The following is a 144,179-nucleotide window of genomic DNA, read 5'->3' as shown; positions in this document are numbered from 1 at the left end:
TTCATAACGACTTTTTTGAAGACTTCTGCGTAGTTGTGATCACGTTAACCATTAAATAAGGAAAATGATAATTATTACATTTCGCTCCTACGTTCATTGGCACTGTGCCGTTCAGTTTCAAGTTTCACGATTGTATTTCGGCTTTGCGGTCAATGAATTGCATTCATATGTAATTGTCTCTGTTTTTGAACGGGCCTGCTGAATTCACGCAGTTGACAGGCTTGCTGAATTTCAGATCGCTCCGAGTGTTTCCTGACGTCCATTGCGTTGGATTGTTTTTGAGTGCAGATTGTGACTGAACGTACATACATCCAGGACCAAGTTGTGTGCATCATGGCGTCAGTGTTGAAGTAGGCGGAAAAGACGATTGGCAAAGTTAATCCATGCCTGGAATTGAAGAATTTCTGGATGTTTTCTTCATGGTACTTCAGAGGCCCTTAGCGGCATCTTGTTGTGACCGGCAGCTTCACGTGATGACGAAGACAACATTCCCAGTAAAAAAATTTTCGATCCTAGGAAGGAAGAAAACTTTCTCAGTGGGGAATCACTGGTTACATAAAGTGCACATGAAATATTTGGTAAAAAATATATTCTTTAAATAGGACTAACGGTATATAAACATTTAAATAACTTTACAAAATTTTGGTAAAAAGGTAAGCATGTGTAGGGTTTTGGACCGTAAATTGCTGGGCTAGTTGGTTCATAATGTTGTCAGGGTGGAACCAGCGGAACACAGACGCAGGACAAGAACAGAGGAGGAAGACACACTACACCGCTGGACTTGCAACTGATTTATTGCCAAGAACATTTAAATGTGGCGGTTTTCCTGGCAATAAATCAGGTGCACGTCCAGCGGTGTGGTGTGTGTTCCTCCTCTTTTCTTGTTCTGCGTCTGTGTTCCGCTGGTTCCACTTTGACAACGTGTAGGGTTTTGCTTGCAATAAGGATGCCAGGAAAGCATTCGCAAAATAACTGGCTTATTAACGTCGAACGTAAAAAAGTTTAACATCACTGCGGTAAGCCGCATTGGAGTAATGCGAAAGCACTGACGCCTCCTCGTCCCTCTTAGCCCATCTTCGCACACCTATGGCGTGAGAGCAGCTGGAGTAGGAAGCGCGCTGGCGGCGGCAAACCTTTTCGTTTCTTTTTGTTTTTTTTCTCCTGATGCCACCACATCACACCACTGCTGCCGTCTCGTTTCCATGGCAACCCCCTTGACGCGGCGGCGCCCGGAGACGACACGGCGGGCGCGCTCCTTCGCCGCCCCGTGACGGCACCTAGACGTTACGCTATGAAGTCACGACATTACGTAATCCGCTGATATTAAATGCGTTTGTCCATCACCACGACGTTCCAAATTAGAACATTACGATTATGGCGATTAGTACACTCATTGAAGGTTTAGTCGTTTTCGATTGATTAATTTCCGATTGATTTTATGATCGATAATTAGGTTTAGGTTTATTGGGGTTTAACATCCCGAAGCGACTGAGGCTATGAGAGACGCCGTAGTGAAGGACTCCGGAAATTTCGACCACCTGGGGTTCTTTAACCTGCACTGACATCGCACAGCACACCGGCCTCTAGAATTTCGCCTTCCAGAATTCAGCCGCCGCGGCCCGGATCGAACCCGCCTCTTATGATCGATAATTGATTTAATGGTGGAGAATTGATTGGTTGATGATTAGCTGGCGTACACTAAATTGATTAATCGATATAATTAATTTTTCCAATTAATAATTGATCACTAATTAGATGTTTAATCGTATCAACAACTTCTGTCTTTTGAATAATCAATTGATTGCTTGTACTTCGGTTAACTCGGATTATTCCCTCGTTTCATCTGATAACCCATATTGAGTTTTCACATTTTGGCGCCGCGCGTTCGCTCCGCCGACACTTCCTGTTTTTCAAAATTGGCCTCAAGCTTTCCCTTACCTCCGGCCACTTTTTGGACATTTTTGGCTCTAATTAATTAACTACTCACCCTATCGACATAATTCCTTTTGGGACATCATCCGCACATTGCCCTCTTTCGATCGCAACCACTCGTTGGGCGCTACCTCTTCTTACAACCTCACAACTGCTGCGGACATTTTTTCGTGACACGAACCCCGCCGACATAGCCTAGAAATGCTTATGCATTACCTAAAAACAGCTAATAAACTACAGTCAAAATTCAAATATTTTTGCAGCACTCCGTCATCGTGTTAAAAAAAAATTAAACGACATGCGCTTGCACTGAAGCCGAATCCGTAGCCTTTTGCTTTCTTTAATCCGACTGCCCACAGAGCCGGTAGGCATTACAGCGTGGGGAGAAGAGAGCCCTTGCTCTGTTTAGCCGACAATGCCCGCTGCCGGAAACTAAACGAAATGTGTTCTGCAATAGGCATTTATTTACGAGTGTACGTGCCGCCGCGGTGAATCAGTGGTTATGGTGCGCGGCTGCTCGGTGCTCGAATGCTGTTCCACCCCTCGGCCGAATTTCGATGGAGGCGAAATTCCATATGCCCGCGCACTGTGCGATGTGAGTGCACGTTAAAGAACCCCATGCGGTGGAAATTTCCGGAGCCCTCCACTACGTAATTCCTGATAGCCCTGGCCGCGTTGGACGTTAAACGAACATAAACCAAACTAATTTACGAGTGAACCACCGCGGTGGCTCAGTGGTTACGGCGCTCGGCTGCTGACCTGAAAGACGCGGGGTCGATCCCGGCCGCGGCGGCTAGAATTTCGATGGAGGCGAAATTCTAGAGACCCGTGTGCTGTGTGATGTCAGTGAAGATTAAAGAACCCCAGGTGGTCTAAATTCTCCGGAGCCCTTCAATACGGCGTTCCTCATAGCCTGAGTCGCTTTGGGACCTTAAACCCCAATAAACCAAACCAATAAACCAAGCAGTGGTGGCCTAGGTGTTTGAGCATCCGCCTTGCATATGGGAGGTGCGGGGTTCGATACCCAGTGCTGCCGGGCGCCCACCGGTGATACATTGAGTACAAGCTTTACTCTGCCCGGTGCTCGGCTTCTTGAGGATGAAATGCTTGGGAAATGGGTCTTTGATCCCACCTTGTTTTACAATGTGCCATGGCGCTCTTTGGCCCCAAAGCTGGCCTTGCGCCATAAATATTCTTCAGCATGAATTTACGAGTGTAAAAGAGGGCGCCACGAAAAAACAGCATGCGTCAAGACTGCGGAAAAAAAAAACAGCAGAACCACAACATAGCCCAGCGAAAAAAAATGGTCGACGATTACGTTACTAATGCTAAATTTCAGCGCAGCTCATCAGCTGTTTCAGCTTTTCCATTGATTGAGGCAAAAAGTTCGACGGCGGTGACGGTAAGCTTCTCCTTCTGCGGCACGCACCTATAGATTCCGGCGGCGAGAACGCTGGGCCTCTGTTCTGGCAGCTCGTTTTGCAGCAGCGACAGACGAAGTACTTCCACCGGTTGCCTCGCTCATGGCTCATTAAGAACTGGCAGAGAATAAACTTTTTTATAGGCAGGCGGTTCACAGTGGCGAACGGCGGCGGCTGTGCGTTCCGGCTCGGGATCCGGCCCTCTGATTACCGCCGCACAGGGGTGGCATTGGAGAAGAAACGGAGGGAGCAATTAAGTTATCGGAAGGTCGCGGGAGATGGCGCCAGGAGCGCGCGCAACTTGAGCAGTGCGCTGCCCCGGCTGCGGAGCTGGTTACAACGGACAACGGCGACGGAGAATTCGCGAAATGCAGGAACGGGCGCCAAAGAGCTGCGCTCTGAAACAGCCTACGTAAAACCAGCAGGCCAGAAAGAACTGCACAGCGAAAAAAGAGCACGACGAAACAAGAGCGCAGGGAAAAAACAGCCCGACGACCGAACAGCACCTAGGAGTACGGTGCAGCCCTGCTGGAGGGAAAAAATATCATAGCCACAACCATGTCATAGCCATAGTCATATCATAGCCATAGCCATAGAACTATCATAGCCATATCATAGTCATAGTCCCAACACACACGGCAGCGACCTTTGTAGTTAGCGAGTGCCCGATTCGCCGGTTCATTAAGAAACAGGGTAGTGTAGCATTCGCAATCTCCAATATTCACTTTTTTTCTGGTTAGTAATAGCATGAACAACTCTGAAGAAATCGGTTTCGAAGCATCGGTTCTGACGGTTGACCATCATGATGCTGAATTCCGGCAAATACGCCCGACGTAGGGCTCAGGGTGTAGCACAATTTCTTATTCTTCATAACTCTCAGTGTCGGCAATTGCATCTTTAGCATTTTTTTTTCTGGAGCGAGCTACAGGGCGTTCATGCACTGAAAATATCCAGTATGTGATGCTTACTTCTAACGGCGGCAGGACAGTTGGAACCGACATTTTCAGTTTGTTTGTTGTTTAACCAGGACGCTCCACAGTGGTTGTTTGAGGCTGACCGGCTGTTACTTTGCTTTCAGAAATGAGATACACAGCTAACCTCAAAACCCATGCATCAGCGTGCATTTGCTTAGTGTCATTTTATGTTAAATATGTTTTTCTTCACTTCGAAGACAAGATTCTGTAAACATCAATTTCCGCAAGATTTGACCAAACCTACTCTTTTTGCTTGGGAGCCAATTTTATTAAAGCATAAATTTTTGACAAATTAGACCCTTTAGCTCAAGAACGACAAGAAAAACTTGACACACAGCTAACATTGCAAACACAGGAGGGAGTCTACTAAAGCAGTGTTGTAGAATAAATGCAGGGAATTTCCTTGCGCACGATGTTTATTGGCTCTTAATTTTGGTTTCATTGAGAATGTATATTTGAGAAGTATTTTCAATTCTTGCGCAAACACGTAGCAATATACAGCCAGCGTCATGAAACCCCGCGGCAACGGCAGCTGCGCACCGTAATCCCGGTAAAATACGTACTGCATTCATCTGTGCAATATAGCTGGGCTGCCATAGGGGCCACGTGGTTGCAAAACAAATAAAGAAGCTCCCATGATAACGGGAGCGAGAAAAACAACGCGCAAGCTAGGTAAATTCCAACTCTATTCTAACCAACTCGAAACTAACTTGTTAGTTTTATTGGGTCAGCAATACTACTGTAGGATTCGCCTCGTCGCGTTGCCCCGGTCCGTAAGGACGGATGACCTTGAACAGCCCCTGCGCCGAGCACGTGGCGCGCCATTGCTTCAGCCGCGCTCCGCCAGAAGGCAGCGCCGACGGTGCGCCACGCGGCAGCGGCGAGAGCAGTGTGCTGTGTCTACGACAGATGGCGCCACTAGGAAGACCGCCACTTCTGGCCTTCGAAGCCGGCGTTAGCAGCATCGGCGCGCAGAGCGGGACGCTGCTGTGCAGCTTGCGTACGAACGCCAAGTGACTCTTAAACAACCCAGCTGTGATACGGATGTCATGCGTATTGCTGAATTAATTTAGCTGATTTGCATGATAATTAATGGCTAACTGAGTAATAATACTTCAGCAATTAGCCTAGTTTCTAGTCATACAACAAAATAAATAACGCCGAGTTGGAAATTTGTCGAGTTGGGGAATCGAACCAGGGTCTCTGGAGTTCAAGACGAGCGCGCTAACCACTCCGCCAGGGGGAGAAGGAAAAACTTTTATTAAGCGACCCTTAAAAGGAAGCCAGTGAGGTTGGGGATGGGATAAGGGGGTTGCAGGAACAGGTGGGCTCTCGCGGTCGCGCTAGGTGGACAGGACCCCATGGGCCCTGGCGACCTCTGTGACCCAGGTCAACATCCGGAGGTGAACCTCCGGCTGTGAGCTACGCAGAACGGCCTCCCATCTGTCCTGGTCGTCGAGTCCCAGAGAAGGGGGAGTTGGAGTATTAGGGCAAACCCTAAGTATGTGATGAACATCCGCCTTAGGGTGTTGGCATAATTTGCAGGATGAATGATAGTCCCCTGGGTGCATGCCACTCCGCCATGCCAGCTCGATGGTTTGGAATGAAAAAAAAAATTGGCAGAGGCTCAGCTTGGTTAAGCCCGGAAATTGCGAAGGCAACTTCATCCGCTTCTTCAGCCTGCCGTCGTTTCCTAACTTGAGCGAATCGTTGCAGCCTTGCCTTCTGCATGTCGGACGACTTGGCCTGGCTGACACGCAAGGCGTGGTTACGCCGGGCATGCCCAGCTTTCCGGGTCATGTACAACTTGCGCCATCGGTCGGCAGTGGCGGCGATACGGCGCGTAACTGAATAGGGAGGAGTACAAAAAAATCGTAAAACGTGACCAAAAGCACCTACAAAAAATGACCCGGGGATTTGTATAGCGTAGACTTAGATAAGGATTGTGCCGAAGTTTCAAGTTCTGTGCTGTTCATACACAAGCTTCCCAGCGCGTTTGAATATTATACGATGCTGCCTATCGCAGAGGGCCATATTTTGCCCATTTTTAAAACATTAAAACTGTATAGCGCCGGAACACAGATAGATATCGAAAATGACCCTGGGTTTTAGGTACCCTAACATATGCTGTTTAAAATGGTGTGCGTCGATCTGTCATAGCTTTGACCCAGAAGCTCCCGAGGCCTTTATATCTGAAACCTGGTAATGCCGAACATATGAAAGATGGCGCCTGGTTGCTAGTTACGCTGCAGAAAAAGTTCGAAGCGATTAATTTCCGTCCATTTTGATGATTATCTTTTTGTAAGGAGACGTATGCCTTATAGAAAAGAACACGTGCGAGAGTATGAACCTAGTGTATGAACCGGAGTTTTAAAGAAAGAAAGTTACTAGGATGAAAATTAACGTAGCTACAGAAAATATTTGTGGGTGTTCATAATGCTTCGCGAATTGTCAGCCCTGTGCTATTATTCAAAAAGTTTATTTGCGTCTGTAAATATGGTAGAATAGGGTATGAGAGCTAGCTCGTTTGAATTTGGATATTCATGTTACTTTGGAAGAGCGTAGCGGCAACCAAACGGCCGGCATCAAAAAGTAATGTCGGATGGAAGTGTTTGAGTTTATTCTCATAATGCTGATGTAAGAAGTTTGATGGAGCTTTACTCAGAGACGTTCTGTACCTGTTGAGCTTATTACATGCCGTCGGAAATAATAGAGAATTATAAGTCTAGAACCAGATGGCGTCCGGTTAGAAGGTCAACTTTCGCTTTCAAATTAGTGATTTGTAGCGTTGTCGGAATAAGGTGACTGGGGCTTGGACTTTAGGTTCTAACCTGTGTTCAGAACCTTTTTTTTTGTCAACCGATTTTAATAAGGCGTTCTCGTTTCAAGACCTCGAAAATATATTAGTATCAATGAACAATTTCAAGCATTATAACCATTCGTACATTTTTTTTAAAGAGCTATAGGCGAGTTCTTTTTGGTGCTCTTTCATTCAAACTTCTGTCATATGCATGCATGACGTATAGCCAAGATCCTATCTGTAGGGTATCACTGCAGAAATAAGGCTGCGCTTTTGAGTCACCAAAGTTCTCTTATACCACGAGATACCACCAACTTTTTTTAATTGTTGCGAACAAATTGGTGGATTTAATTTTGTCGACTTCTGTCCTTCGAAAAAGCGCTCTTATAAGGGCCTCTACAAGAAAGCAGTTTACAAATGGCAGATATAAATGGTATCTATAGCTGCTGTAGCATTTCGCTATGCCTGTCGGGAGATTGCATACATTCGGATAGAGCTCAAGAATTCAGCTGCAAATACCCGACAAAGCAGACCCTCTAGCGAATGGCAGCAGCCGATTGTCATGGTGCCGCGGTTAATCCCACCGCACCTCCAACAGTTACACTGCAGGGGGCTGGAAGGTGCAAAAGGCTTAACTGCGGATTAACAGGATTAGCGGCGAAGTCATGTCAATCGGCTGACGCCATTGGCTTGAGGGCCTCCTTTGAGGAACGTTTGCACCTGTACTCTTGAAGCTCTGCTTTAATCATTTTTTTTAAATAGATTATTCTATATTACGAGTGTAAGAGATTACTTGCGTTATCGCTCACAGCTTTCTTTTAGAGTTCATTTTCTTGCTCAAAATGCCATGAAAACGAATAAAAAATTGGTCGCGAACAGCCAGGTCAAAGGATGTCGAAGGGAAAGAAAAGGAACAACTATACAGTCCTGCCCAAGCCAATACAAATACTTTGTTAAGAATCTTAAAAGAAAGAGTACTGCAAACATATGTTAGGATGGGCAATAAAAAAAGGAAACTCTCCTGGACAAAGAGCATGACGTCAAAGGGACAAGTCCCTGTGCGAAAAATCGCCGATTTTTGCTTCTAAACTGGTTTTGTATGTGTCGGTCATTTTCCCGCCGCCTTTCTTCTCCTGATTAGAGACGCCTTGGTATGAAGAGGGTATGAGTAGCACCTGCTGCTCCTCGCGGTGAGAAGCCCCATGATTTGCCCGCCACACCAGAGACGCGTGTGCCGATGTCGTATGCCGAGAGAGGTCTATTCAAAGTGGACGTTTTCTTTTTTTGGTTCCTACCTCAGCAGTTATGGAAATCCGCAGCACACAGAGGCGGCTCTGGTTGCGCGTGAGAAAGGAAGGAAGGAGAGTTGGGCATTCTACAGCACAATTGTTACGTGGTGCGGGGGCGACTAGTTGCGGGAGAGAGGGAGGGAGGAGAAGAGGCTCTTGAAGGAGCGTGGCGACGCCTTGGGTTGTTGTGAGTCAGACCATGCATTCACTTGTTCCTTGTTTCGTTTCCTCGAGTCGCTCCGTGGAGCATGAGGTAGGTCTCGGAATTTCGTCCAGTGTTTGTGTTCTGGGTAAGCTAAGAAGTGGATTGCAACAGTGTAAAGCCCCAACTCCAAAGACACATCCTGGGCGTACGCGGTCAGCGTCGGCGCTCTTGGCGTGTGCCGAAACTGGCGTCGAAAAGGGGCATGCATCTCCATGCCTCTGGTGCTGGCTCGTTACCCCTCTCGAGTCAAGGGAAAGAATTTCAAGCCGTGAAGGAAAGGGGTTGGGGGGCGCTGAAAGGACTAATTAAACCGCGAAGATAAGTTCGGGGAACCTGAGAGAGGCTCAAGCAATGAAGAAAAGAGTCACCGAGACTTCCACGGTCCTCCGATTGTTGAAAACCGGACCCGGCTTCCGACGCGTGCGCAAGCGCCCGTGCGCTGATATCTAGCACGGACAGATACCGGCGCCTCGCCGAGGTTCCCTGGCGTCTCCTACAGTGCGCATGCGAAGATCGGTTCTGGCTACGCCAAGAGCGCAGACGCTGGGTGCGTACGCCCAGGAAGGGTCCTTGGAGTTGGTAGTTAAAGCTTGGACTGAAATTTTGGTCGTGTTCTCAGGGTACCTTCGTGGTCGGTTCAATCTAGATGACCGGTAGCTCCGTGCGCTCCCTCAAGAAGTTCCGAACGTAGTTCTTGCGCTAATTCTATTTTTCAGCTTTTCGTTTCACCAGTCCACGTTGTCAGGCAGTTCCCACCAGGGATTTCGTTTATTCGGCCTTCATCTCTTCCTCTTTGGTGGAACGAGCAATATTTATCTTATAAAAAAGGTGCACACAAATAAAGCTAGCACAATGCATAGCCGAGTGCGCCATTGGAGAGACATTTAATGAATAACAATCCTCGCGTCTTGAAGAGGAAACCGTGTCCCCGTAGACCCTTCTCCGCAAAGGAGGGGTATAACGAAAAAAAACGACATACAAACACACACAAAAATTATAGGGGCACCTAAGTAATTCATATGATGTCTAACTGCGAGAGAACTGCTTTTCGCTGAGTTGTTGCTGGGAACTTGGGGGCTGAACGTTCTTTCGCTGCAGCAGCTCGTTTCGCTGCGTTGAGTTGGTCGCGTATTTCATCGGCAGTGAACTGCCGCCTCCGGCCACGCTTTGCTGTCTCGCCTGTCGATGTAGACGCGAGCGATACAACTTGGACGATGAGGCTCCATAGCACTGGATCTTTATTCACCGAAAGCTGAAGGTCGACGGCGGCGGGAACTTCCCTTTTGTGTAATATGTAGCCGCGTTTACATGAATACGACAGTGGCGCATCGTATTTCATAGCGTATCTCGCGGAAGCGACACGCAAATTTTTACATGTACCACATCAAGTCGGGCGGTACAGTGGCATCTCGCCCAGTGCATGCAGCAGAGGGGCCATCCGCTCCCACCTTGCGCCTGGTCTGCTTTGTTATACGAGTGAGGGTTATTGTATAACGACCCCAGGAATGCGGTGCAGCGCCCCTAAACCTGTTTGCATTCATCACGGAAGTCGTCTTCCCTTCTCGGAAGGGGAGAGTCGCACTGATGATGATGACGTCACACGCGTGCAGCGTCTCTGCCACGTGTGCCTTCCAGTCTAGGTAGTTCTGGCCTGCCACGGCTTTCTGGCTACGTCGAGGTATTCACATAACGAGCCAAGTGCCTTGTCACACAGGCAAGTTTAGTGACGCTTTCACGAAGTGCACTTCTCTTGAACGAATGGCACTTTCGGAGCGCGTTGTTCCACAGCAAAAAGGAGTGTAATTTGGAAATGATGGCAGTGGCGAGGGATGTTGCAGCACCTTTGAGAAATTCTCTTTTATTTCTCGTAAATACCTGCAAAATACATTTTTTTCGCAAATTTAGTTACTCCGAGTCAATTTTCAGGTTAATTTCCACATCTAAACAAATGTTAACGACAAAAAGCATCACGATCCGTGACAAGTAATACCCCTGCTACACGGAGGTTTCAAAAGCCATCCAAGTGATGTCATTCCACTCGACTGCCGCATTGTGCTGCTAGACAAAATTTATAATAACATTCGGCTGAGATACATTCCAGTTAACAAAGTTCCGCGAATTCATTCGAGATTTTGGGATGTCTCCGAAGCTCGAACACAGCCCGCACTGAACAACAGCCGTCGCTATCGCTCCCCCCCCCCCCCCCCCTTCCAGCAACGCCGGACTGCTTTGGTTCTGTGGACATTGATTTTAATAACCATAGTGCTTTTATTCGTGTCTCACAGTGTACAGAACAGTGGAGGCCGGCAGTAAAAGTTGTCATAAATAAGAGCCTGACAGTCGCACGCCCCCGACCACTAGACAGCGGTACAGTGGCATTGCTTTAAAAAAAATACAGTACACAATATGGCCTGATCAATGAAATTCCACTCTTCGAGAGTAGATAGAGCACATACAATTAGCTTGTTATAAGACAGAAAAAGAAACAAAAAATTCACTGAACCAATAAAAGTTACAAAAATGCATACACAACTGCAGTTGAGTGAGGCCAGAGAGAACAATCGTAATTGCCATTCACTCGCCCTATGGAAACAACTTCAGTGCTTATAAAATTAAAACGGCTAAAGCAAGCGTGGTCACAAGGAGAAAGGACTTAACGGAAAGTGAAGTAGGTTAGAACAAAAAAAGCAGTAACAGGCCGAAAAAAAAACAAGTATTGTTTAATTGCGGTTTGTCAGTAACGAAGCCAAAGACAGTCATTTGGAGATGTAATATTTTGATGTGTGTTGTTCACTTTTTTTTGCTTCTTTTTTAGCAAATAATTTGTGTACACGCTAAATGAGTGCTTGAAGACCATAGTACATGACGGAATATTTACCGTATAAGTGCCATGTTTGCCCAGGAATGCGGACGACTACACTCCAATACTCTCGTTTACATCGCCATATTGCCACGTATCATTGTAGTGTTTGTTCGTTCACGCTCAAGGCTGCAGGAAAGGGTTGTTATCACTTTTGTTCGTGGCGCGAGAAGCGACCAGACTAATCTCGATTGATCGCAGTCATGAAGGGCTGCATCTAGTTTTTTCTAGATTACTGTAGATGATCTTGTCCTGTTATCTGGAAGTTTCCTTGCCGCCTTTAAATTGAGCGATGCCGCGAGCGGCGGACATTCGTAGTTCGACGACCGCCGAGCACGCCTGTTGCTTACGCCGCCGCCGAGTGATTCAGTTCTTTTGAGGGCGCAAGTCAGCCCAAATAAAGAGCTTCGTTTGCAAGTATTTCTGGTGTCTTCCTGACCGCTGGACTGCCGTCACTACAACGTGACATCTGGTGGAGGTGCTGGGTAGCCTCCCATGTTCCGGACACCCCCTACAAGTCGAGACGCCAGCCCTTTGAGTCATCTACCGCAGGACCTGAGTCCAGTCCACCGCGCAAGCCGACGCCTGCAAGGGGACGCACCTGAGTTCGGGACCCTGCCGGACCCTACCCGGAAGCGGAAGCAAGTACCAACGTCCATCATGACCTTGCCCCAGACGACCACTCCAATCATTCTGCAGCAGCCCCGGGTGCCACCAACCTTCGACGCTTCGCCTGGCGCCGACCCCGAGGAATGGCTGGAGCAGTTCGACCGTGTGGCTGTCTTCAACAACTGGGACGACGCCATGAAATTTAGGTACGTCTTCTTCGCCCTGGAGGGACCAGCAAGAGTCTGGTTCGAGAATGAGGAAGCCAGCCTTGCCAACTGGGAAACCTTCAAGGAACAGCTTCTGAAGACCTTCACAAACGTCGTGCGAAAGGAGAGAGCCCAGCAGCTACTACAGTCTCGCATACAACACCCAAACGAGACCATTGCAGTGTATACTGAGGAGATGAAGCGTCTCTTCCGGCGTGCCGACATGAACTTGAAGGAAGAAGAGAAGGTGAAGTTGCTTATGCGAGGAGTTAAAGAGCAACTATTTGCCGGCCTCGTTCGCAACCCACCGAAAACCGTCGCTGAATTCGTAGAAGAGGCATCCACAATGGAGAAAACTCTCGACGCCCGAGCCCGCCAGTATGACCGCCAGCAGCGCTTTTTGTCAGCAAGCTGCATGGACACCGCTAACAATGATAACCTGCGGGAGGTTATACGTGAAGTTGTGCGAGAAGAGCTCCGACGATTGCTGCCAAATGGAACGCAGCCACAGGTTACATCACTTACTGACGTAATCCGGGACGAAGTTCAACAGGCCTTGGGTGTGACGCCGACACCCACGCAGCCTCTGCAGCCCCAAGCCATGACTTACGCCGCAGCTGTGCGCCGTCCTGCACCTCGACGACGGGACCCAAGCCCCTATCGCCCTCAGCCAGCTGCGTTGGACCGCCGCCCACTCGCCCCAACCCGCCCGTCCTACGAGCGACGCGCGCAGCCGAGGAAATGCGACGAGTGGAGAACTCCCGACCAGCGCCGCCCACTATGCTTCCACTGTGGCGAAGCTGGTCACGTCCTCCGGCACTGCCCATACAGAAGACTGGGCATCCGAGGGTTCTCTTACGACGCTCCACGACCCCGACCCGGCCAGCGACCAGCCGAAATCGAGGAGTTTTTACGTCGGGAAGAATACTCATCGCCGAGCCGCCTATCACGTTCCCCGTCGCCATCGTCCCCGCGCTTTGTATCTCCCAGCCGAGGTTACACCGTGCGTGGACGCTCCCCCAGCCCCCGAAGGTTAAACTAAATAAAGCAGCCTCTGGAGGTGAGGTTGCTTCTAAGCGCAATGACAAAGATCCTCCATCGACGAGTACTCAAGACCATGCCTCAACTACAACGACAACACCGACGACGACGACACCGACGACGACGACACCGACGACGACGACGCGGCCAGACTTGAAGCTTTTACCACTGCCCAGTGAAGTAACGTCGCAGTACGCCCACCGCAGCCTCACTACTCGACGAAGCCGAGATCGGACACCGAAGACAACGTACAATACGAGAACGCGAACAAGTGACCTTGAAGTTACGGTCGACGGTCAGGCGGTTACTGCCTTGGTGGACACGGGAGCTGACTACTCTGTCATGAGTGGCCCACTCGCTGTCCGACTCAGGAAGGTGACAACAACCTGGGATGGCCCGCTGATCCGCACCGCAGGTGGCAACCTGATTACGCCGTCAGGACGCTGCACCGCGAGAGTTACTGTAAATGGGAGAACCTATGCGACAACCTTCCTGATCCTACAGCAATGCTCGAGAGACGTGATTTTGGGAATGGACTTCCTGAACGAACATCGGGCGATCATCGACCTTCGATCTAAGTCGATGAAGCTTTCCACGGAAAAAGCCATACCTGTTGCGACGAGCGCGACTCATCACGTTGCCTTAAACGTCCTCGATGAAGCATTGAGCGTGCCGCCCCGATCAAGTGTTCTCGTCGGCATAGGTACTGGAGACATCGAAAATGCCGAAGGTGTTATCGAGGGGAACACCCAGTTACTCCTGGATCGTGGATTGGGCGTCGCGAGGGGAGTCGCCGAAATCCGAAATGGCCGAGCCCAGGTGTTGCTAACCAACTTCACCGAAGAATACCGGCATCTAAACAAAGGTACGACGATCGCTTTCCTCGACGAGCTGGCAGACATCAGAGACGTATTTGCCCTACCCGACCAACCTGCAGAACTATCTGAACAAGGCCATCAACCCACGTTCGACATCAACCCAGCATTACCCCGGAGCAGACAAGACCAAATACGCAGTCTTCTTCAAAGGTACACCGATTGCTTCTCATCAGCATCGAATGTGCGACGAACCCGGCTTGCCAAGCACCGCATTGTCACAGACGAACACGCACGACCACTGCGACAGAGCCCCTACCGCGTATCGCCGTTAGAACGCCAAGCTATTCGCAAGCAAGTTGAGGAAATGCTTCGTGACGACGTCATCCAGCCATCGAGGAGCCCCTGGGCAGCACCGGTCGTCCTAGTGAAAAAGAAAGACGGCACCCTTCGCTTTTGCGTCGATTACCGCCGCCTGAACAACATTACGAAGAAGGATGTCTACCCCCTCCCCCGCATCGACGATACACTGGACCGGCTGTGCAACGCTAAGTACTTCTCATCGATGGACCTGAAGAGCGGCTACTGGCAAATTGAAGTCGACGAAAGAGATCGCGAGAAGAATGCGTTCATCACGCCAGACGGACTCTTCGAGTTCAAGGTGATGCCATTCGGCCTCTGCTCTGCCCCAGCGACGTTCCAGCGAGTAATGGATACGGTGCTCGCAGGCTTGAAATGGCAGATTTGCCTAGTCTACTTAGATGACGTTGTTGTCTTCTCCTCAAGCTTTGAAGACCACCTCAGAAGGCTTCGGATAGTGCTGGAAACGATCAAGTCTTCAGGCCTGACACTGAAACGAGAGAAGTGCCACTTCGCTTACGAGGAACTGCTGTTCCTTGGTCACGTCGTAAGCAAGGATGGAGTTCGCCCAGACCCCAAGAAGACGGCTGCGATCGCAGAGTTTCCACAGCCTAACGACAAGAAGGCTATACGCAGATTCCTTGGATTATGCGCTTATTACCGGCGATTTGTCAAGAACTTTTCGCGCATCGCTGAACCTTTGACCCAACTTACCAAGGCTGACGTGCCTTTTAAATGGGAAAGGCCGCAAGAGGAAGCTTTCAACGAACTGAAGCGCCGCTTACAGTCCCCTCCTGTGCTCGGGCACTTTGATGAAAACGCCGAAACCGAAGTTCATACCGATGCAAGCAGTGTGGGCTTAGGAGCGGTCCTCGTTCAGAAAAATGGCAGACAGGAGAAGGTTATCGCGTACGCTAGCCGTTCACTGTCGAAAGCCGAGGCCACTCAACCACCGAGAAAGAATGTCTCGCCATTATTTGGGCCACGTCGAAATTTCGCCCCTACCTGTACGGACGACCATTCAAGGTTGTGAGCGATCACCATGCTCTGTGCTGGCTAGCCAATTTGAAAGATCCCTCCGGCCGCCTTGCTCGTTGGAGCCTGCGCCTTCAAGAATTCGACATAACTGTAGTCTACAAATCTGGCCGCAAGCATTCCGACGCAGACTGCTTGTCGCGAGCCCCCGTCGATGCAGCACCGGAAGAGGAAGACGACGACGCTTTCTTAGGACCGGTAAGCGCGAGCAGTTTCGCGCAGCAGCAGCGCTCGGATCCTGAGTTGCAAAGCCTGGTTGATTATCTGCAAGGCAAGACCGCATCACCTCCCCGAGGGTTCAAGCGCCAACTGTCGTCCTTCGTCCTTCACAATAATGTCCTTCTGAAGAAGAACTTCGCGCCCAACAGGACAGTGCATCTTCTTGTCGTGCCCAAAAATCTCAGGCAAGAAATTATGCAGGCATGCCATGATGAGCCGACTGCAGGGCATCTGGGGATTGCTCGCACGTTGCACCGCATCCAGGAGAAGTACTATTGGCCGCGGCTAGCTACCGACGTTTCGCATTACGTGAAAACGTGCCGTGAGTGTCAACGACGCAAAACGCCTCCGACTAGACCAGCCGGACTCCTGAACCCCATACCACCGCCAACTAAGCCCTTTCAGCAAATCGGGATGGACCTCCTCGGCCCCTTTCCTACTTCATCATCAGGTAACAAGTGGATCATCGTGGCCACCGACTACATGACCCGCTACGCCGAAGCAAAAGCGTTGCCTAGTGGTACCGCAACAGAAGTTGCAAAATTTTTTGTCGAACAAATTCTCCTCCGACACGGCGCACCCGAAGTACTCATCACAGACAGAGGAACAGCATTTACAGCGGAACTGACGCAAGCCATTTTAAAGTACAGCCAGACAAGTCATCGGAGGACAACTGCCTATCATCCGCAAACCAACGGACTCACAGAGCGTCTGAACAAGACCATCGCAGACATGCTCTCCATGTTCATCGACGCCGAACACAAGACGTGGGACTCTATTCTGCCCTACGTGATCTTCGCCTATAATACTGCCACCCAGGAGACAACGAGGGTTACTCCATTCCAGCTGGTATACGGCAGGAAGCCCACAACAACACTCGATGCAATGCTCCCGCACGTTTCCGACGAAGACAACCTCGACGTCGCCGCCTACCTTCATCGCGCCGAGGAAGCCCGAAGACTTGCACGGCTTCGCATTCAAGACCAGCAGCACACCGACGCCCGACGCTACAATCTGCGCCGACGAGACACGCATTACAAGCCAGGTGATCGGGTTTGGATATGGACGCCAGTTCGCCGCCGCGGATTGAGCGAAAAGTTGCTACGACGCTACTTTGGCCCGTACAGGGTTCTCCGTCGCATCGGTGACCTCGACTATGAAGTCATCCCCGACGGCACGACAGCATCTCAGCGACGCCGCCCACGCCCGGAAGTCGTACATGTCGTACGCCTGAAGCCATATTATGAACGCTGAAGGACTCGAAGTTTCATTCTCCGTGTTTATTTTCATTTTAAAGCATCGAGACGATGCTTCTTTGGAAAGGGGGTAATGCCACGTATCATTGTAGTGTTTGTTCGTTCACGCTCAAGGCTGCAGGAAAGGGTTGTTATCACTTTTGTTCGTGGCGCGAGAAGCGACCAGACTAATCTCGATTGATCGCAGTCATGAAGGGCTGCATCTAGTTTTTTCTAGATTACTGTAGATGATCTTGTCCTGTTATCTGGAAGTTTCCTTGCCGCCTTTAAATTGAGCGATGCCGCGAGCGGCGGACATTCGTAGTTCGACGACCGCCGAGCACGCCTGTTGCTTACGCCGCCGCCGAGTGATTCAGTTCTTTTGAGGGCGCAAGTCAGCCCAAATAAAGAGCTTCGTTTGCAAGTATTTCTGGTGTCTTCCTGACCGCTGGACTGCCGTCACTACAACGTGACAATATGCAAACTGCTAGTGCTCGTTTGCATGGCATAATACGCGACCTGCGCATTAGTTATCTTAATTAATCTCATTATTGTAACGGTTGTACCCTTGCTTATGTACAAAGTGCGACAACTCTGTAGGAAATGCCGATGCGACTGCGCCCCTGGGAAACACTTGGTAGCCTGGTTGCTGACATCGCGTAGGACCGGAGCTTCGCGGTAATCGCCCTTGCTTTCTTCAATGAGACGAATACCTCATTTTGAATCAGTTTACGCAGAAACATATTCGGTGACCGTTCGCATTTGCTGAAACGGCCTTATTTTCATCCACAAGCGACGGCAGCGACTGCTGCTGGCTGTTTAAAACATTGAGCGGCAGTCCGAATCCCAACGGCGCTTCCCGTTCAGTGCATGCGCGCACTGTAATATAAGCGACAGTCCATTTCAGGTCACCTTTGTCAAAACTACACTCGCTGTACATTTGGGTTCGCTGAAACTTGACAAGTCGCTCTCCCCAATCACCGAAATTGCGTACACACACCCAGTGGACTCATCAGGCCTACCGCGGGAGGGGGTCGCCGTCATCAGCAAAGCGAGAGTAGCTGTTCAAGTGTGCGCATTATCTTTATTTGCGCATGAATTAAAACAAGCTTTCATTAAAAAGCGCAATCATGAAAATAAGATGGAGATTTTTAATTCTCAGAGCAAATTTTTGAATGCCGGAGAACTGCTGTTGAGGCTACACCCTCGCCTTGCCGAACCAAGTTGAGGGAGCCCACCAAACTCACTACGAGGAAAGTGCGTTCTGCAGCGAGTGTCACTAAAGCTCGTCGTGTGACAGTGCGCAAATGACACTTTAAGCGAATGTTTACTTGTTGAAAGTGGCACTAAACGCTCCAGTATGGCAGGAGCATAATGCTCTCGCATTAGAAACTGTTCCATTCCGTGCTACACCTGGACTACCACATTACATTAATGCATGGGTAGTGTGCCGTGTTTTGTAGCAATGTACAGATATGGAGCGTTGTCACTACAAAAACCTTTATGAATTTGTTTCGCTGCGCTTGCATTTCGTGCTGTCGCCCCGGACGCCTTCCGCGTGAGGGGAACTTCAAGAGGAACACCATTTAGTGTTCTGGCTTTTATGGCCAAGGGCGTGTGCTGATGGCTTGGCTATACTACATGCTGCAAACGCTACTGCATCACCTCATCGCATGGCCGGAGTGTAGGAAACCTATTCCTCGTTTTCCTTTACTCTCTCATTTCTGTTACTATAATTTTACTTGGTCGATTAGGCAAACAGCGTGCTCACTTATTCCTCAGTCGCTGTCACCATAAAGAAGGTTAACAATATTTCTCTTACATTCTTGTTTATTGATTTTGCGATTATAGTAGTTTTCTCCAAATTCAGCGCATATTGCCATTGCGATATTTGCACAATCGGCCACATGACACGGCGCAGATATGCATGCACACGCTACGTGTGCTTTCGGTGCTCCAGCTTGCGTTCGTGCGGGTGTGCGTGCGTATGTGTAGCATAGCGCGTGTGTAGCGAAAAATACGGCGCCGGAGAGACACGGCACACTGTGTATCACTGCGTCATGTTTCTACCGGGATGTAGCTTTTTCTTTTCTCTACATCCTGGAGGCACTTTCGGAAACCTTACAACTCGTCAGAAAGAATCGCGGAAAGCATCCTCGCCCCCACAAGCGATTCAACAAGCCCGTCAACCATCTTGCATTCTCTCTCCCCTCTTTCTCTTCCCACTAGGCGCCCTTCTCAGTATCCGACTACTGAGCATGCGTTTGTCAGGCGCAGAGAAGGCTTCACGCAGCATTGATACTTTTCTTTCGCCCGCAGAGCCCTTCCTGCTCCCCCCTCCTCCCACAATGTTGAAGGCATGGTGGTAGAATAGGTTAGGTTACCTAACCTATTATAACACCATGTTGAAGGCATTCCGAACAAAAGGTCACCCGACCGCCCACGCTCCCCCGGTGTTCCCTCCCATCTGCCCGCGAGCGGCTACGCGAGGCAGGAAAGGGGAAGAGAAAAGAGAGAGGAGGTCTGGGTGAAGCGGCCCGTGGTGGCAGTCTGCCGAACTAAACGGCCATGACCCGGAAAGCTGGGCTCAAGGAGAGGCCGTCACGTGACATTTTGTGAAGCCGGAAACAAGCTCGGCGCCATCTTACTCCGGCGGGCTTCTGTTTACATTTCGCCGCCGCGCCGATTGCGCGCGCGTTTCAAAGCCAACGAAGGAGCGTGCTACCGCATGGGCGCAGGCCCCCGCGCGAGTGGCGCTTGGCTGCTTGCCGGTTTAGGGTGCCCTATATTGCTGTTCGTCAGCGGAAAAGTTAATAAAGCGGAAATACCCGTGTCAGACAGGCGGCTACTTCCAGTTACTGCTTCGTACTGCGTCGTACAGTGCTGCCATGCATGACCACACCCCACCTTAGAGTTCAACCTGCCTTTTATTGCAGCTCTTGTCGCTGAATGTTGCAATCTGCCTCCATTGTGTATGTTTTGGAAGCTGGCAGTGTCAACAGTGCCTTCTGTTGCACTATCCATGGTAAAACAGCGCGGAAAATACACGAGGACGGAAAAACACGACAACACGAGCGCTGACTTTCAACTCTAGTAATAACCAACTTGCCCACCTTTCTGTCCTTCTGTTGCAGCAGTGAGGATTAGAAAAATTCTGCAGTATTTTTTGTTGGTGTTGAATACCATACTTATCTTCTTTGCATGTTTTCGTGCCGCTGGCCATGCAAGGAATGCTTTCTCATACAGCAGTGAGGATGGGCAAATATACTAATAAGTTTGAGTTCTTGACCCTGAACACAAAATGTAGTATCATAACGTGTTGTGACCATGCCAACAATGACTTTTGATTCACAACTCCAAAAGCCATTCATAGAGGCGACAGAAACGGAGAGGGCCAAAGTGCATATAGTAGACGGCAGGCGAGGATTTAAGGATGGGGGGGGGGGGGCGTCGCTTCCCTCCAAAAGACTGAAATTTTACATAGGACAACCATTGTGAACACCTTTTTCTCAATTAAAAAATTTCAGAAAATATACGTTTAAAATGTGACTGCCCCCTCCGTAAATCCACCCTTTGTAGCATGGCAACATCGCATATGTTTCACATCCACAGATCTAGCATTGTGCATAATATATATGACCGTAGCTTTCCAGACTTCTAGAAGTTTAGGAGTCCCCAGTGAGCGCAGTATAAGTTTCATTGTGTTGTGCCTCATTTCAATGCTGTGTTTCATATTTAATGTGCAGAGCTGCAGCTGTACGCTCCACTTTTCTCTACTTGGTGAAATACTAGCTTGTAATGTCACTGCATAGTAGCACACTTTACTTGTGATCGACAATACAAGCAATGAAATTCGATCTGTTGTACGTAATGAATGCATCAAATTATTTTTCTTCAACATAACCACAGGCCCTTTTGCTGGGCTAGTTGGTGTGACATTATGTTCAGGAAAGTAGAAACAGCATAAATTTTACACAAACCACACAGAAAGATGTACAGGACGGGCGCTGCCCGTCTTTCTGTGTGGTTTGTGTAAAATTTAGCGCTGTTTTTACTTTCCTGATCCCAATAACCACCACAAGCATCAATGAAATTCAGCGCACATGCGGATCCTCATTTCACCACGTACTTTTTACGACAAATAACACTATCACAGGACATGGGCACAATAAACGCATGTGAGAAAAGGCCTCCAAATTCAGTTAGAGCTTCGCCTTTTTCGCACTTCTTGACCATGACATCAGCTAGAAAAGCAATTGCAAACCTGCTACAGGAAACCGGTATAAACATAGCGCGTGACCAGAAGCACAGAATTGGCCACGATATTGATACATGCATTCGAAGAGACAGAAGTAGTGCATGCACTAGAAGAGAAAGAAGTTGGCTCTCGCTCGAGCGCTCGGACCACTGAGGGACCGCCGTAGTTTTTCGTACTCCGGTCTTCGACTTCGCGTTGCACGCAAAATATGAACGAATACACTTGAGCCCGGCACGTCCCAGAGGCAAATAGCTCGCTAGACGCTTCAAACGGGCATGTAACAAAGTTTCTGTATACTAAGAGCAAAGTGAGCGCAGCTGCTTCCTTTACAATATCGCTCTCCGCCCATGTCATGGCCCCCGCCGCTCAAACAAGCGCAATCGTCGAAAAACGAAAATGACAGTTATACCGACGTCAGTGACAATCGCTGGAGCGTTGCAAGAACACGCATAGGTAGCAACGAGGTTTCACTGCCGATGTAAACGGGAGCGCGAATGGCACACACACAGTGCACGTACAGGACGCGAAACGTCCGAACAATGCGCCGACGACCGCTCTAGCGCACGCCGTATTGAATCACTGGTGAACGAATAGCGCGAATGCAGCGGCGGTCTCCCGACAGCTCCGAGCAGTGACGCAGTAGACGAAATGCCCGTGCGATCGTGGTCGCCGAGCACGTAGAAATCAATGCACGCAACAACGAGAGTTTTGCGGCGAATTCCACCTGAGATATGAGTGAACGGCGCCAACGTCAGCCTGTGAGCACGATCAGAAACAAACTCGAGCAGTTGAGGAAAGCACGCCTACGCCGCACCTCAAATGCTACGCCGCGGCCGTCTGCTATCGCCCGGTTTGTAAACAGCAACTACGACGCCGTTGCTAAGCTGCCGGAGTAAGATGGCCTCCCAATCAAGAAAAAACCACGTGATTTCCTCCACACTTTTCTCCCAGGATGCTGTGTGGAAAGGGCCCCTGCTCTTTTTTTCCTTCCTCCATGCCGATAAATCTCCATCTGGCGTGACGTCATCATAGCGAGCGCCTCCTCGCGGCAGCGGCGCGCAGCTGCTGCTCGGCGCACCGCGGCTACGCTGGGACGACCGCGACGAGACGAGTTGGGGCTCTGCCTCTCTCCGTCTGGCGTGACGTCTCAGTGGAGGTCATGCTAAAGGTCACACGTGGTTACACCGCCGGGACGACGCTGAAGGGCTCAAACTGCGAGCAGTATTGCTTTCCGGATAAAAGGCGAGTCTAGAGAATACGGTGACTTCGTTCATTCCCCGGTGTTCACCGAGATGTGTATTTCCTTTCCTCAAAAACCAATTTACTGACGGCCAAGGCGTACAGCCAAACGGGCGATGGCGTTCTGTGGACTCCCTGACAGCGTGGCGGTATGGTCACGTCACCAAATATGGCGGCGCCGAAGCTCCCGCGCTGTTAAGCGTCTATAAATGCGCGCTTGCCTTTGCGTGAATGCTTTGCTATGCAGTCCTCTAAGGAGAAATGGCAGCGACAGGAAGAAGCGAGAAAGCGCCAACGTGCACAAGAGACGCCAGAAGAGCGTGAAGAACGTCTTGCAAAGCGTCGTTCTAAGGATGCAGCTCGGCGACAACGTTATACCTCGCAGAGTGGTTCCACATCATCGGTCACCGGTGAATCTCAACACCTGACTGCTCAGGAACGCCGCAATGCTACCAGGCGAAAGCAATACGCCGAAGAATCGCCAGACTAACGCGCGCAATGACTCTAAAAACAGCGGATTACCGAGGTTGCCATTCCTAACGCAATTTACGCGGTTTAACTAGAGCTAAACCACTGCCATTTTTTTCTGTTTTCTGTTCATTTCGCAAGTTAGGCTGCCGTAAGCTTCAGTAATCAAACATACCATAGGCTATCTGCAACCACGCTGTGTGTCGTGACCAAAATAGCGACTAGATTTTTTTTTTGTGTAGTGGCGATTGTGTCACTAAAAGGAAGTTCGGTTTGATATTTCAATTCTATGGCATGAAACTCAAATTAGATGTCTATTGACCTTTAGATGCTTTCATTCATCTTTTATTGTCTTTGTTGCAGCTGTTAGCTGCCATTTTGATGCTTTCGAATTTCTGAACACTTGCGACAGAACTGTACGAAGCTGCAAACAAATATTACATTAATCTGATTTAGAGGCAGAGACTCGTTACGCTAGCCTTTTCGATGCCTTGGAGCACTCGGCCACCCCGGCAGCCTCTCGCTCTCCTTGTTCTAACTGGTAGCCTCTCTCGCTATGTTTTATTTATTTATTTATTTATTTATTTATTTATTTATTTATTTATTTATTTATTTATTCATTCATTCATTCATTCAATCATTTACTCATTTATGACATACTGCAGGTCGTGAGGCCCAAGCCAGAGTGGATACAGAAACAGATCACAATTGAGCAATAATACCAAAGTTTAAACAGAACACGAGCAGCGGGAAATGGCATGGGAAAAAGAACTAACAAAAGAAGCTAAAAAACAAGATAATAATGGTCATTGATCAAGTCAAGAGACTACACACGAAGCTGTCAAGCTGTTCCAGTCATTGATGGTTTGTGGAAAGACAGAGTGCTGAAATAAGTTAGTATTTGCAAAGTACGGGATCAGATAAAAGGGGGGGGGGGGGTATTGGGTTTGTCTGGTTGTCTGTACATTAAGATACAGCGAGGAATTTATTCTAAGTACATGGTTTAATAAAAAAAATAAGAATTTCAACTGAAGAAACTTGCGCCGGGACTGAAGGGTTGGTATTGAATTCGACTTCATTAATGCGGAGACGGAAGCAGTTCTACTCTATTGCGGTAACATGAAGCGCACAGCTTTCTTTTGATCCGCTCAAATGCTTTTATGTTTGTGACAGTATACGGGTCCCATACAATGCATGCATATTTCAAGTTAGTCCTTATAAAGGTTTCGGTTGGTTGGTTTATGGGGTTTAACGTCCCAAAGCGACTCAGGCTATGAGACACGCCGTAGTGAAGGGCTCCGGAAATGTCGACCACCTGGGGTTCTTTAACGTGCACTGACATCGCACAGTACACGGGCCTCTAGAATTTCTCCTCCAAAGAAATTCCAGCCACTGCGGGTTCGAATCCGCGTCTTTCGGGTCAGCAGCCGAGCACCATAACCAGAGAGCCATCGCGGCGACTATAAAGGTTTCGTATGCTAGTCCCTTAACCTGAAGTGGTGTATCTTTTAGTTTATGGCGCAACAAGCAATGCTTTCGTAATGCAGACGAGCAAGTGTTAGAAATGTGAATGTTTCAGCTTAAGTTGTTTGTTAATGTAACACCGATATATTTATATTCATTTACTTCGGTAATTTCTTCTGAACAAAGAAAAAAAGAACGTTTAAATGGATTACGTTTTCTTATAACACTTAGTAGGACAGTCTATTCCAAGTTAAGTTTCATGCCCCATCGATTACATCAGGCGTGGATACTATTACGGGACGTGTTTACCATTGGCTGATCGTCAGCCCATCGGATCTCATTGAAAATAATACAGTCATCAGCGTACATGCCAAGCTGTACAGGTTCATCAACCACATCTACAATATCCTTGTATATCAAAAACAACAGCGGTCCAAGCACACTGCCCTGAGGGACACCAGATGTGACCGGAAGAGCACAAGAATCACCTCCGTTAATAGTTACGTACTATTTGCATTGTATTAAATACATCGATACCCAAGAAATAATAAAATCTGTCAGACTTATAAGTTGAAGTTTCTCAATTAATTTAATATGGGGCACTAGGTCGAACGCCTTGCTGAAATCCAAAAAACAAATTAAGTGTACCTGGCCGGCCAAATCCACAACGGAAGCAAGAAGGTGATGTATGGTGACTAACTGAGTAATCGTAGAAAACTCTTTCTTAAAGGCTTGCTGGTGTTGCGACAGAATGTTATTTTCTTGAAGAAATTTTGAAATGAGGTTAGCCACGATGTGCCCCATGAACTTACAAGGAGAGCATAATATAGATATAGGGCGGTAGTTGGGTAAAGAAAGTGGGTCACCCTTCTTCAGGACGGTCAACACACGTGCGTTCTTCCAAGTATGAACGCAGTACTAATGGAAGCTTCAAATATAACTGCGGGGAACTTGCTCAGTGTTTCAGCGAAACGGCGAAGAAACGCGCCAGGTATACCATTAGGTCCCAGCGCAGCGAAGACTGCGCCGACGTGAGGAGTCGTCCTCATCAAGCACGTCTACAGTCCTCAAGACGCGAGGTCCCCCGACGCATACCATCTTGTTTGTGCCTGAAACGCCAACCGGAAACCTCAACCACCTGAACAGGCAAGCCACGTCTATGTTCCTTGAGGGCCTCGTGCCTGGGGGGATTAAAGACGTGCGAGTACAAGAACATTATTGCCATTGATGTCACGGAGCGCAGCGCACTGCAAAGTCTGTCCGCCGTTACCAAACTCGGCGACATCAGCGTACGCTCCCATGTCCTCCAAGACAGCGGGACTACAGCAGGCGTCATTTACAACGTCGACATTTCCATCGCTGACGCTGATTTGCCTATTTTAATCAAGCCAGCGTCCAACAGCATCTGTATAATGGCAGTTCAGCGCCTTGGAAGATCCCAGTGCATCAAGCTCACATTCCAGAGCGACTGCATACCGTCGTATGTGAAAGTTGGGCATTTTCGCCACCCAGTTCGACCTTTCGTGCCCAAGCCACTGCAATGTAGAAAGTGCATGAAGATCGGACACGTGAGTGGCGTCTGCAAGAACAACATCGTGTGCTCTAGATGCTCTGATTCACATTGCGGCGACGTTTGCCGCGCGACTACCCTGAAGTGTGCCAACTGCCGTGGCCCTCACGATTCCTCTTCGAAAGACTGCCCACGCCTCAAGAATGAACGAGCAGTGTTGAAACAAATGGTTCGAGACCATTCCACGCACAGAGAGGCCGCTGCTAAGGTGCGACGACGTCGTTCGCGTCGTCGAAGGTCCTCTAAGAAAGCCGTCACTTTTGACAGAGAGGTCTCTAGCACTGCTGCATCTTGTCCTCCTCCTCCGCCTGCAGTACTACACCAAGGGAGCCCGACAGTTGATGAGGCCGGACTTGCTGCATCGGCCGTTACCTGGCCGTCACTCCCAAACCTCCCACATCCACTGGGTCAGGAAAGTCAATGCCATCTCGAAGTTCGGCGCCTACTGTTGATCCGAAGAAAGGCCAAGATCTCAGCCATGGCCAAGAACTACAGGTTATGGCAATGCTGAAGTCCATCCTGAGTGCCATCCGCGCTGTGCTGGCAGGCCTGCGTACGCCAGCGGCACAGAATGCGCTGCAAGTACTAGACGCGCTAACACCAGTCCTAGCGGCGTTACAGTAGCAGGAACAATGGCTCCCCCAGCATTAACATTTCAAAATCAGCTGAGGCAAGCCTCTATTTTTCAATGGAATGCCCGCGGACTTCAGCCCCGAATTTCAGATATTCGGCAGTATGTTTACGTAAACAATTTCCCCATCCTTATCATTTGTGAGCCTAATGTGCCGAAGATATTACGACTGTCAGGTTACGAGGCGTTTGCATCTCCCACGCACCGAGGGAACAGTAAAGTCATCATCTACATTCGGCGTGAACTTACATATGTGCTTCATCCAGTTCCCCCTAATAACGACAACCAGTACGTTTGTCTAACAGTGAAGAGGCGTAATCTCACGTTTACGCTTGTCGGTGCGTATATGTCTCCATCAAGTCGATTTGACGCCGCACGACTGAGTGACCTGATCGCGGTTACACCCGGCCCTTGGATCTTCATGGGTGACTTCAACGCTCACCACACCATGTGGGGAGGCGTTAGAATGAACATTAGGGGACGGAAACTTGTGTCCTTCGCTTCTGACCATGATCTTCAGTGTTTAAACGACGGCTCCCCAACTTATATTCGAGGGACAACTTACAGCAGCTGCCTTGACTTGGCGTTCGTTTCTCGATGCCTTATCAGCAATGTACGGTGGTTTTCGGATATTGAAACCCGCGGCAGTGACCATATTCCTACATATCTGACCATTACTGGCCTTTCCACATGCACCTCTGCCACACGCATGCGACGCATCGATTGGTCAGTGTTTCAAGCACTTATGGAAGATGCATCCAGAGAAGGTTAATTCGCAAGTTTTGAAGAGAAAGTTAAGGAGGCCATGGAGAACGCGACACGGTTATTCACCCCAATTAAAAAGTACACGGAATTCGATATGGAATTGCAGCGCCTGCGATCACTGCGGCGTAGGGCCGAGCGTAGGTACCGACGCACAAAGTCGAGCCTTTACCTCAGAGATGCGAGGCGTATGCAAAAGAAAATTCAGCGCAGAATTCAAGCAGTACAGGCACAACGTTGGAGGTCATTCTGTGAAACGCTTGATCCACGGAAACCGTTGTCACGCATCTGGAATGTAGTTCGTGGCCTTCGAACATCCCCACACCAGTTGCACCCTTTCAAGTCTCTTGCACTCTTCCAACGACGTGGCGAGGTCGAGGTAGCTGAGGATTTCTCCGCTAGGGTAGCAGGACCATCTGGCCCATCTGCGACGCTGCATTGCAGCGATGTTCCTGCTTCTCGGGATTCTCGGATGGACCTTCCCTTCTCCGTGGAAGAACTTGACGCCGCGCTGGCTTGTTGCAGACGATCATCATCGCCGGGACCCGACGGTGTGCCATACACTGCACTTGCAAACCTTGGACAAGAAGCTAGGCGTGTCCTTCTGGAGCACTACAACAAATCTTGGAATGAGGGCACAGTCCCAGACGATTGGAAGTCCAGTCGTCTAGTTCCGCTCCTGAAACCAGGGAAATCGCCTCTTGACCTGACAGCATACCGTCCAATTGCGCTGGCTAGTTGTGTTGGCAAAGTACTGGAAAGGATGGTACTTACACGCATTGAGTGGTACCTGGAGCGCTACCGCATATATCCGGATATAATGTCCGGGTTTCTACGTGGACGCTCTTCAATCGACAACGTGGTCGACCTAGTGTCATCCGTCCAGCGCCAAAAACATTTGAAGCGCTTGACCGCGGCATTGTTCCTGGATGTAAAGGGCGCATACGACAATGTAACCCACCAGGCTATTTTGGACGCTCTGGAAGCTGCCGAGCTTGGTGGCCGCGTATTCTGCTGGATACGTAGTTATTTATCCAACAGATCTCTCTTTGTGCAGACAGAGGAAGGCCCAACATCTTCTCATTTCACTTCCCGTGGAGTCCCGCAGGGTGGAGTGCTCAGCCCAACGCTGTTCAACCTTACACTTGTCGGGCTTGTCGATATACTACCACAGTCGGTGCAACTCTCAATATATGCGGATGACATCTGCATCTTGGCATCCGGAGTTACGCGCCCACAAGTTCGAGCGAGACTTCAAAAGGCGTCAGGTATTCTTGCGGCCTACCTTCGTCAGCAAGGCCTACAGATTTCAACCGAAAAGTGCTCGCTGGTTGCCTTTACACGAAAGAACATGTCTCCTTATACCGTATGCATAAACGGCACAGCAATACCCTACGTAAAGAGCCATCGGTTTCTGGGAGTAATCATCGACCGAAATCTATCATGGACCCCTCATATCTCATACCTGAAAAAGAGACTGACAGCGATTTCTCACGTTCTCGCCTTTCTTGGGGGAAAGTCGTGGGGAGCGTCTGTGCGGTCGATGATGCAGCTCTACAACGCCTTATTCATGGGATTTCTTCGCTACAGGCTCCCTGTACTTGGAAATATTCGAAAAACAAACATACGAAGTCTGCAAAGCGCTCAAGCTCAAGCTCTCCGGACTTGCCTAGGGTTGCCGAAATGTGCCTCTACGGCGGCATCTGTACTTATCGCCCAGGAGCATCCAATCCCTACCTACTTAACAGTTGACGCACTGCGGGCACATTTCCGGCACATTTCCCGGGTTCCCTCTCACCATCTTGCCAGTCTTCCTATTACCAGCCCGCGCACATCGTTTACAGATATCATTGACGCACATCCCGCCATTCTGCCGTCCCAGTTTACACCTGCCTCTAGACCGTCCTCGCCACTTTGGAGCCTGCACAATCCCCGTGTGCTTCTTTCGATACCTGGCATCAGGAAGAAGATAGACTTATCACCGACAGAACTACAACAAGTCACCCTTGAATATTTGCATGAGCACCATGCAAACCGGGTGCACGTTTACACCGACGGCTCAGTGAACCCTATCTCTTCTTCTGGCTCCGTCGTAATACCCGCAAGCACTACAGAAATTAGAGTTAGGACAGGTCACCGCACTTCTTAGACGGGTGCAGAACTCACCGCTCTTCGTGTCGCCATTGAATACATCAGTCAGCAGCGCCCTCAGCGGTGGTCTATTTTCACCGATTCGAAAGCTGCCCTGCAAGGCTTACAAGCTGCTCTTCGCCGTGGAGCCCATGAACAACTGGTCGCAGAAATTCGACAGCTACATCACTCTGCCATCAACAAAGGACATGACATTATCTACCAATGGCTACCGGGGCACAGCGGCATAGCAGGTAATCACCGCGCGGATGAGGTCGCGCGAACTGCTCACGACGACGGCGATTTTGTGTCGATCCCCATTTCAAGATCGGATGCAGCGAGCAGGCTTCGCGCACTTGCGCGAAGCCTGCTTGCCGCGCTTGCCGCGTGGAATTCGGGCCAATTTTGCAATTCCCGTTTACAATCCTTGGACCCTGATCTGAAGCTCCGGCTACCATCAGGCCTACCACGACGAGAAGAAACGTTGCTGTGTCGCCTCTGGCTTGGCGTAGCGTTCACCAACCACTACTCATTCTTAATCGGTATGGCTGATAGTCCGGCATGTTCCATCTGCGGGCATGACGAGACCATAACCCACATTCTTTGTGACTGCCCTGCCTACACCACCGAAAGGCAGTCTCTCAGCCGCGCGCTGGAGCGCCTAGATACACGCCCTTTAACTGAAATGAAGATTCTCGGCCACTGGCCGCGGCGGTCGTCGGCGGAGAAGGCCTGCAAGGCACTGCTCCGCTTCTTGAGAACTTCTGGCCTGCACGATAGGCTGTGACTTTAACGAACAGTGACGTTTTACAGTGACTTCAATTTTCCGTTACTCTCCTTTCTCTTTCTTTTTTTATCCCCTCACCCCCTTCCCCCCGTGTAGGGTAGCAAACCGATTATTATTTCGGTTAACCTCCCTGCCTTTCCTCTTCTATATCCTCCTCCTCCTCCCAGTAAAGATTTAACTTTCAGTCGGAAAAGCATGTTCAGTACTACTTCAGGCGAAATCAAATCAGTGACCTTCGGGAAATGTAACGGGAATGTTGAAAATGAAGGTTCAGCGGGCATGGCGAAAAAACCGTGAAAATATTGGTTAAAATGTTGTGCAATAATCTTGGGATTAGTGATTACTGGAAGTCGTCATCACCGCGAATTTTAGCTATGACCACTGAAGAGCGCCGAGGGCTATGACACGTCAAAGAGCGTAATCAAGCGGGACACGCCATGCATGCTGCCTAGCAGTTGGAAAAGGGAGCGGCCGCGTGCGGCGGCACATAATGCCTCAAAAGCAGCCAAGGAAACCGACACATAGCAAACAGATCATACAAGAAGAAACTACCCGGAACATTTGACTGGAGAGCGCATGCCTGGGCCGTTTTATCTCTCAGTTGCCCAGATTCTTCTTACATAATACAGAAATAAAATAAATCACTGAAGCCAAGCAACCAAGGACTACATAAGCCCTATAGTTCTGTCATATGCGCCGTTCAAGCAACGCTCTTCCTCAATGAATGAGCCTACCCTGTTTCTTGATGAACCAGCGAAACTCGCTAACTCCAAAGTTCACTGCCGCACGTGTTGTCATTTACCGCTTGCGGTCATGGCTATGATAGTTATCCCATCCAACAAAGCTGCATCATACTCCGCTGTGCTGTTTTGTCACCATGCTGTTTTTCCTTGCGCCGTTTTGTCGCCGTGCCGTTTTGTCGGTCCGCTGCTTTTTGTGCGCTGGTTTGACGCACGCCGTTTTGACGTGCGCTGTTCTTTCATGTCTCCGTGAAAGAGAGTAATGCATCACAGGTTGCTGTACGAAAGGTCTCTCATGAAGTTCATAACATCCACCGATGCTTTTTTTAAACAAGTGAATAGAAGTAGGCCACTTTTCGCAATTTTACACTTTCAGAATATTTAAACATACCCCTAAAAGAAACTCACATGCTTAGAACGACTGACTTCCCCTCGCCAGTCGAAGGCGCTTATGAGTATTCATGAAAATATTTCAGCTTTTGATATTGGTCCTTTTTGTTCCACTATCGTCTTGAAAAGTGGTTTTCTTTAAAGCAATGCTTTTTGTGAAGCATTAGCGACTGTTTTTCTGCAAAACTTCGCGATGAAAAATGTTGCTTGCGCTGGTTGGAACAAAAATATGGGCTTATATTTACTGAAAAATGTGCAGCTCACCACAAAATATTCTCTTTAGTTCTGTGCGGATCGATATTTTCCGCTTTGTTACGGGAAAAGCGCCGTTTTTCACATTGCCATACGCCAAGAAAATACATAATTTCTTGAAAAACTACACTATATTCAATTAGTGGCCACCCAATCCTTCATCACGTATATAAACATTTCACCGAATCCAAAAATTATTAATTACACCTCGATCATCGGCCTTATCTGCCACACCCATAGTATGTTCTTGCAGGGAAGCCGGGCACTAATGTTTGAAAATATCCCTTTTGTAGTAGTAAGATGGCTTCTGCGGCAGAGAAATTCTAGTGCTGGTGTACATAACAGGTCATCATATAAGCTGCACAATGTTTTCTGATAAATAACATTTTAATTGTCACACTTTGGTGCCAGCTTTCAATTATATTGTTGAAGCCGGCTCTTATAGTAATGGTTATATTTGTTTCTAGAGTTTTGAAACCGCTCTTTCCTTCGACTCTAATTTCTTTCTCTGGCGCCGCAGGTCATCCTCAAAGCAGCACCCCGCTTCCCACATTCCTCAATGGCACACATATGATGTCACAATATCTATCTTGCTTACTGCTGCTGCGATGCCGCGGTGCAGAACCGCAGCAGCGGCGTTTACTGCTGTTGGCTGATACTTGCTGCCAGAGATAAGGTAACGTGACACGTTGCGCGTGTCATAAAATTACATCGGACGAGGGCTTTACTTTGCGTTCGAGAACAACACGTTCCTCTCGTCGCCAACGGGCCGAAATTCTTTGAGCCTCAGCGCCGTGGTTAACCGCGGTTTCAATGTTTTGAAAACTCAGAAGGCTGTTACTGTCGGCCGGCTACAAATCTATAACCGCAAGCATCCGCATAAAAGTAACCGTAAAAAAAATAAGCAACTACGAACAAGTTGAAAATTGCACTATAGAACTTGAGCTGTTTTATGACGTGCGCTAACAAAGGTAATACTATGCTGTGGAAGCCATCTTTATACTTAAAAAGGCTGTGTTTAAATACTGTTGCGTGCTTTCCTGAAGCACCTAGTGTATTGATTGGGCTCAGAACTGCTCATTGTTTAAGTGCACAACTAGGCGACGGCAATAGCAACGAGCCTGGCCGGCGGTCGTCCTGAAATGGAATCACCGCCTCCCTCGAGGGCGCTAAACTTACAGCTGACCAGGAATCTTCGAGATAAGGCGTCAACAGCAACTACTGCAATCTCTAACAATGTTGAAGCTGTCCCGTGTGGCAGCGTTTGTAAATTAATGCTTTGTCATTTAGAAAACCTATGGACGATTGGATGTGCAAAATATTTTCAGCGTTTATTTTTTTTTTCAAACACCGACTGTGTGAATTCATTATTAGTGTAGCCACGCTTAATACGCTGTTGAATTGTTTTTTGTCCCTATTAAACGCGAACCTTTTTCTGTATCGTAATGCTATAACCACTGAATGCTTCTTTTTGTGTGTGCGTGTGCGTGCGTGTGTGTGTGTCTGTGCGCGCGTGCGCGGCTGCGTGTGTGCGCGCGCGTGTGAGAGGGGGGGCATTGGAGACCAATGACACTTATATGGGGTCCAATGACACTTCAGTCTATCGTAGATTGCCATTTTCCTTGTCGACTTCTATACACTTTGGTGTATTTAATAAAAGAGCGAAATAAATTACTACCACATGCTGAAGGCGGCAACTTGTGGCCAGATACGTATGAGATACGAGGAAGCAGCCATGTGCGAATGCAGCATTTATAATGTCTTCTGTAATTTCTTGGATGGCGACATTCCATCCATTATGAATATGCATAATTCTCATTGCATACTTAACTATCGGCTGTTATCATGCTGATATATTGAAGATGACCTACACAGACGCTGCAGTCTTTACTCACGTTTGTGGTATTGACATTTTTTTTTTAACGCCCGGGCGCCACAATATTTGCTATCGCTCCCCAGCGTTCCTATGGATCAGCTTGCGTTCATTGCCGTGCACGTTTCCATTTCCGAGCGCATTCACCGAACGGAGATTAAAGTGAGATAAACTAGATGTGACGCAGGCAGCCACGGAAATGGCAGCAAAAAAATTACGTACAACGTGCTGGAGAATTTCCGGTACGGTTTCAATGCAGAGACAGCAGATATTGAAATCTCAAGGAACGACTCAGCAAATAATGATTTCATTAACGACTGGAAAAATAAACAAGCAGAGAGCTTAATTTTGCTACAAATTGACTTTTATTTCACACGAAGTAATCACGGCATAAACCAATATACACAGCATCAATGCATTTAGTTTTTTTTTTCCCGCAGAAACCTTCAAGCACTCTCATATCTTGTTGCATTTTATGTCATTTAAACTTCGGGCCACACGTGGAAGCAGAGAATACTAAACACAAATCAGAACACCTGCAAAAGGTGGCTGCTATAGCTCTACGCAACTGCTTTCCTTCGCTCTTGAGAAAGACTGACATTATTATCGCAGCTGCAGCATGCCTGCTTCTTTGGACATGGCGATGAAACAATTCTGTTCATTAATATCCCAAAATTCAGCCAGTAGCCATGATTGAGCACAGAGCTTTCACGCTACGCCACCAGAATCGTTCACAGAATTCTGGTTTCCTATTTGGAACGCGCATTTCACGTTGACGACTCCTGCTCTTTTCCGGTTACCTTTGGTGACAATAGGCTTTGAAGCCTGTCCAGTTGTTTCGTCAACGAATCCACAGAGCCTTTAAGCGTGCACTGGCCGTCCGAAGTCGCAGCGTTCAATCCATCTTCTAGCTCCTTGCAGGCGTTTCCCAAATTCTCAAGCAAAGACTTGGAGTCGGCAGTGTCGAGCACGAGCATTTCCACGCCTTTGCAGGAGGGAAAATGGCCCTTCATGTCCTTTTGAGAAACGGTTTCTTCGCATTTGTTACATGTCGTGAGGTAGAAGACACAAGTAGCGTCCAAGTGCTTGTTCAGGTCGCCGAGTGTTCCAACGAAATCACAGCCTTGATCCGCATACAGGCAACGTACTTTCTGGGACTGATACACAGACGACAGATTGCGAGATAAATATGAGTACAAGTTATTATCTAGGCTACGCTTATTGTCGATAATGCAGTCAATAGACCCATGAGAAGAAGAATTCTGCGCCTCTTCGCAGCACTCTTCACAAACTAAGTGCAAACACGAGAGTGTATTTGCCGTTTTCGACACGACACCACACCAGCTGCACACTTGCTGTTCGTCGAACTTCTCTAAAAATTCCACCGTATTCGACTCAATGTGCGGACCGAAGCCGCGCACTAAGTATATGTATCCACGCGGCGTGTCGCCCATCTTGCGCAGTCCGCTCTTCACAACACGGCTTCACACAAGTCCCAGTGGCCAGGAGATACAAAATTGTAGACGCTCGTGACCGTCGCCGATGTCGCGACAGCAGCGAATTTGCACTCAAGACGCGGTCGTCGTCTTCGCTCCCTCTTGTGGTTAGTCGGCGAAAGGTCAGCCTCAGCGCGCTGGTGCACACGGGTACGCCGGGCTGGTAGCTGGGGCGTCGAAGCTTACGTCCAAAGGTGGTGTTGCAAGAAGCCTTCACAGATCGGCTTCCAGGAGTACGGAAGCTAATTTGCAGGAGGTGCTCCTGTGAAGTGCAGCCAAAAAGTGAACAGGTGCTCTCACCATAAGTAGATGAAGATATTCGCAGTATTCACAGATTACGACGGCACGCGATGAGTGCAGGGAGCGAACAAGAGTAGTGTCGTCGTCTGCCACGCACTCATATAACCACAGTGAGATAAGCAGCCAGTTTGGTCAGTTTCGTTTGTTTCCGCCAGGTGGCCACACCGGAGCACTACAGCGTTCTGTTGCTATATCCTTAAATTTTTTCGCTTTTAAATGCTCAGACTACTTCTGCGAATTCAGTAAAGTAAAAAGTTTTTGCTTATACTGCCTTGTAAAATTAAAAGAAAGAACATATGTATGTGAGCCGCTGTGACGTTGACTTAATATGGGTGTCCGTAACATCGCGAGCTGGCTGCATGATGCACACTCTTTCTCACAGCTTTCACAGTTCTTCCTTGCACATAACTGCAGCGAAGAAAGCGATATTGACTTGTGTCACGCATTACATTACATTAGTGTCACGCATGTTTTTAACCCGCCTGAAAGCGCGCACTAGTTCTCCCGAAGTGTTTCAAAATATGCTCTTGTGTGTCGGCATGTTCGTTTTGTGGCGGCAGCGTGGAGTGGCATCCTTAAATGGGCGTCCGCAAAGAACAATGTTCCCAATGTTGCAGCGCCTGCGCACGCGCCTCTTTGAACAAGCATGCATGGACGCTCTGTCAATGAGCGAGGCTGAGTTCTTGCGCAAATGGTCGACATACTTTATCGTCCTGCGCGGCGGTCGAGTATCGGCATTTTTACTGCATTACTGACATGCTCAGTGCTGCGTCACTGCGCATGTGCTTGAATGATCAGAGAATTAAGTTCATCTGTTTTGTTGTATTTTCTATGCTATGACAGATAAAATAAACTTCTCTTTCTACACCACACAGGCCACGCATGTGAGCCTTCGACTAACAGTGCAGCAACTACCGCAGTACGTCGGTTTTCCTTTCAGTTGCTTGTGGCAGTCAGAAAAATTGTGTACGTCGCTATAGTATTGTAGTGCGTGTACAGGCAGCAGTGGCTGTTCGTGTTTACACCGTTGTTTTCAACTCGTCAGGTACAACGGTTAGCGACACGAAGATTATGGCTGACCCTGGACAGCGTTGGAGTCACCGTGTGCGAGGCTTCGGGAGCCACGTAGAAATGAGGACCGTCGAGTTCATGCAGAGACTTGGTTATTCGCACATTTGCTACTTGTGCGGTGCAGCGTCATCGCTCACGAGAGGGTTGGACTGCCGACATGTAGTGTGCGATCCCTGCTACAGCGCAAATTTGATTTACGATTTCAGAAATAGTGGTTATATGTTCCACTGCACGTTTGATAAACATTGCACAAGAGGGGAACGTAGCCCACTTAAAGGCCTGGATAATGACACCCTGACAAGCAAGCAAGTGCGATGTCTCAATGCACAGAACGGCTGCGACTTTACGGGAGGCCTTGGCGACTTGGACCAGCACCTGCGCAAGAGCTGCGTCCTCTACGTCACGCCTTGTTCCAAGTGCGGGAGCAAGGTAGTGTACAAGGACCTGCAGAATCACTATATTGCCTGCAATGGTGCGCCGGGGGTCGCACTGCGAGCCGCAGAGGCGGCGGCCCTCCTCGACAGCACCAGCGACGCATGCATGAAGCTCGAGCAGGCGCTGGCCTCGGCCTCTGTAGAAAGCCGGAACGCCATGCAAACCGCTGTCATTCTGGTGAAGGAACAGTTAGCTAGGATTCAGAGCCAGCACACCGCATCGGACGCCCACCGGTATGTGAAAGCTGCTCACCTGGGCGACTGAAACCTTCAAACCGAAGACTGTGCCTGAACTTCTTGGAAGTGTTGTGCGTTTCGTGCACTGCCTACTCTTCTCCTTTTTGTCCCGTTTATAGCTGTTCTGTAGGAGCGCTGATTCCGGAAGCCAGCATTCACTACTTGAACAGCGATTCTGCCTAGGAAGGAGGTATTGTAATGCGTTTTCATACCACTCGTCGTCTGATTGTGCAACAGGCTGCGGGCTGTGCAGTCTGTGTCATTATTGTTCGACCTGATGCAGTGTTATATCCGCGAATGCGTTAACAGGAATATGGAGTATTCTCAATTAGGGAACTCAGGCGTATATTTTATGCGGTGAAGTGTCATGACGCACACATGTTATGGTACTCATGAAAGGACTGCGCATTCCTAGTATAGAGGGTGTTGTTTGCAAACTTCGCAAAAGGGACTGACTTTATTTTAGTAGAATATAAGGCCACGAAGACTGAAGACCTTTGTGGTGACGCAGATTTTGTAATAGAGCAAAATTTGGTGGTCGTGAAATATTTGGCGTTTTTCTGCCGTCTTAAAGGCAGGAATTTGTACAAACTGTTTTGCTGCCTTCATGTGGCCTTCATGTTGCACGCCCCCGATCTGTTAGCCACTGTGAAGCAGGCTCATTCCCCTCGAAGATAACATCACAGATGGCTTACTAACACATCCTTTCATCTTCAGCTATCACCCTTTCATCCTTTCAGCTATCACCCTGGTCAGCCGGTGATAACTCAGGTGCATTTTGAGGTGGTGTTACTGTGTTTGATTATGCGTATGTGCTGAAGTTTTCTGTTTGTATAAATTGCCTTGCTTCCTTCCAATAAAATTTAGTTTTAAGTTCAGCGCTTTGTATGTGTTCCCTCCCAGTCTCTGTCCTGGTTCTGTAGCGCGGTTAGAGAAATAATGAAGGAATACCTACTCGCACATAGGTCATTCTTCTACAGTACTACGAAGTTTTCTTCACGACAGTATTAAGAGTTATAGATCCTCAAGAAAAGTTTCAGCGTTGCTTGTTCAATCTTGCCTAAATGTCGTCTTAAAAATTTCCTCGTTAGTACACTATACTTATTGAGCAATTTTTAGATATTTCCACTGGAAATTTTAGGAGCAGCAAACATTTATTGATCTCTTTGCGACGGAAATATTTGCACGTAATTCCTGTTTGAAGCTTCATAATCTGGAAACTTGTGCGCTTTGTTCAGCAGGGATTCAAGTTTGAATATTCCGGGAAATCGCGAACTAATTTTTCCGAATCTTGAGGTAAAAAACGCTCTTGCTCCATGAATAGTAAAGCCCTTACTGCAAAACTACAGCTGAATCGTTAGTCTTGACATCTTTTCCCTTGACATCCAAATTTCAGAGAAAACAAATAATGGTTAAGGAACCTCAATTACCATCCTCACCCTAAACACCGATATCTATGTGTCGGCTGATTGGGCAAGTTTTGTGAAAGTGTGTCATGGTATTTTGGTTTCATTCTAAAATACAAGCCGGTAAATACTTAGTGCCACAACGCAACTATTTCTGTAGCTAGTGAGGCAAAATGCTTAGGCTTATTATTTGTCTCCGACTTGTCACGGAACCGCCATGTAAACAAGTAAACACTGAAGCTGGCCGCTCTTTGAATTCTACACAAAGAAACTTCAAACAGGTTCCACAAAACGTCAGAGAGCTGTTGTATGTAACCAATGTTCACTCTATTACAGAATACGCTTGTGCCATATTGCACTCATACATGCAAGTTACGGAGAAAAAATCTGAATTTGTTGAAAATCGAGCTGCGCGTTTTGTCTCCCATAACTAGCCGTTTCAATGCTGTATTACTGGTACAAAACTAGCTTGGGTTGGCTTCGCCTTTCCTCACGATCAGAATTTTTCGGATTTTTTATGAGATACGTTTTACAATCGCACTGTAGTGATTAACGGTGCCTCTCTTCTGCCGCCTACGAACATATCCCAGCGACGAAGTAACGGGAATAAGATTAAAAAGATATCAGCCCGTAGCTCAGTTTTTTCATTTTAATTTTTTCCACGCGCACTGCGCTCATGGGATGACCTGTCCCGGGACATATCTGTGGTTGTATCAGATTCAGAATTTACAGGCTGCCCTTCTTTAAGTCTGTTATCGCTTACCTGCATCTCAACTATACTGCGAATCATCGCTCCCCCATACCATCTTTCAGATTTCACATTTGCAGTCTGTTCGGTAACTTTCACTGTTATTTTTTTTAGTTTTCATTTACGTTGTCTTTTTGCACGCATGCTGCTTTTATGTCCTTGCCGCAGTGTTTGAATTATTACTGATTTCTCTCCTTTGTATATTGCTTTCTTCGGCGCTAAAGCAACGTAAACTTTGTATCACACCCCTCTACTGCAGTGCCTGTGTGACCAAATTAGGGGGACATGTCATCATCATCATCATCATCGGCCTGATTACGTCCACTGCAGAGGAAGGGCCTCTCCCATGTCGGTCCAATTAACCCTTTCCTTCGCCAGTTGCGGCCACCGTATTCCCGCAGATTTCTTAATCTCATCCGCCCATCTAACTTTTTCTGCCGCACCCTGCTACGCTTGCCTTTTCTTGGAATCCACTCCGTTACCCACAAGAACCAGCGGTTATCTCGCCTTCGCATTACATGCCCTTCCCAAGCCCATGACCCGAAAGACCCGGGTTCAATCCCGGCCGCAGTGCTTTAATTTCTTTGGAGGAGAAATTCTAAAGGTCCGTGTACTGTGCGATGTAAGTGCACGTTAAAGAACCCCAGGTGGTCGAAATTTCCGGAGCCCTCCACTACGGCGTCTCTCATAGCCTTAGTCGCTTTGGGACGTAAAACCCCATAAACCAACCAGCCAACCATTTCTTCCTCTTGATTTCAACTAGGATGCATCAACCCGCGTTTATTCTCTCACCCACTCCGCCTGCTCCCGATCTGTTAACGTTACACCTATAATTTTTTTTTCCATAGCTCACTGCGTTGCTCTTAACTTAAGCTGAACCCTTTTTGTTTGCCTCCGCGTTTCTTCCCCATAGGTAGAAATAAATAAATAAATCAACGAATAAAGAAATAAATAAAGAGAGAAACAATGGTGCGGCTATGTAAACTGCAAATGGTGCGCCACTATAAGAGAAAAATACAGAGAGCATTCAAAGTTGTGTGGTGAGACCTAGAAGATAAATCGAACGCAAAGGGGTAACACAAATTCTACAGATCAACACAAATTGAACTACCTGAATTAAGCATGGAAATTGGCAATGTGCGTATTTCCGGGCAATATCAAGGTGATTGAAAGCCCCACATGTAAGTACTTTACTGTGCTTGATCGGTTAAAGCGTGCCAAGTGCGTCGTGTTTGCGCTAAAAAGATGAATAATTTGCTTTGCTATTGTCTTCCCCGTTCAATCAATTAAAAAAAAATTCAGGGGCACTTTTACTGTATAAAGTCCGTAGAGGTGAAAGCGTTTTCCGCATCACATTGCCTATGTGACACTGGTGACGTCACACAGAATTGATGCGAAGTAATTGGAAATTACTAATTAGTGGTTAATTACTGATTAATGAATACATACTAATTAAATGCTAGTTAATGACGCTTAAGCTTAGCCTTTAGGAGCGGAACGCGACTAGTGCACTGTACGCGCTCGGGCAAGCCCGAAAGCCCGGGCCCGGCCCGCGGCCTGGGCCTGGCCTGGGCCTGAAGTTGCGGGCCCGGGCCGGGCTCAGGCTTAAAGCTGCGTACCCGAGTCGGGCTTGGGTCCGTACAGAAACGGCTTGTGTCCGACTATTCATTCGCTATTGCAGAGTGAAGTACACAACTGCGGCATTGGAGCAGCGAAACGGATGAGCTATCGGTTATAGTAAGCGCTGAGGAAAAAAAGCTAAGCTTTATTCATTGACTTATTTATTCGCTTTAAGCGTGTGCGAATATCAAATTTTTCGAATACGAATCGAATACGAATACTTTGTTCCGAATATCGTATCGAATATCAAATAATCAAGGACAAACGCATTAAACCACTACAATACACCTATTTGAGCATTCAAGAACATCACAGTTCAACTACGAATGAGTAAATGACCACAAAAGGTGTGTGTGGCTGCACAAAAAGTATCAAAGTCTAGAACATTATTCTTAGAAGAGTGGAAATATCACAGAAAATGGATAGTACACAGCACTGATTAAATCTAGCTTGCCATGAGCGCAAAAGCACATTGCTGGTATGAACGTTAAAGGTTGTCGCGAAGGAAAACCAGCTGCTCCATATGGTCAGGCCGAAGTCGTTCCCTTCCAGCTGAAACGACTTCTCCAGCCACAGAAAATTTCCTCTCACTTGGCACTGAGGTGGCAGGTAATGCAAAGCACCTCGTGCACAGCTTTGACTATACCAGCTTTGCAGGTATAGCCGTGACATAACACACGCGGAGGAGGTCGCCATTGCGTTGGCTGCATCTGATTCGAATTCAAAAACAATTATTTCCGACTCGCGAGGGGCATGTCGGAACGTCGAGCAGGGCTGGGTACCATATCTAGCCTACCGCATTCTCCAAAACAGCGTCTACACCGGGGACCCCGCGCACCGGCGTATCATTTGGGCTCCTGCTCACATGGGCCTTGAGGGAAATGAGGCAGCTGACGCCGCCGCCCGCGCGCTCTCTCACCGGACATTCCCTTCCAACCCCGACGATCAGGAACTCGAATTCACTCCCGCTTACTCCTTTAAAGACATTGTTTTACATTATCAATCTGGCCATGGTCTTTATCCCCGCCCGTGTAAAGGTCTCTCAAGGGCGGAGGAGCGGCTTTTGCTTCACCTGTATACCAATACTTTGCTGTGCCCGGCAGCTCTCAAACACTTCGACCCTTCTTTCTCGGGCAGCTGTCCGCACTGTGCGGAGAAGTCTTCGGACATTTACCACATGGTGTGGGCTTGCCCCTCCAACCCTGCTATCCCCCCTCACCCCAACCCAACCCGAGGGGACTGGGAGGCGACCCTGCTCGGCTGCTCTGACCTGCATGCCCAAAGGGCCTTGGTCGCGCGAGCCCGGGCGGCGGCCGACGCCACTGGGGTCCCGAACTAGGGACCTCCACCTAGTACTTGTAAGGGCTGGCCCCCTCTGTGTCAGCTCATGCAATACCTCCAGTAGTGCATGTGTAAATAAATGTTTTCCACCACCACCAACGTTACGCATGGCTCTGCGCGCCGCCGTATTGTTATGTCGATAGGACTTTGGCTCCGAAATGTACGCCGGTGCTCGCAATAGAATATTCGGCTAAATACAATTATTCGCGTAGGATCGAATAATCGAAACAACACGAATACTTAGATTTCGAATCGAATACGAGTACTAAAATTCTAATATTCGAATTATATTCGAAAATTTCGAATATTCGCACACCCCTAATTTCCTTATTTCCACGCCGCGGTGGCTTAGTGGTCACGGCGCTTGATTACTGAGCCAGTGAACCGGGGTTTGCTCATAGCCTCGGCGGCCGCATTTCTGTTTAGGCGGCAAGCATGACAGAAATGTACTTTGTAGTATCACTGCTCGTTGATGAAACCCAAGTGGTCGAAATGATCCGGAGCCCTCTGCTTCGGTGTCTCTCACAGCCTGACTCCCCCTGGGCCCTTAAGCCCCAAGAACATAGCTTTTATTTTATAGCTATATTTTTCTCACGTGAGAAAATTTACGAACTAAAGCGTGTTTGGCTTTCTTTTTGATCAGCTGTCAGGAATGTCTCGTAAACGAAACAGCCACAAGGGCTCGCGAGAGTTTGTGAATCTCCTCTCATAACCACATCTATCTATCCTGGCTTCTTCAGACTGGTTGTCATGACAAGTGTTTTGCCCTGTAAGTTATCACGTGGTTCGAGCGTTACCTTCTGCCCCACCAGTAGAAGTAAAAATCAACCGGTCTTAATTGGCCATGGATTGTTCGTCATCCCAAAACATACCTATACACTACTAGAAATGCATTCGGGAAAAACATATTTATTTATTTATTTATTTATTTATTTATTGTACCCTCAGGGCCCGAAGGCATTACAGAGGGGAGTGGGAATACATAAAAATTTCAGTCTAAACAGCAACAACAAGAGAAAACAAAAATAAACCAGGAAGACATGACAAATTGAAAACACAGGAAGACAATAAGATTAGAATGCAGTAGGGATATATTAAAACAGTGTGTAGACAGTGAAAGGAAATTTTTATACAGTAATAAACGACACATACTCAGAAAGAAACATTAAGGACTTGACGAAATGCATTGTTATCAGAAATACCTGCGATGTCGTGGGGAAGGTGATTCCAGCTGGCACAAGTTCGAGGTATGAATGAGTCATGAAAACATTTGGTGTGACAAGATGGGATTCCAACTTTATGACGGTGATCAACGCGTGCTGATATGTAACATGGTCTTGACAGTAACTTATTATTGAGAAAGCTGTTGTGGTAAATTTTATGAAAAAGACACAATGAGGCTATTGATCTGCGGTGGGAAAGAAGTGGTAGAGACAAACTTGATTTCATGTTGGTTACACTGCTTGTTCGGTGATAATTAGAAAGAATGAAACGGCATGCGCGGTTCTGCACAGCTTCCAAATCTGAAACAAGTGAATCGATGCCAGGGCTCCAGACAGATGCAGCATATTCTAACTTGGACCGTACCAATGTTTTATAAAGTAATAATTTTATTGAACTAGATGAACGTGAGAAATTTCTGCGAAGGTACCCAAGCATGCGATCAGCGTTATTTATTATGTATTCAACGTGAGTTTTCCAAGACAGGTTACAAGAAACGTAAACACCCAGATATTTATAACATGACACGGTTTCGAGAGACACGTTGTTAATGTGATAAGAGGAAGGGGCATTAGAGAGACGAGAAATGCGTACATGTTTACACTTATTAATGTTTAGTTGCATGTTCCAAATAAAACACCAGTCAAGAATCTTGTTAATATCGGATTGAAGACAAGAGACATCATTATCATCTTTAATTTCGCGGTAAATAACACAATCATCGGCAAAAAGATTAATTGAAGAAGAAATGTTAGCCGGTAAGTCATTTATATAGATGAGAAAGATGAGGGGCCCAAGAACTGACCCCTGAGGCACTCCGGAACGGACAGGCAAAGAATGCGAGTTTATATTGTTCGCTGTTACGAATTGTGAACGGTTAGAAAGAAAGCATTGTAGCCAGCATTGTAGTTTAGGACGCTTAGGGTCTTTAAAACACACACCGTGAAATACTCAATCCTTTTAGCTTTTCGTTTCTCCTGAAAGGCGACCAGTTCGGCTATGAGTTCAACCTGTGCGATACCGTTCACTAAAAAAAATACCATCCCACTGCTTGCTAGGCAGCTTCAATGCTTATACCTCCTGGCGACAAAATAGAACTGATTAAAATCATGGGGGAATGCAAAGTAGCCTATTACGCGCTTATGCAGCCCTTTTATTTTGGCTCTCGGAACTTCCAAGATTATCTTTGCGCACCTACGCGAGATCACTGTCAAAAACATGAGCCTGGCGAGCACTAATCTTAATCACTTCCTTCTGGGTTAAAAAGAACCAACTTTCTGCAAGCCAAAGTGTGGTTTCAGAACCTTTGTCGGCCAGTTTCTTATCGGTCTAGCAGCAGACTACTTGCTCAGAGTGAGCAGTATACCTCAAGCGTTACTGTAAAACGGGCTCAGCCGGGCCCGGGCTGGGCTTCACTCCGGGGTTCACGGGCCGGGCCGGGCCCGGGCTTGGGCCTCGGATTGAGGCCCGTGCAGTGCTCTAAACGCGACAGCGTGTTGTAGCGCTGCCAGGTAGTGCACGGAGCGCCACCACCCGTTCGGCGCGATGCCTTGCCCTTTGAACGCGACGCTTTTTGAGGAAAGGAAATTACGCAGTAATTCTCTGTCATCTCGGTGGACACCCGAAACGTCGAAGGGACGAACGCCACCACGCGTTCGGCGCGACGCCTTGCCCTTTGAACGCAACGCTTTTTGAGGAAAGGAAATGGCGCAGTAATTTTCTGTCATCTGGTGGACACCCCAACCGCACTGTACAGGAAGGGAGGGAGTGGGAGTGAAATAAGAAAGAGAAGGAGGGGCCGTAACGAAAAAACTGAAAATGGTATTTGAGGAAAGGAAATTACGCAGTAACTGTCTCGCATGTCTCGGTGGACGCCCCTCAAAACGCGGACACGGCTGCCGTCACGGCGGCCGACACGGAGGCCGACACGGCGGCCGACACGGCTGCTAACGACAGTATGAGGCATTATAGTCTTTCGCCTGAAAAAAATCAGGGGGACGCTTTGTTGACCTAAAGTGGTGGTGGTGGAAACGTTTATTGCCAATGACGTAAATCGTGGGGGCGAAGCCCCCTATATGGCAATTGGATCTCCCTCAATGTGAGGATGGTGGTGGTGAAAAACTTTAATATGCAAAGAGAGTTTGAGGGTCAAAAAACCCTGCTACATGGTCGGTATCCTTAGTCCGGGACACCGCGCCACGAGGCCCCGTCTCGCGTCCGCTTTACTAGAGCCCTTTGAGACTCCAGTGTGGAGCAATTGAGGAGGGCAGTCTCCCATGCCTCTCGGGTGGGGGTGGGGGAAGGTGAGGATTCTGAGTACATGCCCACACCATGTGAAAGATATCGCAGATCTCTCCACAGTGCGGGCAGCGCCCATCTGTGTTCGGATCGAAGTGTTTTGCTATGGCAGGACAGAGAAGACTTCCTGTCTGCAGGCGCCGCAGAGTTCGCTCCTCCGCCTTACTGAGCCCCTTGGCAGGTACTGGGTAGAGACGGTGGCTATCGCAATAATGAGTTAGGATTTCGCGGAACCGCAGAGAGCCAGGAGAGCTAGGATGAGGAGCCCGGTGAGTGAGCACTCGGGCGGCCGCATCAGCAGCCTCATTGCCTCGTAGACCCTGGTGGCCAGGAGCCCAGATCACTTTCGTGCGAGTTGGATCGGCGGGAGGAGGCACCCTTACAACGCGAAGGATAGCCCCTGGAGCGCAATCCTTCGGTGAGCGCTGGAGATGATCCGGCGCTGGTCTTGAGCGGACGAGCTGGTCAGAAGAGACTCCCAGTAAGACTCCGCCGCGGTTGGCGATGGGGGATGATTGAAGGTGGGGCATGTGAGGAGGGTGTGTAAGAAGTCTCCTGGTTTGCCGCAAAGTTTGCATGATGTCGGGAATTGGTCTGGGTATCGGGCGTGCAGCAGTATTGGGTATGGAGCAGTCCGGATTTGTAGTTTTCGCCAATGTGCAGCCTGCGCTATGGTGAGGGACGGAGCTGCGGGTGCGTATTAAGGCGAAAGCCTTTAATGCCTCATCGTTGTAAGCAGCAGTTGTCGACAGAAAATTTCACGCTTTTCAATTGGTCGAAACGGCCGTGATGTCACAGTGCGTGAATTTCAAACGGGGCCAATTGTACTTTGCCAAGTAACCATGCAACCAATTGAAGGGATCGTATAGTGATGCTCCAAGTAAGTGGGACTGAGCTTAGTTAAATGCTTACTTAACAAATTAGCCTAATTAACCTTTCTAGTCAGACCAGATAAACAAATAAAAACGAGTAGGAAATTGGCCGAGTTCGGGAATCGAACCCCGGTCTTCGGCGCGCGAGACGAGCATGCTATCCACTCTGCCATGCCAGCTCGATGGTTTGGAATGAACTAAGGCGCGTCTAGTGAATACGGTGTCTTCGCACACTCTCATCCTCCTCCCTTCCCTTCCGGCGAGGTTTAGGTGTCCACCAAGATATGAGAGAGATACATTTCCTTTCCTCAAAGACAAATTTACCGACGAGCGAGGCGTAGAACTGAACGCGCGATGGCGTTCTATGGACTCCCTGGCAGCGTTGCAAGACGCTGTCGTGTTCCACTCTTAGAGGCGAAGCTTAACATCTTAACCACACATCAGTTACCACACTTAAGGTAAAAAAGTGCCCCCTTGAATTTTGACGGGTGTCCACCAAGATATGTGAGACAGTTCTTACCTCAAATACAATTTTCATTTCCTTCATTAAGGGCCCTCTTTGTCTTCTTTCACTCCCACTTCCTCCCTTCCTCTGCGGTGCTGTTCAGGTGTCCACCGAGATGACACAGTTTCTGCGCCATTTCCTTTCCTCAAAAAGCGTTGCGTTCAAAGGGCAAGGCATCGCGCCGAACAGGTGGTGGCGTTCCGTGGACTCCCTGCCAGCGCTACAACACGCTGTCGCGTTCCACACCTAAAGGCGGAGCTTAAGCGTCATTAATTAGCACTTAATTAGTATTCAGGCATTGATCAGTAATTAATCATTAATTAGTGCTTTGTAATCACAGTAATTAGTACTCAATTATATGTGACGCCACCAGCTCCACTGAAGCAGTCAAAGTGGTGCGGAAAACGCTTTCGCCTCTATGCACTTTAGACAGCCAAAGTGCCCCCTGAATTTTTCCCTTTGTTTGTCTCGGTAATACGAAAGAATACCGCGGAAGGAGAGCAAGCGCTCCGAGGCTTGTAGAGGGGGCTCGACTCCTCCCGGAATGTGAGACCTCGGGCTAGGGAATGAGCCTCCTCGTTGCCAGGTAGGCCAGCATGAGCTGGCGTCAAGATAGGGTGATGAGGCGCCGGGGCTGCCAGAAACGTAGTAAACGAGCAGCGGTGCTGGATATGTAGCCCTTGGCGTAATTTAAAATTGCAGATTTGGAATCGGAGATAATTTTTGTGGCCGATGTAGGTATGAGAGCAAACGCAATGGCTGCCTCTTCTGCTTAAAGTGCGTTGAGGCGAAAACCCTAAGCGCAGTGTTGCTGCTTGTGTCACTGATGTGTGGTTAAGGTGTGAAGCTTCGCCTCTAAGAGTGGAACGCGACAGCGTGCAACGCTGTTTGGAAGTCCAAAGAACGCCATCACCCGTTCGGCTCTACGCCTTGCTCGTTGGTAAATTGGTTTTTGAGGACAGAAAATGTATCTGTCTCGCATATCGCGGTGGACACCTGAACCTCGCCGTAAGGGAAAGGAGGAAGATGGGAGTGAACGAAGACACCCTATTCACTAGACGAGCCTTTGCTCATTCGAAACCATGGGGCATGGCGGAGTGGTTAGAGCGATCGTCTCGCACTCCGGAGACCCTGCTTCGATTCCCCAACTCGACCAGGTTGCTACTCGGTTTTATTTATTTGTTTGATCATTTTACTGCGAGCATCAGTGTACTATCCCTTTAATTGGTTGCAGGTTTACTAGCCAAAGTACAATTGTCCCCGTTTGAAATTCGCGCACTGTGACGCATCATGCATTTCGACCAATTGAAAAGCTTGACATTTTTGTCGACCGCTCCTGCTTGCAACGATTAGGTAATTATGGCTTCCGCCTTAAAGTTTAAACTTTTATGTGATGCTCGTTATTTGCCAGATTATATTCCTTACAAAGAAAAGCGACCCGACCAGATGATTTTATTAAGACGAAAGCCTTTAATGCCTCATGCTGTCGTGACCAAGGACTGCTAACAAATGCCTCCGCGTTTCGGCGTCACTAAAAAAAAAACTGTGGTGTGGCTGGGAATCGAACCAGAGCCTTTGGCATTAGGGGCGGAGACGCTACCACTCCGCAACGAAGGCTCAGGGTTTCGGCATGAATGAAGGCGCATGTAGTGAATGCATGGGTTTCATAAATAACATAAAATAAATAAAAAATAAACATACGGAAAGAAAAATTAAAAAAATGAGATTAAACAAAATTAACAAAATAAAATGAAAATAATTTAATACGAAGAATAAAAAAAACAGTGCGCCAGGAAACGCTTTCGCATTGCAGCACTTTAGAGAGCTAAAGTGAATTTTTTTCCTATCTTGCGCACTAGTAAACTGACTCAGTTGTGTATGGTTGCCTAAAGTCATCTATACTGCTATCCACATGGTGGGTGGTTCTGTTGTTTTAATGCCGCCTTGTTTTATTTTTTTTCATGGCCACATTCTGTCCAGGTGGGGTTTCATGGGTAGTACAGAAATCTTTTTATTCAAAGAGAGGAGTTCGAGGCACGCAGGTTCCTGGGCCCCAGCACTGCCCCACTGTGCTCAAGCGTTCACGTTCCTGCAGTCCATGACGTGCCAGGCCGGTCCGTGGAGTTCCTCTGCCGGACCTGGTCTTGAGAGCACCGCACGATTTCCATGTCCTTCCAGGCGGTGAAGTGCTCCAGACCCCGCGGAGGACGATCCGCCTCGCATTGGAATAGGATATCGGTGTGGGTGGCGGTAGGGCGGCTGTAGGAGACTCGGCACAGGCTGGATAGTTTTTGGAGGCAGCGGGACTCAGTATGAGGAAGGGAAGGTTCGCATCTGATGGCAGGGTCGTAGAGTTTGGTTTAACTGTCAATTGAGTGAGGTTGGGGGTAGCGCTCTCGCGCGGCTCGGTAGACCTAAGTCAGCTCACTGAACGCATGCATGAGCTCTCAGGAGAGCTCCGACACGGGGGTCAGCGCCTGCCCGGTGTATCAGATCTCGGGCTAAGCTGTTGACGGCCTTGTTTCCGTGGCGGCCGGGTTGGCAACGGGTGAGGTTAGTAAGCAGAAAGCAGGGGCACGAACTAGCCCAAATATGAAACTTAGCGCACTGTGCTTCAACTGAGGGGGCGAGTTTAGGGTACCTTCTCGTTGACTTGAACTGAGCGATGCAGCCATCGTGATTTGTTGCACTAAAGACGCGCAGACATCGCCCTGACGCATATTCTGACGGCAGCATCGCCCTCATTTGGAATAAGTTAGCGTTAGTTACGTCTTTCAACCGTGATAAGGCGGTTATACTGTTATACCGCAATATCTAGTGTTTCTGCCGACAGAAATTCGATGCTCGGAAATACTTCTACGCGGACGTGAATGTGCCAGTGGTCGGTGGCATTGTCGTTTTCGCTTTGATACGTTCTGTCAGTCCCATGTATTGTTGCTAGTTGCTGCTATTGATAGCATTTGAGTGACCATTGAACAGTACTCAGAGTCGGCAAGGTGCAAACTGTAGAGCGGCCTCATTGTCCTGTTTTTCAGACCAGGTTTGAAGCGCGCGATGCGGCTGAGAGGTCCCGCCACGTGTATAATCTAGGCGAAACGTTGGGAGGGGCACGAGAATTCTTGCTCTCGCCTAAATGCTTTTAGAGTTATCGCTTAACAGGATAGTTGGAGTGGATGGCTGCCGCTATAATGAGATCTTTACCTCGTCTTGAGACAGATGCCTCCCTTTCCGAGGCACATCTTTAACGCAATTCTCACCTCTAAGCACGCAGATAATACAGTCCGCCATAAGTCAAGCTTTACCGACAAGTTTGGGTGATATCATCATTCTTCCTCCAGGAGCAGCTCCGAGCAGATATAAGCTTTTGCTCCTAATCTATATTATTAATTTCCACTGTTCCCCCGTTGACGACAAATACTGTGAGCGAATAGGCCGCATGTCAGTTCACGAAAAAATTGCTATAGAATAAGTTGTGTGGTATACAGTTTATGTTTTTGGGTTTACGGGGGTTTAACGTTCCGAAGCGACTAAGGCTATGAGGACGCCGTAGTGAAGTGCTCCGGAAATTTTGGCCTGAGGATTTTTAGCGTCCATTGACATCGCACAGCACAATGGCTTCTAGACTTTCGCCTCCATCGAAATTCGACCGCCGCGGCCGGGATCGAACCAGCGTAATTTGGGTCAGCAACCGAGCACTACAACCACAAGTCGTGTCCGTGCCAATGGTTCTACGTGAGTCGATCCGCTAATTGAATGATGTACCACCCACTGGACGCTTTACAAAGAGAAGACTTTGTTTACGGCACTGAGACTTACCAAACGCCAAATACAGCCCCAGCTCTCCGCGGTTGAATTGGCCGACAGCCTAAGAAGGTGGGAAAGGTAGCCGCGCCCAACTACAGTGCTGCCGTTCCTTGCGCCAGGTTTATGGAAAGAATGCTACTCTGTCTGTTCTGCCTGTTCGAGCGCGTGACAGCTAACAGCAGCAAGGGTTAGAGAGGACCTCCGATAAACAGCCGAGCCGCAAATAGCGCCTCAGACTGACTGACGAATTACAGAAGCCACGCTTATGTTGCTCGCATATAAAAAGAAAGGAACAGAGCTGCAGACGGCCACAAAAAAAAAGTACGAGACAGGAACAACGCTTAACATCAACTATGTTTTTTAAACTACAGGCTCTTTTTCTGTGGATTATGCGCACATATCAGGAAGTGAAAAAACGCGATCGCATCTTGCACTCATGGCAGCAGGCAGCCGCCAAGATAATCAAGCTCTTTCAATGCAAAATAGTGAAAGTTTTACTGATGCATTTTAGGAAGGCCTAGCGAATTTCTTAAAGCAGCTGCGTAATTTCCGTGCGAATTGCACGTGTTGCATCGTAAGCTGCCTTGCATCAGGAATGACTCAAATGTTTTGACAAAACTACACCCCCAGTGCTCTCAGGGATTTGTGATTCAGACAGCTTCTATAACTGCCCCAAATAGCTTTTCCTCCATTGAAGTTGAAAGTGGTAGAAAATGCCTCTTTTTCCAGGACACGTAAAGTATTGGTGAGAAGTCATAATGCCGCAGCGTTCAGCTGCAGCGAATTCAATCATAATGAAGGGCTCCATGTAGTCGATCATTCAAAACACAAGTCAGGCAGGAAGCTTCTCTACCGCAAGATGAAACCTTCTGCTAGCATTTCAAGGCCATTCGGCCTTTAATAGGGCCATAATGGCTCTGTTATCTAGTGAACCGAAAAGCCTTTGGCCTTGAGACATTTCACCAATACTGTACATACCTACATTTATTGTTTATAGTGCACGCTGGCTTTTTCTCTTCACTGGCAGCGGTCCGCGCACGCACCAGCTTTTCATGTGAAGCGGCCGCCGCGGTGGCTCAGTGGTTATGGCGCTCGGCTGCTGACCCGAAAGACGTGGGTTCGATCCCGGCCGCGGCGGTTGAATTTCTTTGGAGGAGAAATTCTAGAGGCCCGTGTACTGTGCGGTGTCAGTGCACGCTAAAGAACCCAAGGTGGTCGAAATTTCCGGAGCCCTCCACTACGGCGTCTCTCATAGCCTTAGTCGCTTTGGGACGTTAAACCCCAATAAACCATAAACCATTTTCATGTGCAGCGAAAACGAGTTATTCACCACACTAGCTCCCAGCTTTCCTGAGTTGGTATGAAAGCTTATGCACAGAAGAAATAACTTCTGGCCTCCTCCTCACACAGCTTCTAGAACGTCACCGTTTTCGCAAACGCGTCCTGCAGCCAGGGGAATCTATCAAAGAGTATGTTGTTGCATTGCATGAGCACGCAGCTGCTTGTTCGTTCGCCGTGCTTGAGGGTGCGCTCCGTGATCAGTTCGTGACAGGCAATTCTTCGCAACATGTCCGTGAGCGTCTGTTGCTCGATGGCTCGAGTCTTTCTTTTTCGCGTGCTGTGCTTGTGGCCACTCAGCTAGAACAGACAACTGAAGACGTCCGAGCTTTTGCGTCAACAAGCGTACAGCATGTTGCTACCAAGAGCAACGCCCCCTTCCACTGCTTTCGTTGTGGTTCTGATCAGAACTCTGCTGCGTCTTTCCACTGCCTGGCTAAAGGGAAACGCTGCCATTGCTGCGGTCGGCTCGGTCATTTCAAGTCAGTATGTAATAAGGATCGACGCGTTGCTTCTGTTCGGGAACTGAGCAGTGAAGAACGCAGTGACGTTGCAAACATTCTGGTAGTGGCCGCATCCACCCACCCTGGTATTCATATTGATGTCTTAGTAGGAAACACCAGCTTAGCATTCTTAATTGATTCAGGATCAGCAGTTTCCATTATGTCCTGTAGCTTCTTGAACCGGCCTTTCTCCAGTAAAGCACTCTGTACTGCTCCGCTAGTTAAGTTATTGGACTATTCAAGACAGCCCATGCCGGTGAATGGATGTTTTGCCTCGGAGGTTACGTGCATGGCTCGTACAGCATCCATTTTGTTTCATGTCATGTATCAGGGCACTTCGCTTCTTGGTATCGATGCGATTAGAGCTCTTAATCTACGAAGTGATGGGTCATCCCTTTGTTGCCTTGAGACAACTGTCACTGCAGCTGGTAGCCAAGAAAAATGTTCTGTAAAAGAAACGAATCCGTGTTATGCTGGGCTCCCCAGCTGCTTAAGAGAAGAGTTCCATTGTCTCTTTGGAGAGAGCATTGGTCTGGCTAAGACTTTTGTTCACCAGGTCAAAACGCGTCCACCCGTCAAACCCACTGCGTCTAAGCTTCGCCGCCTACCACTGTCATTACGGCCTTTGGTCCCAGAAGAACTTTGTCGGCTGGAAGAGACGGATGTGATTGAGCGCGTCAACACAACAGAATGGGTCTCCCCTATCATCGTGGTAAAAAAAAAAAGAGATGGACGGATTCGCCTGTGTGTCGACCTTCGAGAAGCCAACAAGGCCGTCGTGCCCGACAATTTCCCGCTTTCCCACACTGAAGAACTTCTACACAGCCTTGTGAGTGCAACACACTTTTCCAAGTTAGATCTGGCATCTGCTTATCATCAAGTTTTGCTACATCCAGAGAGCCGTGATTTAACAGCCTTTGTAAAACACGACGGACTTTATCGCTTCAAGCGTGTATGCTTTAGCTTAGCTTCCACCCCCTCGGCCTTCCAACGCATGATGTCGCAAATTCTTCAAGGATGTTCTGGTGTCTTGTTCTACATCGACGACATCATTGTTTTTGGAAAGAGTGAAAAAGACCACTGGGCAAACCTTGCGACCGCTCTCAGGAGTATAAAAGAAGCAGCTAGGGTTCAAGCTAAATGACAAGTGTGTACTTTGCACAAATGAACTTTCATTCTTGGGCCACAAAGTCACGCCCGCTGGCATCATTTCACAACCGGTCAAAAACATATCTGCTCCCGGGGATGCTACTGGTCTTCGATCCTTCCTTGGCTTAGTGGAATATTACGCAAAGTTCGTTTCAAATTTAGCCAATGTTGTCGAGCCTATGAGGGCCCTTCTTCGCAAGAATGTGCGTTTTACTTGGTAAGAGAATGTTGATGCCAGCTTTCAAAAAGTTAATTCCATGCTCGATTCCGGGACAGTACTCCGGATGTTCGACGCATCACGTCCAGTCGTAGTCGCCACAGATGCATCTGACTGCGCCCTCTTCGCAGTTCTTCAACAAATGCATGGGCACGAGTTATTCGCAGTGGCATTTGCGTCAAGAACTCTGTCGCTTGCTGGAAGAAGGTACGCCGTGAGAGAACGCGAAACGCTCGCGTGCGTCCGGGCTATCGAGCATTGGTGCCCGTATCTTTGGTGGCGCCACTTTACACTGTACACAGATCACCAGGCTTTGGTATCTCTCTTGTCAAGTCAAGGTACTGGTAGACGGCCGCTGCGCATAGCACGCTGGGAAGAGCGACTTCTTCGGTATAACTATACGGTGCAGTACCGGAAGGGATTGGAAAACCAAGTTGCAGACGCTCTGTCCCGTCTTCCAGTTGCCTTACAGCAGGACGAAACGTCTACACACGAAGTGGTAGCATTCATTCAAGCGCCATCGTGCATCGCCAAAGAGCAATTCTAGCAGAGTCTAGCTGAAGACAACACGTTACAAGTCATTTCCTACGTCCAGTCGTCGTGGCCTTCGCACAAATTGCTTCCGGTTGAACTTGAACCATATTGTAAGATTCAGCAAGATTTGTCTGTTGTTGATAACTTGTTGCTCCGCGGAGAGCGTCTTATTGTTCCAGAAGCATTGACTCCGAAATTGATCGCCCGCAGCACATGAGGCCCATGCCGGAATTGTCAGGACGAAGGCACGTCTACGAGAGCGGTTTTGGTGTCCGGGCATGGATCGGCAAGTCCAGCTCTCGATTCAGACCTGCAGCATCTGCCAGGGAGCAGAAAAGAGCGCCAAGGTATCTGGTACACCACTGCAGCCAGTGCCATTCCCACACGGTCCATGGCAAAAGATAGCACTCGACATCGCGGCGCCCCTGGAGCGAGCTCCGCATGACTCTCGGTTTGCGATTACGCTGGTGGACTATTTTTCGAAGTGGCCCGAAGCACACTTCTGCTCCGACGTTTCCACCACTACAGTCACAATGTTTTCGCTTTCTGTATTGTCCCGTGAAGGTTACCCGGATGAAATAGTTTGTGATAATGGGCCACAGTTCACGTCAAGAGAGTTCGAGGAATTTCTAAAAGATCGTGACATCCGCCTTCTGCACTCATCCTTGTATCATCCTCAAGCGAACGGGGAAGTTGAACGCTTCAACAGAGTTTTCAAGTCGTACATTCATGTGGCAGCGTTGGAGCAGCGTCCGCTTCGTCAAGCAGTCATCGAGTACCTGGGAATTTACCGCTGCACTCCGCAAGCTACTACGGGGCTTACCGCGGCATTACTGCTCCATGGACGCGTACCAAGAACAAGACATCGTATTGATGGATACCCGTCGCCTGCCTTCTTCAGCTCCCCAGACTCTGAGCTGGAGCGCCTGCGCGAACGGGGGAAAAAGCAAAAGCAGTACAGTAAGAAGCATACGTATAGCCGTAGGTCTGCGAAAGAGACTACTGTGAAATTTGGGGACTATTTACGGGTGAAAAGGCCAGCTACTTCGTTCAAGAGAGACTTCGCTTTCACGGATCCCCGCAAGGTAACGAAGAAACATGGGCGATCGTCTTTCCGTCTCGACGACGGCAAGATATCGAATGCGGCCAAGCTGTCGACGATTCCAGCGGCGCTTCAATCGTGGAACCCCAGTGAGAGTAGTTAGTGTGTCCACATTCAGCATGGGTCGTATTCTGGAGCCCCACGATTGCTCAGACCAGTTCCTCACACTCCGGACCCACCTCAAGACACTACAGAGGCGTTGCTTCAAACGCCGGACCCTGCGCGCCGTGTGCTGCCACCTCGCAAGAGACGACCACCTGACCGATATGGATACATGTAGGCTAGTAGTGAACACTAGGTGAAGAGTGCATAAATGGACTGATTTCTTTTATGCGCACAGATAGACGACACAATAAGACAAGGTAGACAGGACGGAGCGCAAACTTTCAACTGTTTTATTCGGAAAAAGTACATGACATTTGTACCAAAAAAGAATGGATAATCATCAGTGCCACGTGCAAGCCAAAACCCGGGAAAAGCACATAGGAAGGGCAGAAGTGACTCACCTCTTATGTAATTTATCTAAAAAGGCAAAATCTTTGTCATATATTATCACAGAGTGGACACTGACACATGAACTACCGCTTTTCCTTATATGGTAGGCTTCAGCCAATTCTCGCGCAAGCGTGTCAGTGCTCCTGCACATGATGCTGGTGCCTTGGAGCGTTGCATTACACAGTTTTCCTACTTTCTGTTTTTCGTCGTTATCTTTTCGACACTCACTGATGTGCGCCGGCAGGTGCAAACCGGTACCGTTCTTTAAAGACAAATTGTGTTCCCTTAACCGCTCATTAACACATCAGCCCGACTGCCCAATGTACACCTTCCCACACTTCAACGCAATTTTGTACACTACCCCTTTTTCACACTTCACAAACTAATTAACATATTTGATTTTGCAATCTGAGTTGCGGCTACCATCTGGCGAAACTAGGCGACACAGTGACGAGAGTTTCCTTGGGGCCGAGAAAACCACGCGTACCTTAAACTTTTTTAGACTTGAAAATAACCCTTAAGGACGAAGGCTTTTGCTGGAAGTATCAACCGCGTGCACAGATGAAATTGTTGCCTTTTGATTCCAAGCAATCGAAAACTGTTAAACGTGCTATCGCTTTGATGTGCCTTGAGTCATCTCTAAGAAAGTCCTGTTGTCACATGGCGCAGGAAAGCTTTCACGATCAGGTCGCAAAGCTAAAACAGCCAGGCTTTCCCCAGATAGCACTGAGTTCAGTTGCTGAAGCGCTTCTCAAGAAGATCAAACAAGAAAGGAATAGGAACCAGACAATAGTTGAAGTTGCAAAAAAGAACGTGAAACCTGTGGTCATCCCATATCAGCATAAAGTGGCTCATAACCTCAAGCGCGTGGCTAACAAGTTTAAGTTTAATAATAAGTGTAATAATGTAATAAGTGTAATAATAATAATAATAATAATAAGTGTAATAAGTGTACCCTCGAGCTATCCTGTCCGCCTCTTGGTTCTCTGGTACTCCCGCGTGTCTAGGAATGCTTTCAAGAAATATTCTCAGAGGTTGCTTCAGATTTGGAGGTTGGGCAGTTCTGTCTTGAAACTTTCATTTTTAATATATCACCAGGGATAGAAATCCAATGATCATAAATACGGCAACATAGGCGACCAAGCTTTGGTGCCAATACGCCGAACATGTTTTGTAGGAAAGAAATTGTCCATGGGTTCACGAGCCACTGAAGGAAAATATGGCAGGGCTCCGTCATGCTGGAACCACACTTTTTTCAACGCAAACAGTGGCAAGCATGTGAGAAATTCAGATAAGGCACCCATTAGAACGTAGTCTGTGTACTTGTTTCTTGTAAGGTTTCCGCCGATGAAGAAAGTACCCGCAATACGGCCGTCATAAATACTACAGGAAACATTGGTCAGTGTTTTACCTGGTGCCTATGTTTGCGTACCCAGTGTGGGTTCTGATCGCAGCAGTAGTGGGTGTCGTGCAAATTTAAATTTTAACTCCGGGTGAAATGGGGCCTGAACCCTCCAAGGGTATGTGGAGAAATTCCTGGTCTTCGACACATTGAGTCAGATGCCGGGTTGCAAAAGTCGAGCCATTGTTTAAATTTATTTGCTCTGAGCTGCTGATGCAGAAAAACATTATACGGGTGGTAGCTCTGCCTTGAACTTTACCTCCAAACTGAAGCCGGGCTCACTTTGTATGCGCTGGGCATTCTGTGACGCTTTCTTCCCAAGCGTACACCAAGGCATTGATGTCAGAATCACCATTTGCAATCGCTAATCGCTTACTTTCCGTAACATGATCTCATTGAGCTGTCCAAATTTCGGCTCCCTGCACTTGTTAGGTACGAAGTCCTAGATATCGTAGAAAGTTGTCTCTAAAGCGGCATTCGCACTAATTCTCTCTCACATACAAATCAACAGCATCTTTTTTGCCTGACGCCATTAAAGCTGCCGACCAAGACGTAGGTACCGCGGAGAGTTTTTTCTGAAGCGGATCGGCCTAATTTTCGCCAACATTGAAGTCAACAGCATTTTTTCCCCTGACGCCATAAATACCGCAGAACAGGTTGTAGAAGCAAAGTCTTCGGCTTATTCATTCATTTCGAGTGCCTACAGCGTTCAGCCTTGAGCCTATAGCCTTAATTCATTGCGGCCTGAACTACAGCGAAAAATGCGGCGCGTCAGCCGGGGGATGACTGTCAAATGGCATGTTTATGACGCGGTGCTGAATGTCGAATGGTAATTGAAGGCGCCTTCATTTCACCCTAAGCTACTGCTAAAACAAAATAATACGACAAGCCTGTGCTTATCACACACCTTATCAAGCGGTCACCTTTTGTCGCTCACTTACGCTGATACAAAGGAAAACTTGAACTACAACTGCATAAGGCCACTATCGTGCGTGCACTTGTACTATTTATCAGCGGTTGCTCACGAACACGACGACACGGTCGCTTAGGCAGGAGGCTTATCTCGGCATTATGAGAACATCGCTGACATCGCGTGCTGTGGAGAGTCGGATCTGCTCACATCCGACTCTCGCTGGATTCGCCGCTTTTAGCTGTGAGAAGACGCTCTCATAGCGACCATCGCGCCGCGCGCGCTTTAACCCTGAATGCCTGGCCGGCTGCACATAAGACACTGAAGTATCTGAAACGGTAGGCGGGATACTTTGCGCCTCTTGCTTACTGAAAATGTCGCTCTGCAGCCCAGCGTCAGCGCTCAGTGGCGAAAGAACCGCCTTTTCAAACTCAAACACAGTAACGGGGTCGTGGAGAGATGGAACGGAACATTTAAGGCTATGCTTCGACATGTCGTACAGGATCATCACTGAGAATTGGACCGTCACATTCAATGCATTCTTTGGGCATACAGGGATGTACCTCATGACGTGACGGGCAGGTCACCATTTGAACTTATGTTTGGACGCACCCCACATGGACCGCTCAGTATCCTCCACAAAACGTGGACTGGTGAGTGGACACCTCCATCGGGACTGAACAAACGGGCTGCCCAATACCCGTCTGAGTTAAGGGAACAGATGAATGAGGTCGTGAAAAGGGTTGACGAAAGGGCAGAAGCAATACAGAGGTCGTATGGAGCCAAATACAACATTAGGGCCAGACCAAAAGAGTTCAGAGAGGGGGATAAAGTCCTCATACTTGAAAGCGGTCAAGTCGGTAAATTGCAGCCGAAGTGGCGGGGACCAGCTGTTTTAAAGGAGAGGAAGCGAGATAAGAGCTATGTTATTGACACTGACGAAGGAAGCAGATGGGTGCATGCGAACAGGCTGCGGCATAACATGAACTCAGAATGTGGGGGCTGTTTTTGACTCGGACGGCGAGTTTGGTGAGGTGCATGAGACCCCACACTGCAAAACGAAAAATTGACCTGTAGAGTTTGAGACCTCGGACGGATCGTTGACGCAGCAACACATACATGAGTTGTTTGATGCCATAACTGGTGCATCCGAAGCGCCCAGGTCGATGTAGAGTTAGCTGCCACAAAATAACGCTACTTCCCAACACCAAACAAGAAAAATCGCCAATTTATAAGGTACCTTTTGCATTCAGAAAAGAAACATAGCGTCAGGTAGTGCAACTACTGCAATCCAGTTGAAAGCGCGTAGGCGCACCCAGTCGTGTGCGTGCCAAAACGGACGGGTCGGTGTAGGTGTGCATTGATTTCCGGAAATTGAATGCCGTTACAGAACAAGACAGCTTCCCTATGGCCAATATAAGGTGGCAAGTGCTCTATGAGGTGGCAAGTGCAAGATACATATCGGCACTAGACATGACGCGGGGATATTGGCAGGTCGCTTTAGACGAACAGTCACAGCGTCTTACTGCGTTTGCCACACCTAAGGGCTTTTATGCACGGAAGGTAATGCCATACGGGTTGCGAAATTCGGCAGCAACTTTTCAAAGGATTATGAATGAAATCCTAAAAGAACACTCTTCATGTGCAATGTAATACATTGACGATATAGCCATTTTCTCGGCATCCTCGGTGGAGCACATCAAACACCTGCGGGTGGTACTAGAGACTCTGAGAAGAGCAGGCTTAACGGCAAACGCTGCGAAATGCAAGTTGGCACAAGGGAAGGTAAAGTACCTAGGCCATGTGGTAGGGTCAGGCAAGCATGCTCTCGACTCAGAAAGAGTAAGTGCCATCACTAAATTGAGCGCTCCCAAAACAAAGAAGGAGCGGCGTAGTGTACTGGGCCTGTTTAACTATTATCGTATGTACCGCAGTATTCAAAGGTAGTGCGCCCATTGACGGATCTGACTAACAGGCGAGTCCCGAATACCCTTCCATGGAATGACAAGGCAGAAGAGGCGTTTTGTGAGTTGAAAAGGGTACTGGCATTGTTGCCGGAGCTGGTGGCACCTGATCACAACCAGGAGTTCCTTCTGACAACGGACGCCTCCGAGGTTGCGATAGGAGCATGTCGGTCGCAGTCAGTTGAAGGGGAACAGAAACGAATTGCATTCTTGAGTTAGAAATCGACGCCTGCTCAAACCGAATGGTCTGCATTTGAAAGGAAAGCTTTTGCGTTCGCGTAGGCACTGAGGAAACTGGATACCTGGTTATTTGGAGTTAAAGTGAAGGTTGCAGCAGACCACAACCCGCACACATACCTGACCCGTTCAGCGCCCACTAGTGCGCGGTTAATGCGTTGGTCACTTGCATTGCAGAAGTATGACCTAGAAGTAGTGCATATCAAAGGCTGACTGAATGAAAATGAAGTACAAACAGTAGAAAGAAAATGATAGATTTTTGTTTTTTTGTTTGTTTGTTTCCGTATTTGCTCTTGTAGCAACCACAAACGAGGGATCTAAAAGTAGATCTTTGAGTATCGGTACGCATATCGGTTGTGCGGTAGTGCTCTGACTGTTTAGCTACCTGCGGCAGTCACGGCGGGAAGTGGGGGTTACGGGCTAGCCTGGCAGATGGCATGCAGAGAACGGACATGGCAAGTTCTGGAATGTGCTGACTGGTGTCCTAACCATCTGTGCGTAGAGCGAACCAATTTGGTGTGTGCACACAGTGATGCTTGAAACTTTGCGGCGGAACTGAACTTTCACACTGACAGCAAGTGTCCGTGTAACATTCTTGTTTGGGAGGTGTGAAGTTCGCTGAACTTTCCGATGCGCCATCCAGTCTTGAGCACAGAGTGTACGGCGCGAGACTGAGACTTTGACATGTGAACCTGTCTCTGGTCGAAGGGTTACCAAATTTTGGAACCGCGAACGCACGACAGAGGCTCAGTGGCTGCTCCATTGTTGCCGGCGGCACCGCCGGCAGAACGCTCGTTCTGTCTCCGTCTTGCCTTCCCACCACAGATATCTTATCAGCGCGCAGCCTTGGGCAGTGTTCAGTGCTTGAATGCCAGCAGTCGTCATTTTGTGACCCGTGGATGTTTTTTTTTTTGTGTATGCCTTCTCGTGTCCCTACGTGTCAGTCATTCGCTCTGCACATGTACATAGTTTACTGTGAGGACGCAGGTGTACGGTGGCCGATAGGTACGCAATGCGACGCCTCTGGGTCTATGAGCTTCGAGTACTCAGAACTGTTGTCGCCACTGGGCGCTTGACCGCTCAGTGACAACTTTCTTCTTCTTGTTTTTTTATGAAGAACCTGGAGTGATTGTTCTCGAGGCATACGGGTGCCCCGTATGCACGTGTGCGGAAAGGAAAAGTAGAAGAAGGCAGAGGTTCGGAATGTGTGAATTCTGTGCTGTATTATGTGTGCTCGGAACCTCTCTTTTCTCAATTATTTGGCTAGCTGATATCCTTTCCCCACTCCTTGATCAGCTGGTGAAACCTTTATTTTACTTTTCCTAACCATCGATTGGCGAGTAGCGCCTCCTGTATTATTATTGGTTGCTGTCCCCGCTAAGGGCAGAGACAGAAGGCGTAAAACTCAGCGCTCTCGGTTAAGCGGGAGCTGATTTCGTGTAATCAACAGTTCAGTCATGTTGTAAATAGTTTTCTCTTTGCTCGTTTCTTCTTGTATATTTATCAGTAAATAAATAGTGAACCTTCTTATCCAGCCGTCGAGTAATGTGAATGTTTGCGAGTCCGAACCATCAATCCATCAAGAAACCCGATTACAGCAAGTTTCCTCACGTCGCCACGTGAAGGGGGATCTCAACTGGCTCAGCCGTAAAGGGGAAACTCAGCTCACCCTCTTGCGTTTTTCTTCTTTCTTCAGCTGAATATGGTGCACATGCTCTATAATCATGATCAGAACGACTACTGTTGATGAAAAATATGTTAAGCCTTTCGGAAACAGATAATGGGTGCTCCGTTGTTCATGGGCAAACCTGTTTCACCGTTGGCCAGACTGGGGTCTCTGCTCTGGCCCACTGCTACGCTGCCGCATGGTTATTAGCACTGCGGGTTCCTTGCTGCACCGGCATTTCAGCTGGGAAGCATGCAGTGGGGATGCACTGCCGCGTTGAAAAAAACTCTCCGGGGGTAACAACGGTGCCCAAAAAGATGATGCTGGAGCAAATATTCGGATGAAATAATTGGGAGTTGTAAGCAGTGAATTAATTAGAAGTGTCTCTCAAACTGCGGTATCACTACTAAGTTTAATACGGGAAAAACTAACAGGCATTCATTAATAGTTACCAATAGTAGAAAAATATTTGGCAAAGAAAGCAGGACGGAGGAGAAAAAAACAGCGTTAACAACGAAAAACAACAGGCATTTACTAATCAATAAACAGTGCTGTCTCAAGCAGGATAATATGAACTTCATTAATATCTCTGTCGTTCTGCTATTGAATGGAGCAACACGCAAGCAACATACGTTAATGTGCATCTTCATCGTGAATATTTTTTTAACTTTTCACTTCTTATCCGCTGGTTCGTTCGTGGCGAAACTGCGCGCAGAGCTTGCGTATTATGGCAACTTTTGTCTTGTAGCAAGCTTTGACAACGGTACTTGATCTTTTCAGCCGCATATGATGCAAACTCGTAATTGGCTGCGCTGGGATCGACGAACCGAAAGCCGGAAACACACTCTTCGTCGAAGGGCGGCAGTGGCGTCATCTTGTTTCTGTAGAGGAAAGCACCGGGATGTGATAGGCGCCTGGGTGAGAGTTCCAATAAGCGCGGGCCTTTGAATACGCTGTACCGTCCATTTCGTCTGCTTTAGCAGAAGCGCTTGGAACATTTTCATCCAACTCCGCGGAAAAATTGGAAGACACACTAAAACTGCGCCTTAAATGTACCACATGATAGCGTTATGGGTTCGTTCACATATTTGCAGAAGGTCCCTCTAGTGAACAGTTTACCCGCAAGAAATATCCAGCTTGAGAACATCACAGTCAAGACATTGCACGATTTTTCCAATACATAGCACACGTGATTTTTGCTTATGCGTTTTAAACAGTGCATATGTTTGCGATTGACAGGTATATTGCAGTCAGAAAATCCTGTCTTCTTACTTCCATGTAGTTCGCGCGGGTTTTGCATGTACTCTGCTTTCATGCTTTTGTTTTAATTTGCTGCAATAAACGTACTACAAATGTTACTGTTTTTTGTCTTCATGCGAACTGGTAATGAAGGGGGCCTGCAGCCCTTTCCAACTGGCTTCTCGACAGCTTTTTCTGCCCGCTTCTTGCATCATGTAAAATTATGTAAATAAAGTCTTATTAGTATTTATTTTCATAGATCCTTGCGAATCTCCATTCCCCTCCTGGCGCCGTGGTGCAGCGGTTTAAGAGATGCGCCACTGCCCTGCGATGGCAGGTGCCAGCTGCTCCCACCGGTGGGCCCTGTGCGGCCCAGGTTGCTCTTCCCGAGTGACCAATCATTAACTTCCGCCTGCCACGGAGGCCAGTTTGCTCACTATCCGGTGGGAAGGTCTGCCTCCTAGGTTGCTCTCTGGACTTGACCTACTGGAGCCATGCGCGGGATTTTTCCCTCACAAAGCCCACACTGGCATTTATGGTGAGCGGAGCCTTTAACGTTATGGGGCTTTAATGAAGCTTTAATGAAGCGTTCGCAGTAAATATATATTATTTGATCTCTTTTTCACGCTGTGAGCTTTTCGAATGCAACTTACATATTGTCTGCTTCCCTGGCTCTCCCTAAAGCACCTTGGGACGACATCCGAAATTCTAGAGCTGCGGTTTACAATTTCAGTTTCGTTGTGTGATGCGGAGCTGTTATTCTCTTCTGTGCTTTGTAATCTTTTTTTTACAGTGTTTTGGTGTGTGAAGCGTTGGTATGCGAACTTGCAGGGTGAAAGAAAAAGCGGCAGCAGTGGTGTGGCTAAAAGCCCATGTCCGTAGACAATTGATAGCAATGTTTCACCGGCGCATCGTCTCATGGAGCCGTTTTCAACTGGAGCCAGAAGTGTGGATACACTGGGTTCATGGCAAGGCGAGTGAGGAAAGATAGATAAAAAATGACTGTGTTTCAACATAGTTAAACCGAGTAGGACGTGCGGAAGCACTCGTGACAACACTGCCTCAAAAGCAACCGGATGCAAGATCTCATTATCAATCGCTATCGGCAGCTGCTAGCAGGGATAGCAGGGTCGCGTTTCCCCCTTACTGACAGGCGCGTGCAGGCATCACGGGGGAGGGTGTCACGCCAGTTGCGCGCCTTGACAAGAGGAGCTGCGCAAGGCTTTCGCCGCTGTCCCTCCATGAATGGTCAAAGGTTGAGCCTTCACAGATACCCCGGGTTTATCAGCTTTGCTAGTGAAGCAGTGCTTGCGCACTAACACAGCGGCATCGGTGATGCACTTCAGGGAGTCTTTGAGAGCAACACTTGTATGACGTGCACGCCTGCAGGGCTTATATATGTTCGCCCTTACCCCACGGACGGGGAGCCTGGGACCTAGAAGCAAATGGTGGCCTCCGTACCGAGTACAGGTTCACCAGAAGTTAATCGCGGCAGCCAAACCCTCCTGTGTTTCATTCTGCAACTCAAAGCAGCAGAGGGTGGCAGCAGACATTAAACATTTCGATTCCTTGCAACTGGGCACCGAGGCCGTTTTTCATGTGGATGGGCAATTAAAGCGACAATGTATGCATTTCCCAGCGGGAAGAAACCCGCCTTTCACTACTCCAGGGCCCTGAGCTCTCTCCGCGATCCGTTATCTGGGGCGGACATACCCAGGAATGCTGCACAAGAATATTTGTCCATGGGAAGTTGTTCCATATGCTTTTTCCATATGCTTAAGATTCCGCTATACCAAACAACGAATTGGTACATCTCCCTTGGGCTAGCTTACATTTTCTCGTTATTGACGTTTCTGTAGTCGTCACAAACGTACCCCTTTGGTTTTCTGTGCAAGCTTTAACTACTCCATGCGAGCGATGGGCCAACTATAAAAGAAAAATTTTGCTACGAACCTGAATAATATACATTTACCTGCAATATTTTCATTACAAGCCTCATAATATTCAACATTTGCATCTTGTTTTGAAATCTGATGCCCAAGAATCCTGGACTTTTTGAAGAGAAATAGGGGCTGACCCGTTCTTCTTTGAAGATACCGTGACAGCGAACTCACCTCGGTGCATTTGTAAAGAATAATTACTGCTGGAGCTAGCGGATAACAATATCCAGCAGCAGGAGTACATCTTCCTGCAAGAACGTGGCCATGCTCAATACTAAGCCAAAGTTTGGAAGCGGCTGAATGCAGAATTTCTGGTCCGGTGAATGGAGCCTGAATCCTCCAATATACCTGGGCCACCACGAATGGCTGATTTGACGCCGTGCAATCTTTTCGAGCGGGTCTACATCAAATAGCATATCTAATAATCTTGGAGGCTTCGCACTGTTTAGGAGCTTCATAAACAAATCAAGGAAGGGTTGGCCGCGATAAGCGATGATATATGAGGTGCAGTTTTCAGTGAGTGCACTCACAGTTTCAGCAACTGATTGGGGCAGCCGGCGGCCGCATTGAGGATTTAAGACTTCACAGCCTGAACATCTGCCTGTAAGTCGTTTTCTAGAGGCGAAAAAACGGCGGTTCTCGTTCCTTTCAACATATCACACCATTCGCTATCACAGCGTCCTGTGACAGAAACCGCACTTCACCAGGAAAAATGAGCGTGAATTGCTCTTATTGGTCAAATGATTGCACATAAGCTTGGAATTATTCTATTGTTCGTTGTACTGCCTCTAAAAAGTGGAAAAGAGAATTTTCGTATAACCCGCGCTGAGGGAAACGGTCGTCTCGGCGCCTTTCGCGTGGTGGCGCTGTCCTGTGCACAAAATAGATGGCGCCACTGCCGCCCTTAGGCGAAAAAATTGCACCTACGGCTTTTAGTTTCTCAATCTTGGCGTGCACGATTTCTGGTCTGCGGGTGGGAAGCAAATACCACTCACATTCTTGCTACTGGACAGCAGTTATTATAATACGCAAGCTCTATCCGCGAACGGGTCAGCGGATAAGGCGGGAAAAATGTTTTGATTCTTCCCGATAAAATGCGGAACACTGTACATCAGCAGAGAAAAGTAGGACGCTCTTAATGGGCAGACCGAAAAGCGATGAAAAATGTTCTCGGCCTGACGCCATGCTTCTCGTGGTGTTATGAAAGAGGAGTGTTCTCTGGGTTCATGACTGGATTTCGTGGCTCTAGATGCACTATGGTTGCAGTTATGAACCTAGTAGCATGTGTACACCATGAGTGCAGCAAAGGCAATATCACCACCGCAGTATTTTTGGATATCAAGCTTGCATGCTATACAGTTTGTCATGTTCATGTCCTCTCAAGTTTGCTAGGCCACGTTTTGAGTGGAAGACCGCCTCGTTGGATTTCCCACTTTTTAGATGCCAGAAGAGGGAAGAAAAAAGCGCTGAACATAACCCAATGCAAGGAGTGCCGCAGGGCAGCGTGGTAAGTCCCTCTCTTCTTGGCTGCTTGAAGGCGGATTTGCCACGAAAGCTCCCTTCTGGTTTACATTATTCGCTATACGCCGTTGACAGTCTGCATTTGGGTTTCTCGCAACACAGCAGGCCTCACTCAGGCTACCTTGTAAGATGGCCTAGATACTACTGCCTGCATTTTAAAAGAGAGAGGGGTGATGCTCTATGACGCAATAACAGTCGTTCTGCCGTTTACTCGAAACAATCTGAAGGACATCTGACTAGGCCTCCAGGGTCAACTTTTAGCGTTTGTTAAGCGGCATCGTTTGCTGGGTGTAGTTCTTGACAGACAACTCTCTTGGGCTCCTCACATAAAATGTATCGAAGACCAGGAGAACACTGTTGTGAATGTGCTTCACAGACTTGCAGGTACGCCTTGGGGCTGTCCCCATCACCTCTGCTCAGAGTACACAATGCACTAATATGTAAAAAAAATTGCGTACTCCTCGCCGATTTTTCACGGTCTGTCGCGAACCTTGGAGGAACGCCTGCAAAGATTGTTAGCTAGCGGTCTCAGTGTGTGTTCGGGACTTCGTCAAGCAACTTTCAGTGCTCTGGTAATTACTGAGGTACGGCTGCCTCCGTTTGAAATCTTACGAACAGCAGAGACCTGCAGGCACATTTTTGCCTAACACAGTTTGGAAGGCACTCATTACTTTCCGCGCTTGATTGACGATATGGAAGCCATATACATGAAGTGTTTCAACACCACCGCCAGCTTTTTCCAAGTTATGAGTTTTGGAGAGAAGACACAGAAAATTGCGCATGGCTTTTAGTTACCCCTACAATACAACAGTTTTTCGAAAGGATAATTAGGAAGAACGACATGGTGATATCCGGTGCTCTGAAGTTAGAACTCATTTAGATACACATGCGGTATCCCGGTTACATTCATACTGATGGTCCTATTCTTCTAAATTCATCAGTGTCCGGATTCATAATCCCACACCTGAATGAACGACGGGCACGTAAACTGGCTCACGCGACGAAATCGACGACTGCTCAAATTTACGCTATTTACTTGGCTCACCAGTTCGTCTCATGAGCGCGAGACCCGCGTATGTGAGTAATCGTTAGCGAATCCCAATCCGCTCTACTATCTCTTGTCAACGCTAATTTCATACCATGGAAAACGAGCAGAATATGAGGTTCTTAAAGGATTTTCCAAGGCTACCAAAAAGCCGCATTTTATAGTTTTTCAATAGATACGGCGATATTGCTGTATTATTGGAAACACCGAGGCGGATGCAGCGCCTAGGCAAGCATACTCCAATGCCCTCACTTTTCGTATTCTGTTATTGAGAGGAGCATTGCGCCGTTTCTTGAAGTCCATGCCTAATAAAACGGCTGAACAGATGTGGTTTGAGCCAAGCCATAGAAGTTTTGATCTATATTCATCGATCCGTTGCTGGGGTTTAATATTCCATTATCTATCAGCAGAAATTTAAGAACACTCCCTCGACGCTTGCGCGTAGGAACTGCTTACACGAAGCACTTTCATCATAGAACTGGTCTTGCAGACAGACAACGGTGTGCGTGTGGCCAAGAAAATCAGGATGGGGCACACCAATTATTAGACTGCTCAGTGCATGACAACTTCACGTCGCGATTGAAGAGAGACTTGAGCACTCTTGATAAAATCCCCTTGAGTCTACAAAAACTATTAGGCCCGGGGCCGACGTGTGCACACTAAAAGCGAGCACTTGTGCTGTTCATATCAATCCTTCAGGACAGCGGCATCCTCGGGAAATACTAGTTCAGTAGAATTAGATTAGCAATCTTAGACCTCTTACCTCTCTGTGAGTGTTCCAATATCTTTGGTAATTGCTTTTTTTCTATGTCTCCGGCAACCAAGCTTATGTCTGTTTCTTTTTGCGTGAGTACTTCAATAGCGTTGTTATTTACTTTTGCTCTGTTTACTCCAAACAATCTTGTTTTTGTTCTTTTGTCCTTTTTTATTCATATCTCTTTTTGCATCATATTGTGTACTGTGCTTTTAGAGTTCACAACGTTTATGTCCGCTCATAAATATTACTTCTCCTGACGATTGTACATTGTTTTATATGTTGTGTACTGTTTGTGTTTGGGTTAAGTTGAAATGTATACCGTCAGACTAAGTGGTTTTATGAATTGGTGAAAAGGAGTAGCTGGAGTCGGTATACGGCACCGTCCTCCCGTTTCTTGTTCCTGTAAAAAAAAAGGCCAATTAAGGCGAAAAACACGGAAACAACGACGACATTTGATAGAAGGGGTGACTTGAACTCGGAATGGGGGGGGGGGGGGGGGGTCAATACGCTTAGAACTCAATTAAAAAGTTTCATGGCCCAACGCTAGGCTTACTGTCGTGAGATAATATGTGCGGCTTAGCTTTAGCAGGAAGACTTTCAATCGCGAGAAACAGCTGAAAGATGAACAACACCACAACCTCCACCTCCACCATTGCGTGCTGGCTTGCCACGTAGTAGGCTTCAAAACAGCCAGAATTACCTGGAACCTGAAATACAGATGCACAACTTGGCTTCGAATTAATTTCTACTGTAGAAGTGCATTCACCGCTTAGATTTCGCGGCTTCCAAAGCCCACAGAATATACTCGGATTTAAGGTAGAGCAATAACTACGGTTAATAACACTGGCTCTGCTGCTACAGTAATGTTCCATGCGGGAAATGTTTCCTTTTCCAGAGAACTTGCGTTCTCAGTTGGCGCCTGAAGGGAATTTCGAAAGTTTTCAGGGAATTTCATTCAAATGAGAAATTTTTTAAGAAGGCAGGAAACGTCTGACGAATTGGGCGGCTTCTGACTTGTTCAATTCGCCGGCACACCTTAATTATGGTATCATTAGTAGTGCAGGCTTTACAGAGGAGCAAGTAAAAGAATCATTGGCAGTTCTTTGGCCTCGTGCCCAAGTTGTCGGTCTCAATCATCGTGGCGTCGACGTTGTTGCTAGCAGCCCAAAAGTCTTGTATATGTAGGCCTCACAACTTTCTGTACAAGACTGGGAGTGACGCACAATAATTTTTTTGTGGCGAGTGGCCCCGTGTTGTCACTTGGAGTCGGAGTCCCCTCGCTGACTGCCTACGGATATTCCTCCAAGCCCTTCCCCGACCCAGCATGCCCATATAATGAAGACTCAGCAAAACGAGAACGCTGCTCAGGAGAGCTTGACTTCCTTTCCGTGCAGCAATGTTCATTACGGAAAGTTGCCGGTCCAGTTGGTACATGATTGCAACGAAAACAGCGTCCGAAAGAGAGGACCGAGAATAGGAGACACACACCCACAGAGTGCTGTGTGTATGCGTGTCCCCTATCTCGGTCCTGCCTTTGGCGCACTGTTTTCGTTCGAAAGACAAATCTTATCATTGCCTGCACCCTATGGCGCTTCAGAAGTCGTAATTCGATTGCAGAGTGACCTGAATCTCCCTCAGTGAAAACTGAATCATTTATCATAGGCTGTATCTCAACAGCTCTACTCGCACCAGACGAAGCCCTGGGACTTTCGCTGTGTACTACCTGCCCGCATGATGTACTCGACAGAGACTGTATTTATAATTGTACCCAAGAAAGTTCTTTACCAGAAAGCCACAGCCGATGCAGGCTTCACCACTCCAAATTCTGTTCCCTATGCCTGAGGCATAATCAGCGTGCCGACAGCTGCACCACCATGTCAACCATTACAAGAATCGTCACTACAAGAGGCAAATGATAATGCGAGAAGAACACCAGTGCTTTCCCCTCTGCCTCCACTACTGCGGTGACCATAGGACATATGACCCCAGCTGCTAGATCAAGAGAAAGAAAGTAGACCCTAAGGAGACGGAACGAGCCTACTTAGAGCGCATCCACCTGCACAGCCAGCACAAGCCTCCAATTAATTGCAGCGCATCCGGCAATGGAACGTGACCAGATTAGCATTAGGGAATACCTCGCATTATCATCGCACTCTGAACCACCGAAAAGAATGCTAACTGAGCAGCTTCGGAAGCAGGAGCAATAAGGCTAGTACCCCAATGAACCTTGGTCACAGCCAACGGCATCGGCAAATGTTGCTGACAGCATGCAAAGACCGGCCTCGAGGATGGGCCCTGTGCGCTGCCCAAAATCTGGGAAAAGAGACGCACCAAAGGCGTTTGGCAAGCTAATTAGTCCTCCTTCCATGCCATGACCGGAATCCTTCAAGCCCCGACATCACGGGCACATTCCACTAATTCCATTTACGCATCACCACAGTATGAACAGCTCATACAATACGCCAATTCCCTCACGACACCTTGAATGCAAAAACCTCGGATGAACGAATCAGATATCTTGTTCACACGCTTCGAAAGCATTCAACAGAAACTCGACCACGTCACCGACATTGTAGAAAAGCCTCACGCTCATAATAATACGGATCCTCCACAAAAAAAAATCACGGGCTTAGACATGAACAAGTAACACAGCTCGCCACAGCGCTCGCGCATATCAGAGAGCGCTACAGCAGCCCGTGCCCAAAGCTGTCCCAGCGCTAGCATACGGATCTGTTCGCGCCACCGCAGGTACTAAACCCAGTCCCGGCAATATTTATTTGATTTCTGCGCTCTTAAGGCTATCCGAGCTACAAGATTCTTGGTTAGGTTTGACCCCGTAAACAAGTGCATGGAAAAATTATTTAAAAAATCCGTAAGGAGCTCTTAAAGATCTTTACTGTCGTGGGCGTCAACCCGAAGCAATAAGTAGATCATTGTAATTGTGAGAGCCGCCACTGACAACGAGGTAGACGCCGGCAGCAAACAGAACACAACGGCGACTGCATCAACCTTACTGCATAATTGCACACTAATTGTGTCGTGTCATTGTTGATCCTTGCTCCATCGTTCCTAACATCCGTAATTGGCACTTTTCTGGTATCGAAAACTGTTTATTGCGTTTCGCGTGTGTCACTTATAGTCGTGAATGTGCCCGCAGAGTCGTAGTAGCCGTCGAGTCATTCTATTAAAAAAGAGACTCAAAAACACTATCTATTAGATGTGTGTTTGTTATTTGATCTTCTTGTGATTCTTCGGTGCCAACGTTAAGTTTTGGCCATCAATATGTCATTTCAGTTAAACCGGTGAAGACCTCTAAACATAATAACTGAAAAAGTCATTCGGCATTTCTTCTGCACTCTAAACAAACATCAGTGCTGACCTACAAAGCGCCGTTTCTAAACTCACGAAATAGTTCTTCGCTTGTCTTCAAAGCTCACTGCTGTCTCTGGCCAAATATATCGCAGGAAAGGAAGGAGAATGTCCAACCAGGCCTTGGCAGGGCTGGCTCGCAATCAGTCCCTTCCAGACGCTGCACCGGCGCGACACATCGGAACTGTCGTCGTGTCGTCGTTTGTTGGCGCGGGCAACGTTCGAAAGCGGGCGGTCGTGTTTCACCAGTATTGCACCTCAGACGGGGCAATGCTCCACAAAGCGTGGTCCTGTTTCTCAGCCTACCGTATTTCTTTCAAAGTTGGCCGTATCGAGCCTTGAAACGAGCACAATTCCACGATACGAGATTGTCGTCGGCTTGTGATACACGAGCGGAGGGTATGCCTTGTTTGTTTGGTCAGCGCGATTTATTGCTCGGACACTTCTAAATCACGTAATTGCAAGATGCTTTTGCGCGAAGGCGATCATTTGTTTCGCTTTCACTTGTTTTTGTGTTCCCTCTTTCTTCTAAGCCATAAAAGGTGGTCGTTCAGTATATTTATCTTCCTGGGAGTGGCTGCGAAATTATAAAAATTTGTTCGATTCGGGTGAGTAGTAAAAGCAAGCACTTTTGTTTTTTCTTTTTCGTTTTCGTTTGAAATGCACGGCCTCTGAAATCGGTTTTTTGAAGACGATGGCCAACATGTTTTCTTCGCTCATTTTTGTCACGCGCCACTTGGATGCTATCGATTACCCTTAGCTTACAATACTTGAAACCATCGCTACGTTACAGTTTTTTGCACCTTCGATTTCAAAAAATAATGTTAAAGGTATCACAAGTTACGAGAAGGAAGACGGGAACGGAATGAATGCTGTAGAATGACCACACAGCTGCACAATTTATTAAGAATCTACCTGCTTTTAAGGAATAAAAATTTCAACTATGGAAGCACTCTTATATATTCTATGTTTTCAGATTCACCATCTCTTGAAAATTTTTAAAAATTTGATGCACTTGAATGCCTCTTTATTTAGTATACCTAGCAATTGTGGACAAAAGCATTTTTGCGCGGGAAACTGTTTGTGAGCCCATTTTTTTCATGTAATAGTCAATATATCCGGGATCACCCTACGGCATCCTTACTTTTTTGTCCTATTAACGTTTTTGCTGTAGCCAAAAGCGTTCCACAATGGCTTTCTGTGGCAGTCTCAACTCTTCGATGAAATCGATGGAAGCAAAACAAAGGTTTTGCTTCAAATAAGAAGAATGGATGATTTCAATATTTATATGAAAGCTTCTCACAAGTTTCCAATTTTCAAATTTTTTTCCGCGAAATTTGGACACGTACGAGTATTATGGCCCGAGTATTTCACTCACAGCAGTGCCAAACTACACTGAACGGAAAGAAATAAGTGAAACACGCTGCACAACAGACGCTTTCATAGTCTTTAGCTGTTACGTTGTATCACGCATTTGCTCACTTTAGCAATGGAACTACATTATGAAGCGCCACAGGGCAGCAAAATCTCTTTCAGTAATTTCATTTCTCTCTTTTTAAATTACATTTTCATTTAGGTGCCCATTCAATACCCGGGAGACGAACGGTGGACAGCCATCTGTCAAAGCATTCTCTACTTGCGCCATTTTCGTTTTAGAATTTTCACCTTATCCTTTGTTCTTTCTTTGGCTCTTGTTCTTGGAAGGCTGCCGAGGTCGTTCGCTCTGCGATTTAAGACACTACTTTTGTAAGTCCCAGAGCAGTATTTTACATCACGTCATCCCTGGAGGGTTTAGATCAAGCCGGAGCATTGGCCGTTAAACACGGCTCTTATTTCACTTCAGTGTACGCCACCATGTAGGCTGGTCCTTTCTGCTCCTTATAATCAGTTTTTTTTTTACACTGATTCTCCTCTGCTTTTCCTTCTAAAGTAGAAACGGAACATACTTTTTCCTTAGCTTGATAAGCGACTGCTGGCATTAGTTTTCTCAAAAGGCTAAATGTGCGCTGCACCTCTTTATCTATTGCCTTATACTACTTCTTGGAGAGTTCGGGTGCTCGGTCCTTTTACAATCGAGCAGCTCAAAAGAGTTCCGGGTTTACAGTTAACTTTGTTTTTTTGCGCCATGAGGAAAAATAGAATTTATTTATTCGTTTAAGTTACGCGCCTTGTCGTTTTCTGTTTTCTGAAAAGAAAAAAACGCTTCGGTTTATTTTTCTCTCTTATTTGAGCCCTCGCCGAAAGAATTTGCACGGAACTTTTTTTCTCTACTCATTGAAAAGCCGGATATCCACAGGACTCTTCACTTATCCCAAGCTGGAAGGCATATATGCTTAATGCGTATCAATACTGAAACAAAAAATATCAATACTTATACTCAGAGCTGAATAAATACACTTTACTGGCTTTTTGCTCTTGCGATAATTCCTGTGATCTACGAGCACAGTACGTCGTTAAACGTTGAAAAAGCTCTAACTTGAAACTCTTCTAAGAACAGTAATAATATTTCATTAATTTTGTTTTTGCATCCAGTCATGCACTACCAAAGTGCGCAAGTGCGTTACATGATATGGGAGGGGTGCTTAGTTTCATCTTTCTGTCTGTACTGAGCAGATAACTTAGACGACCTTGGGTTCCTTAAAGTGAGCTGACATCGTTCATTACACAGGTCTCTACCATTCTGCCTCAATTAAAATGCGAACGCCACGGCCGTGATTTAATACGCGTCCTTGTGGTCAGTGTCGAATTTTTACGTTCGTATAATCGGCTAGAAGCACGGTGAACCTTAAGAGTGCAAAGCAGGTCTGAGATCAGTGGTGTCGTTTCAGATGCTTTTCTTACAATCGACTTGTACTGGGCAGCTCCAAAAAGACGAAACAGTCTTCCGATTTTATTCCGAAGAGTTCCTCAGACTTTTGCTACTATTGCGGACGACACCGCAAAGCATAGTGGAGGCTTGTGTTTCATGGCTTGGCGCATCGGCATCTTCATTATATCTGCCTGTCGTTCCGGGCATTGATGCTGATCTCCTGAGGCACGCGAATGCGTTTTGAGTGGTAAGTGTGTCTCTCCGGACGTCTCCCACTGCGTGCTTTATTAAATCTTATAACAGCAGCGTCACGTGGAGCGTCTGAGCATAGGAAGCTTATGGACAGCAGCAGGACGTCCTGCACGGCTCGCTAACTTTATTAACGTTTGTGATCCAATGCTGGGGACAATAATAAGAAACCATCTCAGTAACTTCTCACCGAATCCGTGATCAGCGTTTGTCTCACCCCACTTTTGGCTACATCTCCTCTCCACCTAGATATAAACAAAAAAATGTGCTCATTTTTTTTTCTACCTGCCTGAAGCATAAACTTAGCTACAAGTAACCTTGCCCACGCGCATGCCTTCTGAATTCCGTTACTTTCATTTATTGTGTGATGCTTTTCTTTTCAGTCAGCTCATCTTATTTCACGCCTTTAACGCAGTATATTGCATATACAGCCACAAGAATGCGACTAGGTGCCCTTCTACCCGAATTATAGCATTGACCCAGCGAAGGATAGATGCAGTTCATGGAAAGTAGTGTACTGTCAGCTTCATTACTCTGGATGGCTGCAAAAAAAAGGTGGTTTACGCCGTTCCACTGTTCGATAAAAAAGAGAAGCAGCACGAATAGACAAGGACGAATAAAACACCACAGGACTGGCGCCTTGTTCGTCCTTGTCTACTAGCATTACTTCTTTTTATGATGGATTGTGACCATAAAGCCCAAATCAAGCCTCTAGTTCATTTTTTAATCTAATCGCTCGTATCTTATGCTTTACGGGGCTAATTTATAACTGAGATATGCTCTGGGACCCCATAATTAGCTTCATTTACTAGCGAGTCACATCTGCGTAGTATTGGCCAATGAAGTAGAACGCAACATTCTGCTTTCATTTTATCTCATGGCAAAGCAGTTCTGCGTATCAATGTTTTAAAGACAATAACGAAGCCAGATACTGTCGTCTCTCTGGTCAGCGGCATATGGGTGCCCTGCTCAAAGACTCGATGTTTTGATTTCACCTATTCGCGCTAATCCTAGTGCAGACGCGCTTCAAAGAAAGGCTGCTAAAGCTTAAAAATGTACTTCGCTTTGTTAAGCAGCCTAGTGCTTGTTATAAACTATTTGAATAAAAAGCTGCTTGAAACAAATTGGCTTAGTGAGAGAACTAGTTTGATAGATCGCACGTAACTTCATCGTAAAACGCCTTGCGAATATTGCAAGATGGTTGTGTGAAACCCAGAGGTCCTCAACAACTATAACTCGGTGCGCTAGAATAGTGCAGTCCCGGCCACTTGTAATGAACCTGACCGACACGCGGATTGCGTTTGTTGTATCCGAAGTTTGTAGTAGGAGGACGCGTTTTTGCAGCCAAAACGTACAGTCAGTCAAGGGTGTCCTTTATTTATGAGAGAGCTATATGGCTTTGTCACGTCAGCAAAAAGTATCCGCAAATTTTGTCCGCACGATTACATCGTTCTCTGAAGAAAAATGTGTTTCGATTGTGACAGAGAAGGTGAGGTGAAATGTTGGCGTGGGAAAAAATGAGTTTATGAGGTTCAATCAGTAATTAATTAAACGCGAAAAAACGCAAAAATTACACCTAGAGGTCAAAACGGCCATGGAAGTCGATATAGTAAATGAAGGTCAGGAAAGCTATCGAGGTCGATATACTGTTTGGACGTTTTGCTTATCGCTCCATTGTGGGTCACCGCAGCGATCTCAAAGTGTTTTCTTAAAAAAATCTCTGCCTCTCCCGTAACCGAGAGTAGAGTAAGCATGAAATGTTTACGGGCATAAGATTACGCAGTTATTCTCTGTCATCTCGGTGGACACCCGAACCGCACCGTACAGGAACGGAGGAACGCCACCACCCGCTCGGCGCGATAAGCAGCTGTGACGGTGACGGCATTGAAATCCATGACGATGCAGAAGCGCACGGGGACACGACGAGACGCGGGCCTGGCAAGAATGTATATGCAGCGCGTTCGAATACTCCGCGAGCGTGTATACATCTGCCTGCCAGAGGGGGAAAGGGCATGAAGGCCCTGCGGCCGGTCTTTTACATGCGTGAGTGAAGGAGCGCAGCGCCATCCTTGTGGAGCACGCGAAAGCCGTTTTTCAGCCGAAAGCCCTTCTCGCCCTGGAGCTCCCCTCTTTCTCTAAGCGGCCTTCTCTGAAAGCCCCCTAACAGATCACCTATGACAACGAAGTGTATTGTGGCATGTATGTGTTTTTTAAGGCGAAAGCCTTTAATGCCTCATGCTGTCGTTAGCAATCCGGGTCGGCAGCCGTGTCTCGGTCCGGGTCGGCAGCCGTGTCTCCGTCCGGGTCGGCAGTCGTGTCTCCGTCCGGGTCGGCAGCCGTTCTCCGTCCGGGTCGGCAGTCGTGTCTCCGTCCGGGACGGCAGCCGTGACTCCGTCCGGGTCGGCACATGTATCCGTGTTTAGACAGGTGTCCACCGAGATATGCGAGACAGTTACTGCATAATTGCCTTTCCTCAAATACAATTTTCAGTTTCTTCATTACGGCCCCTCTTTCTTCTCTCACTCCCCCTTCCTCCCTTCCTGTACGGTGCGGTTCGGGTGTCCACCGAGATGACAGAGAATTTCCTGTCCTCAAAAAGCGTTGCGTTCAAAGGGCAAGGCAACGCGCCGAATGGGGGGTGGCGTTCCTCCCTTCCTGTAGGTGCGGTTCGGGTGTCCACCTAGATGACAGAGAATTACTGCGCCATTTCCTTTCCTCAAAAAGCGTTGCGTTCAAAGGGGAAGGCATCACGCCGAAGTGGTGGTGGCGTTCCTCCCTTCCTGTACGGTGCGGTTCGGGCGTCCACCGAGATGACAGAGAATTACTGCCCCATTTCCTTTCCTCAAAAAGCGTCGCGTTCAAAGGGCACGGCACCGCGCCGAACGGGTGGTGGCGTTCCGTGGACTGTTTGGCAGCGCTACAACACGCTGTCGCGTTCCACTCCTAAAGGCGAAGGTTAAGCGTCATTAATCAGCACTTAATTAGTGTTTAGTCATTAATAGGTAATTAGCCACTAATTAGTAATTTGTCATTACTTCGTCATCAGCCCCGCCGCGGTGACTCAGTGTTTACGGCGCTCGGCTGCTGACCCGAAAGACGCGGGGTCGATCCCGGCCGTGGCGGCTGAATTTCGATGAAGGCGAAATTCTAGAAGCCCCTGTGCTATGCGATGTCAGTGCACGTTAACGAACCCCAGGTGGTCGAAATTTCTGGAGCCCTGCACTACAGCGTCCTTCATAGCCCCGGTTGCTTTGTGACGTCAAGCCCCAATAAACCAATAAACCAACGAATTATGTGTGACGTCATCCAGTGGTGACGTCACCAGTGTCACATAAGCAAAGTGGTGCGGAAAACGCTTTCGCCTCTACGCACTTTAGACAGTCAAAGTGCCCCTGAATTTTTGCACGCGTTATTAGAAATCGGAAATTATAATTTCGTGCAATATGAAATCCACAGCTCGACTGATATTTTGATAAACATTGAGAAGACACTGGCAGCAGTTATTTTTTTGTGACTCGTTTGGAGAGCAACCGGCGCTTGTATGCCGGTCCCGTAGGAGGGCTTAGAGAGTCTCGTTGAATCTCGTTAAGTCTCGTACGGTGCCCGGATGTTCTCGTTTCAGAGCCCGGATGAGTGGAATTCAGTGCCCGGATAATGGCTCTCGGTCTCGGCGTGACGTCACCACACTGCCGACAACGGGCGCTAAAAGCATTTCATGCTTAAAAATAAGTTGTGCACGTCTGCTGGCAAAAGCAGGCCCTATCAATCCGCTTGCTAAGCTCTCCAGAGCAGTTATGTGCTCCTGGCCGAGTGCCCTGCTTCGCAAGAGTCGCTTTACGGACGCGATAACACCGATTGCGATTGAATAGTTTACGGTAACTGATGGTAGGTCGGAATCCTTGTCTTCAGTTGTCTACAATCCTGTAAGGATGCAGCGTAAATGCGGAAGAGACTTCTGGCACGCAAATTTCACCTAACGCACATTTCCCTAAGTAATCTAAAGAAACAAATTCATTTCATTTATAAATGTAATATCCTCTAGGCAATTTGGCATTACAGAGTGGAGTGATTAAATTTAAAACAAACGTTAATTAAAAGTTAGACCCCCAGAAAAATAAAAAATACAAGTTTTCAGGTACCTAATCATAAATGCTAGTTAGTGCAAAACATTGATGGTCTTCAATGGCAGCAATAGGTCCGGGAAGGCGGTTCCAATCCTGTGATGCGCGTGGAATAAAACTGCAAAGCAGAAATCAGTGTGACAAACAGTAAGTCCAACTTTGTGAGCGTGGTCAACACGGGCAGAACAATAGGACTCATTAGAAATTAGTTTATGGTACAGGTGGGCATTATGGAAGTATATTTTGTTAAAAATGCATCGCGCGAACTATAGCGGCGAGTTGCAAGTGACGGTAGACTTAGGGCTTTTTTCACGGCAGAGATACTAACCGTCCGATTGTAGTTGTGAAGAATAAACCGACCAGAATTATTCTGAATATGTTCAAGTGAGTTAGCAAGGCTGGGCTAAACTAAATGATTGCGACTACGTGTAAAGTGCGTGTAAATCTGCTTCTTTGAATTCCGCAATAATTCCATCTTTTTGCATCTCTCCTTTCGCTTGTTAACAGCTTGAACTGCAGCGAAGGACTGAAGCGTCAATCGTTCGGTGACAGCGGACGGGGGTAAGTGTGTCGCTCAGAATACGTAATCCAGATGGCAGTGACTGATTCTTGGGGACTGAGTCTCTGCCTAAAGGGAAAAAAAGACCCTGGGCTTGTCTGGGCATGCGGACGTCGGCTGCAAGGGTGAAATAGAACCGGAGCGGCAATAAGGGAAATGGATGGCTTCTGCGACGGCATCTGGCCTCGCCGCCGCTTTTTCTTCTCAGCCTCCGCCCTCAAAGAATCGATTTGCCCCGGAGTAGAGAAACAAAACGTGATCCGCCGATGACGTCACTTGGTGCTTCTTCACTGTCGCCTTCCTGGCTGATTACTCCGGATGCAACCCCAAGATACACTGCGCTATTTGTCGCTAGAAGTGTATTCATTCTGAGTGTACCAGTGGCACTTACAGGAACCTATGGATACTTTAGACAATCTTTCTTATTCGGTTTACTTCGCCAAAGAAATTGTTGTCTTATTTTTGCAAACACTGCAGCAAGTGACTTCTTAGGCACTAGGTGATTTTCAAACCCTGCCGTGCAGGCGCATGGCCAGTTGCCCCCAATTCAAATATTTGCTTGTTATGGTGACGAGTAAATAAAATTATTAGCCATTGATGGAGGCCAGTTCTTTTTTTGTAGGCACTTTAAAGAGCAACTGAAACGGTTTTAGAATTCGATGAATTTAAGGTTGCCGAATGTGCGAAATTTGCAGGCAAAGCCTGGGAAATCATTTTGCTCTAGCATTTGAAATGGCGGCGTAATCGCCTAATAAAGTCGTCGTCGGCGTTCAGGCTTCTCTGAAAGGCAGAGCGACGGTTAGAGGCCCCGATAATGACGTCACGTATGACAGCACTACGTTTCGAGCGAAGAAACGATTATTTCATGGAAGAAAACCCACGCCATCGAAGGTGAAGCTCACAGCGCATTGTTTGGCGCCATCTGACGAAGCACAGCAGCATGCAGGTGTAAGCAGCGGACACTGAAATTTCGGCAGCAATGACGTCGCTTCCGAGTCTCCTCACACTCCTCCAACGTAGTGAGGAGAAGCCTAAACATAGTCGCGGTTTTAATCGACGATTATGTCACCATTTTAAATGCTAGTGCAAAAATAGTTTGCATGGTTTATCTTGAAGCATGATAGATTCGAATTCTTGAATAACCTCGAATTCTCAAAAACCCGTTTCAGCTTCCCTTTAAAAGAATCTTTTGCATATATTCAATAGATGACGTGAAAAGACGCGCTCCTCTGAGTGCAGTGCCACAGCCGGTGCATGACCCCTGGTACTTGTATGAAGTTTTCATGTGCAAGGAAATTTTTCGGCCTGAATAAAATGCCTTACGCGATTGAAGAAAGTTTGAAACTTGAAACATCGCACAGACCAAAGAAACGCAATAGTTGGGGGCGATGTGCTCAACAGATTTACTCCTAGACTGTAAATTAGGTTGTTAAGGTTGCTTTGATTACGTTCGACGATTAGCGATAGCGAAATATTAATTTCTAGTTTTTTTAAAAAAAAACGCTATTGAAGCCTTAGTTTTCAATAGACTTGTTTAGCTGTTGATCATCATGCTTTGGCGCGCTTTTATTTATACATTTTAAGAGTGCCGCTTGATGATTGCGCTCTTATTGCCTCGCGTAGTATTTTAAGTGGTGAATGATTGAATTAACTAGCGAACATTTATGTACCACTTTCAGAAAGGAATTGTACCACTGGCTAAAATTAAAAATATGTAGTGTTAATAGTGTTTCTGGACCAATTCGAAAGTAATTACTTTAAGGATGAAAACAAAAATGAGATGAAATTGACTGACCAAACTCCTAGTGCACAGCTTATTGTAAACATCAGCATATTCCGAAATCTACTGCACAAAAATTACCAAAATCGCTCATCAGCCGAGACACCTTTCTCTTTTCCGCGGTGTCGCTTATGTGGCAATAAGGTGAGGGCCAACAGGCAAAGAAACATACGCTATGCCTTCGAGTTGTCATTTTACGGCGTGGGGCCAAGAAAAATGCGGCAGCTGCCGGTATCGATAAAGTACCGCTCATATCAGCTGAGCTCGACTACTCGTCCTTTTTCCTGCCCGCTATCCTACCGCTTTGACAATTTTTCTTCAAAGCACGGGCCTCGATCCTAATACCAAGTAGGCGGTCCTATCCTGAAGCAATGGATTCAAAGTATGAATAATCGAGAAATGTAGCAATTATTAGTTGCTTTAGGGAGAACATGAAGACAGAAATCGAGAACACGAAGACGCTCTTGAAGGAACTGTGTGACGGAAAAAGGACTTCAAGCTGATTAGAAAGCACTAAGGAGAGCCATGACAAAATAATGAGGGCACTTCCGTTTTCTAGATGCATTGTGAAATAGTTCACATCAATTTGTGGTATCGTGTGGTGAGCAGGTATTTGGGGCCGCCGTGAGCTGCTGCATCAGCCACGTAATACAGAAACATTTACCTCAACAATAGAGAAAAGGAATCAATGGTTCTACCTCCTACGCACGTTCAAAACATTTTTAGAGTGACCGCACGGGCTGATACTTGCTTTAGGAAAGCAGCAGTTATTGTTCTTCACCGCTTCCAGCAGCCAATGAGCTACGCGATCGTTCTTATGTACTGTAACAGCGTGGGCACACTCATCCTACGCACACTAACGTCTTTCTCCAAGTATATACCCCATACAGCTTGACTAATGTTAGTCAGAACATCTGCGCTTCAATAAATGTGCGGGTAATGAAATCCACACATTAGAAAAGAGCATTTTATTCAGTACAATTTTTTGAACACAGCCTTCGACGCCTGTTACAGCCTCGCATGCTCCCTCCGTTCCCCGAAAAAAAAAATGAGAGACAAACTGCTGTGGCAAATGCGGCACTGCTACTTTGTAAAACTGCATTACGCACTTCCTAGTGTGTGGCGGTTTTGTGGGCTCCCAGCTCGAATACCGTCGCACTTGCTGCCATTTGATATAAATAGGAAGGACCCCTCGGCGTGGTTTTTCCTGCACTTTCTCTCTAGGCTTCGTATAAATACTAGCATATGTGTTTCTTATACTTTTGCTTTGTTTGTTTGTGCATATGACTTTCTGCGAAGAATACTGCGCATAGTTAATTAGTAAGCCCCGCGCATATAAGCTGAGCCCGCCTACTCGTCCTTTTTTCTCCTGCTTTCCTATCGCTTTGACAATTTTTCTCCTTCAAGACACGGGCCTTGAAGGAATGCAGGAGCCTCGAACCAACCCGCAATTTCGTTCCCTTCCTGTCGTTCGTCAAGGAGGCGGGCGTGGAGGTCTTGGAATGCCTTGCGTTACGCTCGTAGCTTTTCGTTTCAAGCTGCGCCCGATTCATCGATGTGTGCAGTAGAGACTCCAGCGCCCAAGCACGCTTTGGCTTTGCTGGCCGCCTTCCGAGCGGATGAAGCGGAACAGCCCCTCTCGCGTTTCTGTTAGTGCACCACGCCAGCGGGAGAAAAGGAAGAATCAATTTTTCTGGGCACATCAACTTTCATTGAAGTTTCTCTTCATTTTTAGGCTTCCTTTGGAATTAAAAACAAAGACAGAGCAAAGTTTGTTGACTTCAAAGGATTACGCGGGTGGTTCGCCCAGGTCCGGAAAATCATTGTCGAAGACAACCCACCTAGCTTCGCCGATCAGCTGGCACTGAAGGGGAGCGCTGTGTGAGGGATCATTTTCGCCTCCCACTGCTCATGGCTGAGTTCCTCAGAATAATCTACTTTAATTCGCTCGGGGCCGCTATAAACCATAAGGAGGTTGTTTATAATCTCTGCGCAGACCGGCCATGCTTCAGTGGAGCATTAATGGGCCAAATCTTAGTGTATCGAGCTGGGTTGCCGGCTTGCATGATTCTCCGTACAGTGGCTGCCTGACGGTGGTGGTATTTGTCTGGGGCCTGTATTTTCCGCGCCTAAGTCGGTGATATTCTATGATTTTTCCTTACGTTTTTGGGGACGCAGGTCCAGTGGTTGAAAGACGTCGACAGAAATAAGAGAATGTACGGTCTCGAGCTATCCTGTAAGCTGTCTCATTGCCCTCTATTTCTACTTAGGGCTGTATCCACAAAATACGATGACGGGGTTTGTACCGGGCGTCTGATTTCACATTATGCAGGTGGCCACCCGGCAGAGTTCCGCTATGAGGTACGCCGTGCAGGCCAGCCGCGAGTCGTTCATGATTGTAGTCAGTTTCTCGAGAGTGAGAGCCAGTGCTCTTTGCTTTGATCTAAGAGCTCTGGTGTGCGCGTGTTTGATGGTAAGCGTGACTGAGACTTCCTCGGTGTTTTCTATATTGTTTTGACTTTGAATAGGGGCGCTAGAATTGCGCAATGCGCATGGAACGGCGCTTCCGTGATGAGCGATGCCAGCGGCTGTAAACTGCCGGCCTTAACTGAAAGTAGGAGTAGTGCATACCAGGAGATGTGTAGGAGGATTACTTGACGTTCAAGAATCTGTTCAGTTTTAGTTTTTCGAAATGTTCGTATTCAGCTTCACAGAACACTAGGCACAAGAACAAATGGAGAAAAACAGTTGTTACTCTTTCAAATTCGTAACTCTACGGAAATTTGGGATCCGATATGCAATTCAGGCTCGTGCGTGAAATAAAGGGCAATGTTCATTTGCAGAGGTCTTGAGACGCACTTAGTTTATAATGCACTTTTTTATGCTCAATGCTCGGCACGCCTATCTGCCTCACAGCTTCAAGGTAAGGTCCAGAGGAGCTATTAATGCGGCCAATAACCGGTCAGCTATACGCTAATGTGCGCAGAGTCTGGCTGTTCTCTTGACTATGTGAGACTAAACCATGTTGCTGTGATTGGATGGTCAACGCAATATCCAAAGACAAGCAGCGTTATATTGTCACGAATATTACACAGCACACAGAGACACAAGAACTGCTCCAGTCTGCCGAGCGGTCACCAGCAAGAAGACGAACCACTTCTTCCTCGTCACAAGCGAGATGGCGAAGCACTTCTTCTTCGTCCACTTCTGAGCTGTATCATTGCTCCCTCCCCTGCAGCATCGCCTCGATGCGGGCCGCTTTCACAGAGGGGAAAATGGGTTGGACACGGAAAGTGAGACACAGCTATCACGACACACAACCGGCGGCACTCAGCGTCAAGTACAATCAGCAGGACGGTCGTGGTACGGCTTCATACGAACGACGTGCACAACATCCGGATGCGGTGGTCTGCGCGAAGGGCGGCCTGGGGTTGCCGGTGAAACTTCGTACGTCACGTCGCTAATGCGGCGGAGAACTCGGTAAGGTCCGAAGTATCGGCGCAGTAATTTTTCGGACAACCCACGGCGACGAACTGGTGTCCAAACCCACACGTGGTCGCCTGGTTCGTACGTAACAAATCGTCGTCCGAGATTGTAGCGGTCAGCGTCGGCGTGCTGTTGACGGTGTATTCGCTGCCTGGCCAGTTGACGTGCTTCTTCAGCCCGCTGAACGAAAGTGGCGACGCCAAGATCTGGCTCTAGGTCACACTGAGGGTCGACGGGCAACATGGCATCCAAAGAAGTAACAAGTGGACGACCGAAGACAAGCTGGAAGGGCGTGAGCCGCGTTGTCTCTTGCAGGGCCGTATTGTAAGCGAACGTTACGTATGGGAGAATTTGGTCCCATGTTTTATGCTCCACATCCACATACATGGAGAGCATGTCGGCCAGGGTTCTGTTAAGGCGCTCTACCAAACCATTTGTCTGTGGGTGGTACGCTGTTGTACGCCTATGGCTGGTGTGGGTCAGATCTAGGACTGCCTGAGTCAAGCGGGCTGTGAAAGCAGCTCCACGGTCAGTAATTATAACCGCAGGAGCGCCATGACGCAGCACGATGTTGTGTACAAAAAACGTAGCCACTTCGACAGCAGTTCCATTTGCAAGCGCCGTTGTCTCAGCGTACCGCGTCAAATAATCCGTCGCGACAGCAATCCAACGTTTTCCAGTGGATGACTTCGGGAAAGGGCCGAGTAGGTCCATTCCCACTTGTTGGAAAGGCGTCTTCGGAGGCGCTATGGGATGAAGAAATCCTGCGGGTTTGAAGGGAGGAGACTTACGGCGCTGGCAGTCGCGACAGGTTTTGACGTGTGTCCGCACTGATGGAAGTAATCTTGGCCAGTAGTACCTCTGCCGAATCCTCGCTAAGGTACGACTGACCCCCAGGTGGCCGGCAGATGGTTCGTCGTGGCAAGCGCTCAAGATATCAGGTCGCAACTCGGACGGGACTACGAGCAGAAATGTTGCAGTGTTGCTCTCAAAGTTGCGCTTGTAGAGGACGCCGTTCTGCAGAGTGAAGGATTTGAGTCCACGAAGAAAAACACGAGGAATGCGGGGACCGTCGCAGCCTTCCAGGTACGCGATGAGCGGCGCTAGCTCTGGGTCTTCCCTTTGAAGCTGCGCCATATCGGTTGCGCTAACAGCACCAAGGAAAGAGAAGTCTTCAGTGATTTCCGGGGAAGCAAGGTCCACTGGGGCGCGTGATAAACAATCCGCATCTTGGTGCTTCCGCCCCGACTTGTACACGACCGTTACGTCGTACTCCTGCAAACGGAGGCTCCACCTCGCCAACCGCCCAGATGGATCTTTGAGGCTGGCCAGCCAGCATAACGAGTGGTGATCACTGACAACGCGAAATGGTCTTCCGTATAGGTATGGGCGGAACTTACTGATGGCCCAGACTACCGCAAGACATTCTTTCTCAGTCGTTGAATAGTTGCATTCCGAGCGCGAAAGTGTACGGCTTGCGTATGCGATGACTCGTTCGGCGCCATCCTGCCACTGTACCAGGACCGCCCCAAGGCCTACGTTGCTAGCATCAGTGTGTATGTCAGTTGCTGCGGCGTCATCGAAATGGGCGAGTATCGGTGGACGTTGCAGGCGGTGGCGGAGCTCCACGAAAGCATCCTCTTGGTCGCTTCCCCACAAGAAGGGTGTGTCGTCTCTGGTCAGCGCTGTTAAGGGTTCAGCTATTTTGGAAAAATCTTGGACGAATCGTCGATAGTAAGAGCACAGTCCCAAAAAACGTCGAAGGGTCTTTTTGTCAGTGGGACGCGGGAAACTGGAGACAGCAGCGGTCTTGTCGGGATCTGGGAGAACACCGCGCGCGCTGACAATATGGCCGAGGAAACGAAGCTCCTCAAAACCGAAATAGCATTTCTCGGGCTTGATCGTAAGTTGCGCACATTGGAGCGCCCGGAGCACTGTGCGCAGCCGCTCCAAGTGTTGCTCGAAGGTGGGCGAGAAAATGACGACATCGTCCAGGTATACGAGGCACGTCTGCCACTTGAGCCCAGACAAGACAGTGTCCATCATGCGTTGGAAAGTGGCCGGCGCTGAGCATAGTCCAAACGGGAGCACTTTAAATTCGTATAGAACATCAGGCGTCACAAAAGCAGTTTTCTCGCGGTCTCGCTCGTCCACCTCTATCTGCCAGTAGCCGCTTTTGAGATCCAAGGAGGAAAAGAACCTGGCATCACGTAGTCTGTCGAGTGCATCATCAATCCTGGGGAGCGGGTAAACGTCCTTTTTCGTCACGTTGTTCAGTTTGCGGTAATCGACACAAAATCTCAGGGTGTTGTATTTCTTTTTCAAGAGGACTACCGGTGACGCCCATGGACTTGTCGACGGTTGAATGACATCGTCGGCGAGCATTTCGTCCACTTGCCTTTTAATGGCTTCGCGTTCCGTCGAAGAAACGCGGTATGGGCGCTGGCATACGGGTGGTGTAGTCTCGTCGGTGATAATGCGATGCTTTGCGACAGGCGTACGACCGACCCTGGAGCTTGTGGCAAAACAACCCGCGAAGTCGGTTAGAAGCGCCGAGAGAAGAGCCTTCTGCTCAGGCGCCAAATCGGGATTGATTCTGACGGACGGAAGGACAGGGCATGGTGGGGCCTGGTCTTCAGGGCTTGTCTCCAGGGCGCACACTTGAGGCACCACAGCGAAGTCATGCAGGAAGGCGACAGCCGTGCCCTTGGCGAGGTGCTGCAACTCGTTGGCAAAATTTGTAAGGAGCACACTAGCACAACCGTCTTGTAGTTGGACGAGCCCGCGAGCGATGGCTACTCCTTTCTCGAGCAGCAGGGGTACGTGGCTATCAGCGACACCTTCGTAGTCGTGGAATAAATCATTCCTCACGAGAACTAGCACACTGGACCGGGGTGGCACCATTACGTCGTCGTCAACAAGTCGCAGAGCAGTGAAGCGTGAATCGTCTGTGTCAGTGCGTGCCACGGCCCGTTTCGTCGAGAACGTGACCCGTGATTCGTGGAGGTCAATGACAGCACCGTTCGTATGGAGAAAGTCAAGACCGAGGATCAAGTCCCTCGAACACTCACAGAGGACTACAAACTCGCCGACGTACACAAAACCACGGATATCGACACGAGCTGTGCACCTGCCGGCAGGGATAATCAGGTGACCCCCAGCAGTGCGAATGCTAGGCCCCGACCACCCCGTCAATACTTTCTTCAGTTGTACGGCAAGGGCCAGGCAAATGACAGAATAGTCGGCACCAGTATCCAGCAAAGCGGTCACGTCGATTCCGTCAATTTTGACGCACAAATCGGAGGTAGCGCGTCGGATGCTGTCGCTACTCGCTCCCGGAGAAACATCGTCGCGTGGTAGTGGCGCAGGAGGATCTTCACAAGTCCCGGCATCAGCGGCCTTGCCTCCAGAGGCCGCTGGAATCAGTTTTCCCGGCGTGGGCTGGGAGAACGGCGTCCGGAGTAGCCTGCGGCTTGACGGGGGCTTGGAGAACGGTAGCGTCGCGGCGACGGTGATCGAGCCTCCTGGTGGCCTGACGTGATGTGGTTCTGGTGCGACGACAGATGGAATGCTATCTCCTGCGGTCGTTCCCCGTTCTGAGGGCACGGGTCGTCCGGCGCGAAACCACGCAGGCCCACGCGGCGGTATGGGCACGCCCTGTAGAGGTGACCCGCCTCGCCACAGTGATAGCAGAGGGGCCGAGGATCCGGGGCACGCCACACTTCACTCTTTCGCGGCCGCTGATAGGCTGGCGGAGCGTCACCACGAGGGGAGCTCGACGAGAGCACTGCTGGAGTCGCGGCAGTGACGTCGTACCCAGGGGCCTGGCGCAGGACGGACGCATACGTGGGCCTTGCATCAGGCTGGCGAGGAACCTCGGAAATCTGGTGCTGTTGTGCTGCCAGGCGCACCTCGTCCCGGATGACTTCGCTCAGTGGCGTGAAAGATGGCGTCTCGGACGGCGTACGGAAGGCCTGCAGTTCCTCTCTGACGACGGATCGGACCAGCTCGCGTAGAAAGGCCGCGTCGATACCGGGAGGCATGGAGATGGGATCAGGCCCGAAGGTGTTGACGTCGCGATTGTACTGGCGGGCTCGCTGTTCCAGCGTCTTCTCCATAGTTGCCGCCTCGGTGAGGAACTCTGCCACAGTGCTTGGTGGGCTGCGCACGAGTCCTGCGAAGAGCTCTTGCTTGACACCCCGCATGAGGTGGCGAAGCTTCTTGTCTTCTGTCATGTTGGGATCCGCGCGCTTAAAAAGGCGAGTCATGTCCTCGTAGTACATGCGTACACTCTCGTTGTGGCGCTGGTTGCGCGAGTGTAACGCAGCTTCTGCTCGCTCTCGACGGTCTGCATTCGGAAAAGTGGCTTTAAGATTTCGGCAGAAAGCTTCCCAGGACGTAAACGAAGCTTCAAGATTTTCGAACCATGTCCGAGCCGACTCTTCAAGTGCAAAATAGACATTGTGGAGCTTACGGTTGTCACTCCAGCCGTTGTAACGGGCAACCCGTTCGAATATCTCGAGCCAATCCTCGGCGTCCTCGAACACGTCGCCATGAAACGACGGGGGTGTTCGTGGCTGATGACAGAGGATGTGCGCCGGGAGCGTGGTCTCAGTTGCCATGGCAGCTGGTGCCTCCGAAGGCCGGGGTTGCGTCGCCCTGGTTGCAGCCGGAAGGAGTCCAAATTCAGGGGACGCTCCACGGAGGCGGCGGCCGCGGCGCTGGTGAACTGGGGTGAGATCCGTATTGGTCGGTAGCCTACGCGGGTCTGGAAGCGTACCCCGCACCTCCACCAGATTTGTCACGAATATTACACAGCACACAGAGACACAAGAACTGCTCCAGTCTGCCGAGCGGTCACCAGCAAGAAGACGAACCACTTCTCCTTCCTCGTCACAAGCGAGATCTCGAAGCACTTCTTCTTCGTCCACTTCTGAGCTGTATCAATATATCAGCAACACCAAGAGCGACAGAGGGAAAGGAAGGGAAGCTAACGAGGCACGTGGTAAGGGGTATATAGAAAGCCAGAAAGAAAATGAAACTGTAGGCCTGGAATGTTGTCCTCCGTTAAGGATTTACGCCATAGGCGTGCGCAATGCTAGAGAGGGGGGGGGAGTTGTGACCCCCCGCCCTCGCACTGCATACACCTATGTCTATGATCCTCCCCCCCCAGCATACATGGGAAAGGCAAGCGAAGATTTTGTACCACACTGTTCCCTGCTACCCAGAAGAAATGTAAGGGCGCTAGCATTAACTTTGTACCCACCCGTTATGGAGAGGCTTGTGCACGCCTATGCATGAGTCCAACCTGCACAGTGGTGCCGCGGGTAACACTTGCTGTGTACCGAAACAGGGGCAGTTCCAAAGAAGACGCTCGGTAGTTTCTTCACGTTTCCCGGCCGCCCATACCCAACGCTTGCTACAAAATATGGCGGGTATAGAAATATATAGACTGGACTGTACGTGGGAAGCGGTCTGTTCTAGATAGCTTTCGAAACTAAGGAAAATCGGAAACAGCTCGTAGCACCTACCATTATTTTCGCATTGATTACCATCGCCTTATACAATGATTTATGTAATGGTGTCCTTATTTCTACAGGTCCCTAATAGCAGCGTTCAAGAAATGTCGTTTTCGCCCCCATCAATCTGACATGTTCTTGCAGAGTTCAGCGGGATAACTCTTGGCAATCAGTGTGGAGCGTTCCGGGTGGCAGTTTGAGTGTAAAAGTTTTATGTCAGGTATTACCAGGTTACGGCTTGTACTCTGACCCTGACATCGTTCTAAAGGAGCCTATTAAGGCGAAAGCCTTTAATGTCTCCTCGTTGTAAGCAGCAGTTGTCGACAGAAATGTCACGCTTTTCACTTGGTGGAAACGGTCGTGACATCACAGTGCGCGAATTTCAAACGGCCAATTGTAGTTCGGCTAGTAACCAGGCAACCAATTGAAGGGATCGTATAGTGATGCACCAAGTAAGTGGGACTGAGCATAGTTAATTCCTTAATTGCTCAATTTAGCCTAATTAACTTTTCAAGTCAGGCCATATAAATAAATAAAACCGAGTAAGAAATTGGTCGAGCTCGGGAATCGAACCCCGGTCTTCGGAGTGTGAGACGAGCATGCTATCCACTCCGCAATGCCAGCTCGATGGTTTGGGAAGAACAAAGGTGCGTCTAGTGAATACGGTGTCTTCGCTCACTCCCATCCTCCTCCCTTCTCTTCCGGCGAGGTTTAGGTGTCCACCGAGATATGAGAGACACATACATTTCCTTTCCTCAAAAACCATTTTGCCGACGAGCGAGGCATAGAACCGAACGGGCGATGGCGTTCTATGGACTCCTGGAAGCGTTGCAAGACGCTGTCGCGTTCCACTCTTAGAGGCGAAGCTTAACATCTTAACCACACATCAATGACCACACTTTAGGTCAAAAAAGTGCCCCCTGAAATTTGACGGGTTTCCACCGAGATATGTGAGACAGTTACTGCGTAATTTCCTTTCCTCAAATACAATTTTCATTTTCTTCATTACGGGCCCTCTTTTGTCTTTTTTCTTCCCCTCCCACTTGCTCCCTTCCTCTACAGTGCGGTTCAGGTGTCCATCCAGATGACAGAGAATTACTGCGCCCTTTCCTTTCCTCAAAAAGCGTTCAAAGGGCAAGGCATCGCACCGAACGGGTGGTGGCGTTCCGTGGACTCCCTGGCAGCGCTACAACACGCTGTTGCGTTCCACTCCTAAAGGCGAAGCTTAAGCGTCATTAATTAACAGCATATTAGTATTCAGGCACAAATCAGTAATTAACCATTAATTAGTGATTTGTCGTCACTTAGTAATTAGCACTCAATTACATGTGACGCCACCAGTGCCACAGATGCAGTCAAAGTGGTGCGGAAAACGCTTTCGCCTCTACGCACTTTAATCAAAGTGCCCCCTGAATTTTTTGCTAGTTTGCTTGTTTTCTGCATTAATGCAACTGTCTCCGCAAAGCATTTTCTCCGGGTGCGAGATAATGCCCGCATATAAGTCGACCCCTGGGTTGATAAGCTGAGGCCGACTAGTGTTTTAGAGCCCAGCTCTTAAGGATCCGTTCGTGGGCTGAACGGCGTTGGTCTCAGCCTCGGCGTAACTGGCACAGCGAACGAGCCTCAAAGCGGATGATGATACGGTGCGAACACGTAGAGCTGCGAAGCTGAAAGTACAACGATAGCGAAGAGAGCGATAGGAGCAAAACGGAGGAAGAGAGTACGGCGGCAGCCTGAAGACGGGCTTCACGTCGGCGATCCGTAAAGATGGCACCACAGTAGCGCATGCCATCATACGTTCGCCTGGGGAGAGAGGCTCAGAGAAGCAAATGCTTGTTCGCGTTACCGAAGCACAAACCCATATGCGCACCCGGTAGGTAGCGTGTCTTCCATCCATCTGCGGTCGCCCATGCTGTTCTATACCTCGGCAGCAACGCTCAAATATCGCATTACCGAGGAGCGTGACCTTGGCCGAATTTTCTAAATTTTCTCTAATTACTAAGAGGCATGCACTTGTCTCTATTTGTGTCCTTGCGGCGTCTCCGTGCCTTCGAAATGGAGCCAAACGTAACTAAAAAATATTAAGGACAACTAACAAATTCGTTCATATATGCAGAACAACCGGTTTCATGATAGCCGCAGAAAAAAAATACTTTGCCGCAGACAATTTCTTTAAGTATTTGTTCATAATTATTTCTTACTGCTTTAAGTGTGCAATATATATTAGAAACTTATTTGACGGAAAAGATAGGTCAACTGTCTGTAAGAGCACTGCCCGTCTACTTTTAGGCCAAATAGATAAGGGGCTGCCGATTCTAGTTTATCCGGCTCACCCCTGTCTTTCCGCGTTCCTTGTTTGAAGGAAGCGCTGATTATGTGAGAACGAACAAAGAGTGAGACTGTTCACAGAACACTGTTTGACCTTCACTATTGTTTGGCTTCAGTGATGCTTCTCATCCCCGGCACCTTGTAGTGAAAACCACATTTGGGACCTGGAAAGTCGACAGACTTCCCTACAAACAGTGCTGCACGGAGTAGCAAACTTGTTCCAGTGCACTTGAGCGAGATTAGCTCTATATTAGCTGAAATGTACCGAAACTTTAGTTCGCTTGTACATCACTATGGACAGTGGCCATAATATCAGCCATTTTGAAAGCGGCTAGAAATGCGGCCAGTGTGCATGAATCTGCTACTGTCGTGATGAATGATGATGATAAGAGGGCACAAGGGCATCATGCAGACCATAATTCTAAATTAAAAATCAAACAAACAGCTAAAGCACAGCCGAAGTATATTTCCAATCTTCATTTGTCACTAATAAACTAACCGGGGAAAATAGCGTTTTGAATTTCGTGTACTTTAAAAACATGTGTTCAGGTTTAGAGTTTTCAACGCGCTGCGAACAATAGTGCTCTTGATGCGTTCGATTGTTTCCAATATGCAAGGCAATCATTTTTACTTCAGTCTTGTATGTCGAGGCTCCGCAATTCGTCAACTCGAGAACTGAGCCCTCAGGCTAAGAATGAGATGAGACTCATTTATTTTCCAAAGCCTTGGCCATTGACTGCATTCCCATCAGAGGAAGTATCGAACGAAGCTTGGCATCTAAAAGCACGCCACCAAAACCACCCCATTTCTTCTTTACTAGCTTTGTGACATGCACCTTGTAATCTGTACGCTATACTGTTCAAGAAAACGTCCTGCATTGTAAAGTTCCAGTCCTTCAGCATAATGAAATAGCGGCGGTCGTGTTCGAGTGCCAGCGCCGTTTTTGCTCTATCGATCATACTTGCTCTATCGATTATACTTATACTTGGCGCCAACGTCCGTTTTTCCCAAATATAGCTTTCTGCTGATTATTATCACACACGTCGCCCACAGCCACCACTAAAAGAAAAGAACCTAAGAAAAAGTGCGTCCCCCATAGTGGTGTAGTCTACAGATATAAAAAGTGGACTATACGCAACGATAGAATACTGGTCACGTATTCGGCATTACGCGTATGCTCCTTGAGAATTGCCGAAGCCACCAGATTTATTATCTTAAGCAATCGTTTTTTTTCAGCCAGTGAGTTCTTGCGGATGGACCCGCGTTCCCAGCTGGATATGTTATTGACGATGAACCCACAGCTGAATAAACACTGCCTTAGAGGCCCCAATCCTGCTGGTGGCGCTACTTTTGAAAGATAATATTGTCACGGCTATACAGTCGGGACAGCCAGGTCACGTTTTACTCAGCAGCGCCAGGCAGCAGCGAACTCCCGAGCGGAACCCGAAGAAGAGACGACGAAGAAGCACTGCCCGCCACCATGGCTAAGGCTAGACAGGATGGCGATTAAGGCAGTTCGGCCAGGAGACGGCGCCACGAGAATGTCCTGGAATGTGGCACTTGCCGACTCAGGAGCAGTGACATGTTGGCTTCAGCGATGCCATGAGCGCCGGCGCTGTCATCGCACTCCACAGTTACTAACATGGTGGTTCTCGACGGAATCACCACGTCATCATCGCAGACCCGCAACTTAGTCCTGCGTTGCTCGGGTTCGTCGCCAACAGTACGGTGTGCGGCAAACGTGACGATCAGCTCCTTAAAGTCGATGACAGCCCCATATTCGAGTAGAAAATCCAGACCGAGAATCAGGTGTTTAGAGCACTCAGGAAGCACAGCAAAGCAGCCGGGGAAAGTGACGCCGCGGATCTGAATTCGTAAGGTGCAAACGCCGGTCGGCGTCACAACATGGCCGCCGGCTGTGGGGATCTGGGGCCCAGTCCAAGGTGTCAAAACCTTTCTGAGGGTCGTGGCTAGCCGGCTGCTTATCACAGATAAATCAGCGCCGGTATCTACCAGTGCGGTTACTTCACAGTTATCGGCGGTTACTGGTATTTCCGTAGAAGCCAACTGCTGGCTCTTCGTCGGTGGGCTCGTCGGGTCAGGTGGTTGTTGGTCTCGTCGTGGCTGCAAATCGTCGAGTGGAGGCTCTTGTCTTGTTCTAGCTGCGGCGGCCCTACCCCCAGAGCACGCCATCTTCAGTTTTCCCGCCGTGGGGACCTGCCTCTGAATTCGCCAGAGGTCGACGGGCGGCTGGGAGAAGAGAATCTCCTTGGCGATGGGGATCGAGACTGGCGTCGCGGCACGGTCTGAGCCTGCAAGTTGGACGTCGGGTACTGTTCAATCTCCTGGGGTCGCTCGCCGTAGCGCGGTCGAGGAGCGTCTGAAGCAAAACCCCTTAAACCCATCCGACGGTAGGGGCAGTGGCGCAGGATGTGGCTGGGCTCACCGCAGTGGTAGCAGAGTGGCCGGTTCCTCGGCGTTCGCCACATGTCCGATTTACTCATGGCGGGCCGGAATTCTTGCGGCACGGTGGTGGGCACAGTTGGACGTGGGTACTGCACAGCCGGCACAGGTGGAAAAGCTTGTGCCACTGCCGCAGGCCATCGAAGAGCCTCGCTGTAGGTCATGATGTAGGGTTGCGGCTCCGGAACAACTGGTGCTGGCTGCACCACTCGACGGATTTCATCCCGTACCACGTCCGGCAGGGCGGTGACGCTGGCCTGTGGAGCTTCGAAGCGGCGTTTCGCGAGTTCTTCGCGAACGATGCTCCTTACAAGGTCTCGAAGATCTTCAGGAGGCAGCGTCGTAGGAGTGCAGGTTTGAGCGGCTGCCAAGCTAACCTGCCGGCCGTACTGCGCACCGCGTTCCTGCAAGGAGCGTTCCATGCTCACTGCCTCCTTCGTAAAATCGGCCACTGTCCTTGGAGGGTCGCGGACAAGTCCAGCAAACAGCTGCTCCTTAACGCCCCGCATCAGGAGCCGCACTTTCTTTGCCTCGGCCATAGCAGGGTCGGCTCGACTGAAGAGGCGCATCATGTCCTCAACGATCATGGTTACGCTCTCATTTGGCTGCTGCGACCTCGAGTGCAGAGCGACTTCCGCCTTCTCTTTTCGTTCACTGGTGCCGAATGTCGCCAGAAGCTCGCGACGAAAAACCTCCCAGGTGGCAAAAGAGGTCTCGTGGTTCTCGAACCAGATTTTTGCCGAGTCCTCTAGTGCGAAGTAAACGTTCCTCAACTTGCGCTCACCGTCCCTCTGGTTGAAGGCTGCCACACGGTCGAAATTGGCCAACCAGTCTTCAACGTCCTCGAACCTGTCACCGTGGAACGTCGGCGGTGACCTGGGCGCGTGAAGTACGAAGGGAGTGTCAGCTCCAAAACGTTGAGTGGTCTGGCTACCAGTGGTTGATGTCATATCTCTTGGCGGTTTTGTCAGGCCGCTGAACTCTGGCTGTAGGCCTCGCAGGCGGCGGCTCGCTTTGTGGACGGGGGTTGTGTCCACGCACTGAGAGCTGGCTTCAAAGGTGTCTTCAGAGTCAGTGTACATGGGACGGTACCCAGCACCTCCACCAAATATGTCATGGCTATACAGTCGGGACAGCCAGGTCACGTTTTACTGAGTAGCGCCAGACAGCAGCGAACTCCCGAGAGGAACCCGAAGAAGAGACGACGAAGAAGCACTGCCCGCCACCATGGCTAAGGCTAGCCAGGATGGCGGTTAAGGCAGTTCGGCCAGGAGACGGCGCCACGAGAATGTCCAGGAATGTGGCAGTATTGATTTACTCTGATTAGTTGTGTGTCTCAGTGAAGGTGAGGTAGGTGCTAACGTAACGTGGCTCTTGAAAAGCAGTTCGCCGCACCTTGTGAAAACACTTATGCACTAGGGAACAATCAGAACATTGTTGCAGGTTCAATGCTGCCATTCAAACTGATATTGCACTCCTTTTCAATGATAGATTCGCACTGCATTCAGGAACTAATTCTAGATGGCCGGCACTGTGTTTCAACTCTTTGAAGCTAAATATATTGCTAGGCTGGCGTAGTTTCTCTGCAAGTAAAATTTAAAGACTGAATCCTTATGCAGTCCTTGTAACCTTCACAGCATGCTTTAAAGCAATCTGCTTAATCCATTGGTTACTTCCTATTATAGTTAGCGTTTCATTACTTCATGGAAATGTACAGAAAATATTAAGACGTCAAGAAGTGTTCACGTAAGAAAGAAAGATAGTAAGTTTAATATTAAATTATCTTCAAAATTGATTGTATATTAAGATTCTAAACTAAATGAACATAATATTCGACGTTCTTAATCTTCGGGCCCTCGTAACCACATTCTTAAGAAGAAATTGAGATAGGATTTGGAAGTTGATCCACGCCAGAGAATTACAAAAAACTCCTCATATTTAGGAAGTAGGCCTACCCCAGAAACCCCAGAAAATGGATTAAGGTGTAATAACAGAAATCAGGGAGGATTAGTGGATAGATTGATGTGGGAATGTGTGTTGACTAATTAAGGTAGAAGAGCGGGTTGGTTGTGTATAATCCCATATCATAATCCAACGAAAAGTACTCCACGATTCTAGTCCACAGATTTTCCAGATTTAGGGGTAGTGATGACGTCACCACCATTTCGGTCTTGCACAAAATTTTCTTATGAAGAAACCAGGCGGTTTTTGCAAGACGACCACCGATATGCTGTCGCATGAAGAACTTACTGGAGGATTACGAAACTTGGTAAGGCGAACTTTTAGCGCAGCAGTTGGGAATTTATGACGCAACGACATACTGCGGCAAATAATTACAGGGAAGTGCGGCATGCTTTTCAGCTAAAAGTGTGGCTTCTACTGAGGGATATACGAGTATTAGGGAACGCCAGATGAGTAAATCAACTTAACAAGACAGCTTGTTTGCAGAATTCTTGTAATATTTTTTTTATCTCTTGCGGACCGATGCAGGGTTGCGATTAGAGATTTGTAGCTAATAATTAGTAAGAGCAAAAAAGTGTTTTATGTTTACAAAAGCCGAATATCCTTTGAGCGACGGCTCTGAAGTTCGGAATTTCATGCGCCATTTGAAAATTGCGTGCCAAGGGTCAGTGCACGCAGTGAGAAGAAACAGACAACCCTAATAGATAAAGTGGTAATTTACCTTTTTCAGTAGTGTCCACTTAGCCCATAAATGTTTAACTTCAAGACAAGAGAGGAGCACCTTCTACTTACAAGCATAGATGACATCCTCAAAGAATGCTCGGACACTAGAATATATCCGTCTGTTGAAGCGCAACGACAATTTGTCTACTGTACGAAAAAACGCCCTGCAGTTATTTATGCAGTAATGTAAAGAACAAGAATTGGAACACTTGTACGCGGCATTACCTCGGCGAAACTCATTATCTGAGGCCCATATTGTCCTCATGAATTATGAATAATGTGATTGGAATGCAGACTATCAAAGGCAAAGATGCCAATAATCAATACCAAGAAAAAAGTTGAGACAATTGTTTAGCTTCCTTTGAAAATAGAATAATTCTTGTGTTGACATAACCACCGTTATGCTATTGTAGCTGTACCCGAAAACATCGTATGCTCGAAGAAATGGTCCTTTCTAAATTCCCAAGTATGTTTGCGCGTTTTATGGAAAATCGAAGTAGAAGTATCAGGAACTGCATGATCTAAGTTTCTTTAAGGCACTTTCAGCCGTGCAGACGCATAATTTAGAGGACGAAGCATTAATCTAAAGCTGCCGTTTAGAACGCTGTAGTTAGTGGAGTGTGAACCTTTCGAAAAAATACACACCGGCACGAAAAGGCACAACGCCAGACCTGCATCAATACAATCGCTGAAACGAGAGATTAGCATCATGATCTGTGCCACATTGGTGTCTCATTCCTATGAAGCATTCATTAGTGTTTTTTACTGAGCGAAAGCTTTTATCGCGTTTTGGCTATGTCGTATAGTCGCAAAAGTACCGGCGGAAGGGCTGTTTCAGCAAGGTGACTCTCACTGAAACGGGGGTGTTTGTTCCTTAATAAGCTTCTGGTAGCATGATGCCACCAGGAGATTCTGGCCATCGTTTTATCATTTGGGTGAAGGATGTGCAGAAGTGAGCCCTTTAAAGCGGAGAAATGCTGCAAAACCTTTGCCTCTACTAAACAGACGTCAGTAATTAAAGGAACAACATATTTTCCGAACTCTGGAATTATTTCCTCGCATGTGTTGTAAGTTCACTCGCCTGGCTGTTCAAATATGTCGCAAGAAAGTAAAGAGAATGCCCAGCCAGGCCCCGCCAGGGTCTCGTTTGCAATCAGTGTCTTCCAGAAGCGGCCCACGGACAACACGACACCCGAACAAGGGTCTCCCTTATGCCTCTCGGCAAACGATGGAGAACGGGTGGTCGTGTTTTACCAGCATAGCACCTCCACTGGGGCAATGCTCGACACAAGATGAGGTCCTGTTTCTACAGCTCCCATATTAAGGCGGAAGCCTTTAATGTCTCATCGTTGTAAGCAGGAATTGTCTACAGAAATGTCACGCTTTTAAATTGTTCGAAACGGTCGTGACGTCACAGTGCGCGAATTTAAAACGGGGCCAATTTTACTCTGGCTAGTAACCATGCAACCACTTAAAGGGATCGTATAGTGATGCTCCAAGTAAGTGGGAATTAGTTTAGTTAATTGTCTAATCACCCAATTAACCTAATTAAGCTTTCTAATCATGCCAGATAAATAAATAAAACCGAGTAAGAAATCTGTCGAGTTTGGGAATCGAACCCCGGTCCCCGGAGTGCGAGATTAGCATGCTAACCACTCCGCCATGCTAGCTCGATGGTTTCGAATGAACAAAGGGGCGTCTAGTGAATGCAGCGTCTTCGTTCACTCCCATCTTCCTCCCTTCCCGTTACGGCAAGGTTTAGGTGTCCACCGAGGTATGCTAGACATACATTTCCTTTGCTCAAAAAACAATTTACCGACGAGCAAGGCGTAGAACCGAACGGGCGACGGAGTTCTGTGGACTCCCTGGCAGCGTTGCAAGACGCTGTTGCGTTCAGCTTAACATCTTAACAACACATCAGTGACACAAGCCGCAACACCGCGCTTAGGCTTTCGCCTCACCGCACTTTAGGTCAACAAAGTGTGCCCCTGAGTTTTTCTTTAGTGGCCGCTTAGTGGGGAAGGACGACCACTATACGCGAATATTGGATTGCCATTGGCTTGCTTTACACGTGGGCAGGAGAAGCCAGTAGGAGTTTATTGTTTGTTTTGCCGGCATGATTTATTATTGGTCGAACACTACCAAATGGCGTGTTGGAAAATCTTATCTTGCAGAGGCCATAATTTATTTCCGTTTAACTTTTTCTCTTATCTTTTTTTGAAACGCTCAGAAGTGACCCATTTGGTACATTACTCTTCCATGCAGAGATTGGAACGTGGGGATTTAAATCTGTTTGCTCTGGCACGGCTGTAAACAAATGCCGCTTTGTTTCACTATTTTTGTCACTTCTATTTCAAGATGCTATGCCTAAGTAAAAAACACGACATTATTCGCGCATTTCTTGGTTTAGTCTAGAAGAAAGATGATTGAAGAAAATAAGGCGTTGTTTTGTCTTTGACATAAAACTGAGTACAAAACATTAATTGACATCGAAAATTTTCTTCAGCGCGTTATCTTTGCTGTTCAAAGTGAGCAAAAGTTCAAAAGCTACTGACGAGCTAACTACTCTTCAGCAAATGATTATAACCCTTGAATGTGAACCCACAATGTTTTTTTTTAATGTTAGATGCAGAAACTTTGGACAATATGACAAAATTCATACGCGCACAGACCCGTATATTTTGCACAGTTGTAGTGAGTGGTCACCGTAAAAGGCCATTCGAGTGTTGAGGTGAGAATTATTTTACAAAAGAAAAACGGGGAAGTAATATTACATAGAGGATTTCATCTTCTATCGCGGAGTGCTTATACAGGGTATTTGAACTAAAATTTTGGACGTTTTTAAAAACTACGGTTTTTGAGTTATAAGAGTGCTTTTTTGGGCACAACACTGTCCGAGGTGTACTGCATTAGAGCAGAGCTAAGACATGCTAACTAGCAGGTTGGTTATCTAATATTGAATAGTTAACTTTTTAACTATTGATGAAAGACACTTTCAGTATTGAGAGGTGTAGCCGACCGTAAGTAATCTCCATATAAGTTTTTTAAAATTTCGAACACGCGATTACCCTCGGCGCTGTGGGCCAAAATATTTGTGTATTTCGACGAGTTGCGTCCACTGGAGAGGTTGCTTTGCCTGCAAGCTCCTCGAAAGCGCATACATTTTGGTGCAATATAGACCGTATTTTTTCGGCCACAGCGCCGACAGTAAACGTGTTTTCGAAATATTAAAAACTGATATGGATATTACTTAAGGTAAGCTACGCGCCTTTCATGGATTAAGAAATCTATCATTAATAGTTAAAAAGTTAACTATTCAATATTAGTTATCCATCCTGCTATAAGCCCCATCTTATGTGTACTTTGATGTATTACACCATTCAAAATGCTATGCCAAAAAAAGTGATCTACTAACTCAAAAAAGCTATTTTAAAATTAATGTAAAGTGTTAGGTGACACACCCTGTGTAACGCACTGTCGAGCTCTGAAAACCAAGCAATTATCAGGAGTAAGACGTAGAATCAAGCAACCTCATTCGCCTCTTTTGTTTCAATCTACGTTCCATTTCTTTCCATTTCGCATGACACTCAAACGCGCTAGCCACTCTCTCCTGGCGACAAACGGTGGATCGCCATCGCTCTGAACCTTCTCTACTTACTCTTTTTCCGTTTAAAATTTTCACTTCATGGTTTTTCATCTTCTTCCTCCTCTTTTACGAATCTTTGGCGAAGGCTTCTGAGATCTTTCACTGTACGCTTTAAGTTACTCCTTTTCTAAGCCCCAGACCAATATTTTACTTAACGCTATCCCTGAAGGATTTAGATCGGGCCGGAGCAATGTCCTTTCAGTGTGGCTCGTATTTCACTTCACTCTGCGGCACGGTCTACGCGTGCCATTCCACGTTCTCGCAACCAGTTTTTTTTTTCCGCAAGACTTTACTTCCCCCTGTGAATTAAAAGGAAAGATTTGAACGGAACGTATTTCTGCCTAGGCTCCAAAAGTGGCGGCAGGAGTTAACTTATCCCAAGAGGCCAAAACTCGCACGCTGCGTCTTCTTTATCTATTTTATTGCGAAAGCAATACTACTTGCACTTTCCACGGTGACCACCATTGACCTTCATTTGACCTTGATTGCATTAGTTAGATTAGATTGGATTACATTAGATTGGATTGGCCTGGATTGGACTGGACTGGACTGGATTGGATCAGATTACATTAGATTACATTAGACTAGAGTAGATTACATTGAATTGGATTCGATTAGATTGGATTGAATTCAATTGGATTGGAATGGAATGGATGGGAATGGATTGGATTGGATTGGTTTGGATTGGTTTGGATTGGATTGGATTGTATAACCGATACATCACCACAAGTCTAACCAGAAGCACCACCACCAGCTACGCTACCAGCTGTACTATGGCGTAGGTACGGATATTGCTTTCGCAATTACCGGGCTTAACCAAGCTAAGCCACAGCGAATTTTCCTTACATTATTTCTTACCTAGTTTGGCTGCTCGCCCTATAGACATTCCTGGAGCTGGAGAAATGGCGGACTTAGAGCAGATACTGTCTCCTGCGTGGTTAGGAAACAATAGCCGCTTACGTGCGTTGAGTTCAGTGTGCGTGCCTTTTTCCTTGAAAAAAAAATAAACGATTTGTTTCAATTTTTTCTCCCCACCGAAGCTTATCGTGAAGGGAATTCACACGTATTTTCTTTTCACTACTGTTGCATTCTCTTATAGTCAGTCGTATAAAGTTGAAGGGTATTCGATGCACGGCGATAAAATACGCCATCACAGGTTCAAAAAAGTGCACTATAAGCCTTCTTCAGTTCCGACTTTTTACGTGTACTCGCGCGAACAAGCATCAACCTGTAATTAAGCTTTTTTGTAAGTGATAATATCACAACAATTTCTTTTAGCCGACAATCCAGTTTTTTTATAGCACCATTTATCATTCCCACTTCTGCCCAAAAAACCTTTACGAGCGCTTCTAGTTTTCACCGCTGCCACCACGTGCCGCTAGCTCTTGAACAAAAAGATGCCGCGAGAATACTGAATGAGTGTACATTTCATTCTTTTTAAATGGTGGTCAAGAGTACTTAATGTGAGCAAAGCAGAGAGCTCAAAGACGACACTATACAAATGAGCAAATTTGCAAAGTATGTCTTCACACTAAAGTTTTCTGGAATCTGAAGTGAAATTATCCCGGCTGGGTAAAGTTGTTGTCGCTACTCGTGAACCAGAGATGGCGCTAGTAGGAGACGTGCCGAAAAGTTAGCCTTGTCATGATGTTTCGCTCACAAATTATCTGTTCCTAATCTTTTTCCTTTGATATGACGTGGCATACTGCTCTAAATCCACATTCTTTCTGCTATATCTGAACTCACAGCACTTACTCAAATATAAATGTTGACTGATTACACCGCGACAAAATACTACACCTCAAGGTCGCAAATACAGGTGGCCCACCCGAAAATCAGAACCCTCGGAGTTGTGCGGCACGCTCTTTGATTTATTTAGAGCCTTCTGTGCCGCATGCTTCACCGCTTGCTGAAAACTGTTTCCAAGCAAGAGAATTTCTTGTAGGTAATATCGGTGTCCTTATCGAACGACGCGACACTCATGTATTGTTTTCTTTATTTGATGCATTTTAATATTACAGCAAGCACCATTATCTCAGTGTATTTTACGATTCCTCGGAACGCCAAAATGACCTGTTAATATTTCACATCTGTTGGAGCTGTTGCAAATCTCCTCAACCTTTTTCAGCAGACCCCCCACATCTTTATTTGTACACCCTAGCCGACAAAGCGTTAATATTTTCCTGCTGTCACAATTCTAGAAAAATATTCATCATAATCTACCAGAACTGCCCTTCGCATAAGTGTGCAGTCCACTAGGCATACATCCGGGCCTTTCTCTGCGGCCGATTATACAGGATTCGCGTTCTAAATCTCAAAAAGCTGACACTACATTTCTCACTCATACCTTCTTAGCTGCGGATCTCCAGTGTTGCTAGAGAAGCCCCACTATGCAGGGCTCGGAAAGAAACCCCGGTGTGCAAGTGTTGCTGACAAAGGCCGCACTAATTCAACGCACTCACACCTCTTCTTATTCTTCAGCTAGCTTTTGTATTGCGGCCATGTTCACAGCGTGTACTCAGTCTGTATGCATTTTGCGTGCGCGCTTCGGATTACATTAGTTTACGACCTACTAATTCTAAAGTCCCGGCTGAGGCTAGCCTTCTTCGGAGTTCAAACGCCTGTTCTAAGTAACATCGGCACATATTAAACACCCAACAGAAAAGCATAATGGCCGAGCTGCTACTTCCTGCGAAACATACGAAGGCGACGAACGGATATGTACGACCTGCACCAATAAAAATATACGTTTGCTTAGCTTGGAGCACTATCCATGCGAAAGCATTGTTTGCCTCATGGATGGCGTGACCACGAGCTGTGTACACGAATTAGCAATGAAAAGAACGATGCTAACAAGTAAATTAGCAGGTAATAATTAACGAAATAAAATATTAACAGTTAATTTATAATTAATAAAATTTGTGCCAGTAATAAACGGCGACCCTAATGATGGGTAGTGACAGTAATCGTTAGCAGTAATATTTAGTGAAAGTAACAGTTCGTCACAGTAATACAAGGGACGTTACGAAAGCAGTTAAGTCATTTATTTTAACACGGAAAATTTATGTCCCCCCCGAAAAAAAACAGTCCATCGTGCCATTATAAACTATACACCTTGCACTATTTTTGACATAGTCGCCATCGACATCCAGGTATTTGTCGTAGCATGCAATCAGTTTGAAGGAACCACTCCAGTAAAACTCGTCGCCCAGCGATGCAAGGAATTGCCACGCAGCCTTTTTCACCTTGACATTGTCTTGGTGAATGACGTCCCGACAGTGCAGGTTTCAATGCAGGGAACAGGTGAAAGCCCGATGGGGCAAGATCGGGGCTGTAGGCCAGGTGATCCAATCTCAGCCATCCGAAGCGACGAATCTGATCTTGTGTGAGCCTTGCTGTGTGTGGTTTTGCGTTGCCGACGAGGAGCACAACACCTTAACCCAACAGCTGTAGTCTCTTTCCTCGAATGGTGGACCTGATTTTCGTGAGGGTGTCGCAGTACCATACCGCATTTAAGGAGGAAATTAAGGAGAATAACATCTTTCGCATCCCAGAACACTGCGGCCATAAGCTTTCCCGCAGAGGGTGAAAATTTGAATTTGACGACAAGCCATTTGACAAGACACGACCTCTTCACCATACGCGATATCTAGGCCTTCATGGATGACGGACACACTAGTGTTCCGTGTCCATTCGTACCGGGTAACAGCACGCACTTCCGTTGGCTACCACGTTGCCAGCACACGTCTGTCCGCGATCGTGATTTGCACTCATTGAATATTCTCGGGCACGCCGGTCTGCTGCTGCTCCCTCTTTTTCGGCGCTCTGCGCATGCGTCTTTCCTCCTGCGCTGACGATTCTTCCGTCTTTGAACCAGCAACGGGTGTGGATTCTTATGGCGATTGTTTGATTCACCTGGCGTAAAATCTTCTCTTTAGAAAAAATGATGACCCCTCCTCGTAGTTAGCGACAGTAATAGTAGTAACAGTAACAGTGATAGCAATAGTTAGTAATAGTGACGTCGTCAACTAGTCACGTGATGGGACCCCACTAGTCAAGCGATAGGAACATGTCTATACAAGTTGCCGACCAACTCATGACGTCACACAAGACAAAACGACAAGAAGCATGTCTAGAGAAGAAGTTTCGTCGCCACCCTCTCAGTTCTTTTTTAGGTAACGAGACGTACGGTACACTAAATGCTTCCGGATTTCCGCACGTAAGGAGACTTCTGTGCACCCCTTGAATTTTTCAGTAGCATTATGTACACTGGAGGCGCAACTGTCTTAACGAAGCCGGTTTATGGACAACAATGAAAGGACGGGGCGTTCGGATTCTGAAGCACATATTTACAATTTTTTTTCACCGGTACAAATCAGAAATCAGCTCAGTATCCTTTTTCCGTGGTGATACGGCTCTAACGTGTTCATTTAAAAGGTCACCCCGCTCTTTAATCCGGGCTCATAGTTACGGTAACGGCGAACGCAGCGATGTGACGTAGTGGATGGGTTTTAGCGGAATTACAGTCTGAATTATGAAAGCAATTTTGGGAAAGTTTCTGAATAATTTCCCAACCTTTGGCATTTGTTATGGTGCACCGAAATGCCAGAAGAGTAAATTTAATGGACTCCGTTTTCATATGCGCATCGTTCATCAGAGCTGATTGCCATAGCCATGAGCAGCGGAGGATCTGCATATGGTTCTGCCGATGTGCGGCCATGAAATATCGAGTCCTCAGAATGGGAGTGTTTGCACGCCTGTTGCGTACATCGGTTGGAAATAATAGAACCCACGGCCGGGATACCATCAATGAGCGATGGACGTCAATAAATAACAGTAACGGGGCTGTTCTCGGCGCCAAAAGCCTCTGCGACTCGGAGGATTGGGTCACGGGGGCGGCGTTAATGCAACGGTCCATGCAATATACTCTTTTTGTGCATGCCTTCATGGCTCGTTGATGTGTGCGTGCTACCCTTTTACGATAGTAGTATTGCTAGGCCACACACTGTGCCTTTAATGGCTTTTCGTTTTGTAGTGCGCCATTTTCCCGCCCAACAAGAGCAATTGTAGAGATCCGTGAAGTACGATCTTGTTGTTCTGAATGGGTACCCTTTTTTGCTTCATTATACGGAGCCGGCCCTTAGTGTTCATATGTATTTATTATGTTCTGTATCGTTTTGATCGTTCACAATAAATTCTCTTTGTGTAGAAGTCACCTGTTCACCTGCCTCAGCTTTACCCTAAACGGTTTAATATGAGAGGGGAGGCTGGGATTCAGAACTGAAACCATTTTGATTGATATACGCGACACATCCTGAGGAATGCGCCTCAGGAAGCACGGAAAGAGGGAACCTCGTAAACTATGCACGAGAAGCAACAAGTCGATGTCAAACAACCCTAACAAGTTTTGCAGTGTAAGGCCTTCTATGACTTCGTCGTGCCGGAGTCCTGATATAAAGGTACCCTCATGGGCATCGTCAGCTCTTTCACCTCGGTAGCCGGTTAAAAATTCAGGGCTGCTTTCCTGATGGCAAAACCTAGACCAAGATCTTGACATGTTTGCATGCTGCGGTGTTTGGTGTTTTGTTTCAAGTAAACGAAATAAATTAATATAAATTAAATAAATTTCTGCGATTTGGATTCCAATCTATGCTTCACTCAGATCAGCTGCGCTGTCCACTGCGCGAGAGCATTACGATATCGCCGCAGCCGAACACGCCTCCAGTTAAGCTACGCTGTGCACTGCACATCGTCTTCTTCATGAACGTATACCACTATCGAACTGATACGCGCGCTTTGAACTATTTGGTGGTAGTAGCAGATGTGCGACGCTGGCGTTGGCGGGGACAACGTTGAGGCAGAAACACAGCACTAGAGCAATACGCGTTGGCGTTGACAGCATTGCTGCAAATACGCGGCAGTCGAACATAGACCGCCGGCGTGCGATGGGTAAATTGAAAATGACGATCAAAAAGTGAAGACACGCACAACTGGCTCCCTGGGTGAGTGGACACCTCAGTCGCGCTCTTAGGAAGGTGGTGGTGGTGTCCACCTGCAAAAAGCTGGGATTTTGCACAGTTTTTTATGCTTAGCGATGCCAAACTACCAGTAATTCTTTTTTGTTGCCTTACTAGCTTTTGTACCTACTGCTCGCGCGTGTAAGTGCCGCCAGCATGTTAGGCAGAGTCCTTCTGAAAAGCCACCATGCTTGTGCGTGATTAAACCTGTACGTCGCATGCGACCTACAAAAGTACCTACTACATGTCCATGTTAAAAAGTGTGATCCAGAGAAATTGCTTAGGTTTATTGTTCAACATTAATTAGTTGTGTTGATGCGCAAACTTCATAAGGAGATAGGGACATGACATACTTAAGACAGAGTACACTGCATATACACTGATTGATATTTGTAGTGAAACGTAGAAGAGCACGGCGTGCCCCAACAAGATTCTCTAAATTAGATGTTTTTGCTCCTGATGGAAGGATGAAAAGGAAAGTGCACAGGCCTGTCCACTGGCTCGAGCTGAGGTGGTGTTCAACTGAGACACAATCGCTGCCCCGTGCTGACAGAGGAGAGTTGAAAGATACGAGAGTGAAGAGTGTAAGAGAGAACGGCGGAACAACCGCGTCCGCTCAAGCGGTTACTCCGGCGGTAACGGTTACCTAAGTGGCCCCCTTTTCTCTTGATTAGGTATCCACATCTCATGGTGCCTCTTTTTTGGTCTGTTATGCGGAACAGTTTTAGTTCTCATAGCGTGGGCACAAAGTAGTAAACTACATTCTCGTTTAATTTCACTGACTGGTCTTGCATGGTGTGCTCGCGAAAAAAAAATTTAAAATTGGTTTTTGAGTGAAGAAAATGGCGCAGTATCTGTCGCGCATTCGGTGGACACCTGAAGCACTCCCTAAGGGAAGGGATAAAGAGGGAGTGAGAGAAGAAAGGAAGAAAGTGGTGCCGTAGTTTGGTTTACTGTTTTGGGGCGTTTAACGTCTGAAAGCGACTCAGGCTATGAGTGTGCGCCGTAATGAAGGGCTCCGGTAATTTTGACCACCTGGGGTTCTATATCTTTCAATGACATCGCACAGTACACGGGCCTGAAGCATTTCGCCTCCACCGTGGCCCAAAGGGCCTTAACGCAGCGCGCTAGGGCTGCAACAACCGCCAGTGGGGTGCATCCCACCTTGTGGTTGTAAGGACCTGACCCTTCAGGTCACCTCCCCCAACACCTCTCCCTATGATTACATTGATGTTTTTACCACCACCACCATCGAAATGCGACCGCCGCGGCCGGGATCGAACCCGCGTCTTTCATGACAGCAGCAGAGCGCCATAACCACTGAGCCGCAGCGCTGCCGTAGTGGAGGGCTCCGGAATAATTTCGACCACCTGGGGATCTTTGACGTGGACTCACATCGCGCAGAACCGGCCCCAAAAACATGCTACCTGGCCGCCATGATACGCGCCGTCAGCTGAAAGCCCAAGCACTAGATGCCACATACCTTGCTGACGAACACGCAATATACGTAGATGCTGTACGGCAAAGTGCAAACACATACGTGGCTTGTGCAACCACGCCACAGTCTACTCTCGTCACCGCCGCCACAGTACTAGCTCACTCTCCGACAGCGGCAGAAGAAACCGCCATCGCGCTGGCCATCGCTGACCCACGTACGCGCACAGTCCTCAGCGACTCCAAAAGAGCAATACAAAATTACTCGGCAGGTTTTATCTGCCACCCCGCTGCACGTATCCTTCGCGGCTGCACTCCCGACCATAAGATCAACCTGGTCTGGGTACCCGCCCACGCGGGAAACTCTGGAAACGAAGGGGTCGACCGACTAGCCCGAGGACTAACCAACCGGGCGGCCGGCCCCACGGACCCAGACGCTCTTGCCGAGGCTCCCGAGACCTTTGCCGAAATTACCAACCTCTACAGAGAGATGAGACGCCAGTTCCCGCCTCCACACCCCGACTTGAATCGAGCGCAAGACACCTTGCTCCGCAGGTTGCAGACACACTCTATCCTTAGCCATTCTAGACTTTCACTCATCACAGACGGGGAATACGACCCCGTCTGCCAAAATTGTTACCATGGAGAAATCGCCACCCAGGCTCACATCCTCTGGGGTTGCGCGGGAAATCCGCCCCCTCGAACCTTACTGCCAGCTCCCTCCGAAGACGGATGGAACCAACTACTCAAAAGGCCAGACAAGAGCATCCAACTGGCACTCATTTCGTGGGCCCAGGAAGTCGCCCCCACCTGGGGGCCACACCAAGCCCCCCTGCCCTAAATCCCGCCAATCTATGGCAATAAAGTTGTTTCTCTCTCTCTCTCTCGCCCTTCCCATTTCACCTCCATCCAAACGCGGCGGCCGCGGCCGGTTTCGAGTCCGGGTACACCGCCGCCGTAGCCGAGGCCACCTACCATGAAATATTGTGTTCGCCCTTCCCTTCATATTTGACATTGCTCCTGGTCAAAAAAGAGAAGGTCGATATTTTAAATATTTGAATACTTGAAGAAATTTATTAATCAAAATTAAATCAGCTTTTTATTTTTCCTCTCGAGTAGAAACAGCGGGGCAGGTAAATATTTTTGCAGTGCAGTTTGGAGAGCCTTACCCTCTTTATGTCTCTATGGAAAAAGTCGCGTAAAAATTTAAGCCGTCTTAAGGAAAGGGATAAAGGAGAGAATGAGAGAAGATATGTCACGTGGCTGCCACACCTCCCCCGCTCCTCCACTTGAAGGTCAAGTTGCACCGCCGATGAGCTTGGCTTGACTAGGACAAAAAAGCTTTCGTTTTAAAATTTACAGTGGTCCTGTCGTTGGGAGTACTTGCAAGCACGGAGTGCGCTATTGGAAAGGCATAGCGCTCTCCAGGACGTTCATAGATGCTGATAACTGTGTCCAGTCATGCGAAGCCTATTCAATAAGAAATTTCCTCAGCTGGACAGCACGCTCTGCTTCCTGCCCAGCTTTCATTGCGCAGCGAGCCATCCACGTGCGGAACAAGAGATGGTGGCGCCATCATTAAAGCTGGGGCCTCCTTCTCTGCCGGATATCGCTCCTCACTGAACCTCCACGTTGTCGCAAAATAAATAAAAGGAAATGTGCCCCTGCAGCCGATAGCGGCAGCAATCGCGAGCGCTGGCGCCAATTCCTTTTTTTCAAGCACGTGACGGGCGCTAATCACGTGGGCTGCTACATGTGTTGCAGGCCCCACCGCCCTCAGGCTCTCCTCTTTTCTAACTTACAACTGCTTCAATGTCTCCCTCTGCATCGTCATCATCATCATAGAAACTTTATCGTATGCAGAGGAATTTGGGTCTCGTAGGCCCCAGGGCCCCCGCACGTCCCCACTGCACTCAAACGTTCATGTTCCTCCGGACCATGACGTCGGCGGCACGGCTGGTTGCGATGGCCTGTTTGGCCGGTTCCGCGGAGCGCAGCAGGGTCTCCCATGCCTCCGAAGTGGTGAGGTTATTCAGGCCCCGCGGGGGAGGGTCCGCCGGGCAGAGGAATGGGATGTGGGAAAGGGTAGCGGAGGGATGCTGGCAGAGGGTACAGGAAGGGCTAGTGGAGTGATATCGGGATCGCAGATAGGGGGACGGGAGGGCGCGCCTCTGGAGGCGTCGCCAGAGCGTCTGGTGGTAGTTGTCTAGGGAGGGGTGGAGTGGAGGGTAGAGCAGGCACGCGGCCCGAAAGGCCTGGGTCAGATCGCTGAAGGAGTGCATGCGATCCCGCGTGAATCCCAGATCAGAGGCCGACGGTGCGCGGTTGAAAGAAACTCGGGGTAACGCATTGGCGGTCTCGTTACCGGGATTCCAGTAGTGCGCAGGCATCCATATAAGCTCCAAATGGCGGGGCTGGTGGGCGGCCGGCACCCGAGCTCAGTATGGTAAACGCAGGGACATGAACTCGCCCGCGCGCGAAATTTGGTATTGCGGTTTTGGAGTCCGATATTATGTAGCGGGATTCCGTGTGTGAAAACGCGTAGGCGATGGCGGCTTCCTCGGCTGCCTCCGAGGAGGTGACCGAGGGGAGGGGGGCAGTAGCAAGAGGCTGTAGTGAGGAGTTGGCGACGGCCACCGCCGCTTCCTCACCCGTGCACGCGGCGTCCACCCAATGGCATCCCATTCGCATCGCCCCCGCCCGGAAACTGTCTACCATACTTAATCTCAAATACCATCTTTATGCAGACGACATCACACTTTGGACCACCTACGGTAGTGATGGCGACATAGAGGGCAGCTTACAAAACGCCACCACACTCACACAACACCACGCCCAGAGCATCGAACTTACGTGCTCCCCAGAGAAGTCTGAGCTCCTTATTCTCTGCCCAACCACCAGTGGATACCCCACCGCACCCCTTGTCATTGAATTGAATGGCTCTCCCATCCCGGAGGTCGATACTCTCCGGGTTCTGGGGCTCCACGTCCAGAACAATGGCAAAAACCCCGTAACCCTCAATAAGCTCAGGCAGGTGACAGACGCTTTATCGCACTTCATCCGCAGAGTTTCGGGCCACCACGGAGGCATGAAGAAGCACGACCTATGTCGCCTCATTCATGCCATCGTCCTCAGCCGTTTCTTATACACAATTTCCTATCTCCGACTCACCAGACAGGAAACGGCCGCCTTGGATGTCATGTTACGCACTGCGTTCAAGACGGGCCTACACCTGCCAGTTAGAACTTCCACAGAACGCCTTCTACACCTGGGCCTCCCTCTGCATCTGTATAGTTCTCGTCGCCTTTTGCTGCGTCGTAGGGCTTGCCAGCACTCCACCGGCCTTCGGAAATGTTCACGACGCCAAAATTCTACGCGCCCCTAATTTGTGCGTTGTCGACTAGGTTTTTAATTCATTTTTGATGAAAGAAATGGCGCAGTAACTGTCTCGATCTAGGTGGACACCTCAATTGTGCCATGAAAGAACGATAGAAGGTGGGAGTGAAAGATAGAAGACAGCCAGGGAAAGGTGTCGCATTGCAGGGCTCTAGAATAATTCAGACCGCCTGTTGATCTCTCAAGTGCGCTGACATCGCGAAGCACACGGGCATCTTTTGCGCTTCGCCTCCATGGAAATGCGGCCTCCGCCTCCTAGTTCGAGCCTAGGAACTCCGGCTCACTACTGGAGTACCCTAGCCACTGAGCCACCGCGGCGGCTTCAGTGCACGTTAATTAACCCTATGTGGTCAAATTATCTCCGCGGCCCTCCCAAGCGGTCCTCCTTGCTATATTACTTTTTCACTCCTTCTTTCCTTTGTTTGCGGTCAGGTTGGGGTGTCAGTCGAGAAATAAGTATTTCGTTCCGCGGCTTTCGATTTCCGAAAAACAATTTTTTTTTGCATTTTAGTGCAGACTGAAAGCATGAAAAATGATGAAAGCTACCGTATCCTATGCAAAGCGAGTGAGATTCGCAGTTGATGACGCAACGCCTCAGCCTGAGGCGTTGGCCGAGAGGTTTCAAGCGTCGACAAGCAAAGAAACTCTGTTTACGCCAGCGGCGGCTCCAATCCCCTTTGGGGCTAAAGATTTTTCCTGCTAAATGCAATGTGGACGGAATTTTCGGATGTTCTCAGATGAGTTCGGAATCTGGTTGGGCTCTATGTTCGACCTGAGGTTCGCAACAGTTCTGAGCCGATCTTCGCCTGAAAATGCTTAGTTAGGGAGTGTAAAGCATTTCTTTCGTAATATCACCACTGAAATTGTCACCGCATAAAATCTTGCTCTGAATTAAACTTAAAGACAGGCTGAAGAAGCCAGCCGTTACCCCAAAAATACAGAACATAAACAATACATCATTACAAAAATTTCTCACTATGCTCCTAGGAACAAACTGGGATGTCATATATACCCCAGAAACCTCTGATGAAGCGTATAATAGTTTCCCGAATGACACTTAAAGAGAGGCTGAAGAAGTCAGCCGTTATCCCAATAATACAGAACATAAACAATAGCACATTACAAAAATTTCGCACTATGCTCCTAGGAACAAACTGGATGTCATATATACCCCAGAAACCTCTGATGAAGCGTATAATAGTTTCCTGAATGACACTTAAAGAGAGGCTGAAGAAGCCAGCCGTTATCCCAATAATACAGAACATAAGCAATAGCACATTACAAAAATTTCGCACTATGCTCCTAGGAACAAACTGGGATGTCATATATACCCCAGAAACCTCTGATGAAGCGTGTAATAATTTCTTGTCTCTATTTCTAAAAGCCTAACTCGTATCATTTATTTCAGTTCCTAGGCAAAAAGCAACAAGATCTCAGAAACCTTGGATATCAAAAGAATTCCTTAACATGATACGAAGGAAAGATAAATTGTTGAAGAAATTCATCACTACACGAGACACAAATGATTGCGAGATATTTTAACGCCATACAAAGAAAACCAATGCTTTTATACGGAATAAGAAGCCAGAGTACCTTTACAACCTTTTTCAGCCAGAGTGCAACTCTAAACTGGATGTTCTCTGGAAAAACATAAACAAAATTTTAAACCGTTCTAATACAGATCATAGCTTTAGCGAATTATCAATAAACAACTCCCTGGTTTCTGGTATTGAGTTGGCGGAGGCTTTCAATAATCATTTTGTAAGTCTAATTTCAAGTTCATATCATCCTGAGGCTACAAATGGAATCAATAGAACAGTGACAATTTCTACTTGAGTCCTACAAATGAGACAAATGAGACAAATGAGATTCATACAGCATTCATTTCTTTGAACAATAGCACGGTTCGTGATATCGATTATATACAAATTAAACCGATGAAATATGTTTTCTATCTAATCTAACCACCTCTTCCATTTATCTGTAATTTGGTTCTTTCCACAGGAAAGTTTCCTCCCTAAATGCAGGCATTAAAAGTAGTTGTTCTGTACGAGGGGGGGTGATAAAAATAACTTGTCGAACTACCGTCCCATATCTATACTACCTGTTTTTTCTAAGGCCTTAGAAAATTAATACAATCTAGAATAATTAAATTTGCAGACAATGTAATCTAATTAATTCCGCACAATATGGTTTTTGTAGAGGCTGATCCTCTGAACTGGCCCTCCTGGCAAAGAAAGAATTTATCCTGAAAGGCTTTGAAAACAAAGAGATGGTCACCGGTGTATACATTGACTACTCCAAAGCGTTCGACCGTTTAAATCATCAGACTCTACTAAAAAAGTTAGAAACATGGAATTCGAGGTATACCCTTAGACTTAATACGTTCGTACCTGGAGCATCGCACACAAAGAGTTGTAATAGGCAAAAATCTTTCCTTCTCTAAGCGTGTTACTACAGGCGTGCCTCAAGGAAGCATCCTAGGGCCTTTATTGTTTAATTTTTATGTCAATGACAGTGTAAACATTAGTACAAGGCCAGAATATATAATATACGCTGATGACAGAACACTTATTTCGAAACAATAATCACAGCCAGATTGTAAATAACATATATCAATCACTGGATAATTTAAACGCTTGGAGCAAATTGAATTCACTGTAGATTAATGTAACCAAAACAAAAGCCGTGTTTTTTTCCACAAGGCAGTTTCCAATGCCTATCATGCCCTCAAATCATAACCTAATTTTTGGCCACGCTCCTATTGAAGTTGTTGGTGAAATGAAAACACTAGGCGTTTATTTCCACAAAAATATATCCTGGGATAAGCACATAAATTAAATAATATCACGCTTAGCAAAAACAGTAGGTATTTTAGCAAAACTCTATTTCTTCCTACCGCCGAAAATTAAGCTACATATCTATAACTCGTTATTCTTGTCTCAACTAAACAATTGTTTCCTTGTATGGGGTACAACTACACAAACAAATTTAAATCGAATATATACACTACAAAAAAAAAGGCTATTCGCAATATAGCTGGAAAAGACTGCTACACTCATAACGCGTCCGCTTTTTAAGAATTTTAAAGTAATGTCCGCACAATATCTCTACTTGTATAACTTAGCAGTTCGCTACAAACAGCCCATAACTACCTCTGAGGGTGCAATGCTGTCGATCGCCAGTGAAACAACATTTACACGAACATACCCTTCGCGTTCTGCTCATAACTGGACGGTACCTTTCGTACGAACGACGTTTGGCGAGCAAATGCTCGCACATACTCTCCCACTCTCTTAAACTATTTTCGTGAAACTAAAGTTAATATTGAAAATGTTAATAAGAAAACAATACATTCATTCTTTCTCTCAGAAATGTAATTTTTTCTCTGGTTTCCTGCAGTGTGTTCTTCCCATGTCTTTTTTGTATTTTTGGGGTTTGTTGCTATGCACAATTGCTTTTATTCACTCATCATGCTTATCATTCACATTGTGCCTTTACCTGTAATACACACAAAAAAATGAACTATGTCCAGTAAGAGCTACAATGTCTGTAAATGTACTGGTACAACTGTTATAACCGACACCTCGCTGTCTTGCCATGTAATGGGGCCCGAGCGCCGTCAAGTGAATTAACGTTCACTTTTTGTCTCGGGTCCCTCATTTCTTACTGAAATGGAAATATACTTCAAACTTCGAACTCTCCAAACGTGCTAAAGCGCTTAGATTACATGGAAATGCAGCATAACCTTTGCTTTCTATCTGTTACTGAACCAGCTGCACCGTAATGCATCTCTGTGGTGGATTAGTGAGTATGGTCAGCAGGATGAAATGGAATCGGCAGGCGTGCATAAAAGCGTCGCAGACTACCGGCTGTGAATCAGAGCTTAGTGTGATAATCACCTGGCATAAGCAAAACAAAGCAAGGACGAAATGTTCTTGTTTCCTTCTCTCCATAACTCATATTGTTGGGAACGATGTCACCATGCGCAGTGAAGGCTTGCGCTCCTGGCTTGTCTAGCAGGCATTGCTGTGTATCCTTCCTCTCGAACAATGACGCTCATCTCATGTGCCATGCGAATGATATTGTCTTGACAGGTTAGTCCTGCTAGACGTCCTCCACTAGGCGCTGTGTTAAGCCATGCAGGGGCCTTACGCGGACTGTCTGAGCTGATCATGCTTACGGCCAGCACAAGACGACATGCTTAAAACCAGGATGGGTCTACATGACACAGTTTCTATATGAACAAATTTTGGCTATTTCGAAGAGTTACGCGCGCTGGAGAGGTAGCTTTGCCTGCAAGCTTTTCAAAAGCGCATGTATTTTGGCGCAAAGTAGGAAAAATGTGTTATGCCACAGCGCCGAGAGTAACCGTGTTTTTCGAATTTGAAAAACTGATATGGATATTACTTATGGTGGAATACACGTCCCTCAGCAATTAAAGGAACTAACAGTAATAGTTAAAAAGTGAACTGCTCAATATTAGTTAAATAGCCTGCTAGTTAGCACATCAGAGCTGTATTCTAATTTTGTACACCGCTGACAATGCTATGCCGAGAAAAGGGCTCTTCTAACTGGAAAAGCCTATATTTAAAAAATGTGTAAAATCTTAGGTGAAACGCCCTGTATACGTGGGCAGCTAGCCCACTACCCGGTGAACAGGTGAGCAGCCAGCCTGCCATAAAAGTGACATTATATCGACCGACAAACACACAATGTCTAAATGCGGGAATTGGCCACTATAAGTGCTTGCACCCTAAAAATCAAGCCTTAAGACGAGATATGCATGACATATTGATTGTTATAATGAAATCTTGCAATGTATAAAAAAATTGCTTTCAGAAGCACTTTTCCTTTGAAAAATGCATTTCTCCAGAATTACTGAGTACGATGTAGACATGCGAGGATGCTGCGAGCAAAAGTCCTGTATAAAGACGAAACTCATAAAGACAAAGTATATAAAACTTTATGGGTGGGTGCCTACTAGCTGGTAATCTTTCGGATCTTCATTCATATCATTTACTTTAAGTGAGTTTTTCTTGTCGCGCCGTTATTATGAATGCTCAGCAACTGCCCGACCCAGGTTTCTGTTTCGGCATATATATTTTACTGACTGTGGGACTATAGATGTACTTTTATTGTGCGTTTTCTGTGTACACTTGGGTATCATGTATTATAATTGCAGCGAAAAATATTAAAGCCATACCTGGTTTTTTCGACACCATACAGTTTAGCAGTGTAGAAGCTTGGGCCTATTGGTGGCGGATCATTACTAAAAAAGCGCGAACAAAAAAAAACACGCCGAGAGCAGACGAGTGCTGCTCGTACTCACATCTCTTCTGTGTGTTTTGTCTTGTTCGCGGTGTTTTAAGAAAGAAATAGTTTAGCCGCTGCGGTGGCTCAATGGTTATGGTGCTCGGCTGCTGACCCGAAAGACGCGGGTTCGATCCCGGCCGCGGCGGTCGAATTTCTTTGGAGGAGAAATTCTAGAGGCCCGTGTACTGTGCGATGTCAGTGCGCGTTAAAGAACCCCAGGTGGTCGAAACTTCCGGAGCCCTCCACTACGGCGTCTGTCATAGCCTTAGTCGCTTTGGGACGTTAAACTCCATAAACCAAACCAAACCAGAAATAGTTTACTTTTGTTGATCCCATTTCAGTTTCTTTTTTTTTGTTTTTGCACAATATGCAGACGCTACGCATTCTTAGCAGCTAATTCGTGGATGAGCATAAGTTTTTGATACAAGGAAATAATCTTTTTAAAGCGCCATTGACAGAAGACCGAAATTCATATCTGTAGATTGCTTACAGCGTTCTAATAAGAAACACCTTCCTTACACAGCGAATATCATGTAAGCCTCAAAAGTTGAAAGCATCAAATACAGGTATCATAGAGAGAGCCTTCTTCACTTCAAAACCGAGATGCGAATACATGAAGTAGTCTTTGGGTGCAGATGTGTGAGGCTAGGCAGGAACGCCGCAGCGGTGAGGGCCACAACCACGCAATTCCTAAAAGTCTCATTGACGTCATTAATACGAACTTCAATGCAAAGGCACGAAATAACATCCCACTCAAAATTTGTCAGCAGCACTGCGAAGTACCTTCCAGATTTCCACACATTATGAGCAGAGCTACAAAGAGACACAGATTTGAATTGAACTTAGGAGAAAAATTGGATGAACGGGCTCTAACAGACACTTTAAAACTAAGGTATTTGTTTGGGCTAGTCGGTAAATTGTTAAAACTGAAGGCACAGCGCACGAAAGACAGGACTAAGGCACGGACAAACACAGCGCTGACTTGCGACTAAAATACTTTATTGCTCGCACGCAATAAATAGGCGAAAAAAGGAGCACAATCAACAGATACAGCATCAGTGATGATTGTCAAGAAACACACCAAACAAAAGCACACAATCGCACCCTACACAGCGTACTTAACTGCTAAGATAGTCAATTTCTTTTTGTGTTAGCGTGACGGAAGGCTTGCTGACGCAATTGTCAAGACCCCGGTGAATTAAAAGAGCTTCAACTATTTCCCGCGTACGTTGGTCCTTATGTTTATATACTATTGTAGTACGGCTCAAAAAAAGGGGTGCATTTACAAGAAAGCAAATGTAGAGCCAAATTGCTTTAGGGGGGTGGTTTTAGGGAGCGTTTATGCTCACTTAGGCGATCATTTAGGCAGCGCCCTGTCTGGCCAACATAACACCGCCCACAGGATAGCACAAAGCCGCCGCGGTGGCTCAGCGGCTATGGTGCTCGGCTGCTGACCCGAAAGACGCGGGTTCGATCCCGGCCGCGGCGGTTGAATTTCTTTGGAGGAGAAATTCGAGGCCCGTGTACTGTGCGATGTCAGTGCACGTTAAAGAACCCCAGGTGGTCGAAATTTCTGGAGCCCTCCACTACGGCGTCTCTCATAGCCTTAGTCGCTTTGGGACGTTAAACCCCATTAACCAACCAAACCAACCAATCAGTCTTATACACAACATTTTTACGGCACTGCACATATGGTGATTAGTGATTTTTTTCACATTCGGCAGGTGGTGGTCCTTCACGGTTGACGGTCTTACACAAGCGCTGCAGCTTGTTAGGGGCAGAAAAGAGGACTCTGACCCCAGCTTTTCCGGCAATTCTTTTCAGGCTATGTGACACCTTGTGCACATAAGGTATCACCGCGAAGTTTCGGTTTTCTGCAACAAGGGAACTCGTTGTTTTCGTCCTGAATTCGGCAAGAATCTTCTCCGCTACAGCGCTCAGGATGTGGTCTGGAAAGCCGGCCTTCTTCAGCCTCATGATCTGGCATCTGAAGTGTAGGGTACGATTGTGTGCTTTTGCCTGTTGTGTTTCTTGACAATCATCACTGATGCTGTATCTGTTGACTGTGCTCCTTTTTTCGCCTATTTATTGCGTGCGAGCAATAAAGCATTTTAGTCGCAAGTCAGCGCTGTGTTTGTCCCTGCCTTAGTCCTGTCTTTCGTGCGCTGTGCCTTCAGTTTTGACACTTTAAAATTTCGTAGTGTTATTTCTCCCTGACTCAGATTTTGAGATATTCTATACCGCTTTCCTCCTCGAACACGCTTGTGACGGTTATGGTCTCGTCGGCTTCGCATGCATATTTTACAAGAAATATTATATTTTTGCGGTACTCTAGGATCCATTGTGGTTATCTTATAATACGATGGGCTATTTTACTTTTAACTTCACTACCCCGCCTAAGATAAATCTTGCACGCAAGCAAACTAATAGTGCAAGGGAAGTTGTAATGCTTGAGTTTATGCGTGTATATATCCTTCAAATTTACACAGACGCTATTTCTGGTAAAGTTTCCCCCAGGAAGGCAAGCAGTTAGATGTTGGATTCGCTCATATAAAAGGCGGGAATTAGTAGAACAAGTCTGCAAATTTAGTCGGGTGCAAGCGAAATGGGCAACGTTAAGAGCGATCTGCATAATTTCGACTGTGAATTTCTTGTTTCGGCGCAGCTGGCTTTTTGCATAAAAGACAAACCTAGGCAGCCCTATTTAATGTACACGTTCAGAAAGGAGCCTAAATGTCCTGCAACCTTTCTTTCGCTTCCCTTCTCTCCAGCAGCGGCAGGAGAATTAAAATGGTAGGCGTTGCTCTCGGGCGAGCCACCGCGCGTTTTCGTAGAACAACCAGGTCATTAAGGCCACCTACAATATATATAGAAAAAGCAGGAATGAGATAATGAGCAGAACTGCCGCTTTTAAATTCCCCTGTTGCATTCCGGTAGCAGAAGCCTGCAAATTGCATACTCTATGCTTTTGGTCGGGTAAAATAAGTTTTATTTTTAATTTCCTGTCAAGTTTTCAAAAGAAACTTTTGTTTTATTGCGCTTAAAGAAACCTTATTTTCTTTATTCCTTTATATTTTGATCAGCCTTATGTCGTTTCTGCTCGAAAAGCGGTCGCTGAGGCAAAAAGTTATACAGATCTGAGAGCTTGACTAAGACCACAAGAATTTATCGGAACGACAGTAACTTGTGCCATCGGGATTCTTAATTTTTTCCTCTCGACACAACTTTCTGGAAAGATAGCAATAGGTGAAAATGTTAAATTGTGGCTATATGTGTTTTCTTTTTTAATTATCCCTTAAAAGATTGGGAATGAGTATTTCTGGACTATTTTGCTTTGAAACTGCTGGCTATATGCGTTTTTAGACGCAGGGTGCACGCTCTGGGTCCTGAATTCTAGTTCTAAAATGCCTGCCGACATCCTGAGCTCAAAAAGCATCTGCGAACTTTGTTACAGAAGTCATCATAAGGTGTGAATTAATGAAATAAGGCAAAAGTTGCTATTAAATGTTTCAGGTGTCTGCTCGTTTACGAAGCCAATGATACGAAAGAGCGATAACTTTTTAAGAGCAAACAGTCCAAGTGGCTTTTATAATAAGTCGGCTAGAAAGACTAACAGACTAACAGGCAAATGGCTGGACAGGTGGGCGGACGAAGAGATGGACGGACAGATGGATGGGTGAGTGTGTTGTGCTACCATAAGCATTGACAATGGAAGGAAGGCGAGATTGTTGTCGAGCACGAACACTTTGTTCTCGGACAGAGCCAGCATAGCTGTCAGCTGGCCACTCTTCACCCCTCGCTCTCTCGTCAGCAAGTGAGAGACGCACTGCTCCATAGTTTCGTGTGTAGGAATCATGAATAGCCGTCTTACAACCACGTTGCTATTTTAGTCGGGCTAATTCTAGACAACACAGACAAGGGTTGTCTACAACAAGTTACAGACAGAAACTCACACAAAGAGTTTCAGGGAGTGCAGCTCAAGATTGTAAAAATGGGACGTGATTGCTTCTCTGCACAAGCATTGCCTGGAAATAACCAGTCATCAAGTAGGATGTTAACGAGCTCAGAGACACTGGAGTCCTGAACTTTTGTCCTATTTAAATATATCCTCGGAACTCCGTGCATTCATCATTGGAATAGCCCAGTCGGAGAAGTCATTGCTCAGCTGTTTCAAACGCACAGCGCTGTCTTGAGAAAAAATGCAATAGAATGTGTACCTATAATAGCAGGAATACATACGCAAACACGGGTGATCTGGAACTCACCTCATCTTGTGATGGCGATGTGGATGGATGGATGGATGGATGGAAACAACTTTATTACACAAAAGAAAAAAATTCTTCCAGGGTGGTCCCCTACTGGTCCAGGAGTCCACGGGCTTGTGCTTCACGTAAAGCCCGATCCACCAGCCATTTCTGGCCGGCGGGGTGAGCGGCCCGTAAAGCAGCCTCCAAGGAAGAACGAGGGGGATTGGGGATGATGGGTACCGCCTTTGGGGAAGGACATTCCCAAAGGTAGTGGAAAAGTGTGGATCTGGGCACGCCACAGGTGGTACAATCAAGAGGAAAGGTGGGGTGAAAGCATGAGAGACGGTGGTGGGAAATAAAGCAGCCTGTCTGTAATTGTCGCCATGTGGCGCTGGATGAGGGCGACAAGGTACTGTGGGGTGGTGGCAGTGTCATGCGGCTGCGTTTGTAGAATGTTGTGCTTTGATGATATGTAGAGAGGACCGATGGGGCCTCTTTCGCAGGGTTGGGTGCCTGAATTAACGTTTTGGTGGAAGCTACCAGCGTGATGGGCTACTACTTCGAGGAAGAAGTGAAGGCTAGAAAGTTAAACACTTGTCTGCGACGTGAAATAAGGAAACGCTACAAATTGCTGATTGAGTGAGAAAAAATACAGCCGGAAGGCTTCGTAATGTTCGTTCGTGCATGCTGCCGTCCCCTGGTTAGTGACGCGAAAGGCGACTGGATTTGTTAGACATAATTATTCTACGACGTTCAAGATTTCGGCAAGTGTTCTCCGCGCTTTGCTTCAAAAGTTCTTCGTCGCCTTAAAATTGAACTCAGCTAAGGGCTGTTGGGATACCAATCTTTTATAACCGCCAAGCGCCCTTGCTGCTATGGCTAGCAAAGAGTTGTTTCTTGTTAAGGTCAGAAGTCAGCCAAATAAACAGCAGCAGTTTCACGGCAGTAATTTGTCTGTAGTCAACTACTTTGCCCGTGTTATTAATAGATCTATGTGACGTTACATATAACTGAAGCATGAAGAAACTTTCAAGAATGCTTGCAGGCTTGTGCGTCAGGAAAAAAGTCTCGGTGGCCTTCCTATCACCTCAAAAACCTTAAATCCAAATGAATCAAATCTACCAGCTTAGGCGATATTAAATTTTGCGCAAATTTTCCTACATACATGTTGAGGCGCGGTATTGGTGATTTGTTTTTCCGACAGTAGCTGATAATTGGTACATCAGTTGATTTGGTTCGAAGAAGTTCATAGCTTATGCGCCTTTGTTCTCTGCGTGTCGTCTCTGGAATTTCTCTGTGCAGATCTTTAGCCATATATCACCAACTACGCCGCACTATTACCCTACTGACCCCTTCGCAAGGCCGACCACCGCTAGTATGATGCGCCGCCACTAAGTGATGACATATCACTATCCCTTTGACGGCCACGGGACACCAATAGTGAAATAACGTTGTGAATGCCTTTTAAGGGAGCTGAAATGTGTTGGCTGCTACGCTAGAAAGGCCGCAAGTGGAGATTACAAGAACACAGGGTTCTCTCCGCCTCCACAGAGATCAATTATCATAAGCTACTTCAGGAAGCAGTCACCGCTAGTTAAATAAAAATCTAAGGCCCCACACTACATCAAAACGGAAATCATTTGCACGTTGAGTGGCAATTTGTACTGTCTTTCGAGAGACAGTTTCGCTGGGCTGTAAAATTATTTACAGGTGCCCACAGTACAGAACGCAAGAACACAAAGGCTCTCGCACGAAAGCGAAAAGCCCAAGATAACTTTTCCTCCCAAATCGTTATTCAGTGAAAATTAGCCCATAATTCCGGCCGGCATATCTTTGTTTCGGGCTCCTCTGGCAATAGTCGCCCAAACTGCATGAGTGCGAACAAGTGCATTATCTCCTCCAGCGCACAACGGTTCACATCAGGTTATTGAAGCTAATGGCGTCTTCAGCTGAGGCGCACTGCCTCATGGCCGGTGCTCAGTAAGTGACGTCAAATGCGACACTTTCGGCACATTCCTTTGTTACTAAGCCGAACGTGTGAAACGCTCGCAGAGTGCTGTCGCACTTTTTGCCCTATGTGCTGCGTTGCCTCCGAGACTCTAAAAAATATCAGGGGCCATCCTTACGAGCTGGCGGCGTCGACGGCCACGTAAGAAATTTGCACAATCAGCAACAACCTCTTCAGTAAACGCAAGCGGGGCAGTGCTTCAACTACATATATGTTCGCAGAAACGGTGGGAAACACGGGACCCACGAGCAAGCTCGCAAAATGCTGCAATTATGGAGGTGCAGGCTTGTCATACACCGTAAAACGGCGTTATGCTTGCGGGTTTCAATGCGTACTCTCTAGAGCAGCCAGAATAACTTCCGAAAATATCTGTAGAGTTTTCTCAGTACAATCAATCCAATTCCGTCCGAAGCATGAGTTAATTTTTTTCATCCTCCACGAACACGACGAAAAATATCGACACAAACTTACAATTGTCTCATAAGGGCAAGGCAGACAGACGGCTTGTCGGTCAGTCGCTGCGTGATTGCAGCTTGAATAGATGCATTCCAGCTGCTATCATAATCTACACTTCCTCCTCTATTTTTCCTATTTGTCTAAGCTTCCTGCCAGCCATGCTATCGCGAAGGTCTCTGCGTCAAGAGCGTCGTCTGCTCGAGGCGCCTGCTCGCACGCGCTGATCCACGGGATTGCACCAGGCTGCACTGTCGGTCTCTTCGCTGGCACGGAGATGCGCGCTCGTGTCGTGCTCATCCCATTAGAATGTACAGCACTGCGCGGATTTGTGCCTGCCGAATGTGTGGCAGTGCGCAGAAAACTCCATGAGTGCCGTCCGGCGAAAACAGTATAAGTCATTAACGCAGTTCTAGGCAATGAAACCTGTCTGACCGGCCAGAATACTTTGAGCGCAGAGCGCATTTCTGTATCGCTTTAATACTAGCTTGCTTTATAATCGGATTCGTTAGTTTTAGCGCCGTACACGCGGTGTTTTGCAGCAAACTGTGCAGTTGCCCATTGTTATTGAAACTAGCTCCAAACTTTTGGCAGAGCTCGCGAGATCAGGCCCTTTTTTCTACGATAATGGGAAAACAAACCAAAACCAAGGAGACAACATACGACTTTTCACCAGATCGCTCTTCGGAGCCCCCTGCCGTCCTCGCCACTGAGTTTTTTTCATGCGGGAGAGAAAAAAAAAGGCACTGACGTAGAGTCACGTGGGAGCAGCGAGCGCCCACCCAAACTGGTTTGCCGGTGTCTGGCGCCTCTTTCTGTTCGAACACCACTCCGTTCCGTTGTGGTCCCGGATTCGCTCTCTGCTCGCGGATGCACCCTCGGATGCCCCGAATTGGAAGCACCCTGCATTCGAGGCACCCTCGGATGCCCCGAATGCACAATTAAGATTTGTGTTCATGAATTCCCGACGTGTGTGTGAAAGGAAACATTGTTTTCTCTGTACTCTTGTTGCAGCTGTCAGTGGAATGCTCATCATAATTGTATTATGTATTGTTGTGCGCACATTCACTGAAAGCAAAAAATTAGCGATAAAAACAAGGTCGCTCTCCGAAATAGCGATGCATGCACTCCAGAGTGGTTGGGACCAGGATTTGGGCTGCTCTCGCTGCACTTTGTCCAAATGCGCCAAGAAACCTTTCACACGGCCCTTTAATAACCCTACAAAATGTCGTGGCTATTATAAAAGCTGTTACACGTGATGACATCTGCTCCAAAATTACCTTTTAGCGTATGGCGATTGGAAGAACGATAAATTTTTAGAATTGCACGCTAACTGATAACGCCGCGTGCTAGCTGTGACAATTACTAAAGACTGTAAAAAGAAGCCTTGCGACGTTTATCGGCAATACCTGCCTTAAGAAAAGGATCTGCTCGATAATTGAGACAAATAACGGGTTGCAAACAGAGAAAGGCGAAGAATCTAAGTATGTGCAGTTCGCTAGCGTACCCAGAACAATTGCGTTTGATATGCTTCAAAACTTTGGTCATTCAGTGCACCTTTGTATTATTTACAAGTTGTGCAAAGAAGGTTTACCACAGTAATCAGTTTCCGCTGCGCTGCCTTGCAGTTCTATAGCCTGCACTAAGTTTTGTTCTTAGCAGTGCTTCGAGATAAATTGTAGCTAGCTTTCATCAGCACAACAAAACAGAGAGACTCAATAGTTCCCCAACTTTCTTTAACCAACCAATGCGTATCAATCTGTGATCTGTGTTTGGCAGAGCTGAAAACGAGCACTTCAGCCAATATTAATTAAGTCAGTTAACAGAACTATGGACGGTATTGTAAAGTTTTAGTTTGCCGATGCTAACACAAAAACTGTGCCGTCGCATTTCATGTGAACGAATGACAGCGTTTATACAAAAAAAAAATAAAAAATTCAACATAGCTTGCAATAAAAAAAAAATGAGTGGCGCTGGCGACTGTGGTGGTGGCGCTGCTGCAGTGGCCGGCGCAGCGAAGATGACGACGGTGTGGAGTGCGCGTGGAGTGTAGGGGGCCGTAGCAGTGTTCGAACGATCCCTGCCTGCCTGTGTGCACACCTGTTCGCGATTTGGCTGTTGATGCGCAGCGACATATAAAGGTGGCATAACTAACGGGCCCATTGGTGTCTTTGACGGGCGCGGCGAACCACCACATTTTGGCGAGCCTGCCAAGAGAGGTGCTTACGTGCAGCTAACGCACCCGTCAAGGAGGACATCATGAATCTCGAGAAGTTGTTAGCAGGGAAGGAAATGGCCATGAGCGAGGCTGCGTTAAAAGAGTGGGTTGACGAAGAACGTTTCTGGGAGAGGGACGAACGTGCCTGAGAGCGTGAGGACCGCGCTAAAGAGTCGGGGCTACGCGCTCAAGAGACTGAGCGACTCGCCAAAGAGTCGGAGCTGCGTGCTAAAGAACATGAGAGGGAGCTCGCAAGAATTCAAGGCGAACAGCGTCTGCTGGAGTTGCGATTGCAATTATTTGCTCGTAGCCAGGAAGCGCCGCCTACTTCAGGTTCGGACGCTCCCAATAGTGTGGCGCGTGGTGTAACGGGGACTGCGTCCAGCCCGCATAAGTTGATTCCACCGTTAAACGAGGCGCGAGACGATTTGGGCGCGTACTTCCAACGGTTCGAGTGTGTCGCGTCGCGCCATGAGTGGCCGCGTGATAAATGGGCGCTTTCGCTCAGCCTCTGTCTTACGTGGGAGGCTCTAACTGTGCTCGGTCGGCTTGACACTGTTGCTGCCCTGGACTACAATCAGCTGAAGCAAGCGCTTTTACAGCGTTTTCGCTACGCCGCGGAGGGATATCGCGAAAAATTCCGCAAAGCTAAGCCGGAAGATAACGAGTCAGGCCGTCAATACGCAGCGCGGCTGTCGGGATATTTTGATCATTGGCAAGAAATGGGCAATACAGAAAACAAGTACGTGAGTTTGAGGGATGTTGTGATCGTCGAGCAATTTATGAGTGGGTGCAGCCCATCTTTGCATGTTTTCCTTAAGGAGCGAAACTGTGTGACACTTAATGTGGTTTCACAAGCTGCAGATCACTTCGTGGAGGCTCAGAGTTTGGCCAATTTAGGCAAAGATAAGATTCCTAAGGAGCCGACCGATGCTCCTGTGGGGAAAGCAGAGTCATCCCAGAAGAAGGGGAAGGCGGACCATCGCTGCTTCCTCTGCGGAAAGACAGGACACTATGCCTATGAGTGTTGATCTCGGACGCGAAGTGTGCCGGCTTGGACTTGCTGGAAATGTCAAAAGTCTGGCCATCGCGCAGACTCGTGTCCCAAGAAAAGAGGCGCACAAGGTCAAGCTTCCTGCATGTTTGCTGCAGAGAATGGAATAGCTACGTCAGAAGGTACAACCGCATATGTGGTTCTTCAGGATGGTGAAGGCATCCCCATCGTCAATGCGACTGTAACCCGTCGGGCAAACGGGCAGGCTTGTGTGATGCCAGTCGCCAAAGAACTGCTGAAAATCAGCCCGTTTGTGTGCTCCGGGACACTGGCTGCAACACAGTTGTTGTCCGACAATCCTTGGTTCCGGACGCAACGCAATGTTTACTGGATCGAAAAGTCCCGTATTCCTGCTCGACCGCACCATTCATTACCTGCTGGAAGCTACTGTCCTCCTAGACACACCCTTCTTCACCGGCACGGTTCGAGCAAAATGCATGGCTGACGTTTTATACGATGTGGCTCTTGGGAACATCGAGGGTGTGCTGTCTCCCTTCGACCGAAGACAGCCTGAGCTTCTCGGCCCTCAAAGCAAATCTCGGAGTGCAGAGCCTAAATCTTCTGAGTGGAGCAACGTCGTCGCCGCCGACTGTGGAGGCGATCTCTCATCATGTGCCCATCGAGACAAATCGACGCCATCAGGACGTGGTGATTAACCGGAAGCGTGGACCAGAGGGAGAGAAACTTCCGTGTTGGGTCCTGAACCTGCACATTTGACAAATGATATGGCAGGTTTGTCTTGCACCTACGAGACAGACCCGATGATAACGGTTGCGCAGGCGAAACATCCAGCGCCTGATTTAACAGTGGTAACGACGTCCGCTACAGCCATGAGCCGCAGTCTGCTGCAAGAGTTCCAGCGCAGCGAGAATCGTTACGCCCTTGCTTCGAAACCGTCGGCACCACAGTTATGACTAGAGCGCATGAGACGCAATATTTCCTTACCGACGGAATCTTATTTCGTAAGCACACGATGCCGTGCCGGAAAGAACTCGAACAGCTCGTTGTTCCGTGACAGCTGCGAGAAACCGTGCTTAAGCTTGCACACGAAGGCATTTTGGCCGGTCGCCAAGGTGTGATGAAAACGACAGACCGCATACTGGCCGAGCTTTATTGGCCCGGGGTCCAGTCGGAGGTGAGACGGTTTGTCAAGTCGTGCGACATTTGTGAAAAGAACGGTGCCTCGGCACCTCGTGGGCCGAGCTCCCTTGGGGACAACCCATAACATTGAAACCCTGTTCACACGAGTTGCTCTTGACATTGTTGGGCCACTGTCGCCCACATCCGAGAAAGGGAACCGGTACATATTGACCATTGTGGACTTCGCTACAAGATATCCGGATGCCTTCGCCTTGCGCTCTATTGAAGCGAAAAAGGTGGTCGAAGGACTGCTAGAGGTTCGTGGTTCCTACTTCATGTCTGCTATCATGAAGGAATTTAGACGCCTCCTCTCAGTAAAACAGCTGCCGACCACGCCCTACCACCCAATGGCGAATGGGTTGGTTGAACGTTTCAACGGCACGCTGAAACGCATGATAAGCCGCATGTGCCAAGAGCGACCTAAGTGTTGGGACCGGTACTTGGGACCATTGCTGTTTGCTTACAGGGAGAGACCGCAGAGCAGCACCGGCTTCGCGTCCTTTGAACTGTTATACGGAAGACACGTGCGAGGGTCGATGAGTGTGCTGAGAGATTTGTGGACTAACAGCCATTTGGATGAAGAAACCAAATCAACCTATCAATACATGATGGAGCTTCGAAAACGCTTAGTGAACACCTGTGTTCTCGCCACAAAGGAGTTGAAGAGGGCCAAACAGCAGCAAAAAGCATATTATGACAAGCGCGCTAGGAAGCGACAGCTTTCCAAGGGTGACAAAGTTCTGGTACTGTTGCCCACTGACTCTAACAAACTGATCATGGCGTGGAAAGAACCATTTGAGGTATTGGAGAGGCACAGTGACGTAGACTATGTTATTGATCTGGGTCACAGAGTCACACTCTTCCATATTAATATGTTAAACAAATATGAGGAACGAACGCCTTCTGTGCCGAATATAGCAGGAGCTACCAGTGCTACTGAGGAGGATGGGCAAGGCGTCACAGGAAATGTTCCACATTCCGAAGAGACTGCCATGCCGCAGTTATCAGCAGCTGCCTTGGCTACTGAGGATAAATTGAAGGATGAAGAAACATTCGGCGAGGATGTTCCATACCTAATGGTACATCAAACTCAAGATTGGCGGGCCGTCACCATTTCCGCCGCACCCACGGACAAGCAGCGATATGAAGCCAAAGAAGTCTTATCTCGAATCAAGCATCCACGTAGAGTACAGTCTTTGTCAAAAGTAACCAGGCTGCATGGTTTGCTTCTAGCTTGTATACTGGAGCCCTTGTGGCTTTCCTAAAGACCAAAAGTTGTTGGAAGGTAAGAAGACCCCCAGTCCTTACCTTTAACGACCATTTCAGTTGCAGGGAAGCTGTAAGGGCTCCACTCTACGAGCTAGAAGCAAACCATGCAGCCTGGTTACTTCTGACAAATTCTGTACATAGGAGGTTCTGCAAACGGAGGAGCGGATTATATAAGCTGCGCGTATTATTGCTGGGATCAGAGCGGTCCTGACTTAGTTATTGCCTCTATCCTCCAGCTAATGAGTGTACCCGGGCCTCTTTTTAGGGGTACTGTTTTTTGTATTACTTCGTGTGCTGTTGTCCGCTGTTGTCACATGTTGTCTACTGTTATATGTGTGCAAGTTGTCCGCGCTACCTTCGTATCTTCTCTGTGTGACTATTTCCTTTTGTGTGACCATACTTGTGTACTTCTTGTGCTGTATTGTGGTGTTGTGCAGATTGGTAGACGTGCGCGTACAACTTTTTGAACCCGGGGGAAGCATCGACAAAGAACGAATAACAGAGGACACTCCCATAGACTCCAGGGGCCCAATAGATTGTAGCGCACCCAGTGGTTGGGGAGAGCAACAGGCCCAGACTTCCTGTTTGGGTTTCACTGGCGCGAATTTTGAATTTCTTGCGTGCCGCTTAAATAGATTTCAAGACACCTAGCCACTGGTGAAGCCAAAGCCGCTAGATGAAGCAGCTGGCCCACACTTCTCGTTTCGATTTCACTGCAGCGAATTTCAAATTGCTTACGCACAACCCACTCTATCCTTGCGCTCCAAGCGGTTGGTGAAAGGAACTGGCACAAACTTCTTGTTTCAGTTTCACTTGCGCAAATTGCGTATTGTTTGCGCCTTACGCACGTTTGGCTGTGGCCGGAGGCGGACAGAATGTCCCGCATAATCCCTTGTGCGAATTGCGTCGTACCGAAGTTATCTGATTGTAAGTTGTACACAACAGAACTAGAAAAGAGGCTGCGTTGGATTCATAAATAAACAAGGACTCTGTCTGGCTGGCTTGTCTCCTGTTCGGAGGAAGTGGTAATTCAACATGAAGTATTTAATAAACAGACGGAGTGTCGAAGAAACTGTTTATTCGAGGGCAATATAAAGAATGAGCACATAAAGGCTGCACACAAGCTGAGGCCAGCATGGTACAGAAAGGTTCGATAGAAATATAACCCCGTTACATAATATAGGCAAATCTGAAAGTATTCACACAGAAGACAGAAGACAGGTAGTCACGGTAGACACTAGGCACGGCCAGCTTTGTCTGCTTCGTGTGGCCAGGGTCTATGAAATTTTTTGCAGTGAAATGGTCACTGGAAACCCTGTATATGGCATACAGTAGGCTGGCCGGCTTTCTCAGAAGGTCGTCTCTTCCAATGTACTGCACCCATGCTGTCATCCTGCAATTGCGATGCTGTACCTAGCATAAGCGTAATTGCTTGAACAATATTCTTGCACTTGGTGCCACCAGATTTTTGTACTAGAGGCAGTTAATATAGCCACATTTTAAGGATAAAAAAATTTGGGGGTCTGCGGGAAGCTTATTTATGACAGGTACTGACCAGAAAGCATAACATTGCTTTCGTGAGGGGGTCTTGAATTAATTCCTACGCTGATTGAAATAATACGTATCAGACAAAGCCAATATTGTTGAGAGGCCTGTTTACACGTCCGTTTTTGTCGCTTTTTTTACGGCTTATCTAAAAAAAAATGTGCAGTCGCTCCGCCACTCCAAGCAATCCGAAATAAACGCTACAATATTTACTAACCCGTAGTGGTAATAATTTACAATATTTTAAACCCATATGAAGAAGCCGTTTTGCCCAAGCTTTCCTATTACGAAGCTATGCTATAAATGTGAATGAACAATTTTTGTTTTAACCCTTACTGCGCAAATAGTAAGTGTGAAGAAATCCAAAGCATAAGAAAACTCAACGCACCTGCTGTCCCGTGATATACGGCAGAAACTAGCCCTGGCTTCTTGTCCGTTCAGCCGTTGTTTTGGCACCACGACACAGAGCAGCAGCTGCCGTAGGAAGGGCCGCCGGATGGCATGGTAGCGTGTTCTGAAGGATGTTAATGCATGCATGTGTTATTCTGAACAATCAAAACAATACGAGGTCTGTTAGAAAAGTACCCGACTTTATTTTTTTTTTGCGAACACCTGAGGGTTATGAAAGAAGCGCGCTTGCATCAGCTGACCTTGAACCTTCGTGCGCATGCACGAATTTTTTCCCGTCTGCCGATAACGTCAGTCGCTGGAGCGCAGCGTTTCAGTGAGGCAGTGCGGAGTGCTCTCGTCGGTTTTTTATTGCAAGAAAAATGGCGGAGTGAGAAGAGCAGCGCTACTGCATCAATGTTTTACAGAAAATAGGCGACAGCCAAGTGGAAACCATTAGTAATATTCAGACGGCTTTCGTAGACGGTGCTATGAGCAGCACACAGATTAAGCAGTGGTACAACTGGTTTAAAAACGCCCGCACATCGGTGGAGAGCGAGCCACGCTCCGATCGGCCATCAACATGCCGAAACGACCAGGTTATTGCCGAAGAGAACGCTGCGGTGGTGCGGGACCGTCGTGTGACTATCCGAGAAATTGAGGAAGAGGTGGACATCAGCAATTTTTCTGCACATTCCATTATCACCGAAGATTTGGGCATGGAGAGAGTTGCGGCGAAATTCGTGCCGAATCTGCTCACGATGGAGGAAAAGCAGCTTCGTGCTGAAGTCTCACAGGACATGCTGGATTCCATAAACAGTGACCCCGACTTCATCGACACCACAGTCACTGGTGACGAGTCTTGGGTGTACGTGTACGACCCGGAAACAAAATCCCAGTCGTCACAGTGGAAGCATTTCACGTCACCAAGACCAAAGAAGGTGCGCCAAGTGCGCAGCAATGTCAAAGTGATGCTGACTGCCTTCTTTGACTCCCTCTGTGTGGCACATCACGAGTACGCACACCACATGGTCAAACAATGACCACAGAGTACTACAGGGATGTCCTCCGTCGCCTACGTGGTGCTGTGCGGCGCAAGAGAGCGAAATTGAGGTCAAGAGGAAATTGGCGCATCTATCACGACAATGTTCCTACACAATCCACGCATATGATTCAGACTTTTCTGGCGAAAAACCAGACTCCTGTAGTTCAGCAGACTCCTTGCTCTCCTGATATGGCCCCCTGCGACTTCTGGCTGTTTCCCAAAGTCAAGAGGCCATTGAAAGGAGCGCGATATCAGACAAGAGAGGACACTATGGCTGCAACGACAGCTGAGCTAAACTCCATTCCGAAAGGGGCCTTTTCAGAATACTTCCAGAAATGGCAGCACCGCTAGGACAAGTGCGTGTAGTTCCAAGGAGACTACTTTGAAGGTTATCAGTTTTTTAACGCTCCAGTTATGCCAGTTTTTTTCTTCGGTCAAAGGTCGGATACTTTTCTAACAGACCTCGTATAGCAAGTCATAACTACGCTTAAAATTGTTTTCAATGTAACTAACCGCAAATCGCGCCACAATACAATATCGCTGCCGTACATTTTGAGTCAAAATAGGAGTTGAACGCAGGCGCAGTTAACATATACCCGAAACGTGCAAATACGAGCCCCTTTAGGATTTGAAATACGCGCCCCGCCGCGCCTGGGCAAGGATGCAGGAATATGGCCTGCAATACGCAATGCGCTTCACCACGAGCGAAACAATATATGCGCATTTATCACAGTAATAAGGTCCAAGGTTTCAAAACTGCGCAGCAATTTGGCCTAAAACTCCACCGCGCAAAAAGTCGATGCTGTATTCATTCGTCTTCTAGGCAACCATGCCTCCCTCATACCACTCCCTTACTTTTGTAAACAAACCACCCACACGGCCATCGCGCGTCTTACGCCGTATGTTAACAGCTCACTGCGTTGTAAAAACGCAACAGTTGTTTCTGTCAGTGTTTTCAAGCACAATTTCTGTAAGAAATGTGTCTCACCTGCTGTCCAGCACGAGAAAAGTCGCTTCAACACATCAATACCGACGCAGCAGACGCCCCCAATCACGTGCAAATGACAGTGCAGACGGTGGTTGAAGAAAAAAAAGAAAAGAACTTGGGAACGTTTTTCAATAAATTGCCTCTTCATATATATATGTTAAAACAATGGCGTTGAAGGAAAACATAATTATTTAGCAGCAAGAAGTTTGTGTGCTTTAATGTGAGAGCATTTATTTTCGCGTTTGCATCCCCTGGCGTTTGGTAAGAATACTAGACGCTTGCGTAGTGTTGACGTACTTCCTGAGGCCAGTTTCTGCCTAGTGTCCACTCTTTATTTTTTCTTTCTCTATGGCTACACCACCGCTCCTTCGCCAGACGTCTCGTTACCGTCGAGTAAGTGAGGCGCATGGCTCCGAAGCGGCCCAGTGATTCCGCGCGCTGCGGTTCGAGGAAGCGGCAGTGGGTTGACCACAAGGCTTTTGCCAAGCACACTTTAGAATTACCAAAGTGTCTTCAGTATTTTTTTGAAAAAAGGAAATGCGCAGTATCTGTCTCTCACAGCAGAGAAAGCAATAGAGCGGGGGCTTAGAAAGCAGAGGGTAAAATTTGTAAATTGGTAGTTGAGGAAAGGAAATGCGCAATAGCTGTCTCACGCATCTCGGTGGACACCTGAATCAGAGGGAAAGCGCATAACTGCCCTCTTTGAACTGTGGACACCTCAATCGTGCATTAAGCTTTGGCATTAAGCTTTGGCATTGATAACACTGAGCCAGAAACGCTGCCACCTGCCAGGGTGGCAGGGTGGGTGGGGAGGGGTCGCAAGCAGGCTGCGTTCGTCGCCGCCTTCGGAGCCGCCGCACCTACTCATGTCACGTTTTCCGCTGACGCCAAGACCTGCAGCCCGGCACCCGCGTCGCAGATTGCATCTCAGGCTGACGACTCAGACATGGAGCTTACGGCGTCCCCGGTAGATGACACTGCAGCCCCAGAAATCGGTTGGAGCACCACCGGTGCCAGCCATAAGCCTGCTTCCGCCACCCGACCCCGCGCCCAGCTCATCACTGTGGGCATCCAACTTCACCCTGGTACCCTCACTTCCAAGCTGCCTCTATACGACGTGTTCGCCGCAATCATCACCGCTGCACAACTCTCCTCTAAGATCAATGCAGCATCACCCTTCAGGCCAAGTCAGCCCAAAACCTAGTGTTTTTAAAAAGTCATTCTCCTCTCGCTGCCCACCTCCTGCTTTCTATCACGCATCTTCAACTTCACGGTAAGCCTATCAGCATCACAACATATGCCCCCCATCCTCCCATCTCATGCCTCGGCGTCATCCATAACGTCGGTGGCCACTTCACCCCTGATGACCTCATGCATGATCTCGAATCTTTCAAAACAGATATTCTTGCTGCTTGCATGATGGGCACCACTCAATCGCTGCTCATAACTTTCGCTGGTACCGTCATCCCACACTTTGTATATTTTGAACGCGTTACCTTTCGGTGCCGTCCTCACATACCTAAGCTTCCGACCTGCACCCGTTGTCTCACTCTAGGACAACACGCCCACCAATGCCCCCAGCACAGCTTCCGGCCAAGTGCCGTCGCTGTGCTGCTCCTCTACCCGCCGACCCTTGCGCTCATGCATGTACTCAGCCCGTGTGCGTTCATTGCCAGGTAAACACCCACCCCTCCCTCGACCTCACTTTCCCCAACCTCTTCGCTAAACAACGCGAGTGTGCCAAAGCTGCACACCTCCGACGCCTAGCTTTGCGCCGGGCCACTCAACATACCACCACCCCCTCCTGTAATAATATCTCCTCCTCTAGTCCTGAACCTCCATCAGCTCCAATCACGTCACCACAAGGCTCATAAGCCACCAAAGTTAAGGATCCTCGGTGCCATCGTCCCTCTCTTCCAATACACTACCCTCTCCATCCTTGACTGACGAGAGCCGCTCTTTCGACCTCAGGCTCGCAATGCTGTAACGCCAGCAGCGAGAGCAGGAGCTCATTTCCCACGATCTACAACAGCAGATCCATGCCTTGACTCATACCCTCCAGGCAACCACCTCCTCTCTTACCTCTAAACTTACCAAGCTAAATGAGCACCTTGCCACGTTCACCACTCCCTCCTCCCCCACCCGGGTTGCCCCTTTGGCTGATCTTGTCGAAACCACCACACAGGCACACCATACTCGCTTGGTTCAGCTAGAGACTTCGGTTCTCCAGATTCTTACAACCCTCCAAACAAATCCAAGCAATTGGAATCCTTCACTTCTATGCTCCAATCCGTGCATGACTGACTGCCCCCGTCCAAAAAGAAGGAACGCCTACCCTCACGAGCCTCTATCTCTGCCTTATCATAATGGCGTTTGGCGAGGACCTCTAGATTGTCAATTTGGACTGTCGAAATCTTTGCCATAATCAGGCCCCCACAACCAGTATCTACTCACCCGCCCCTCCCTGTCCCATTTTCTCCCTCTCCAGGTGTCCCGGGCGGCCCGCACTGTCCAAGGCCTACCACGCCACTACGGCCTCACCACTTGCGTCTATTTATGTACGGAGCGACGTGCTCGTTGAGCTACTTGATATCCCCTCCACCCTCCTTAAATATTTAGATGGTGTGGGCTATTATCACCCTTCTTCCCACATCTCACTCGCCCCTTGTGTTTTTCGACAATCTCCCTGTAACATCCTCTTTATTCTCTGCGCTGAGCAAATTCCTTCGCTCTCTTCCTTCTATCTCTCACTTCCTCTTTGGTGGTGAGCTTAATGACCCTCACACACTATGGGGCTACCCCCAAACTCTCAAACCAGGCTGCCTCCTCCATTGTCTGGCCCAAGAACGCCCCCTAATCTTTCTTAATACTACTGGCTCCCTTACTCGAGGGGCACTGCCTCACAGCGCCCTACGATACCGGACCTCACTTTCTCTCGGGGTTCAGTTTCCTTTCACTGGCTCCTCTCGTTCGTAACGGCTCCCACAGCTGCGACAACCTCGCGAAATACTTGCTCAGACTTCGTCTTTGAGAACCAGGCATTTGTGCAGCAAGTCGAGCATATATCCACATATATTTCTCCGTCCACAAAGCTTCTTTTATGACAATCAAGAAGTATTAGTGGAGTGTTGCTTGAAGGAAAATGTGAAAAATAACACGTTGTCTCTAATTGTACATACATGTATTGCTCGAAATCTTTGTCTCAATCTATCCAAAAGCTGAAGCAGCTCATGACCTGCGCTCAAAAAATTCGCATTAGGAAGTAACGTAATCGTTGGCAAGTTTTTTTAATTTTTTTGCGGCCTGGAGTGTTAACACCACTGACTCCGTAATATGAGATCTCATATTACAATTCGCCGTTCTCGAGAACGGCGAATTGTTGTTGCATTCCATGAATCCGCACAGAGCTTTGCGGTTATTTGGCTTGAGAAAGAGAGAGAGAAAAAACTTTATTTACACAAGAATTCGGGGCACGCCCCAGGGTGCCCGCACGACCCCACTGCACTGAAGTGTTTATGTTCCTAAGGTCCATAACACTGGCAGCACGGCCGGTGGCGATGGTCTGCACGGCCTGGTCCTCCGAGCGCAGCAGAGTCTCCCAATCCTCCCAGGTCTTGAGGTTCTCTAGGTCCCGCGGGGGAGGGTCCGCCGGGCAGAGGGTAATGATGTGGAGGTAAGAGGTGAAGGGTTCTGGGCATAGAGCGCATACCGGAGTGGGGAAGGAGGGATGGTAGTAGGCTAGGTTAAGGGGTGAGGGCAGAGTATGTGTCTGTAGTCTGCGCCTGAGTGTTGCTTGTTTGTTATTTAGGGAGGGGTGGGGCGGGGGGTAGAGCTGGCGTGAGGCTCTGTATGCCTGGGTCAGCTCACTGAATGAGTGCATGCGCTCCTCCGTGAATCCCCGATCAGAGGCCACCGGAGCCCGGTTTAAAGAACCTCGGGCTAAAAGGTTGGCAGCCTCGTTTCCGGGATTCCCGGAGTGCGCAGGCACCCATATCAGCTCCACATGGCGGGGCGGTGGTGCATCGGGCGAGTCCAGTATGCCAAAAGCAGGGACATGAACTCGGCCTCGAGCAAAATTTAGAATCGCAGTTTTAAAGTAACATAACATATACCGGGCTTCGGTGCTCGTGATAGCAAGTGCAATGGCGACTTCCTCTGCGGCCTCTGGGGACGTGTCTGGAGGGAGAGGTAGTGTGAGGAGGGCGGATAAAGAGGAGTCCACCACAGCTGCTGTCGCTTCATCACCCGTGCAGGCAGCGTCCACCCATACGGCGTCCGGCTCGGGGCCGTACGCTCGATGGAGTGCCTTCGCACGGGCTCAGCGGCGCTGCTCATGGTGGGACGGGTGCATATTCCTCGGGAGCGGCCTCCTCGCCATCCTCGCCATCCTCCTCGCCATCCTCGTGGGATGGCGAGGAGGGTTGGGTCGTTGGCCGGTATTCTGATTCCGAGAGAGTCCAGGATATACCGACCTGCGGAAGTTTGTGTGAGCCTGATGTATTGGACCTGTGTGATAACTGTTCAAATTCGCATTGTACTCCTCTTTCGCCTTTCCAGTGGTCTTTTTAAATGATGCCCCGAAAAATTTGTAATTTAACGAATTCCGCCAGCAGTGGTTATGAAAGGGGCTTTTCCAGGCAGCTTTTCTAAGTCGATAAGCTGTCTCACACTCACCATTTCACCACAGGGAGGGCTGTTTGTTTTTGACGGTAGATTGCACCGTGAACACGGAACGCTCAGAGTCCCTTAAATAAATGAACAGGGTAGGCAAACATTTTCAAAAAAAATTGATTTTTTGTTTTTTCGATATTTGGAATTCTGATTCTTTCCTCCACGATTCCCAATGGGTCACTTGCGTGTGCACGCATTATTTACCTCAAAAATTGACCTTTTCGGAAACCTAGGTAATGACCTACCACGCCTCCTTTCACACTTATGCGAGATCGGTACGTCTCCTATGTTGGAAAAAAAATATGGGGAAAAAAACGCCTGTTTGCTCCATGTATAGCGGAATAGTTATTGCTCGTCTGGCGGCAGCAATAAATACCTAGCATTCCGTTTTTAGCCAAAGCAATCCTCAGACGCTGCCGGTGTCTCTCGCGACGCGCGTTGTTTTGGTTCCCTTTTGGCTTGCTTTCGCGACCAAAATCGTTTTTTTATTGCTCTGAGGCTACATTATAAGCGTTCATGATATGACGAAGACGAAAAAGTTATTTCAAAAGCGCCGCTTGCACGGGAATCAGCATAAGTTCGTTCCTCATGGCACCAAGTCCCAGCAACGCACTGCGACCCAGCGCCACCTCGTGCGTGTCTTCTTCAAAGCTGTCGCACTCGGCAGCACGCATGGAGGACCTAAAGGCAAGTTTTTGTGATCATGGTTATGCTCTGATTGACACTGACATGCTGTCGTGTGCCATCGTCGAAAGCTGTGGGCGTAAAGTGTGCGGTGGGGACTTGCAGCTGCTCGAAAACGCAGCACGAAGAGCTTGCCCATACTCCCTCAACTGCGAAAGGTGCTCTTCACATGAATTCCAGACGCCAAAAAAGACAACGTCGGGCCTCTATGAAGTCAGCATGAGGATTGTGTATGCCTTACGATGCATAGAAAAAGGTGCCGAGAGGGATGACTCAACTTTGCATACAGGGCTGCACAGCTGGTTACAAAAGAGGCCAGAAAAGCAAGGCAGCAAATGAAAAACAGAAAGATTGACCCTGGAGGTGCCTACGAGGCCGGTGGTTATTAATCTGATATATCCGCATGCATTTATAGCGTGCAGGGTTGGAATAAAACGCTTTTATTTACTTCAAACCTACTCATCTCGAAATGCCGATTTCGCAACGTTTGCCCCTTTTTCTCTGGAACCACAGCAGCTAGAAACATATTTTTTTGCCAACATTATTGGAGCGTAAGGGGGCAATCTACGAAAGATCCAATCGTTCGAGCTGGCGACGCCGCTATGTGCACGTCTAATATTTCAAAATCATCTTCAGACTTTTCTTCAGGGCACTACACTTCTTGAACGCTTCTGTTTGCTCTGCAGCACGCCGCGAAGTGGTTCGGTTTTCGACACACCGCGCACCTCTTTCCCCCATGCCGGATATTTTCGCGGCGGGTGACAGCTGCCGCAGAAGTTGCACCGCCGCAAAGCCTTGCCCCGAGCCGGCCCGTCAAACTTTCCTTCTACTGCGCGACCACCTGTGCCGTCTCTGCCTGCTCCCAGACTCGCGCCTGACTCGTGGCAGCCTCAGCCGCTTTGCAGAAATCCATGGCCTTCATGAGTGTTAAGTCCATCTCGCGCAGCAGTCTGTTGCGCGACGTTTTGTCCCGAGTTCCACAAACTAACTGGTCACGCACCACGGAGTTTTTGAGATCGCCAAAGATACACGACTGCGCTTTGAGCTGCACATCCCTCAAAAACTGGTGAAATGGCTCACCATCATTCTGGAGTCGCATGCGGAAGACGTATCGCTCGAATGTTTCATTCTGCTGTGCTGCGCAGTACTCTTCGACTTGCGCACCAGCACACCGTAGTCCTCCGCTCGGGCAGGTGTAAGTCGAAAAGTGTTGAAGACATCAATGACCTCCTGGCCGGCCACATGTAAAAAAATGGCTGCCTTCTCCACGCTGGTACGTTACTTTCCCGTGGCTACTGAATATAGCTCGATGCGTTGCCTGAACTTCCCCCATTGGCTGCCGCATTCCCAGCGAGACCCAGCGGAGCAGGAGGTGGTAGGGCTTCCATGCGTAGGCTTGAATTTCGAGCCCGCTATCCAAACAGTCGCTTGCGCGGGAACGGCGCTGCCACTTATGACATCATGTAACGTACGATAGTGACGACACGTACGACAAAGCGAGTGCTGAACAAAGAGCGCAGTTTATTGCGACGCACGCTGATGAGTGGAGAACGCGCGAGGCACCCTGGGAGCTCGGGGTTCACGGCTGGGCAGTGCGCTCCCGCTAGACTGGACTATGTTACATTTTGCTTGACGCCATTCATTTGGAATCCATGGCGTTTTAAAATAGTAATTTATAGGCGCCAGTAAGTAGGCGGGAGATTCCCTGAAGAAATTTTAGTCATAGAAGAAGTGACACCACCAGGGCGAGAGGCCGTGGGAGGAAGGCGGGGAGCAGTGTTCGAGAGCTCAGTGAGGGTCACCTTCTTATTATCGTCTAATGTGGTAAGAAGTCTCGGAGGAGACGGAAGAGCCGTAAACCGACGCTCAAGGCCTCTGCCTATCTCTTCTAAAGACTTGGCAAGTTCAGCCTTAGCCGGTGAACGGCACTGCCCGCTCATCGTCGTCGTCTTCCGGATTGTTCTTCATTGGTGAGGCCGTTCTACGTTGGGGGGTTTTTGGCCAAGGCTTAGGTTAAGGTTAGGTTAATGTGAACCTGAGGGGGCGTTTCGCTGTGAGATGTCTTTGACCTCCCCAGGTGGAGGGTCCGCAGCTTGGTTTGCGAGCTTGCCAGCCCAAAGCCTGCCGCTTGAGTGCTTCCACAAAAATGGCATTGAGGCAATTCCTGTGGCTCTCGTCCCAGTCGGTGAGGGGGCGGTCAAAATGAAAACACCCAAAGTTATTCAACAGGAACTACGATCACTGACAGCCAACTATCTTCTGATCTCTGAAGTGCGCCCATTTGGCCGTAGAGGCACTGTCTGCATATCCTCCGATATCGCTTGTGTTGCTGATTTGCTCCAGTGCAAAATTTTCAGTTCACTACCGGTAAAAGCATTCATTCCCGAACAACTTGCATGCGTCAAGGGCATTGTACGCGGTGTGGACCCAGCATCTTCCCCGCAAGGAATTCTAGAAGAATTTCAGGATGCAGGTGTTGGAGTCCTTTCGGTATATCGGTGCAGTAGAGGAGTAAGCGGCTCGCGTGTTGCTACTGAATCGGTAATAACAACTCTTGCTGGCTCTTCCTGCCCTACTGAACTAAAAATCTGGCCGATTGTATACCGTGTAGACACTCTGCAACCGCGCCCACTTCAATGCACCAACTATTGGCGGTTCGGGCATAGCGGCAAAGCATGCAAGTCAGAGACCCGCTGCCGTTTGTGTGGCGAAGGCCATGATGCGGATAACTTCACCTCAGAGCAGCCTCATTGTTGCCTCTGCAGCAATAACCACCCAGCAGATGATGCCGACTGCGCAAAACGCAGTGAGGAGCGCAGCTTGTTAGACATTATCAAAGAGAAGCGGTGCTCAAGAGCCGATGCTTACGCTCTTCTTAACAGGAAAAAAGATTCATACGCTAGTCGTGTGCGCGCTTCTGTTGGGGATATTGAGTCCAACTTGACTGCCTCCATTGTCTCCACTATAGAAAAACCCCTTAACAATGTTGTTGAGCGAATGCTAAACACATTTTCTGAGGCGTTGGCTCAGTTTATTGCAGTTCAATCTGTGTCACCATCTCCATGCGTTCTGGCAGCGAAGCCTGCGTCTGTTTCAGCTTGTGCCGCTACTGCTAGCAGCTCAGGATCACCTCCTGATGCTTCCCAGGTTCCACCTAACATCTCTCTTCCTAACAATGTATGTTGTACCGATATCTGCACAACAGATGTTGAAATGTCCTGTCCTTCGCAGAAGCGTCGTGCTTCCTCGTCACCATCTAAATCTAGTTCTCATCAGATGAAAGCTAGAAAAGGACCACCAAAACTTCTTCCCAATGTTGATATCCTGAAAGAGGCAATGTCTGCCTCTTCAATTGGTCAGTAATCATGGCAGGTATCAAAGTGTTACAATGGAATTGCCGCTCCGTATTCTCTTCTTGTCCAGAACTAGAACTACTTATTCGGAAACACAACCCTGATATCGTGCTTTTACAAGAAACGTGGTTATCACCTTATAAATCATTTTCAATGAAAAACTTTCGAATTTTCAGATTAGATGGAAATGCTGGTAGGGGAGGTGGATGGGTAATCACGCTTTCTAAACACATATGTCATCAGGCATCTATCTCTAAAAAATTCTTCTCCCTGACTGTGAGCTTTTAGCGCTCAAAATTTCATTTCCGCAGTGTGCTGATATTACAATTGCTAATACCTACTTTCCTTTAGGTGTACAGAGGACAGACTGCTTAGACAGCTTGGTGGCTGGCGCAAGCAGTGTAGTTATTGCGGGAGATTTTAATTCCCACCACAGTGAATGGGGAAGTCGCACTGATTCCTGTGGCCAGCTTCTCTGGTCGTGGCTGTCTGCAAATGCTGTACGCTGCTGTAATTCAAGAGACATAACATTTCTGCGAGGTGGTGCTCGCTCAGCCATTGACTTAACATTATCAGCAGGTAGGCTAGAGGTGACTGATTGGTTGACAGAAGATTCGGGTACATCTAGTGACCACTTTCCTATAACTTTCACTATCCGGTTATCTCCGCACAAAAATAGTTGTGCAAACCATAAATTTGTCAACCACAATATTTATAAAAGTTTGATGTCCGCCTCACTTGCCTCTATAGTCAGTACTACCCGGGATGACAGAGCTCAGCAGGCGGTTTCATTTTTGCAAAGTGTAGTAGACCATGCAATATTCACTGTGCCCGGAGCAGTCTCTAATAAACAGCCGTCTCCCTGGTGGACAGAAGAATGTGAGAATGCCTATCGTCGCAGAAAAGCGGCCTGGAAGAGGCTATCCTGCAACCAGAGTCCAGCAAATTGGTTAAATTACAAATTTTCTCTGCATCTTTCAAAAGAACAATTGCAAAAGCCAAG

The 144,179-nt window shown here is 47.9% G+C and overlaps 1 pseudogene; it reads left to right on the top strand.

Annotated features, from left to right (window-relative positions):
* Positions 1-55,880: 55,880 nt before the first annotated feature.
* On the top strand, positions 55,881-128,750 carry LOC149336920 (uncharacterized; annotated as a pseudogene).
* Positions 128,751-144,179: the final 15,429 nt, after the last annotated feature.

The sequence above is a fragment of the Amblyomma mixtum genome, chromosome 7 (genome assembly GCF_055824585.1).
Source record: "Amblyomma mixtum isolate Tamu chromosome 7, ASM5582458v1, whole genome shotgun sequence".
NCBI lineage: Eukaryota > Metazoa > Arthropoda > Arachnida > Ixodida > Ixodidae > Amblyomma > Amblyomma mixtum.
This window is presented reverse-complemented; position numbering and strand designations above follow the sequence as displayed.